Source organism: Lissotriton vulgaris, chromosome 7 (assembly GCF_964263255.1).
Source record: "Lissotriton vulgaris chromosome 7, aLisVul1.2, whole genome shotgun sequence".
NCBI lineage: Eukaryota > Metazoa > Chordata > Amphibia > Caudata > Salamandridae > Lissotriton > Lissotriton vulgaris.
In genome coordinates, this window is record NC_141695.1 from 757271889 (window position 1) to 757416067 (window position 144179).

Consider the following 144179-nt stretch of genomic DNA (forward strand, 5'->3'; position numbering starts at 1 on the left):
CACCACCACCACATCCACCACCACATCCACTACAACCACCACCACATCCACTACAACCACCACCCCATCCACCACTACCACATCCACCACTACCACATCCACCACCACCACCACCGCATCCACCACCACATCCACCATCACCACATCCACCATCACCGCATCCACCATCACCGCATCCACCACCACCACCGCATCCACCACCTCCACCATCAACACCACATCCACCAACACATCCACCATCACCTCCACATCCACCATGACATCCACCACCACATCCACCACCACCACATCCACCACCACCACATCCACCACCACCACCACCGCATCCACCACCACCACCGCATCCACCACCACCACCGCATCCACCACCACCACCGCATCCACCACCACCGCATCCACCATCACCACCACCGCATCCATCACCACCACCGCATCCATCACCACCACCGCATCCATCACCACCACCGCATCCATCACCACCACCGCATCCATCACCACCACCGCATCCATCACCACCACCGCATCCATCACCACCACCGCATCCACCACCACCACCGCATCCACCACCACCACACCCACCACCACCACCACTACATCCACTACAACCACCACCCCATCCACCACTACCACCACCGCCGCATCCACCACCACCACATCCACCACCATCACCACCACATCCACCATCCCATCCACCATCAAATCCACCACCACATCCACCACCACATCCACCACCACATCCACCACCACATCCACCATGACATCCACCACCACCACATCCACCACCACCACATCCACCACTGCATCCACCACCACCACTGCATCCACCACCACCACTGCATCCACCACCACCACATCCACCACCACATCCACCACCACATCCACCACCACATCCACCACCACATCCACCACCACATCCACCACCACATCCACCACCTCATCCACCACCTCATCCACCACCTCATCCACCACCTCATCCACCACCACCGCATCCACCACCACCACATCCACCACCACCACATCCACCACCACCACATCCACCACTGCATCCACCACCACCACTGCATCCACCACTGCATCCACCACCACCACTGCATCCACCACCACCACTGCATCCACCACCACCACATCATCCACCACCACCACATCCACCACCACCACATCCACCACCACCACATCCACCACCACCACATCCACCACCACCACATCCACCACCACCTCATCCACCACCACCACCTCATCCACCACCACCACATCCACCACCACCTCATCCACCACCACCGCATCCACCACCACCGCATCCACCACCACCGCATCCACCACCACCGCATCCACCACCACCGCATCCACCACCACCGCATCCACCACCACCGCATCCACCACCACCACCACCGCATCCACCACCACCACCACCGCATCCACCACCGCATCCACCACCACCACCACACCCACCACCACCACACCCACCACCACATCCACTACAACCACCACCCCATCCACCACTACCACCACCACCGCATCCACCACCACCGCATCCACCACCAACACCACCACATCCACCATCACATCCACCACCACATCCACCACCTCCACCACCACATCCACCAACACATCCACCGCCACATCCACCGCCACAGCCACCACCACCGCATCCACCACCACCGCATCCACCACCACCACCACCACATCCACCACCACATCCACTACAACCACCACCCCATCCACCACTACCACATCCACCACTTCGGCATCCACCACCACCACCGCATCCACCACCACATCCACCATCACCGCATCCACCACCACCACCGCATCCACCACCCTCCACCATCAACACCACATCCACCAACACATCCACCATCACCTCCACATCCACCATGACATCCTCCACCACATCCACCACCACCACCACATCCACCACCTCATCCACCACCACCTCATCCACCACCACCGCATCCACCACCACCGCATCCACCACCACCGCATCCACCACATCCACCACCACCGCATCCACCACCACCACCACCACCGCATCCACCACCACCACCACATCCACCACTGCATCCACCACCACCACTGCATCCACCACCACCACTGCATCATCCACCACCACATCCACCACCACCTCATCCAGCACCACCTCATCCAGCACCACCGCATCCAGCACCACCGCATCCACCACCACCGCATCCACCACCACCGCATCCACCACCACCGCATCCACCACCACCGCATCCACCACCACCGCATCCACCACCACCGCATCCACCACCACCGCATCCACCACCACCACCACCACCGCATCCACCACCGCATCCACCACCACCACCACACCCACCACCACCACACCCACCACCACATCCACTACAACCACCACCCCATCCACCACTACCACCACCACCGCATCCACCACCACCGCATCCACCACCAACACCACATCCACCATCACATCCACCACCACATCCACCACCACCACCACCTCCACCAACACATCCACCAACACATCCACCGCCACATCCACTGCCACAGCCACCACCACCGCATCCACCACCACCGCATCCACCACCACCACCACATCCACCACCACCACCACATCCACCACAACCACCACCCCATCCACCACTACCACATCCACCACTTCGGCATCCACCACCACCACCACCGCATCCACCACCACATCCACCATCACCGCATCCACCACCACCACCGCATCCACCACCTCCACCATCAACACCACATCCACCAACACATCCACCATCACCTCCACATCCACCATGACATCCACCACCACATCCACCACCACATCCACCACATCCACCACCACCACCACCACCACATCCACCACCACCACCACATCCACCACCACCGCATCCACCACCACCACCGCATCCACCATCACCACCACCACCACCGCATCCACCACCACCACACCCACCACCACCACTACATCCACCACTACATCCACTACAACCATCACCCCATCCACCACTACCACCACCACCACCGCATCCACCACCGCCGCATCCACCACATCCACCACCGCCGCATCCACCACCACATCCACCACCATCACCACCACATCCACCATCCCATCCACCATCAAATCCACCACCACATCCACCACCACATCCACCACCACATCCACCACCACATCCACCACCACATCCACCACCACATCCACCGCCACATCCACCACCACCCCCAACACCACCACATCCACCGCATCCACCACCACATCCACCACCACCACATCCACCACCACCACATCCACCACCACCACATCCACCACCACCACTGCATCATCCACCACCACATCCACCACCACATCCACCACCGCATCCACCACCGCATCCACCACCACCACCGCATCCACCACCACCGCATCCACCACCACCGCATCCACCACCACCGCATCCACCACCACCACCACCGCATCCACCACCGCATCCACCACCACCACCACACCCACCACCACCACACCCACCACCACATCCACTACAACCACCACCCCATCCACCACTACCACCACCACCGCATCCACCACCACCGCATCCACCACCAACACCACATCCACCATCACATCCACCACCACATCCACCACCACCACCACCTCCACCAACACATCCACCAACACATCCACCGCCACATCCACCGCCACAGCCACCACCACCGCATCCACCACCACCGCATCCACCACCACCACCGCATCCACCACCACATCCACTACAACCACCACCCCATCCACCACTACCACATCCACCACTTCGGCATCCACCACCACCACCACCACCACCGCATCCACCACCACATCCACCATCACCGCATCCACCACCACCACCGCATCCACCACCTCCACCATCAACACCACATCCACCAACACATCCACCATCACCTCCACATCCACCATGACATCCACCACCACATCCACCACCACCACCACATCCACCACCACATCCACCACCACCGCATCCACCACCACCACCGCATCCACCATCACCACCACCGCATCCACCACCACCACCGCATCCACCACCACCACACCCACCACCACCACTACATCCACCACTACATCCACTACAACCACCACCCCATCCACCACTACCACCACCACCGCATCCACCACCGCCGCATCCACCACATCCACCACCGCCGCATCCACCACCACATCCACCACCATCACCACCACATCCACCATCCCATCCACCATCAAATCCACCACCACATCCACCACCACATCCACCACCACATCCACCACCACATCCACCGCCACATCCACCGCCACATCCACCACCACCCCCAACACCACCACATCCACCGCATCCACCACCACATCCACCACCACCACATCCACCACCACCACATCCACCACTGCATCCACCACCACCACCACATCCACCACCACATCCACCACCTCATCCACCATCACATCCACCATCACATCCATGACATCCACAGCCACATCCACCACCACATCCACCACCACCACATCCACCACCACCGCATCCACCACCACCACCCCATCCACCACCACCACCCCATCCACCACCACCACCCCATCCACCACCACCACCGCATCCACCACCACATCCACCGCCACTGCATCCACCACCACCACCGCATTCACCACCACCACCGCATTCACCACCACCGCATTCACCACCACCACATCCACCACCACCACATCCACCATCAACACCACATCCACCACCACCACATCCACCACCACCACCACATCCACCATCAACACCACATCCACCATCAACACCACATCCACCATCACCTCTACATCCACCATGACATCCACCACCACATCCACCACCACCACATCCACCACCACCGCATCCACCACCACCGCATCCACCACCACATCCACTACAACCACCACCCCATCCACCACTACCACCACCACCGCATCCACCACCACCGCCGCATCCACCACCACATCCACCACATCCACCACCACATGCACCATCACCACCACATCCACCACCACATCCACCATCACATCCACATCCACCATGACATCCACATCCACCGCCACATCCACCACCACCACATCCACCACCACCGCATCCACCACCACCACCCCATCCACCACCACCACCCCATCCACCACCACCACCGCATTCACCACCACCACATCCACCATCACCACATCCACTGCATCCACCACCACCACATCCACCATCAACACCACATCCACCACCACATCCACCATCAACACCACATCCACCACCACCATCACCTCTACATCCACCATGACATCCACCACCACATCCACCACCACCACCACCCCCACCACCACCCCCACCACACCCACCACCACCACACCCACCACCACATCCACTACAACCACCACCCCATCCACCACCACCACCGCATCCACCACCACCGCCGCATCCACCACCGCCGCATCCACCACCACCACCCCCACCACCACCACACCCACCACCACCACACCCACCACCACATCCACTACAACCACCACCCCATCCACCACCACCACCGCATCCACCACCACCGCCGCATCCACCACCGCCGCATCCACCACCACCACATCCACCACCACATCCACCACCACATCCACCACCACATCCACCACCACATCCACCACCACATTCACCATCACATCCACCACCACATCCACCACCACATCCACCACCACCACCACATCCACCACCACATCCACCACCACCACCACCACCACATCCACCACCACCACCACCACCACATCCACCACTGCATCCACCACCACCACCACATCCACCACCACATCCACCACCTCATCCACCACCTCATCCACCACCGCATCCACCACCGCATCCACCACCACCACCACCACTACATCCACCACCACATCCACTACAACCACCACCCCATCCACCACCACCGCTGTAGGAGAGTAGGGTCTGCAATCCTATGATCACCCGGACTTTTTGCTTTTGTTTCACTGGTTTACGACTTTCTCGGGCTGTGGGCCTGCCAATCAGACCCACAGCCTAGCTGTTCTCTCGCTAAATTGATGTGTACCTTAGGTGCATTACCCAATTGGAACTGGGCCACCCTGTCAGACCCTGTAACTCAGGGCATCGGTGTACCCAGGGCCTACCAGGGGCTGAAGCATGTATTATGCCACCCCTGGACGGCCATCTAAATCTGACACAACTGGCTGCACGACAGCTGGGGCCGCGTGGCGTACTCGCCCGTTGCTATAGGTGTAGTATCCCTATACCTAACCTTAAAATGGACACCCGAGTTCCTCTCAGTCACTCCTATGGCAGGCCTTGACAATCCTGAAGGCAGAGTGCATGGAACCGTGTGAATTGGGCTCTGGCACGAGCCGAGCCCGGTTGCAGCTTGCGGAACCAAGACCCAATGGCTGTTCCATGATAACGCGTATCATATCGGTAACTTCGGTATCGCGTTATCAAGACATGTCGAGTAAGGTGTCATACGAATCGGGATGCTGCCCCCTCACCAATTCTGGCGACGAGGTTAGCATTCCGCCCTTCTAGAGGGACACGACATGTACGTAACTGTGAACCCCGGTTAAAGTTAACTGAAGCCTCAGCTCCACAAAATGGACGCTGCCACCACAGACACGAATCTGACCTCCTGCTGCTGGGAGTCCTTCCAGGGGGGAGAGCTTGGACAAAGGGTTTCCTGTCAAGGGCGGTGTTCGCACCGTCCCAGACAGGGTTTGTGTATTCTGGGTAGGTAGGGCTTTGCGAGAAGGTGACTGCGGAGTGGCACCCCGGTGCTCACTACGCATCTGCCGGCTAGAACCAGTTCCAGGGGCGCGCAGCCCCTGACCTGGGGAAAGCCCAGCAGGGGGAGAGGGGTGTAACTACCCCCCTTCCTGGTCCCACCCTTAGGGCAGGACCTAGTCATGTACCCACCCCTTTCTTTAGGATAAAGGCCGGAGCGGGGACCCTTCCAAATCAGATCATCTTTGAATCAAGAATACTTTCTACGAAAGGACTTCAAGACTCTTCTCAAGATTTCTCCCTTGTGGCTAAGGAGTAGTCACCCTGCATCCGCAGGCACCATCTAAGAACTCTGCGGTTTGCTGCAAGTCCTTCCTCAAGGATCCGACGGCCCAGCTCGACGAGAACCGGCTTCCCTGGCACCTCTGACCTCTACCCACGTCGTCAGCTCAGCTGAGATCTGTGGGTGCGACGAGACCTCGAGGGACCGGCCATCATCAAAACCTGCACGCTTTCTTAACCAGCACGACCATCGAAGCAATTCTCTGGTGAGTGCTCTGGGGTCCGAGAAGCCCCGACCCTGAGTAGCTCCAGCACCGAAGTGCAGTCTCCCAGCATCTCCACGATCTGCGTGGGGCCCTTCTGCTCGCTGCTCAGCACGTTGTCTGGTCACTAGCCGCTGGCTTGTGCCCTTCTTTGACGACATCCGACAACCAACGCTGCTGGTCTGGTTGCTCCAGATCGGCCCTTGCTCCCTTTTTCGAGAGGAGCACCCCGGACCCTCCTGGTCCACTCAGGACGCCATCTTAGGCCCACCACGTGGCCCTGAGATCTGCCAAGGATTGTTGCCCCAATCCTGGGCCCAGCGACGCCGACAGCATCAACCTTCGTGGGACAGCTCGCACCTCCATCCTGGTCGCCGACAACGCCTCCTGGTCCGTGAGACTGCACAGCCTAACGTCGCCCACTCACCTAGTCGAGGTGACGGCCATCCGGTGCCTTCCTGGTACCCTCTGACTACTGGCTAGTAGTGCGAACTTGGTCCCCTTTGCTTTCAGGTATCAACGATCACTGATCCAGGCTTGGATCTCCACGAACTATTCATCACTGGTCGCCGGCCAGCAACTCCTTTTCTTCCGGCTCCTGGCTCGTCAGCGAAGACCCCCGACGCCTGTAAGACTTGTGCAGCCGCAGTCCCCGTGGCTAGGTAACTTCGGCATTTCGGTGCCTGCATAGCCTCCTTACTCTAGGGTCCCGAGTCCCTCGCTTCCGACTTGCCTTATCGGGTCCGCCCGAGACCACTAAACTTTCCGTGCCCTCGGGCACTTGTTTTAAATTGTGCACTTGAAGTATTTTCTAAGAGCTTTGGTTCTGTGCTTAGTACCCTGTCCTCATAAAGAGTACAGGGCTGTTGTGATTCTAATAAATATACTGTTTATTTTCATAACACTTGTGTGGTGTCCTTTCACTTGGTGTTCAAGGGGTATGTGATGGTATTACAGCTGGCTTAACACGCCCTCTAGAGTTTAGCCCGAAGACTGCTCGTATCCACGCTACTAGGATAGCTGGTCTAAGGTTGACTTGCAACCAATCACCATAAGGGTCGTCTGGAACGATACATAGTGGTCGCTAGAATAGCGAACGCTGCATATCGGGCCAACTTCTCACAACCGCATCCACCACCACATCCACCATCAACACCACATCCACCATCACATCCACCATCAACACCACATCCACCATCACATCCACCACCACATCCACCACCACATCCACATCCACCACCACCACATCCACATCCACCACCACCACCACCACCACATCCACCACCACCACCACATCCACCACCACCACATCCACCAACACATCCACCATCACCTCCACATCCACCATGACATCCATCGCCACAGCCACCACCACATCCACCACTACCGCATCCACCACCACCGCATCCACCACCACCGCATCCACCACCACCGCATCCACCACCACCGCATCCACCACCACCGCATCCACCACCACCGCATCCACCACCACCGCATCCACTACAACCACCACCCCATCCACCACTACCACATCCACCACCACTGCATCCACCACCACCACCACCACCCCATCCACCACAACCACCACCACCACCGCATCCACCACCACCACCACCACCACCACCGCATCCACCACCACCGCATCCACCACCACCACCACCGCATCCACCACCACATCCACCATCACCACATCCACCACATCCACCATCACCACATCCACCGCATCCACCACCACCGCATCCACCACCACATCCACCATCAACACCACATCCACCAACACATCCACCATCACCTCCACATCCACCATGACATCCACCACCACATCCACCACCACCACATCCACCACCACCGCATCCACCACCGCATCCACCACCACCACCGCATCCACCACCACCACCACACCCACCACCACCACCACATCCACTACAACAACCACCCCATCCACCACTACCACCACCACCGCATCCACCACCACCACCCCATCCACCACTACCACCACCGCCGCATCCACCACCACCACATCCACCGCATCCACCACCACATCCACCACCACATCCACCATCACATCCACCATGACATCCACCGCCACATCCACCACCACATCCACCACATCCACCACCACTTCACCACCGCATCCACCACCACTTCACCACCGCATCCACCACCACATCCCCCAACACCACCACATCCACCGCATCCACCACCACATCCACCACTTCCACCACCACCACATCCACCACCACCACCACCACCACATCCACCACTGCATCCACCACCACCACATCCACCACCACCACATCCACCACCGCATCCACCACCACATCCCCCAACACCACCACATCCACCGCATCCACCACCACATCCACCACCACCACATCCACCACCACCACCACCACATCCACCACCGCATCCACCACCGCATCCACCACCACATCCCCCAACACCACCACATCCACCGCATCCACCACCACATCCACCACTGCATCCACCACCACCACATCCACCACCGCATCCACCACCACATCCCCCAACACCACCACATCCACCACCACCACATCCACCACCACCACATCCACCACCACCACATCCACCACCACCACATCCACCACCACCACATCCACCACCACCGCATCCACCACCACCGCATCCACCACCACCGCATCCACCACCACCGCATCCACCACCACATCCACCACCTCATCCACCACCACCGCATCCACCACCGCATCCACCACCACCGCCACACCCACCACCACATCCACTACAACCACCACCCCATCCACCACTACCACCACCACCGCATCCACCACCACCGCATCCACCACCACCGCATCCACCACCACCACCACCACCACCGCATCCACCGCCACTGCATCCACCACCCCATCCACCACCACCACCGCATTCACCACCACCACCGCATCCACCACCATCACCACATCCACCGCCACCACATCCACCATCAACACCACATCCACCACATCCACCTCCACATCCACCATGACATCCACAGCCACATCCACCACCACATCCACCACCACCGCATCCACCACCACCACCCCATCCACCACCACCACCGCATCCACCACCACCACCGCATCCACCACCACCACCGCATCCACCACCACCACCGCATCCACCACATCCACCGCCACTGCATCCACCACCACCACCACATCCACCACCACCACATCCACCACCACCACATCCACCACAACACCACCACATCCACCACCACATTTCTGCCTCTGCAGCAGCGTTTCTTGGTGGAAGCGGTTTCCTTCCAGCTTCCAGCGGAGCATCCTGCTTCTGACCGCCACCGTGCGTGAAACCATCGTCATTGCCTGCGTAGTGATTTCAGTAAAGGCCAGTCAGGATTCAAAGTTTACAGGAAAGCATTGGGACTTTGCTCCGGTTATCAGTGCGGATGTGAGTAACTAGGTCACGTTTGAGGGTGACGCTCACTGTGACAGTGGAGTATTGCACCAATGCGATGTGTTCTGCAGGTCTTCCCTGTTGTGTTCAGTCCTGTGCATTCCAATAACACGGTGGATGATTTCATATGTGGCTGCCAATGACAGCTGTGAGTCTGCTTGTGCCAGTGCCTAAGTCTACTGACTCAGAAGGGATCTTTAGGGAAAGAAAGTAATGAAAGAAAATAACTTACCTGCTCAGCTCCCTGCTTCATCCGTGCTACTTGCTGTAGTGACTTCCTATGATATCCTTTGGTTTTTTGACTTCTCTTTATCATCGTATTTGGTTACAGCGCCCTCTACTAGATATTTTTTATATCCTTGGTGAGAGTTTTCTGCAATATGAATATTATTCAGTCAATCACAGTTCCACCATCAGTTTTGTTGCAACGGGAAGAACCACCCATTTAGTGGGAGGATTGGTCTGAAATGTTTGACAATTAGATTTTTGCATTGGGAGGCAAAAATGTTTCACCTGGGTGGAAAAAGGCTATTTTGATGGGGTGTTTGTGCACTGAAGGTCAGCACATTTTTTAATACTTACCCGAGCAAAATGAACAAAATGGTGATGTCGTCATAGAAGATGTGTTTAAGGAAGCTAAACTGAGGTTACAAATTTGTATTGTCAAAACCGCGAATACAGTAATGAGACAACACACGTTTATATGAAACCGCAGCAATCTGGTGAGTCTATTGATGAGTTTGTAGCTCGGTTGCGTGAGCTTGCTGCTAAGTGGAACGTTTGGTCCCAAGATGGATGAAATTATTAGGGACCAACTAAGTGTTCAGTGCAGCAGCAAGAAAATTCAGGCGAGGTTGTGGGCTACATCTGATCCGACTCTTAAGGATGCTATCAAAATAGCTAAAATAGTGGAGGAGTTAAAGAGGTGCATGAAGGAAATGCAAAGGCCGGATGTTAAGTCTGAGGGTGCCATAGCCAGAGTAGATGAGGACGAGCTGGTTAACACTGTAAGGAAACCACTCGATTTGACAAACTTAGGTTCAACCAAATCCGCAGGGAAAGGTATCGTAGAGAAATCTTGGCTCAATCTGAACTCACAAAAAAAGTCAGGGTACCTGATCTTGTCATAGGTGTAGCAGTTTCTCGCACTTACCAAATTCCAAGAACTGTTTTTCTATTGGTAGAGACTGGTGTAAATGTCGGAGAAAAGCTAATTTTTCACGTTTGCAAAGCCTCAAGCAAAACAGTTGCCCTTCTGGAAAAAGTGGGCAGAGAGACAGAGCACAGGGTGTTGGTGGTGCACGACGAGGAGTACCAAATTGAAAAAGAATAATATGACCCAAGGCGGAATTCAAGATTTACAAAATGTGTTGATGGTAGATTCAGGCTCCTTATACACCAATGTTCTGAAGCACATGTTTGATGACCTGTGGCCAAAGGAAAAGTTGAACATTTCAGCTGTTATCATGAAAGGCAAAGCCCTACACTGCTCCAGTTCAGAAAAGACCTGGCTTTTCAGATGACCCCAATGGAGCTGCATAAGCACCTTGAGACCCTAACGTGTGAGTAGTGCACTTTACAAACCCCCGATTGATTGAAAGGCTATCAGGGAGCCGACATTGGCATGCAGTTTAAAGGTCGTGCGACAAAGGGGGAAGTAAATGTAGTGGCTGATGGACCTCCTATATTGGGGTGGTCCCATCAGTATGACCTGCATATCATTGTGAATCCTAGGGCCAAGGAACAAGTGTTGGGCACTGAAGAAAAGCTGGAAGATTTGCTGAAGGGATGCAAAAGATTATTTGAGGATCGTTTCGGCGAAGTCAAAGACTATCAACACGAAATAGTTTTGAAAGAGAATATCTTTCCTGTTAAGCACTATCTTAGGACGGTACCTCTAGCTTTTCGTTCAGAAGTCAAGTCCATCATTGATCAAATGCTCAGAGACAAAATTATCAGTTAGAAGCATCCCATTGCTTCTTGGTGCTGCAATCAACTTGCTATTCCTGTCAGGGAAGTGAACTCCTTTTTCAGTGATACTGTGGCTAGACTGGGGCGGGTTTACCGGCTTCTCTACAACACAGGACAGCCATCACTTACTCCTACAGCATCCACAATAGTTTAAATAAACACCCACAATGCCATAATCCCTCCTATCTTTACATAAAAGCGAGACCAATTAGCGTTGCTAATGTTTTTTTTTATTTTTTATTAGTCCAATGTCTCTTCCGATTGATGTTATCTTCCACTACAGTTTTTCTAGAGACCACATAGTGGCACTCAAATGCAGCAAACTGGTGTTTAAACATGCCTCTATTTTCATATTTGCAGCCAACAAAACGGATGCGTTTGTTACAGGACAAATGGCGAAACAAAACAAGCATTTGCAATAGATCTTGCATTACTGAAAGTTTGAGCTATTTTATTTGCAATGCAATAGGTCAAACTTTCAGTAATGCAAGACCTATTGTATTGCTTAATCTTGATATTACCTCAGAGAACCCACTAGTTCTTCAGCAGGCCCGTGGCATGTTGAAAACAGCCTAAATGTTCCCCCTCCAGATAACGGCATCGATGGACGCGGCACTTGCATGATGGTAATGGGAGAGGGTGTGCGAGCAAGGTGTCAAGAGATGCCAGAGCTGGCCAATCAACAACAAAAAAAATCAATTGGTGATGTCTGCTGGGAGGGAACCAAGCACCGAAAGGCGGGACAGATGCACAACATCAACCAACACGAGAAATGGAATTTGAAATAGCAGCCCATCTAATAAACCAAAGTGGTGGGCGTGGCCAAAGTCCCCGATAGCCCATATACCGAATACAGCATGCCTCGAAGAGCAGCAATGCGCTGCCAGGCTCGACCTAAAAAACTCCTATGAGCAGGTCAAACACAGAAAGAGAGGCAAATGAGATTGCCAAAGAAATCATCCAGTCTTGAGCAAGCATTGGCACTGTGCAGTATTGTGTACAATACGGTCTCACAACAGACAGCTGGAGAGGTCTGTAGCGCGACCGCAAAAAGAGGCCCTGGGGAAATGTACAGCTGCATAAGTAATGTGCTAAAACATCAAAGTGTATAAAAAAAATATCATATGATCTTTAAAACATAACAAAAAAGCTCTTGAGGAAACTAATGCAATACAGTTCCAGCACAGAACGCTCGACTGGAAAAAAATGAACCTTTAGGTAATGTGCTTGGAGCCACCTTACGAATATGCATGTTTGAGCGCACAAGATGACTTCTCGTTTCCTTTTCTTTGGTAACTTCTTCCAGTACTCTCCATTAGGTTGTGGTGTTCTCAAGCTTTGGTAACAAAGTGAGCTGCAGAGGAGAATACGAATAGTAAGTTTCACAATATTGGACTGGAATTTACAGTCTGCATCAACATTATCAATATATAATTACCAATTGTTACAGGGAAGATTCGGGAAATAAGATATTGAATGTGAAGTCAGGGGAGCTTTGACTCAAATAATATGCTGAAAGTGGATTCATTTTAAGGCCTGGCTCGACAGGGTAGCTGTCGCCAAAAAAATATTGTGAGCATCCCTCAAGAGGTGCTTTGGATGCGCTGGGGAGCTAGAAGTACATATTTTGATTGGCAGAAATGGTGTGCTCCCACAAAAACTGTGCTGGACATCCACACAACCGTGGTCCTTTACTTAATTCAGCTGCCTACGTTTGAAATTTAGGGGGCATATAGATGACACTGGAATGCTTTATTAAGGTGTCTTAGATCCCTGGATAATTCAGATTGTTTGTCTTCAGAAGCAACACATGTCGGAGGTAGGCAGCCATTAACCAACATGGATTTTTAGGTCTGGCTGGTAAATGCAACTGTCACCTGACCTTTGTCCGTACACCACTATTATTCTACGGTTCTTTGCTTCCATACAAATACATTTCTATTCATGCTACTTACTTGCAATGCTTCACATTACTATACAACATTGCTTTAAAGCCCGACCTTCTTGGCATTGCCAATGATGGTTTGATCTCTTCCTTACTTGTAAGGTCAAGTAAAGGTTTGTCAAAACTAAGGGGCGAATCAGGGAATTAACAATCCTATTTTATGAAGTCCAGGAAGTGGCCTCAGTGATGGAACCATGTTACAATAAGCTACAGGAGATCTATTTTAACATGATCCTGAACACGGATAGCCTCTGCACAGATTCCGATCGTCTGATATATTGATCTTTATGGTTGACTTGAGGTCTGGGCTTTGGTTGACCAGAGAAAGTCTTTCATGAAGCCATGGTTTCCATTGTGAAGGAGTATAGCGCTCTCTGCCAGCATTACATGTGTTTCTAATGAAGAAGCTACAGGTCCAGAGAAACCATCGTATTAAGTAATTTGCCTCAGATCACATAATCTTGTCAGTGGGGAAGCTGGAACTGGAACCCAGACCTCCTGGACCTATAGAACAAAAGTACTCAACTTACTCAGTAGACCACATCAACTTGTCTTTGAAGGAACTTCAGATAGGACTTTCTATTATCACCATGAGCCATTAAATAACCACAAATGAGTCAAAATAGGCACATTTTCTCGTTTTTTTACTCTATTTTATGATTATTAATTTTACAGAAACATTGTACAAAAAAATGAAGCCTAGAGTCTGGTCTAAATCGGACGTCATTGCTAATGGCACCAAACCTCATTCGGAGAGTCAGAAGCTCAGGGCCTTCAGTCTCTGCTTTTAGCCTGGTGCACCTTGGCAGAAAATAAAACAACGTATCAATCAGCAGCATTGCACAGTACAAAATGGAACAAGGGTTACAGAAGTTCTTCCTGCGGTTAAACGCAGAGACAAGCTGCCACTACCACCCACTTTCATCCCTCTTGTCCCAAAGGCATTACTATGTATATGCATTTGGCTTTCTAGTCACTTTTGATTTGGCATATGATCTGCCATCTGTAAACCAATATGTCTGATCATTCTTCTTGGAGGGTCTACAAAATTTTTAACGTCACGGTCATTGTATATTTGTAATGACATCAGCATGATGAACCTCTGAATCAGGCCCTACATGAATTAAAAACAGTGGCTACGACATAAGTAACCCATCTGTTTAAGATTCAACTGTAAAGCTGTTTTCAAAGCGACATTCTCAGCAAGTCCAAGACTGGACAGAAGTCTCCATCGGTCTTGGGAATATGAAAGAAGATGTAACAGAATCAGAAACCCCTCTGTGAAAGAGGAATGGAGGCGAGAGGCCTTCTGAAATGGGGAGAGAGGACTCCTCAACAATGCTTGGTGATGGATTAGCAGACAAGATAGATGAGTGATCCTCAATCGATGGAGCCACAAATCAAAAGAATAAACTACTCGGGCAGTGTTCAGAATCCAAGCATGTTGAACCAGGAACAGCCATGCACAGAAGTAAAACTGAAGGCGACCAACACTGAACCGGCATAGTTATGCCTTCCGAGGCTGCTGGTGCAACTGGAACTGGGACTTATCAGACAGAACAGCCCTCTGGCCGCAATCTCCGACACTAAAGGGGACACCAACCTTTTGGAACCCCATCGTAAGGCTACAAATTGAGGGCTCCTGGGCAAACTGCTGGACAATATCATGGAGTTCAGGCTGAAACAGCTTGAGGACAAGAAAAGGCAGACGATACCCCAAAGCCTGCCGACTACCTTCCGCAGATTATTCAAAAGGTGCTGCTCGGATGCCAGAGTTGTCCCAGGAGCCATGGAGGAGGACCAAAGAAGATCAAAAGTGATGGTTGAAAAGAGTGACCTATGAGTGCTATAGTGCCCAAGCGGGTATGATCATCCTCACACTTCTGGATGCAATTGAAGAGCCTGGATTCAGTCAACAGTTTGATTGGTAAAGGCAGGGCCCGCTGGAATAATGTGATTCTGCAGCTGCTGCGTTTTCAGCTTGATTATGAATTTTCCACTTGATCATTCACCTCCCGCATAATCTGCAGATTTTAACAAAATGTGTGTAGCTCAAATGCATCAAACGTTACGAAACATATGGTAAAACGTGTTCCTATGCAAAGGTTGACTGGTCATCTTTCAGTGTATTGCTGTATTTGGTTCTTAAACTTGCACTTCTGTGGTGAAATATTTGTCCTGACAGTGTAAACATGTTTAAAAATAGTGAAGCAATACCATCACAAAATGTGCCACGTTACGATGCGTGATTTGCCTTTTCTTACAGCATAATTTAGCCAAGCATGCTGCATTAGTTTGGCCTCCCTTGCTGCACAAATCCAGTGGGCATGTGGATAGGTCACATATTTCTTTGTGAGGATTGCACAATTGTAAGCCACAATGAAATGCTTGAGCACCCCTTTTAAATTCTCTTTGGAATCTGGTAGGACAGTGTCCTCAGAAACCCGAGGATGAGGCATGGCTGCAATTAACTTTAGGGACCCGAGTAAAGTTCTCTTCAATGTCTATTATACCGTCTATTCAAAAAGCAAAATATTCAGTTTTAATTTGTGTCCTTCCAGTCCCTAAAATGAACACCTCTAAGAATTATGTGGAAAGTCGACAAGTGTATGCAGCAGATATTTCATAATATGTGTAGAAATCTTGTATGACCTAATGTTTATGTTTTTAGAATTCTAGCATGTCATGACTATGGGAACCACCTCATGAGGCTGCACCCCTTGCACAATTACCCTCACCCTAGTGTGCATCAAGCGCCATCATATTAGGAAAAATATCAGACTTAGAGTTTCAGCCTCAATGAGAGCCATCTTGTCCAAAAATTGAGACCAAGAGAGGGAGAGCACCTCAACTTTCCATGAGCAACTCGGTCTGGGTGCTTCTCGGTGGACCGCTGACATAAATGCACGCCGCCCTTCTTCCACCCCGGCTATAGAATTAGAGTGGGAAAAGCCAGCCACCTCCTGAGGAGGAACAGAACTCGCCGAAGCTGGGTCCCGAGGGTAGAGTTGAAACATCCCCCCCTTGCTTCGGCAACAGCACATTAGTGGTACAGCCCTGCCCCCAGAAGCATGAAATTCACAAGAACCCATTAAGACCAGGAACTAGATGTGTAACTCAACCGTATTAAACACCGGGTCCCAACAGAATGGTGGGGACTGGCGAGTTCTGAAACCCATGTGCAGCTAAGCCGGACTATAGGTAACCAGAGCATTTAAAACACATAAAAATAAAAATGGTTCTAGTAGAAAAGTATGGAAGAAAAGTTCAGGCGGCTCCACAAGGAGGGAGACTAAAGTTGCACTTGGAAGGAGAGAGAGCGATGAACATTGGTGAATGGGTCAGTTGTAGAAAGAGAAGAAAGGCTTACTTGAAGGAGGTGATCCGAAATTAGTAATGTTCAGACCTATTGAATAGAGGGTTACCTGTCTCAGGGGAGGGCTCCTTTCCCACTCATGCAAGGTATGGGACAATAAGACCAACAAGGAGGTATTGGCCGTTGTAGAGGTTTGAGGTTTTACAGTTCTCAGGCCTCCAATCCACGTGAGAGTCACTTGTCCCAGACTTCTGCTTCTTTGCCAGTCATCCACTATTTGAAGAGTTCAGATCAAAACTAAAATGGAACGCTCTCAAACATTCTACACCATTTGAGAAATAACACTGAAAAGGTGCATTCTATACATCTCCAAGCTGCACCGTACTTTCAACCGATCAGAAGAATTAATTGATTGGTTTGGAGCACCAGGGGGGGGGGGGGGGGGAAGAGTTACCTTATTGTATGTCTGCTGTAGTAACACTTTAATCAAACTGGTCTTCAACGAATGGGCAAAATGAGGGTGCCACCGCAGTAAGGTACTTTTAGAAAAATTGTGTTTGCGTATTTAATTACACTTTGCTGCCGCTAAAACTACTATCCCATGCAATAATATATTTTTTTTCTTACCAGAAATTTTGAAACCCGTGCCACCCTATGCTGGGAGAAAATTTGGGGGGGGATGTGCCTCATAATGATGAGTAAGTCCAATGCACAGCCTCAGTCTTATAGCCGTGAGCGATACATCTTTTGTTAAAATGAATTTCAAGGCCCAAACTTCAAGGAAAGGGCAACGAACGAGAGGGAATGTGGTTAGAATTATTTTTTCTAAAAAAAACCTCTTGTGCATAAGGCACTATACATTACTTCTTAGTAGCAACTGTAACGTTTAGCTCTACTGATTTAACCTTCGAGTAAACTGCTCAAAAAATTATGAAGGCATTTAGAATACTTTTTAAGGTAACTAATTTTACAAAATTACCATACGCTGCATTGTCTCCGATTTTGCATTAGATCGCGGTCTTCAGTGGCATTTATCACATTTAGGTGAATTTTGGAGGTGGCAACACAGTTAAAAGGTTATGGACATGCTACGTACCAACATGGTACTAGCATGATGGACATCAGATAAAAGGCCACCACACTGCTGAGTGTCAATCACCTTTGCAGCAGGCAGCCGTTGTGTGCATGCTCACACTCACAGAGTGGGGAAGTGAGCCAGTAAGGGGATTTAAAGCAATCAGCACCAGTCGAGAACCCACTGTCGTTGGTCATCGGTTTCATCATAGAGACGATGATCTATATGTAGTAGTTATAAAACTGTTTTATTATCCTTGCTCATTGTGAGCACTGACGTAAGCAAGGCTACCACCAAGAATACCTCAGTTAATTAGTAATCGCAGTATAAACATAGCTGTTGAGGCCAGTGGTTCATAGTGTGTGTAAATATTATGGTTGAGTCATAAGGATGTGCTTCAGGAGAGGCAGTCTTTGCAGAAAGACTGGTTTGGACAAAAGTTTTTTTCCATAAGTCTGGCGCCACTGAGAGGTCAGTAGAACTGGGCCAAGAGTGCATAATGTGCACGCTTAGACCGACAAGCTCGCCATTATATGTACCAGCCCTTTAGAATCTCTGATAACTCATGAGCAATGCCAACTTGCCACAATTTCAGCTCCGACATAGGCAGATTCGCTCATTTTCTGGCGTCCATGTCCATAAGGGATTCTCTTGCTCGTTTGAACAAGACGCAATTGGATTGTCTCCCAAAATGTGTTTTATTATAGAATGGTACAGTACAAACCGCTGCATCACCCCGACAGGGCTTTTCCCAAAGATGCTGTAACAAGGGATACCCAGAAGAGAGTCAAGCTGCAAAGAGACATAAAAAACTGTGCGGGGAGCTCACTAAGCAAGCTTCTGGTATTCTTTCATGGGCAAAAGACTGTTCAGGAACTCGCTAATGTACGTCAAGTTGAAGTTTTCAGACATTTCCCACCTTAAGAAGTGAAGAATTCACTTTCAGGTGAAAATGCCCTTTAAGAGCTTTTGCTCAACTCTCGTTTCACAGGGATGCGAGCGTCCACAGGGTAAAGAACGAGAATGTTAAGACGAGACAGTCGCAAGGATTGAGTGCGATCAGAATGCTGATACCCAATACACAGCCACTGCCCCAAAGACACACCGGCAAAAAAAAAATATATATATATATATATATCTCAGGTTGGATGGGCTTTAGCACTCTGAAATCCAACTGAAGTATAAAACACCAAACCCTCTATCAAAAAAAAGGAAAAAAATGTGTTGGTACTCGTATTTAGCAATTTATGGCACCCAGTCTTCTGTTGGCGTGGTACTGCACTCCTCTCGGCAGTCCAGAGCAAGACCAGTGTCTTCATCACAGACTGGGCCTTGTTCGGTCTTATGGCACTGTGCAGGCAGTGTGTGACAGTTTTAAGGAGTTGTAGGTTTTGGGTGAGTATGTACTAACAAGTCCCAGGTTTACATCAGGAATCCTTAAAAGTTAACATTAGCAACACGGAATTAGCTGCAATGTTGACACTTAAAAGCCTCAGACCTTTTGCAATGTGAAATGTTTGTGCTTTTTTCTAAACCAGAACTGCTGAAGGAAGACCTGGATGTTTGGACAGCATGATCTTCACCAGTTTTACTGAAGAGGAGATTAAATGAAGGAGAAGGCGCGTTATCCTTGAAAAGGTCCACTCTGCATGAACATTTAGCCTTTAGAAATCGCTGCTCAGCCAATTTCTAAGCAGGCCCAGATTTGGAAGATGAGGAAACAGACATTGGTCACGATCTCTTGGGGTTACAGATTAAAAAAAAAAAAATAGGCCACATCTCCTGACAAAGTTACGCTGCTGGAGGGTCCTTACTCAGAGTCTGGTGGCCAAGATTGGGGGAAGGCCTCCATGCAGTGAAAGAGGGTCTCTCAGTGATGCAGATTCGATAGTAGCACCTCCCTGCCAATGAGGACTTCATTTGAAGCCAGAACTCTGTGCACAAACAAGAATAACCGGATGCTCACGGATGTCAAAATCAGGCTCCACTCATCAGAATCTTGCAGACTGCAATTCCACCCAGCATTCACCCCACATGAAAACTGTACACACATTATATTATTTGTATATATACACACACACACACACACACACATATATACACATATATACATATTCATACAAACACACACACATGAAGGATGCACAATGGGGTATGGCTGTACAATTCCATAGAGTGGTAGGGCAAGGATTTCTGACAACCAAGGACCATTCTGCCTTCTGCTGTCCTGACAATGAGGACACATTTGATCTTTATCTCAGTCGTTTGCTAAGCTTAGTACTAGACATTTTTAAATATTAAACTACTCAAATATTCACAATTCTATTTTCCATGCATACCTTTATGTAGAAGTGTATTTATATCATTTTAAACATATACAACGTTCAGTTTTAATTTTGAACAGTTTTAAACTATTTAAAATGTGTAGTGTATAAAACTGTGCACACTTAAACTAGATTTAAACGTACACTTGTGGATAAGGCAGTAATCAGACAATGAGTTCATATTTTAAAATTTTTATTTGCACTCCATTTTAAAAATAAATGTGATTTAAGTGGTCTCGATTAAAATTTCATCTGGGAAACTGCTTTTAGGGGCAATTGGCACCAAGGCTGAGAGTGCCCTAGGTGACTGCCGAGAAAGAAATTGCTGCAGCCGCAGTCCAGAGAGCCACTTTAGTTTGCATTATAAACACAGAGGCTGTATGGTTTTAACATTTCACGAGGTTGGCATCAAATGAACCTAGTACACGATTGCAGATTTTCTGTACTTCATGGTGCAAGCGATTTAAGTCACAATGTTGCAAATTGGCCCCATTATACTTCAATGGTTTTCATATTTTTAAAGGCACTGTTACTGTAATTCAATGGGTTAGTCTAAAACATTTGAAAAGCATCTCAGAAGATTTTATTGAACCCATTTTGAGTTTAAAAGCTGTTGATACCAGGATAATTTACAAAAATAATATTGGTAAATGTTTGGTCACAATCTATGGTTTTGACAGTTCATTTGGATTACCAACTTCGAAACATTGCGAATTGTGAAATGAAATCGCAAATTATGAAACATATTACAAAACCCTTTGTGCTTTATTACGTTTCCAAATGTTTTTTAAACTTGAAACCAGCTATAGACCATAATTACTCAGAATTATATTTTTTTAACCTTTGGGAAAGGTGGCAATAAGAGGGGAAAAAACACATTATGAAATGTATATTTTCAGTTAGATCATGTGATATAACAAATATACAATTCTAGTATATTCCTTTCCAGAATATTGTTTAATGGCTCATGTGACATTTACAAACCATTCTATTATGGGTAGTGCCATTCGGACCGATCACTCCACCCAAAATGCTCCTCGCACATTTTCCTCTGATTTTTGACTATGTACTTACTCCGAGTTTTTATGCTATCTTGGGGTGAGGAAAAGCACTTTATAAACTCCCCTCATAGTACAATGGCTTCTCGATGGAATTTTAGAACCATCCATTTTTACCCATTACACATCTTCCGTTGTGTATATGGGGACACATACAAACAGTTTGTAGAAGCTAATCTAAAATATATATACACATACATATATATTACACACACGTTTGCCAGGAAAAATATATGAATTTCTTTGGAAACAGGGCAGCAATGTTCTCTGTAATTTCGCTACATATACATATTTATATAAATACACGTCTTGTTTTTCCCAGTTTGCAGAGTTCAGTCCCACATCTGGAGTGCAGTACTGGAGAACTTTCTCGGGAAGTTATCAGGCAGCCTTCCACAAACTCTGTCTGGAATTCAGTTTACAGAAAATAGGCAGAGCCCCCCTATCCCCTTGTTAAGAGATGGTTATTCCGCTTGCATGTGGTAGAACCTATAGGGGAACCAAGCCAACGGGGAACTTGAAGCACACAACAGAAAAAAGATACTAAAAAAATGCACCAGTTAGTCTTGTCAAGAGCAGGTTTTGTTCCAGCAAAAACCTTTGGCTGCCAGAAAGCTGCAAAACGCATACAGGAATGGGTCAAGAATAATAAAAAATTAAGCTAATCGGAAACAAATGAAATAAAATAATATACATATACTAAACTGTATTTTGTTTCATCGTGCGCCTGTTCGCCCATGGCAGTGTCTCCACTCTACCTGCTTCCCGTTCAAGAAGCAAATATTCTTTAAGACACACAAAAAATATCAAATAAGCAGAAAGTAATGTTCGAGTCTCAAGCATGGGCCTAAAACCACTGAATTTGTTGTTTCATCACCGGACAGAGGCATGTATCCAAGTTGGAAAGTACAGTGAGACCAAGAAAATCAAATCAATTAAAGAAAAATAGATATGTACACTAGAATAAAAGTTCTTTTTTTCCTTTAAACTCTAATTTCATCATCCTCTTCGTCCATAAAAGAGAGATCTTTCTCCGTACGTTTTACTGGTGCCCTTTTAGTGACGTTGTTGTCCCTCCGAACTGGTGCATCCCAATGCCGGTCATCAGGGGCCCCTGAAGTGCAGCTGGATACAGAACTGCTGTCCCTGGTCATGTGACTGCCAATGCTGCGGCCAGGCCCAGGGATGTAGGCGGAGCCCCTACTGCGATCCACAAATGCGGGGTGCTCCTCCCTGGGCTTTCCAACCAGGCTCTGCTGTTGGGGCACCACAGTGGAAGTAGTGCAAAACCTTCCCTTGGAATCAATGTCGTCATGGTTGTCGTCATCACAGTGCAAGTCCAGGTCATCTAGATCCCACTCGCTCTTGTCCATTATACCCAAGATGTCACCGAGCATAGAAGGTCCAAGGTCAACATGGAAGGACATGATGGATTCAGCATGCTTCATGCCATAGCTGCTTTTAGGAATAGTCACAGGCAAGTCTGTAGGCTCCCCAAATTCCCGCTCTTGTCGGATGGGGTCTGGGGTACAACTGGCTGCATGCGCTGATGCCCCATTGGATTGCTTTTCGTGCCCAGATGCCCCATTGGATTGCTTTTCCTCTACAATCTTCTTGACTGGGCTCGAAGACAAACTTTTGGGCATTTTGCTCTTTCCCTTCTCAGCGTCCTTCTCATTGAGTTGGGGCAGCGACACAGCATTCTTGACAAAAAGAGCAGAGTCCCTCAGGGAGCCTAGCATATCGCGTCGGTCACTGCGGGTCACAGACTGCGAACGCTTGCTGCTGCTACGAAACTTGCGCGAGAGCAGGCCGGGCTTGGGGTCTAGTTCCTCAGGCTCTGCATTGTCCCCTTTGCTGCTCAGGAAAGAGGTGTCCCCAAAGGCATCACCTGCCCTTCCCACGTGCATGGTGTGGCGGAAGTCTCCCAGTGGGGCACTGATCATCTCGGCTGTTAGGTCGACGCGAGAACGGCGCTTGGTACTGGCCGAATTGGCCACTAGTTGCTTCAGGATCGGCATTTTGGGTTGGCTGTATTTTTGAGCTCAGTCTTAGAAAAGGAAGTTTGGAGGTCTGAAAGCAGCCAGAAATTCTTGAAATATATTTTGTAATATCACACCGGTTAAGATCCCAAGACTAGCAGATCATGCAGCTCTGGTCATCACCATTTCCAGATGTTTCTGACCGCAGAAGTCTTTCTTTCAGGCCTGGAAGGAAGAGAAAAATAGACGTTTAGAGACAAGTTCAATGTACCTCAAGGCAAGTTATTCATCTAAAAAAAACAAGTAATAGGCACACAGAGGGAAAAAAATAACACTTTTGAGAATACATATACAGAAATGAAAATGTAGCTTTTCAGCTGAAGCTACGGTAACACCTGCTCTTGGCTGCTATATGCCATGAATATGAAATGTTACCTCGCATGTGATATGTCGCATGCCATTACAACGCGGTTGTTACAATGACTGCGTTGTTACATCGCATACCATTGCGCTGTGCAAGTCGTTATAACTACTTGCTGTAGGGGGTGCTGGATGTTGTAGTAGTATAATTTACTATTCCAACTCCAGTCTGTGCAACAGTAGGAAGGTGTTGGATTTTTAATCCAACACCTTCTGCCCCCTACAGCAAGTCATTATAACGACTTGCGTTGTAATGGGAATGCGATGTAACGCTTGCGATGTAAAGGATGTCTCCCATACGCCGTCTACCAAATAGGTTCAAGCTTATGTTCAGTGTTATGTGCATATTGCTCACACAGACATTCTCAGAGCTCGCTGGTATATTCCTTCCTCTCACATCAGTGGCTTTCTACATTCCAATGGGGTCTCATCTATTCCACAAACACCACCTCACACACTTCAAGGGATTTCACGTATTCCACCGCACTAAAAGGCAACCAAAAGTATTCTCCCATCAGCAACTCAAACCACCCAGGAGCCTTACTCACTTCCCAGCACTGACTTACAACCAATTAACTATCGTTTATGGTCAAAGATCGCGTTATTTCCATCCAATGTGTCAAATGAATCTCGTTTATATGCTCCAACCCCAGCACTGAGCTCAGCACCTTAATTTCCCCAACCCTCCCACCATCTATAAACCAAGCTTTCTGGGTTTTCCTTGACCTCCCACAGTCATCTGAACGGCAGCCTATGCGTAGCGGATGCCCACCTAGCACGGTTTAAGAAAGCCTGCTGTGAATCGTGCATTCTCTGCACCAGCCATTCTCCACTGGAACAAGCATCCCACCAACATCAAAAGATGCTGTAAGAAAGCATTAACGATCTGCGTTTCCTTAAACCACACTCCTCTCATGCAGTCCCACCTCCTCTACTTCCACAGTGTCAAGAGGCCTCACTTTAGCAGATGAACAGGACATCATGAACATAGAACCCTCACCTCCCATGGTCCAGAGTGACCCACGAGGAGGACATCCTAGGCGCTGGTGAAAACCCACATTCCTAGCCTATTGCTACTCGGATATAAAAATACAACACAAATACAAAAATGTCCACTCATTTTCGGTCCATCGCCTCAAATATTCTCACTTTCACCTCACGCCCCACTGCTTAGCCCGCGCCCTGTGGTTCCCTTTGAAGGCACTCTAAGCCCTTTAACAAGCCTGCTTCATTGGGGCTCCCACGTCCCACACACTGCCCCTTCCAGGTTCTTGCATACAGGCTGGACGGGACACTCCCTCCTGAAACAAACATGTGGGGATCTGAAGGTTGTGAGCCATCCGTCCATCTGACACCAGGACATTCAACAGTATTCGAATAGGAAATATAAACATATTTTCTTTACAGAGCTCACAGATGGACTGAGTGTGCAACAGAAAAAAGGTAACATTACATCGAAGCCTCAAATCATTAACAAGCAAAAGCTGATCACTCGAGCTTTGAAAAGAAGTGCTTTGGCTGAGCGCTGACCAACACGTGATCCCAAAGAGACACGACTCAGAGTGGAGATAGATTCACTCACTGCATTGAAAGCTCGAACTAATTAAGAGGCAGACGCAGATCAATCCTACAGGTGTCATATCCGGCTCTCCACTCAAACCTCCTCTTTACAGCTCACAATGCTGTGAAAATGTGTGATTCCGAATGCCTCCCTAAAAAATCCCCTAAATGGATTTCCCCCTTTAAGCGAGCGCGATGGAAAGAGAATAGGATTACAGGGCGGCTCGCACGGCCGCGGGCTGGGGAACCACGGCCCAGGGCGGAGCCTTTTAATCTGCTTTGCTTTTGTTTTTTCTTCAGTGTATGACGTGGTAATTGTTGCTGGAGGAGAGGCACGACTCACCTGGTCGAACGTCAGACTCCCAGAGAAAACACACCTCACCGGGGTCCGTGGTACACTTCGGAGCAGCCCTGTACTTAGCAAACGTTCTCATTCATTCATTCTTGATAGGCAGAGGCATTTCACAGCGTAAGGGGCGGCTTCAATGCACTTCCGTCATGGAAGTCCACTACTCAACATCTAGTGCACCACAGCCCCGCCCTCAAATATTAGCCGTCCCCTAGTGCAATGGAAGGCCCCACGCATATCAATAACGCCATACAGTGCGCATCCTCTGCGTGCAGGGAGCGGGCCACTGTACATCAGCGCTGAGAAGCAGAGCCAATGCGCCTCGCTCCCAACAGGAAAGAGCGTTATGTACTAGAAGTGTCACTTCCCTGCAAGGAACCACAGCTGGGATACGGTGCATGCGTGTTTTCAACACAGTGAAGTGTCACAACCTAACTCCGTGCATGCAGACACCAAGACTATAGTGGGAGGCTACTAGGCACCTCCAATGCACCTCAGCAAGGCATGCAGACATCGTGAGTGTAGTGGAAGGCTCCTAGGCGCCTCCAAAGCACCTCAGCCAGGCATGCAGAAGCAGTAAGTGTAGAGGAAGGCTCCTCGGCACCTCAATGCACCTCAGCCAGGCATGCAGACCCCGTGAGTGTAGTGGAAGGCTCCTTGGCGCCTCAGTCAGGCTTGCAGACACCATGAGTGTAGCTGAAGGCTCCTAGGCGTCTTCAATGCAACTCAGCCAGTCTTGCAGACACCGTGAGTGTAGTGGAAGGCTCCTCAGAACCTCAGCCAGGCATGCAGACACCGTGAGTGTAGTGGAAGGCTCCTTGGCACCTCAGCCAGGCATGCAGACACCGTGAGTGTAGTGGAAGGCTCCTCGGCACCTCAGCCAGGCATGCAGACACCGTGAGTGTAGTGGAAGGCTCCTCGGCACCTCCAATGCACCTCAGCCAGGCATGCAGACACCGTGAGTGTAGTGGAAGGCTCCTCGGCACCTCCAATGCACCTCAGCCAGGCATGCAGACAACGCGAGTGTAGTGGAAGGCTCCTCTGCACCTCCAATGCACATCAGCAAGGTATGCAGTGTACCCTGTCACAGAATGGTGAGCTGCCACAACCAATCTGCGCAAATGTACCTCAAATGGAACAAGCAGGATTAATTTGTATGCCTTCAATTCGTAGTGGGCTGCAAATCCAGATTTTGCTGCAGGCTGAAGCGTTCCAAACCAGGTGCCAAGTGCACCCAGAGGGTTTTTGGCAGCATGATTGTCGCCAAGTAAATCCAGACCAAATATCGCAAAATTTGCACACCTTATAGCAGGTTAAACATGAATTAGTACATGTTTCCCAGTTCCAATGATAAAAGTCTAACTGATGGAAAAACTATACACCTGGTAAATACTATATTCAGCGACTCAGTTATTTGCCAAGTTGCCAATTTGCACCCAGGATTGCCACCTTCTCTAATGTTGTGTACCAGATACATATAAAGCACGTGTTCAACCAAGATTTCTTGGCGCTTGACTAGTGATACTACCAGAGGTTGAGACTGGCGCCTTTGTATATTAGCAGAGGCCTGTGTATATTACATGACTCCCACGTGACTCTAGGGTACCTCAGTCATTACCACCGCACTTTTAACAGTAATCCGCTGCGGTGGGCCTTTATTGTTCACAGTGAAAACCACCATTGTGGCCTTCGATCACTCAAGATGGGTTTGGACGTGGACAGGGCCTTGGGTGTGGGTAGGCCCATATTTGGAGAATGCAGCGGAGAGCCCGGTGCTGGAGCACAGACATGTTCAACCCTTCAGACAACCACTGGAATCCTGTTTAGCGCATAATGAAAGCTCTGACAATGCTGTGACTTGATGGCGCTGGTAATGCCAGGCTTACACTGCTGGCCAGTCATTAATAAAAGATATTGCATTCTGGTCGTTCTAGACTTGCTTAACTCCAATTGTATGAACAGAACTAAAGTACCAATTTACAACTTTCTCGAAAAGTTGAGGCCAGGAATGGAAACTGCGAACCAACCTGGTACAGGGTTTTTGCATTCCTTGAACAGTGGTGGACCAAGCGGGATGCATTTTTCATCCCGGGAGTTGCTGCAATCCAGTGCTAGTCCAAGCCAGCTGCCGCCATCTCCCAGCCACAATAGGAGTATTAGCTCGCAACTAGGCTGCCTTCATTTTGATTTAAAAATCCTTTTTGCTCAGTCTTTTAGTTGAGTTTTCGATCAAGATTAGGAGTGCGACTTGTGGGTTTACTGTCTCGCGGGTTCATATCGAGGAGTGAAGGACAAGCAGCCGAACGCCAAGAATCCAGGCCATACCCCTTCTGGAGTCCATGACCTGCTGAAGGGTGCTGATACTAGGGCAGTGAATTTCAAACAGAAAAAAGAAACAAAAAAAGGTAAACTGGGCCACAGCAGAGGACGCACTGACCCTTCTTCTGGCTCACTCAAGTAGTCAGGCGCGGTGCCTCCTCGGAGCCAGGATACGTGCCCCCATCCCCGACCCAGGCTCCTAGAAACAGGGCTGCTTGGCGAACCGCTGCTCCGTTACCCGGAGCCAGAACCCTAATGAGCGCCAAGGAGGGGGCGCTGTGCCATGGAGCCTCTGGAACGGGACGTCAAAATACTTTTTCGGGTCAGAGCCGATGCTATTGGCAGCTTCGTTGCGCCTTTGCCTTCTTGGCAGCAGCAGAAAGGAGCATTGTGCGCAGGAGAAAGGCCTGCTCCAAGCGCTGACCCCCTACTGTCATCACCACAACACTGCGCCCATTTTATCCCAAGCTAAACATTCGGAGAGGCGCAGTGACCGGGTCTTTGAAGGCCGCTCTCCCAATGAAAACAAGTTTTCTCTCGGAGTCAGCACGAGCAGGAAGACGAGCAGCGCGCCTCCCAGCTGGCCTCTCGCATCAGCATCCAGCAGGATGCGGCCCTGCGCGGTTTGTCACTGGAAAACGGAGACGCAACCAAGGCACGGATGGACTGTAAGAGACGTGCACCTAAAACGTTCAGCACAAGGGCTACATTTAAAATACTAAGACATAGAAACCGGCGCCCGCCACGCAGTGCGCCAGAAGTCTATAATAAAAGTACTATTTAACTGTAGTAAATCATCAAGTTATAGTCTTATTTGGACCAATGGATGATTTATTCCAAAGACTATACTCAGCAGTGGGATCTTCAAAAACGAAGCGGTCATTTACTGTTCTCAAGCTACTGAATAGGACTCAGAAGCATATACATCACTACACAGGCGAGCACAGTAGTGCACTCGCATGCTGTAGCAACTCATACACTTAGTGAGACCCGAATGGTAGAATGGAAAATGTTTTCGTCTGTGAAGAGGACTAAAACGGCTCGGAGTCTTGAAACAAACACCAATGTCTATGAGGAAACGCAGCAGTGTGAAGGGTACCTTCTGAGCCAAAATTGTCAAGTGCACAAGACCAAAAAAAGGTCAGAGGGAATGGAGGAATTTCTTTTCACACATTAAGAGTTTTGCACTCAGTGATGGAGCATGCCTGGAACCAAGCGGTGCAGGTAAAAGATAGATGGAATTGAGGATTAAGGGAGGATATACACATGAAGGGTCTCTCTGTGATCTTTTATAGGTATAAGTTTAGGGACGATAAGGATAATAATAGGGAGATCGTACTACAAAAAGGCACGACAATATAGGAATAGAGATCCATGTGCCTGGAGCAAATATGAAGCCCTTATGAGATGGAATGTAATCAAATGACCTGAACGTGAACCTTAATGCATGAACGATGCACACCAATTGGGTTGCGGTTTAACAAGTGAATTTAGCAATCAGAGGATCTCTTGGTGAGCCTTTAAAATTCCGAGGAGTTGAAGGGGCAAATTTCAAATGTGAAAACAGAAAACATGTAGTAGTGAGCCACGTCATTTTCTGTTAGTAGGGGAAAAGGGTTAATACGCATAACTATTGCTTTTTGATAGTGATGATTTCATAATAAAAGACTAAAAGATATGCTCTAACTGTAGATATTGGAGAAACTGGAGCATAATCAATAATTTTCGACTTAATATTCCGGCTTGTAAGTAAAGAAAATCACATCCCACATCAACCTGGTCTCATAGCATACCTTGTCCTAAACAACTGTATTTTTAATCAGTATATCTGCGGTAAGTGATGTAGGTAGATCATTTCTAAAAGGAATTTGGAATTTCATTGTATCGAAACAATATCGGTTACATAATTTTTAAACACAGATGAGTTATTTGTAATACACAATGGGCAAACATCTAAGTAAAAGGAAAGATTTACTTTGTGTAGGGTCTTTTTAGAACTGGGGGCGGAGGGGGGGGGGAACTATTTTTGTTGAGGCCTTCCTGTTCTGGCCTTGGACACTGCTGGCAGAGGAAATGTTCTCCAATTGCACTCCACAGAGGCTAAAGCTGGAGTAATACTATGCGCATGAAAGAAAAGAAAAAAACTGGTACACAGCCCATTCAGATACTTTTGGATTTAGACGAGGTCTCTGGCAAATTATTTAGCATTGGATTTAGAAAGAAGAGCTCTTTTAGACATTAGAGCATAAACCAAGAATGTGAAAAATTTTAGCTTCTAGAATGAAGGGGAAAAAAAAAATCAGGCCGAGAAGCAGGAAGCTCAGTGGGCGGGATATTAAATTCAGTAGACACAACAGAATTAAATGACAGGAAAAGGCAGGCCTTGGGAACAACCATTGTAGCAAATTAAGAGCACATGCCACCTGCATAGCATGGAGCATGGAGGCAGGAGCGCATAGCTCTACGTGGCTTTAAAGAAACTGTACAGGACTTTGAAAAGTCAAAGAAAGATGATTATTTTGCAAAGCTTCAAGATGACGACAGTATTAAAAAAACATGAGGGTCTCTTATTTTCATTAACTTCTGTACTCTTAGAAAAGTTGCAAAAAACAAATGCATCATCATTTGTATTTGCTAAAAGAAAATAACGATTAGATGGTCTGGTAAGATAACATGGTCTGTACTGGACATCGTAACACACACAATATAGAAACAAAGGTACATAATATTTGATATAATTCCGGGGACCAGTCTAGAAAGGCAACCTCCAAAGTCCTCTTTGGGAAGCACAAGTGGGGGAAGGTGCACCTTCGTTCCCCCTACTCAATGAACAGCCATTTCATTACACGCCATGACTGCAGATGCTTGAAGGAAATCTGTGTGTGTGCCCTTGTTCAGAAATGAAAAGCAAAAAAGCCAGGGCAAACAAGCCATGACCATACTCGATGGATGAGAATTCGACATGATGGAAGCCACCCTAGAAGCAAACCCAGGGGTAACAGAGTAGTAGCAGTGCAACAAAGCACCCTTGGGTAGGGCAAACCACTGTTAATGGACTAGGAAAGCAAAGGACAATATTGGGAAGACTGGGGTATTTTGAGGTCATACGAGGGGTAGTAATGAGTAGATGGAAGGACCGCCGAAACACTAGTCCCATAAGTAACAAAAACAAGCAAAGCAGTCCAACAGGGTAATTTTGCAGGCTAGATTAGCACAGAAAGAGGCGAGTCAGTTTTTTAAAAAGGCAGCTGAATCAGCACTTCTGACTTGGTGGTCTTGACTGGTGTGGCAGCCTTTTAAAGTGGCCACCTTGACTCGCGCCTGCACATGTATAACAGGGCTGTTCATTTATGTGGTCAGAAAAAGAAGGGCTGGGGGTACACCAGGGAGACAGCTGAAACCTGCATACGCTCTCGTGGAGGGTTACAATAAAAAAAATTAAAGTGGCTAAAAAGTGAGAAGTGGAAGGACACAAGTAACTAGTCCATGCTCCAAGGGAGCGATAAACTCTTGAAGAGGAGGTGAAGTCCACACAAGCTAACAAATAACATGCGACCAAGCAAATGAGTGGTATTGAAACGAACCAATGGTAAGCAATGGATGTGCTGCAAGTTGTCTGTAACGGAGATGGTATCTAGCAACAGACAGCGCATGCGCAGTCCAGGAGGTGAGAACTAAAAAGCAGTGTCTGCCACCTGAACTCTGACCCTGGTGCTACATGCAGTGTTTGGAGGCTTATGCTTGAACCCGAACCCACTCAAAGTAATCTTACCATCTGTTGGATCGAAGAGCCACCTGCAAGACTGAACTTTGACCCCTGTGGATATTTAACCATAAATCAGTGTATGCCTACAACATTCACTACCGTATGCACAGCACGGCTTACCGAAAACAAGAAGCTAGGGTTCGGTCCACAAGTAAAAGGGGCGGATAGTTGCTTACCCACCTGACGCACACAAACACTGGTCAGATATATGCTGGCCACGCCGTTCCACTGGAGCGGTGACATTTGTAACAGTATTTATACTTAATGCAGCTCACACTTCACTGTCTATTTTGCATCACTATCAGTGAGTGCTCCTATTAATAAAAAAAATGAACTGTCCACATTTAACCAACCCCAAGCAGATGAAAGGAGGAGCCAAGTATGCACGTACCCACACATGCCCGCAGGAGAGCGAGTCCACTGAACCATCATACCAACTAGATGGACGGTGTTAATAAGTTATCAGCAAGGCACACTGGTTTCGCTGCTGGGTACACTTCCTTCCTTCCTGCCGGCTTTGTTCATTACGTAGCAGTGACGCCTTTACGGATTCTAGCAGAAGTGGCTTCACAGCTCCTGGGCAGACAGCAGTTCACCCTCTCCATGGCGTACATGCTCCCTTTACGACTTGTGTTTTACAAACCGCAACTGTATTCGTGTTTTCAATCCACTAAAAGCTTTGCTTCGTTTTAGGCACTCAGTTTTTCTGGATAAGCGAATTTAGATACCAGTCATTTTAATTTAGTTGCAGTTTTACAAAGCGCAAACCAGACCCACCAGAACGCTTTATGTAAGAGCAAGGCAAGCACCAGGCGCAGAATACATTGAGTTAGTATACATTTCCGTTTTCCAGTGCGGATTTAGCATATATCCCTACTAATGTGTTTTTATTTTTAACAATTTTAGAAGCCTCGCATTTATTACCGAACAGTAAAATTCTCGTCAGTTTTGATGCAATTTCCTTTTTCGCTCATGATTGGAAGCGTCTTTCAAACAGTGGCTTTTTTTTTTAAATGTCCTCCACGGGGCTTCTCCTTATTGCCTGGTGGATGGAGTTAGATTTTTGGGGCGTTGCCTGATGAGTGGTGGCTTGGTTGAAGACCGGGTTCCAGACAGAGATCCATGCGCTGTAGCAGGCTTAAGCCTCTTGATATGGTAAGTGTCCTTGCAATATATTTTGCAACTTTTCTATGCATTACTATGTTCAAACCGGCCTTCATAATAAACAGACCTCTAGCTTCTATGGACAGCCATTTAAGAACAGTCGATATCGGGTTGACATGCTCTAATCCTTTGGTAACAAAAACTAGTTTTGTCACAGAGTTGAGCTTGGTGCTAAGTGGGGCCAGATGGATCTTTGGGAATGCCAATCAGTAAGGAGAATCTTTAATCTACCTCCAGAACCACCAGAGACTGAAGTACAGTTCTGAAATCCTTCTGAGGTATTATAGAGACGTGTATCTTCTTAGGAGTCTGATCTAGTACAAGTTTCTTTTTGCTAAAGCATCAATGCGAGTATGCAGATTTACTTTTTATTGAGTAAAACAGCTAAAGATGTTCCACAAAGGAGGGCTTGCAGCGAGCAGGTTATTCCATTATCCCAGTTTTAACTGGAGTGTTACTGCAAGGTAATGATATTAGGTGTACTTCGGGGACAAGTTTGAGGTGGTGTTTAGTCATCCCGCACTTCAGGTAATAAAGAGAACTGGCCAGGCTATCGATGTCTTCCAAGGTGGAGATTTTCAATTACAACAATTGAGTGCATAATTATATATTTGAACCTCAGGAGCATGTACGAAGAGAACTGACCTGTGTCCCTCTTTGTTAGAGAAGTTGGCGGGCACAGGAAGGACATTGCTATGAAGGAGAGGTGGCATACTGGCCAGAACAGCAATAGGTATCCTGTTTCTTTAGATCTCGCCTAAGACGGTGCATGTGCTTTCTGTTGCTAGACATTTTGTTAGCTTACAGTGAGCTAAGAGCCCACCCATTGTTTACCGTTGGTTGGCCTCATTGTCAATCTCATTTGCTTGCTTCTAATTTGAGGTCTTTGTGGGTTTTATTTCTCGGCCATAAGTCTGTCCCTGCACTGTAGTTTTTTGCTGCAACTTTTTTCTTTCTATAGTTACCAAATCTACGAGTGTGTGTTTTCCAGCTGTCTTCCTTGTGTGCTCCCCTGCCCCAGTCTCAGAGTGCTTCATCTCACTGTGTGCTTCTGCGATTACACGGTCTCCGTATTGCTCGGTCTTGCCATGTGTTTCTCTCCCCTCCAGTATTGTTTTCATTCAATGTGTTGATTCGCTAGTCTCTATGTTGCTATCTCACTGTGCGATTCTGTGCTCCTGGGTTGCTTTCCTCACTTTTGTTGCTTCTCCACCACCAGCATTCCCTGCTTTGCTACCCTGTCTGTCCAAGTCCCTCATTTGGCGTCCATGCACTGTTTAGTTACTGATCCACCTGAGATTGGTGACTAAAAATGAACAAGCCCTGGCAAAGCCAATCGGGCTGTCCTTTCACAAAGCTACACACAGTATGCCTAAATGTCTTTCTCCAGTCGGCAGAAACAGTAAGAAGTCTTTAACAAGACTGCAGCCCACCAACTAGATGTCGCTCTTGAATCAATAGGAACTACTTAACACGTCTGTCACAAAGCTGCAATAACTTGCGCTGTAACTAGATGCCCCTCCCGAGTAGGATGCAACTGCTTCAAGTGTGCTTTACAAACTTGACAGGGTGTGGCTTCAAGTAGTGATGAGACCAGTCTATGGGTCTACAGGATTTCTACTCTACACAACCTCTCTGAGATCTTAAGGTCTACAATAGATCATGTTCCATGTGCGAGTGACGTGCAAAGTTGCTCTAGGTCAGTGAGTAAGCAGTACTGGTGACGTCTTGTTATGAATCCTTATAGTGCAAGTTAAGGCCACCTAGGAAGACCTGATAAACTCACAAGACCTATGATAAAAATCAGGGGATCGCTTGCCTGAGGTCTTCTCTGGAATTTCATTGTCAGGCTGTGAAGAATTTGTATGTCGGTTAGAAGGAGAGGCAGTGCCCCGCTTAACTGCACCCAGAAATGTTCAGCTCTGCTCCATGGATTTTCATAGGTTTGTGCAATATTACATTTTGCCATTTGTGTGCTCCCTAATACAAGGCAAACTAGGTAATGTGTCACAAGTTGCCACCCTCTAGTAGTCACACAACAAGACAGCTACCTACAGTGACCCCAATGTAGCATTGGACCTTCTCTCACAATTCAATAAATTAGTAAAGAGTCAAGCCAAAGGTTGCATTCTATAAAAAGGCACACAGAGTGCTACATAGGAGGCTTTGAAGTAGAAATGTTTTACTCCAAAAATCCAGAAGCAGGGAATACAAGGATGTCTTATGAAGTACAAAATAGGGAGTCTTATTCCTGAGGAGTAAATCTTTAAGTAGGCAAAAATGTAATCTTAAACCAAGGGTACATTCTTTTTTCGCTAATCCATGCTTTTGCAGTCTATAATTGATTTACATAAAGAGGTGTTTTTCAATCTATATCCCCTCTTATTATTCAGCATAACAGTAGTGCGCTTCCTTAGGCACGTCACCGTAGTCCTATATCATCCAGCCATACAAGTAGGCCAGTCTAGGTAGAAGCCATTACAGCAAAGAAATGATGGACGGAATGCTGACAATGCAAACATTCTCGCCCAGTCAAAACATCTGGGTTAAATCCATCGTTCTTTTGCCCACTACTCCACCCCAGTTTTGACCCAGCCATATGCAAATCAGTCTTGCCACTGGATTCAAGCTAGCCTGGCTGATGAGGGGTGTTACCCAGAAATCGGTCCCAGGATGCTTGTTTCCAGGGAATACCTGGCTTGGCAGTTCGGACTGGACAGTTCCCATGAAGCAAAGGGTCAAGACTGTTTTGCATATGGCCTGGTCTAAACTGGGGTGGCATGGCGAGTAAAAGAATAATGGATTTAACCCAGATCTCTTGACTGGGGATGAATGTTTTGATTTGTTCTGCATCCCGTCCATCAACCTTGTGTCTTTTACTAGGTAGAAGCCTGGGCAGGCTTTGGTGAATTCGGTACTTCCTATTTTTGTATTGGAATATTTGCTTGATCACAGAGAGTAACAAGAAATGTCAAAGCCAATAGGCCTGTCTTTATGTGCTAATGCATGCACCACAATCTTGGGGAATAAAATACAATGAACATGAATAGGCAGCACAAGAGATGTGGCAGAAAGACATCTCACAAATAGTACACGTTATGCATGGAATAGCACATTAAACCCAGACCTAATACCTTTGTCAGTGCTTGGCAAAGCCAGCAGGTAAATAGCAATATGAATAGCTATGTTTTGGAAAATAAAATGATGCAGACCTACATTCAGCACTCACTTCAGGCACTTTCAGTGCCAACATGTTATTATGTAGTGTAGCTTCCGGTGCCCACGGCGAAAAACATGCATTTCTAAACACCAGGATCTGCATACTTCCAACACACAACCTAACACTTGAAGAAAAGAACACCACAGAATAGCACATTAAATGTAAAATTTAAGGAACAAGTCACTGTTGTACCGTTACAACACAAAAATACATATTAATGGGTCCTATTACCTCAATATTTCAAAGGAGTGTAGCAGACGGTAAGAGGGAGCATAAACCTAATATAGGGAAACACGTGTGCACTGCTCTCAACCCAAGCCTAAGGCTGGGTGCAGAACACTGAAGGTGCACGCACTAGTAACCTAGTTACAAACAGGATGCCTGCCATGTTGATTCGACTGATCTAGAAAAAAAAATCCTTGTAGCAAGTGTGAGCAGCTTGAGGTTGTAAACCCACTCAGACCCCACCCAACCAAGAGTAAGTGGATGCAAAATGGCAGTAGACTCAACCAGACAATGGGAGGATCACCCATCAAACCAGGGATTCAAAACACAAACTCTACGGACCGACTAAGTGTACTACAAGAGCCTTCACTGGCACAGTACCATAAAGGCTGAAAAAACAGTAGAACCTCAACCGGTCAAGACCAGCTGCCACTGATGCTACTGAAGGTTACATTTTTTCAAGTTAACGTTGACTATCCGCTCACTGGTGCCGGTCGCTGTGGAAAGTCTGTGGGTTGCGCGCAATTTGCTTTTGGGGTCCATTATGCTCAGTGCTGTTCTGTCGCGTTTTGGAAGATCGCCGTGTGATGATGGTTATTCTGTTGTGGAAGGATGTCGTCAATTATAAGTTACCCATTACACCAAACCACACATTACGCATTCTCCAGCCAAGCACAAGTGCAGCCTGGATATGAAAACCCTAAAGGCTCAAGCAGCCCAGCGTAAGCACCGCCAAAAAATGGGCCGCGCGCACCGTTTACCAAGGCACAGCTCAATGCAGAACTACAGGAAGCCAACGTAAAGTAAACCCGGGGGTGCTTGTGAGCATCAGAGGCTGCCGGAAACGTCGAGAAAACCAAACAATACTCTTCTAACCGCAGAACGCTGCTCCTCTCAGGGAAAATAACGGGATTTCTTAAGTGACATTTATTACTTCCAGGGAAGGATCGACGGTCCCTCAAGGAGACGGTTGTCCATAATACGCTTTAACTCATGAGACATAATAACAAACCGGTGACATGGGGAGATTGGGCTGCAAGCCAAGATTCGGCGAAGGCGCCACAGGACTGGCTTGATAGCTCTGTGGGTTTTAGCCGACTGCGTAGATGTGTGCACAACTTTCAGGTAACTGGATCGAAACAAGGCTGTTGAGTTTAGAGCAGTGGCTCTCAATCCGTGGTCCCCCCAGAGTGTGTGTGTGTGTGTGTGTGGGGGGAGGGGGGGGGGGAGGATTGGGGGGGTGGCGTTGACACCATGGTGACGGCAACAGCTTAGTATATTAAATAATATTAGAAGATTGACAAAGTAAAAAGAAAGGCAACTCGAAAATAAAATAAAAAGTGTTAAGTAAACGTGAAATAATTGGAGTCTAAGAAGTTAGTATCCCGAGCTAGATTTGTGGGAAAAGCGCAAGCAGAATTTAGTATGGATGATTGTTGGCTTCAATTGAAACATGGCACGGGTGTACACTGAAAAACTGAGCATGCATTAGGACCAAAAAACAAAGGAATAGGTTAGGTTCTAGCATACCACGTTATCTTTTAGAAATAAAACAACATTTTGGAAAGCTCCATCCTTCCCTGATTATTGTGCATAATTGCTTATTTGTTTGATGTATACTAGTTTCTGCATTTTTGTGTATTGTTTTGAAGTTGGACTTGACTCGCTTAGCAGTTTCACCCCCAAAATATTTCTTGAGAAGGGTTTTCGCTGCCCTCAAATCAAAATCTCAATTTCCTACAAGGTTTAAACAGAAATCTTTTAGGTTGGGATCCACAACTTCCATTAGTAAATCAGTGGTGTCCCACAAAAGTCAAAAGGTTAAGAGCTGCTGTACTAGTGATAAAATACATTCCAGGGGTAACCACAACAACCATCACTTAATCATATTTGAATTGTACAGCACTGAACACCATATACACCACGCTATAGGTGGAAATTACAGTTGACCAGTTGCAAAACGTATCTATTGGTTGGATTTTTCTATCTTTCTATGGTGTATGTCCCTCCTGAAGACAAAAGCAGGTGAAATCTGTTATACAAAAAAAAAGCTAAGACTCCACAGGGAAGGGCAAGTTCTAAAATGTAACCGAAATCAGCCGGTATTTTCACCTTAGAACATGAACAGATGTCCATAAACATTGCATGCTGACAACTGTATACAGCAGAAACCGCTTCTGTCTGTTTGACAGGATTTTCCAGCACAATTTCAAGATCCTTGCTGGCTGCCCTCCACAGTTTGTGGCCTACCTGTTGCAAAACAGAAAAGCTATTTCAGCCTTCTTTAGGCCTGCTACAAAAACACCTTGGTCAGATTGCTAAATAAATATGGTCATGCAGCTATATTTACATCAAAGGCATTTGAAGGAAAAAAAGTGCAGGTGATGTCAGCACCTCTAATTAATATGTGTCGTACACAAATATACACAAGCAGGCCCTGAAGATTGTCAGGTGGGTTTCTTTTGAACTGTTGATGATAGCCAAGTCTGGGACCAGTCACTGCTTGTATTTGTGAACATCAATATCTTCACTCTATTCCAGATAAAGGAAGCACCTTCTTTCAAAGTTTTGCTTACAGCCCAAAATGTGATGGAACTGTTGGTGGCAGGCATAATGATCCTTGGAGAAAACGGCTGTATCATGTGGCGAAACATTCAGCAAAAACTGTCTGGGTTCCACTTTTAATTTAGAGGCAGGCATACATTTTGCATACCACTTGCATCAATGCCTGTGACCGGTTGATAGAGGCCATCTTGCATCCACTTCAACCATCTTACCCTTCGGAGAATCTGCAACAGGTGCTTCAAGTTTAATAAGTACGTAATGTCCTGGAAGAGAGGTAGGTGGTTGAAGGTCAGAACCATGTTTTGCTGAAGCCTGCTTGTCGCACCTAAGTGGGCCACAGCAGGGGAACATAGCATCTCGTAGTAGGTTCACATGATCCACTTGGTATAGGACTATTAAGGCAGCACACCACAGACCATAGCAGCATGGCCATCAAGACCACCTCAAACAGCTCAGCCAGGTGACCTCCTGTAGATTCATGTACACACCTCAGCTGAGCCAAGCCTATTGAGCACCCTTCAACCTCCAGACCCCGAGACCTGTCTGGTACGCAAAGAGATTTCGTAATTCTTCACTGACTGGATATCTTAGTAAAGACAGTAGGTACCCTTGAAACCCTGAACACTTTGGGCACAGTATACTAGGCGCTGCAGAGGAACAGGGAGCTGTGTAAACTCTATAAGGCCGCGCTAGTTCTTACTATGCTATAGCATGTGAAAATCACGGGCAGGTTTTATAGCAATAGTTCTTGCTCCACATTTTGGGTTTTTGTGACCGTTTCATTTGTACGCAGTGAGGCCAGCCTTTGCAAGACAGTAGGTAATCAGGACGTCGGGACCTTTAGTGGATACAACAGCGTACACCACATGCAAAGCCCAGTGCACCCAATCTGCCCCACGACGGCAGAAAAAGCGGACCGTACCCCATAATTCCAAACCGGGCCTTCCCTCAGATCTGACCCAGGACAGGGGTCACCCAGTGCAGAGAAGACAAAGTCTTCAAGTAGGTACAGATGAATGTGTAGGTAGGCGTAGGTACCGGTGACTGTGTAGGTAGGCGTAGGCACCGATGAATGTGTAGGTAGGCGTAGGTACCGGTGACTGTGTAGGTAGGCGTAGGCACCGGTGAATGTGTAGGTAGGCGTAGGCACCGGTGAATGTATAGGTAGGCGTAGGCACCGGTGAATGTGTAGGTAGGCATAGGCACCGGTGAATGTGTAGGTAGGCGTAGGCACCGGTGAATGTGTAGGTAGGCGTAGGCACCGGTGAATGTGTAGGTAGGCGTAGGTACCGATGAATGTGTAGGTAGGCGGAAAGGCAGCCAGTACCGTTCCCACAAAGCAGAGCTCACTGGAACACACGGAATCCTGCCCGGCGTTTTCTGATGAGGTGGCTGCGCTGGGCAGAAAGCCTGTCATCAGCACATGCCTTGGCGGGAGAGAGGAGGTAAATACAGCCATGTGACTGACGCTCTTTATTTCTGTCAGCCTAGTTTGTTCTGCCACTGGGCAGATTTCGTACTCAGAAATCCTGGCCGTGCCAGTCAGCGGGCGGCTGGCAACTGGGTGGAGTGCACAGCAAACGAGAATAACCAGGCCGTGCCCATTCCCCGTGGGTTCACGCAGTCACCACAGCCTCTCCTTAGTACAACCTGAAACCCTGCACCCACCTGTGTAACACACACCACAGGCAAATTATGTAACCCGGGAAACGACGTGAAGAAATTAAATATAATGCAAATGATACAACCGCCATGGCGCCGAGGAGAACTGCTGGAGTCCCCAACACAAAAACAAAATAAGTCACACCACATGTGCCAAGCACTGCAATTGGTCATAGCTGAAAAAAAGGCAAATAACATTCTAAAAGTGTTTGGACTCCAATTCAAGCGTCCGATCCGGAGGTACAAAAAGCAAGCTTACAGAGCTTACATCTACAAGCATGCTCACGATGCACAGAACTACATACCCTCTTTTATAGTGCAAAGAACTGCAATTGTGTTAACATGGCAACTACGACATTTACAGCACAAACTATAAAACCCCGAGCAAATTAAACACAAACCCAACAGGTACAGGAGATCCCTCAAGACTTTAAACCAAAAAAATATTAAGAAAGGACTTCTGATAGCGCCATGAACTACAAGTTTAAAACTCTACAGCAGTGGTCTTCAAACATTTTGATGCTGCACTCCCACAGTGTAAAAAAAAAATGCCCACTCTCCGAATTTCTCACAATAATTCTATTCACTTTGCAATGCTAAAATATGTCTAGACTTACTTAAACATTACAGTAATGTTAAACCTTTTAAAAATGCAATCAAATACATAATTGCTGAACATACTATTCTGGTTAGCTAGGCCACACTAATGTGTAAAAGTAGCCACCGTGTGATTATAAGAAATGGGGGCGGTGAGGATTGAAGAACATTTTAAGTCCCTTCCCTGTTGACACACACTTCCAGTCAGATATAAATGACAAAGCATGTTAGTAATTGCCCATTACAGAGAGGCTTACTGCTTATCATTTGTTTTCAGCTTAAAACAAAGCACTTTTATTAGCAGGATGCTTCTTTCAATCAGAGGTTGACACCCGCCCCCAGTTTGAAGACCCCTGCTCTACATTTTACAATGACAAGTAATGTAAGCATTATGCGTTTGTGACACATAGGTGAAAGTTTAAAAGAAAAAAACCTCGTCATAGCCCTCTTTCTTAAACTTTTAGCCATGTTGCGCAGCTGCTGTGCAATATAGCTACACATTTTTTTTTAAATACCACCCAATTGACCACGCCAGTGACTGTCCTTAGAAGCATTTCAGCCATGCTTAAACAAGCATTTGCAATGCAATAGGTCTCGCATTATTTAAGTTTGAGCTATTAGCATTGTAAATGGCAATTGTTTTTTGCTTTATGCTATAGTTATGTTTTTACATAAAAAGCTACATATAAAATATCTTTTATTAAAGTTATTTATGCAGTATCTAAATTTTCTTTGCATAAAAAAAGTATAATAATATCTTAGTAAAAAAGTCAAATATTTTAATGGAAATTCACCAAATGTTCATTTATGTGTTGGTTTTGAAAATAGCTAAATTAATAGCTTTGTCATTTACAATGCCAATAGTTATAACTTTCGCAAATGTGACACCTATAGCATTTGTAATGCAACATTTGTATTTACGTGACTTAGATGTATTGATATTACAAATAACAATGGCTTTTAATTTTTTTTAATACTTAATAAAAGTGATTGTAATTTATAATGGCAATAGCTTAAACTTTTGTAAATAACTTTTGTGAAGATTATGTTCAGTGTATTTTATTGTAACGAAATCCAAGAACAGAAGTGAAATATGAACATCTTTTTGTGACATTTGTAATAAAGCTTGAAACATTGAGAGAACATATTTGTGCTGTGGTGGTTCTGAGTGATAATGTGGTGGTGCTGAGTGACTGTACTCACTGTCACTCTGCACTCCCTGTCACTCTGCACTCCCTGTCACTCTGCACGCACTGTCACTCTGCACGCACTGTCACTCTGCACGCACTGTCACTCTGCACGCACTGTCACTCTGCACGCACTGTCACTCTGCACGCACTGTCACTCTGCACGCACTCTGCACTCACTGTCACTCTGCACGCACTCTGCACTCACTGTCACTCTGCACGCACTCTGCACTCACTGTCACTCTGCACGCACTCTGCACTCACTGTCATTCTGCACTCACTGTCACTATGCACGCACTCTGCACTCACTGTCACTCTGCACGCACTCTGCACGCACTGTCACTCTGCACGCACTCGTCACTCTGCACGCACTCGTCACTCTGCACGCACTCGTCACTCTGCACGCACTCGTCACTCTGCACGCACTCGTCACTCTGCACGCACTGTCACTCTGCACGCACTGTCACTCTGCACGCACTGTCACTCTGCACGCACTGTCACTCTGCACGCACTGTCACTCTGCACGCACTGTCACTCTGCACTCACTGTCACTCTGCACGCACTGTCACTCTGCACTCACTGTCACTCTGCACTCACTGTCACTCTGCACGCACTCTGCACTCACTGTCACTCTGCACGCACTCTGCACTCACTGTCACTCTGCACGCACTCTGCACTCACTGTCACTCTGCACGCACTCTGCACTCACTGTCACTCTGCACGCACTCTGCACTCACTGTCACTCTGCACGCACTCTGCACTCACTGTCATTCTGCACTCACTGTCACTATGCACGCACTCTGCACTCACTGTCACTCTGCACGCACTCTGCACTCACTGTCACTCTGCACGCACTCTGCACTCACTGTCACTTTGCACGCACTGTCACTTTGCACGCACTGTCACTTTGCACGCACTGTCACTCTGCACGCACTGTCACTCTGCACGCACTGTCACTCTGCACGCACTGTCACTCTGCACGCACTGTCACTCTGCACGCACTGTCACTCTGCACGCACTGTCACTCTGCACGCACTGTCACTCTGCACGCACTGTCACTCTGCACGCACTCGTCACTCTGCACGCACTCGTCACTCTGCACGCACTCGTCACTCTGCACGCACTCGTCACTCTGCACGCACTCGTCACTCTGCACGCACTCGTCACTCTGCACGCACTCGTCACTCTGCACGCACTCGTCACTCTGCACGCACTCGTCACTCTGCACGCACTCGTCACTCTGCACGCACTCGTCACTCTGCACGCACTCGTCACTCTGCACGCACTCTGCACTCACTGTCATTCTGCACTCACTGTCACTATGCACGCACTCTGCACTCACTGTCACTCTGCACGCACTCTGCACTCACTGTCACTCTGCACGCACTCTGCACTCACTGTCATTCTGCACTCACTGTCACTATGCACGCACTCTGCACTCACTGTCACTCTGCACGCACTCTGCACTCACTGTCACTCTGCACGCACTCTGCACTCACTGTCACTTTGCACGCACTGTCACTCTGCACGCACTGTCACTCTGCACGCACTGTCACTCTGCACGCACTGTCACTCTGCACGCACTGTCACTCTGCACGCACTGTCACTCTGCACGCACTGTCACTCTGCACGCACTGTCACTCTGCACGCACTGTCACTCTGCACGCACTGTCACTCTGCACGCACTCGTCACTCTGCACGCACTCGTCACTCTGCACGCACTCGTCACTCTGCACGCACTCGTCACTCTGCACGCACTCGTCACTCTGCACGCACTCGTCACTCTGCACGCACTCGTCACTCTGCACGCACTCGTCACTCTGCACGCACTCGTCACTCTGCACGCACTCGTCACTCTGCACGCACTCGTCACTCTGCACTCACTGTCACTCTGCACTCACTGTCACTCTGCACTCACTGTCACTATGCACGCACTGTCACTATGCACGCACTGTCACTATGCACGCACTCTGCACTCACTGTCACTCTGCACGCACTCTGCACTCACTGTCACTCTGCACGCACTCTGCACTCACTGTCACTCTGCACGCACTCTGCACTCACTGTCACTTTGCACGCACTCGTCACTCTGCACGCACTCGTCACTCTGCACGCACTCGTCACTCTGCACGCACTGTCACTCTGCACGCACTCGTCACTCTGCACGCACTGTCACTCTGCACTCACTGTCACTATGCACGCACTGTCACTATGCACGCACTCTGCACTCACTGTCACTATGCACGCACTCTGCACTCACTGTCACTCTGCACGCACTCTGCACTCACTGTCACTCTGCACGCACTCTGCACTCACTGTCACTTTGCACGCACTGTCACTCTGCACGCACTGTCACTCTGCACGCACTGTCACTCTGCACGCACTGTCACTCTGCACGCACTGTCACTCTGCACGCACTCGTCACTCTGCACGCACTCGTCACTCTGCACGCACTCGTCACTCTGCACGCACTCGTCACTCTGCACGCACTCGTCACTCTGCACGCACTCGTCACTCTGCACGCACTCGTCACTCTGCACGCACTCGTCACTCTGCACGCACTCGTCACTCTGCACGCACTGTCACTCTGCACTCACTGTCACTCTGCACTCACTGTCACTCTGCACTCACTGTCACTCTGCACTCACTGTCACTCTGCACTCACTGTCACTCTGCACGCACTCTGCACTCACTGTCACTCTGCACGCACTCGGCACTCTGCACGCACTCGGCACTCTGCACGCACTCGGCACTCTGCACGCACTCGGCACTCTGCACGCACTCGGCACTCTGCACGCACTCGGCACTCTGCACGCACTCGGCACTCTGCACGCACTCGGCACTCTGCACGCACTCGGCACTCTGCACGCACTCGGCACTCTGCACGCACTCGGCACTCTGCACTCACTGTCACTCTGCACGCACTCTGCACTCACTGTCATTCTGCACTCACTGTCACTATGCACGCACTCTGCACTCACTGTCACTCTGCACTCACTGTCACTCTGCACTCACTGTCACTCTGCACTCACTGTCACTCTGCACGCACTGTCACTCTGCACGCACTGTCACTCTGCACGCACTGTCACTCTGCACGCACTGTCACTCTGCACGCACTGTCACTCTGCACGCACTGTCACTCTGCACGCACTGTCACTCTGCACGCACTGTCACTCTGCACTCACTGTCACTCTGCACGCACTGTCACTCTGCACGCACTGTCACTCTGCACGCACTCTGCACTCTGCACGCACTCGGCACTCTGCACGCACTCGTCACTCTGCACGCACTCGTCACTCTGCACGCACTCGTCACTCTGCACGCACTCGTCACTCTGCACGCACTCGTCACTCTGCACGCACTCGTCACTCTGCACGCACTCGTCACTCTGCACGCACTCGTCACTCTGCACGCACTCGTCACTCTGCACTCACTGTCACTCTGCACGCACTCGTCACTCTGCACTCACTGTCACTCTGCACGCACTCTGCACTCACTGTCACTCTGCACGCACTCTGCACTCACTGTCACTCTGCACGCACTCTGCACGCACTGTCACTCTGCACGCACTGTCACTCTGCACGCACTGTCACTCTGCACGCACTGTCACTCTGCACGCACTGTCACTCTGCACGCACTGTCACTCTGCACGCACTGTCACTCTGCACGCACTGTCACTCTGCACGCACTGTCACTCTGCACGCACTGTCACTCTGCACGCACTGTCACTCTGCACGCACTGTCACTCTGCACGCACTGTCACTCTGCACGCACTGTCACTCTGCACGCACTGTCACTCTGCACGCACTGTCACTCTGCACGCACTCGTCACTCTGCACGCACTCGTCACTCTGCACGCACTCGTCACTCTGCACGCACTCGTCACTCTGCACGCACTCGTCACTCTGCACGCACTGTCACTCTGCACGCACTGTCACTCTGCACGCACTGTCACTCTGCACTCACTGTCACTCTGCACTCACTGTCACTCTGCACGCACTCTGCACTCACTGGCACTCTGCACGCACTCGGCACTCTGCACGCACTCGGCACTCTGCACGCACTCGGCACTCTGCACGCACTCGTCACTCTGCACGCACTCGGCACTCTGCACGCACTCGGCACTCTGCACGCACTCTGCACTCACTGTCACTCTGCACGCACTCTGCACTCACTGTCATTCTGCACTCACTGTCACTCTGCACGCACTCTGCACTCACTGTCACTCTGCACGCACTCTGCACGCACTGTCACTCTGCACGCACTGTCACTCTGCACGCACTGTCACTCTGCACGCACTGTCACTCTGCACGCACTGTCACTCTGCACGCACTGTCACTCTGCACGCACTCGTCACTCTGCACGCACTCGTCACTCTGCACGCACTCGTCACTCTGCACGCACTCGTCACTCTGCACGCACTCGTCACTCTGCACGCACTCGTCACTCTGCACGCACTCGGCACTCTGCACGCACTCGGCACTCTGCACGCACTCGGCACTCTGCACGCACTCGGCACTCTGCACGCACTCGGCACTCTGCACGCACTCGGCACTCACTGTCACTCTGCACGCACTCTGCACTCACTGTCATTCTGCACTCACTGTCACTATGCACGCACTCTGCACGCACTTTGCACGCACTGTCACTTTGCACGCACTGTCACTTTGCACGCACTGTCACTTTGCACGCACTGTCACTCTGCACGCACTGTCACTCTGCACGCACTGTCACTCTGCACGCACTGTCACTCTGCACGCACCTGTCACTCTGCACGCACCTGTCACTCTGCACGCACCTGTCACTCTGCACGCACTGTCACTCTGCACGCACTGTCACTCTGCACGCACTGTCACTCTGCACGCACTGTCACTCTGCACGCACTGTCACTCTGCACGCACTGTCACTCTGCACGCACTGTCACTCTGCACGCACTGTCACTCTGCACGCACTGTCACTCTGCACGCACTGTCACTCTGCACGCACTGTCACTCTGCACGCACTGTCACTCTGCACGCACTCGTCACTCTGCACGCACTCGTCACTCTGCACGCACTCGTCACTCTGCACGCACTCGTCACTCTGCACGCACTCGTCACTCTGCACGCACTCGTCACTCTGCACGCACTCGTCACTCTGCACGCACTCGTCACTCTGCACGCACTCGTCACTCTGCACGCACTCGTCACTCTGCACGCACTCGTCACTCTGCACGCACTCGTCACTCTGCACGCACTCGTCACTCTGCACGCACTCGTCACTCTGCACGCACTCGTCACTCTGCACGCACTCGTCACTCTGCACGCACTCGGCACTCTGCACGCACTCGGCACTCTGCACGCACTCGGCACTCTGCACGCACTCGGCACTCTGCACGCACTCGGCACTCTGCACGCACTCGGCACTCTGCACGCACTCGGCACTCTGCACGCACTCGGCACTCTGCACTCACTGTCACTCTGCACGCACTCTGCACTCACTGTCATTCTGCACTCACTGTCACTATGCACGCACTCTGCACTCACTGTCACTCTGCACGCACTCTGCACTCACTGTCACTTTGCACGCACTGTCACTCTGCACGCACTGTCACTCTGCACGCACTGTGCACTCACTGTCACTCTGCACGCACTGTGCACTCACTGTCACTCTGCACGCACTGTGCACTCACTGTCACTCTGCACGCACTCTGCACTTACTGTCACTCTGCACGCACTGTCACTCTGCACTCACTGTCACTCTGCACTCACTGTCACTCTGCACTCACTGTCACTCTGCACTCACTGTCACTCTGCACTCACTGTCACTCTGCACTCACTGTCACTCTGCACTCACTGTCACTCTGCACTCACTGTCACTCTGCACTCACTGTCACTCTGCACTCACTGTCACTCTGCACTCACTGTCACTCTGCACTCACTGTCACTCTGCACTCACTGTCACTCTGCACTCACTGTCACTCTGCACTCACTGTCACTCTGCACTCACTGTCACTCTGCACTCACTGTCACTCTGCACTCACTGTCACTCTGCACTCACTGTCACTCTGCACTCACTGTCACTCTGCACTCACTGTCACTCTGCACTCACTGTCACTCTGCACTCACTGTCACTCTGCACTCACTGTCACTGCACTCACTCTGCACTCACTGTCACTCTGCACTCACTGTTTCTGCACGCACTCTGCACTCACTGTCACTCTGCACTCACTGTCACTCTAGCCATGCTGTTCACACAAACACACCTGCTGGTTCCATAAACAACCATGTAAAGACTACATCTCGCTCCAACTACACATTGTGGCTAGATTTCTACGTTTTTTAAACATTTTTATAGTGCTACTCTACCCAAGGGGATGTCAGAGCACTAAATAAGCAAACCGAGAAACCCTAGTCTGGAGAAACACATTTAACAAGGGAAAAACAGCGCCTCAAGAAATGCACGTAACAGGAGAACAGCAGCAAACCAGCAAGTAACATCACAAAATGCAGCAAAAAGGAGTGAGGAGACACGGTAGACAAAGGATGGTGAAGAGGGCATAGGTAAACATCGGAGAGAAAAGACTAGAAGGGAGAAGTATAGAGAAAAGATGGAAAGATTATCTGTTTGCATAGCTGAGATGTAAAACATTACAGGCAGGAAAAAATAAAGCACATTTGAACATTCCCGCCGCAATTTATTTTAGCACTAAGGCATTGACATGGTCAACGTAAATTCCCCTTCACGTACTTCGCTTAAAATCAAACCCCATACATGTCCACTGTGGCCGCAAAACAGCAAGTAACATCACAAAATGCAGCAAAAAGGAGTGAGGAGACACGGTAGACAAAGGATGGTGAAGAGGGCATAGGTAAACATCGGAGAGAAAAGACTAGAAGGGAGAAGTATAGAGAAAAGATGGAAAGATTATCTGTTTGCATAGCTGAGATGTAAAACATTACAGGCAGGAAAAAATAAAGCACATTTGAACATTCCCGCCGCATTTTATTTTAGCACTAAGGCATTGACATGGTCAACGTAAATTCCCCTTCACGTACTTCGCTTAAAATCAAACCCATACATGTCCACTGTGGCCGTCATTTTACTATATATACACTCCTATAGATTAAACAAGACGTGCTTTGAGGCAACATTTCTCAGACAACCCTGCATCCAGTACGGTAAATAAATACCGCAAGTCACCGCCTTCCGTCACTCTGCCGGCCTGCGACCAGGAAGTCAGGCAGGCCGGCGCGACAACAGGAAACAGGAAGTAGGAGGGCGGGAGCCTACCCCGCCTCCCACGGAAGAGCCGCGATTGGACGGAGCCGCCGTGTTTGGAGCACCGGAGCAGGCAGGAGCCTACCCTGCGCCCCGGTGCCGAAGGAGGGAAGAAGAGTCCTGCTGCCGGGCCCTGCAGCTGAGGAGAGCCGCCGCACGAAGGAAGCCGGTGAGTGGGTTGCTGAGCGGGGGAGGGGGGAGGCGGGGGAAAGCATGTGCGCGCGCGAGTGCGGGCGGGCTTTGTGTGCGTGCGTGTGACTGTGGGGGAGGGGGGTGTGTGTGTGTGTGTGTGTGTGAGCGAGTGTCTGTGTGCCTGCGTGTGCATGCGCTCGCCTGTGTGTGCATGCATGCAGAGGGGTGAGGGCTGCCTGCCTGCGTCTGTGCAAGGGCTGTGAGTTACTCTGCGCATGCGCGGGGACTCTGCGCATGCGCGGATCAGACGCGCGCTCCCGCGGTGAAAACTGCGAGCTCGTAACAGATTGGTGTACCTTTTTCCAGCATTCTCACTAACGGGCCACAATAGGTCTGAAGCAGACACCTCAATGCTCACGCATTGAGGGTTAGGTCTGCTCGACCTAAAAACAGTGATAACACCAACAGCTCTCCAGAAAGGCAAGTCAGTCATGTTGTACAGCAGCGTGGCTATAGGTTTGAAAAAAGCTCTACAATACAGCCAGCGCTGGCCCTGACCGAGCTTTCCTTCTGGAGCGGTAGGAGAGATGGGACAAGCAACAAAGCTGGAGGGGAGCAGGACAGGACAAGCAATAAAGTGGGAGAAGTGGGGCAAGCAACAACGCGTGAGATGTGGGAAAAGCGACAAAGTGGGAGGGGAGTGGGAGGTTGGGACAAGCAACAAAGTGGGAGGTACCGGGTAAGCTAAAAGAAAAAGTTCCTCCGAAAACACAAACAACCAGTCAGTGGAAGGACACATACTGGTCAAGGAAGCAGTACTTTGTTTGTCCCACCCCTGAAGCAAGGCCCAACGAACAGGACGTGAAGCCAGGAGCACTGACCAAAGGGAAGCAAGGAAAAGAGTGACGATTAAGCCAACCAATGGTAAGCAATAGGTGGGCTCTAAGCCCCTTGTAAGGAAACAAATGCCTCAGGTGCCTTCAGGTCAGGTCTAAAACACCTCCCTCAAAGGGTACAGAGAAGGCCATTCAGAATATCCTAGTCCTTCATAAATGTTTCTAGTGACTGTCGCAAGCATTTTGTAACCAGTTCCTCCACCTCAATGCCCCAAGCAATGCTCTCTCTCCATCAAAACTCCTCGCACATTAAACTCTGGGCCGTGTCGTAATCTCCCGCATCCCCTCACATCTTCATTATACCCTCTTCAAAAGGCAAGCACCACCATCCTCCACGGCCCCCTGATCTACCATTTCCACACACACACTGAACAAATCCTGGGATGTTTTTCTGTATAAAAAAAACTTAGTCAGCTAGTATATTTTCCTCTCCAAAACCTTTTTAAAAAATGAACAATCATCCACAAAGCCACCATCCGAGTCACCCTGCTCCCTACTTTTGCTCCATTCAGAAGCAGAAATCCTAATTTGACAAGTAGCCACTTGAGACTGTGTCTTTGCCAGCTTTCCTGCCTCCTCCTTCCAGGACATAGAGATAATAGCTTAAGGCTATCATTGAGTACATCTATCCACAATAAAGCTCATCACTGCAAGCGGATCGTCGACATAGACAAACACATGTAATCCTCGTTCCTTTCCATACAAAAGGCATTTCCATTATCGAACTGTTAGAGGCCCACACCCATCCTTGCTGGCCCTTGTAGATCATACTTCGTCCATGACTCGGAACTTAAAGTGCTCCCCTTTAGCCTCTCTGTTGACATTGTTGCCCATGCCTGCTCAAAAAAAAAAAAAAAAAACTCACTCGTCTAATCATTCCTGTCTACACAGAGTCTTTTAAAAAAGTTTTACAAGTTTCTCTGATGGCATGATTCACCTGATCCCCAGTGGCACAGGTCCCAAAGTAGATTATTTACGTGCTTCCTCTTGGAGTGTTAAAGAATTGCTCCAGGCAACCTTAAAAAGAGGGGATCCATCCACCTGTAGTCTCTCCTAAAGACCTTGACTCACCCCATCATATGCATGCTCCCGTACCTGCAAGTCGATCTTCGTTTTCAGCTCCTTTGCGGATGAATCGGAGATCAAGTTCAAGGTGGCTCACATGGGAAAGAGCAGTCTCACAGAAATTGAGCAAACATCAACGTGTCCTGCTCATTTTCCATGGCCACTACCTTGCCCGAGCTGTCACCTCACCCACACTTCCACTGTTCGACCTCCCACCCACCTCACCATGTTCTCAAAGTAACTTTCGGATATACTTTAACAGTGGCTTAAACATTAATACCCCAGTCAAAACCATCACCAACAGCATGTTCTTCTGAGGAAGTCCCACCCCTCCAGCACATCAGGCCTGCAGGCAGCAGTTATTTGAACCTTGATCATTGATAAAGTGACTATGGAAACTCACTCTATGCCAGGCTCATTGCATACTGCATGGACAGATTTCAAATGGTCCAAAGGCTGCAGTAGGTTTGTCCTGGCACACAGATAACATCTCGCCAGGATTCCACCGGATCCCTGTGTGGGGAAGGAAGAATTTAAGTCCCAATCCTCATCCAAAGACACCTAGAGAGCACTTCAACCATCCACCAGTGTAAGTCACTGAGATGCGCCTATGTAAGTCCCTATAGTGTGCATTACAAATGAGTGAGAACAGCAGATAAACATTTCTCTACACAAAAACTTCTTTCTTGGTACAAGCTACCCCCTCCCAGGAGCGCTGCCTCCGACTAAAGTGAACCGATGTTGAACTTTGTACGTCGACCTGCTTGCATGCTGCCTGTGTAACCGCACCCGAGACAGTGCTGCTCCGCAAGACACCGCTGTCATAAATAAATAATTAAACTTGAAATTTGCACTTTGGCTGATAAAAGGTTGTCCTGTGAGTTTAAGAGTGTATTTCTTCCTTTCCCTTCACCAGGCAGGAGAGCCTTGAAAGTTATCTACTGTTTGTTACCCGTTGTATTCTTCAATTCATCAAATGGCCTCCATTTTAGGTACGTCTCCCCCTTGCAAAAGAAGATAGCTGTGCTTGCTAACAGATTATCAACAATTTGATAAAGAATGGTCCCCCGACTATGCTGCTAGCAAAACACCTTAATTTGCAGTGTTACCGTGCCCACTGCGTCACAGCTTGCTTTCTATTTTGGGATGTCGCTATTAAAGTGGATGCAGGTCATGAGGAACACAAATTCAATACCAAGTGCAGTGTACATTTCCAGGAATGTAAACGAGGCCCTTGAGGGTAGGAGGTAAAGTGCAGCAAAAAGGAATGTGATACGTGGCGAATTATGGAATAGCCTTGAACCAGTTTGTTTCCAGGTATTTAGAGCAATACAAACAAGCACTGGCAATGGCAATAGGTCTGGCTTTAAAAGAACGTTGTTTGGTAATGTGAAGCATTACAAGTAAATAACATGGGAATTAATATGTATTTGTGTGGAAGCAAAGAACTGTAAAATAATATTGGTGTAGGTTAAAAGTTGCACCCCCAAGCCAGACCTAAAAATCCATGTAGGTTAATAATGCTGCATGAAGCATGCCCTTTGTCCTCTCAAACACCTCTGTATACATTTGCACAAATAGAAGCCGCGTCCAGAACACGTGTGGGGACCCCAGACTCTTCCCACAGAGGATTTACTGTAGCTGCACACCTCCCCAAATGAAACTCAAAGGGCCACCTGTGATCGCCCGTGATGCCGGACTAGTGTGCCAGTTGCACGCTATTCAAGTGCCAAATAGCAACCTCATGGATGGCAGCCTTCGGCCTTCCTGGTACATTGGTTTTCATGGGATATAGTCAGTGCTTTAAATAGGAGGGTATTATCGGGTACTCAGTACCTGCACTTCTTTCATTTGAAAGGGACAGTGCCAGCGCTGCTCTTATGCCTTTAAAGGGAGAGTACTGGCACTTCTCACCAGCAAACGGTGATGCTGGGACAAGGAGTTCCTGCACTTCTAAATTTCCATTTCAAGAACTGATTATAGTTCAATGTTGAAGCGCATAACTCTGCTCGAGTCAGTCCTTTCTATTGCAAGTTTCCCATGACTTCAGAATTACCCTTTTGCCCTGATGTCTGGAAGAAAAACCTTTTAATTAAACGTCTGATGGAAAATAAGCTTTTGTAGGATTGGCGTCTCTGATCCAGGTTAAGGCAGCCGAGTTTGTGAGAGAAAAGTTCCACTTCCGGCGCCTGGACGTCCTCGCACGTGGTGTGCGAGTCACGCATCTGTCTCCGTTTCGATGTACCTCGAGTGAAGACTCTTCATTCCGAAAACACGGGGGGCGGGCGGTTCTGAGGCTGTGGGCTCGAACAACTGCTTGACAACTACAATGAGTGTTTATTTGCAGCTCGAACTGGCCCTTAAACCGCAACCTGTCCGGGCTGGAACCCAGCGCCGCACCGAACGGGGGAGCCTGCAAGGCTTTCCAGAGACCTCGAGGCCCTTGGGCGCTGATACCTGAAAAAGTTCATGTTAACAAACAAATGAGATTTCACAGGTCGGTGGGAAACTCTGTACAACAGTCACTGGCTCGAGGCGAACAATGCCCTGCCACTAGTCTCAGTCTTGGGCCCTGGTGACAGGAAGAAGATGCCCCCCCTGGTTGCGGTCTGATTCATAGAATGTAGTAGAAATTAGGATTCACTAGGCCCCTCAAATTTCTGGACCGCACATCCATTGCACCAATGTAAGCTACTGCCCTGGGCCGTACAGCTGCAGAGTGTGAGACTCACGCCAAGCAGTGAGACTCAGCTCCCATTGTCCTGTACCCGTTTAACAGCATGCTCGGATTCAAGTTCAGTCTAGGTCCCACAGAGCAGCATGAGGTAGGAGAGACAATGAATTTGGACAGAAATCAAGCTGTCACCATACAATTAAGTGAGCATTACTAGAGAGGGACTTTGGCCCCACCCACATGTTGGGAGTCAGGAGTACATGTTTTGGCCGGGCCTAAATTGTGTGCTTCTTCAAAAAGTGCTTGCCCACCACAAAGCTGTATAATTTCGTTTACCCACCTGCCTGAGTTGGACTTTCAGGATCGCACACAACACTGAACTAACCATTCTCCGTACCTAATTAACCTGCAGTAGCATGGTCAAGGTGATATCCCACTCTAATTGAGGAGTTGGCGCAATCTGGAGTTAATAAATAAATGCAATATTGTATGTATTTATGGGGTCGGCCCCAGGAGAGGCCAAAGCGCAACCCAAGGAGATCGCCAGACAGGTCAGTAAAGCATACATAGGGTCCACACATAAGGGGCAAAGGTGAGTCGAATAAATCAATACACACCTTAGCAAAGTCTATGGATCCACTCAAACACCTACAAAAAATCTACAGACTCCTGGCTAAAGGATGTATGATGTCCCTTGCTCATTTATATGAAACTCAGCGCGGTTCTGGGATGTTCTGAAAAGAAGGTAATCTGTTCAAATTGCTGCAGCAATTTCAGGCAACCAGCAGCAGACCTGGCATCTGCAGCGACTCTGAAATTAGTGGTCCTGCTCTGAACCAGACAGCTACCGCCAGTCAAGATTTTTTTTTAATGAGTAAAAAGGTGCACTGAAAGGAAACATTGCATGAGAAAGCATCATTGTGAAGAAGTCCTGGAAAGCACCAGGTGACATCGCACTTGGGAGGAAGGACATGCACGGAGGATAGAGAGGTCTCTCAGAAGCAGGCCGAGCAGTGTCACCTTGAGCCAAGTAAGGCCTTAGGGGAACAGGTTTTGGCAGTAAAGCTGTGGAGCTGGTTGAGAGGAGCTTCTTAATGCAGACAGACAGGAATTCCGAAAACAGCAAGTGCAGCATCTCACCATGAATGTTGAGAAGCAGCCGGGGCATAGGCCAAACATTTTATCAAATGCAAATGAGGGTATGAAAGTTGAACCTTTTCACCTTTTAGATGGCCGACCAATTCTTCATGAGTCGGTGTTTACAGGTGGGACCCACCAGCACCCATTTTGGGGGACTGGCACTTATTTTTCCTCAATCGACTTTGATCCAAAGTGGGAGAATTAAAAAAAAAATAAAAAAAGTAACACCCCGCCCTCTCCTCCCCAAAGAAAAAGTGAAACATGACAGAATAACAATGTCAAAGGGAGAAAGCAGGGTTTAAAAAGTACCTGGCAGAGTGAGCTAAGGAAAGCAAACAAGGAAATGATGGACAGAGCGCTGAAACGTTTCAGACACTCACCCAGTCAATGATCTGGGTTGAATCCATCATCGTATTTTAGCTCACTTTGCCACCCCAGTTCAGACCTAGCTATATGCACATCAGTCGTACCATGCGCCTCATGGGAACAGTCCAACCCTAACTGCCAAGAGTGGGCTAAGCTGGCAGAGAGAGTCTAGTGTTGGATGAATGAGGCACGAGGTGGAATCAAGGACACAAATCAGCATCTGAATCTTCAATATCCTGGCTGAAGACAGCTGATAGCCAGAAACCGGTCCTAGGATGCTTGGTTCCGGTCCAGGGAAGACATGGCTTGGCAGTTCGGGCTGGACTGCTCCCATGAGGCACAGGGTCAGACTAATTTGCATATGGCCATGTCTGAACTGGGCTGGCAGAGTGGGCTAAAGAACGGTGATGGATTAAACCCAGATCAGTCAACTGGGGGGGGGGGGTATCAGTGCTTGTATTGTCAACGCTCAGTCCATCATTTCCTTTGGTTTTTCTTTGTTCGCCATAAGTTGGCAGGGTATGCTCAGACGTGAGTCCCTTGCTCACTTGGACACTGGATTCAAGCAAGCCGGGCTGAAGAAGGCTGAAATGCCAGAAACCGGTCCTCAGTAGCTTGTTTCCGGTCCAGGGAAGGCATGGCTTGGCGGTTCGGGCTGGACTGTTCCCATGAGGCACAGGGTCAGACTGATTTGCATATGGCCATGTCTGAACTGGGGTGGCAGAGTGGGCTAAACAACGGTGATGGATTAAACCCAGATCAGTTGACTGGGGGTGAGTGCTTGTATCGTCAACGCTCCGTTGTTTTTTCTTTGTTCACAAATCTTTGGTAATCAGCATCTGAATCTTCAATAGCACCGGCTACAGGCTTCAGAACAAAACTTTTTGGCCCTGTGAATTATTCTTCTACAAATTAAGCACCATGTGCCTGGGCATGCCCTGTGCACGGCTTGGCAGATGCGAGTGGGTGGTTCTATTGGTGACACCAGAGGGAGTATTGGCTGCGGTGTACTATAGCTGCCACTGAAATCTGAATGAGACCAGTAGCTGTTGCGGTCTGTGCGGTTATGTGGCCGAGAATGGCACCGAACATGGTTATGTGCATGTCCCTGAACTCAACCAGAAGTGGGGTATTGTGTCAATCAATATCAGATACCAAAGGACCTTAAATCCTTGGAAACTTAGAAAGGAGACCAGCGAACTGATCGGCTAAGAGATCCATTGGGTACAAGTCAGGGTCCGGTGAGCTGGCGCCAGCAGGCTGCGAAGTTTGGGAGCGCTGTGCATCTTGGTAAAAGTGACTTCCTTTCCTGGTGTCAGTCTCCCTGTGTCCATGTCTCATCTTGGGGGACTCGCTGTCTCTGCACATACCAGGCAACTTGCGGTCCTTTGGCATGGATAAACCAATGTCATTTACCTACCCAATTTGGCAGTATTCATTCATTTACCTGGAAAGGATTACAAAGTCCGTTCTAACTTCATACCAATTACCTGCATGTTAAATACACAGGTACAAAATTTGGAACAGGGGGCTCATCCCACTGAGCTATATTACCGGGTAGTCCATTTCAAAGATGTTTCTAGGTCACAAAGTCTTTCGGTTTGGGAATGATGTCCAATTCCATCCACCAAGTCCATGCTGACCCAAGAGACTGGACAAGAGTACCCATGAGCTCTGCCAGGCATTTTACAAAACCAGTCCAGCCCCAGCTCTCGACCTTAGAAGGCATGGCATCATGACACAGGGCCCAGAAGGGTTGTGGCCAATGACACATAGTCCGTGTAGACACCGGATACTGGCGAGTGCCAGCCCTCAGACACTGGGCACAGCTGGGTGCAGGCCCTCGTGGGCACTGGACAGACACGCACAGACCAGCATGGAAACCGGGGTCAGTAGGACAAAGGACCTCGGATACTTGCACAGGACTGCAGAGACCGTTCTGGACTCTGGACAATGGAGAAAGTAGGGGCACATGAAGTTTCGGCCAACTCCACGGGGAGGGTTGGGTGGGGAGTGAACGGTGGAGAAGATAAGGGAAACGGCCACCCTTCGGCCCGGCGCTACGTCCGTGGCACCTTTCATACAGTCACTTATTGCCCGTCAGGCATCAACGCCTCTCCGTCGCCCCATGTTTTCTGTCCCCCACCCCTCTTCTCATCACCTACAGACAATTCAGTCAATAGTGTGCGCGGGTGAGAAGCAACCAGTATAACCTAAAGAGTTCCCATGATGCTTTGCACTTAGAGGCCCCACAAAAGAGCCTGCATACGACGCTCGCTCCCTCTCTTCCACCGTTTTTCCAGAGGCACGAGACTCCTACTTTTACTCTCGCGCTGTCTTTTCTAGTCACCTTCGTGCAAGGGACGCCATTGGTGGCTTTATTCTAAACACACCCCACAGAAGAGCTCCGCCATGTCGTTTCCTGAAGCCTATGGAGCCCCCTTTGCCTATGGAAAGAGAGAGTCGATACTACCAGATGAAATGCACTAAAGCCGCTGCTGGGTAAAGGCCAGGCAAGGGAAGAAGTCACAAAAGCCTTCCCTTGGAGTGAGAAAAAGAAAGAAAAAAAAACACAGGTCTGTGAACAGCCTGGCAATCTGCAGAGAAAGTACGAGTGAAACCTGAAACAGCAGAGTGCCTCGCATCCCATTTAAAATGGGGCAGATGGCCGCGGCGCTTCCAGAGATAAAAGCACCCCTCGGGTATTCACAGGAGACAAAGACTTCGGGCCCAACACCCCGGCCAGACAACTGTTCCTCCTGCATTATTAAATAAGGGCCAGTCTGCAGATTTAGATCTGTAATAGGGTGGAAGCGACCGCCCTGCATCGAGCTGTCCTGGTGGCTGTCATTCATGAAGCAACAACTCCCCAGGGAGGGAGGGCCATCCGGACGTAGACAGAGCATGCCATACCGTCTCAGAGGCCGGCAGGGCTGGGGTACTGTCAACTAAGTTGGGTTCACCTGATAACTTTGGCAGATGGGTGGATCGTTTGAAGCTGGACACACCTCTGAAAGGCTCCAGTCCTAATACCTCGTATCACTCGATGGATAGGAGGAAGGCTGGAATGCTCTGTGGAAGGCTGAGTTGGTGGGGCTAGGGGGTGCACAGTGATTCATGCGTAAATTATAGTGTTTTACCAACACAACGACGTCGAACCCCAGTGAAGCATCGCTGGAAAATAATGCAATAAAGACCAAGATTGGCGGGATTATAAATAAAATATTACACAATATTGGGTTATTAAAGTTCTGCCACAAGTACATTCTGGGAATCAGTGAGCAAGTAGGATCAGAACGCACTTTTTGGGCACCATTCCTAAGCAGTGAGTCCCACGCACAGAGACGTTTTCCGGGAAGCTTTGGAACGGACACCCGGCGTGACTCATAACTCTCAAAGCGTACGATGACCAATCCTAGCTGGCGGCTGCTGAGCACTGTGGTCATACGTGTCTGGAGAATTCCCCTAGACCGCCATTATTCGCAGCCTTTGCTTAAAGTCGCAGCAGCCGAAATCGTGAGCTGCTCACTCACTCTCCATTTGTGTCTTGGTTCTGGGGTGAAATCTCTCAAGAAAGGGCCGTAGAGGGTACGTGGGCTGCTTCCCAATACACTGCAGTGGAGATATTTCAGCCACTAAATCTTTCACATTTTGTATCGTTGCTGCGGTCTGGGAAGTAAGTACAGGCGGTGCGAGTTATTTTCTGGCGTCCAGGCCCAGCCTATGGCTGGAATCTGAGTCCAGTGGTTACGAGGGGGGGGAGTTGGCTTGGGCACCGAGTACTATATTGCTTTCGAAAAGGGTTGGGCACTGGGCCTGATGCCATGCTGCTCTAGTGAGTCAAGGTACGCACCTGCCCTTAGACACACAATAGCAGCAATGCTAACCTGGACCTCAAGCAACGGAGAGAAGCTTACAGGAATCATAAATTGATCATTCTAAGATGCAGTTTAGTAAAAAGAAATGTGTAAACCTAAAAGTTCAAAAAGCTTAAATAGTTGCTAATTTTGTACCAGTGTTTGTTCTTTCTCTCTGAAATCAAATCACCCAACGCAGTTAATACAGAGTTCGGTCCGTTTTCCAACTTTGGTGGTTAATGCAATGCATACACACACAGGCACGTTAAAAAACAAAGTACAAATGTTTTGCAAATGTGAACACAAACATTTTGCCTGGATGTATTGCAAAAAGGGAAATAAACTCACATTTGACCTCGTGGTAACAGAAAAGGGCGGTTATGCTTTTATTTTTAATTCAACCCAAACTGGGAAGAGCTTGACAAACAAGACTGATGTTCTTTTTTCATTCATTTTACAAAAGTAACATGTTTACATTGCCTCCACGTGCACCGATGATGCCATCTAGCGAGGTAGCCGACTCATGGGAGCAGTCCAGGGCCTTCCAACCTCTAAATAACAGAATAATATGCACCTCTCAAATTAATTCAATATTTTACTATACTAATTCACCACTAATCCTTTATGGGTTCCAGAGTAGCATGCTACTCACCAAAAAAGCACTTCAACTCTTCATCAGGGGTAGAAAGCGCTATATAAATGCAAACCTTTTTCCCTCTTCCATCCCTCCGCTATCCTTCTCAATCCAAATAACTAACATATCCACCACTCCAATTACTTTCATATTGTACTATACTAATTCACCAATAATCCTTTATGGGTTCCGGAGCAGTGTACTACTTGCGGACAAAGCGCTTTGACGCCTCTTCAGGGGTAGTAAGCACTATATAAATGCAATTACAATAAAATACTTGGTCATTCCTTAATGATGAATACATTTTTGGGGGTTTGAGGGTGGGAAGTCAACTGCGGGTGTGACAGTCCCACATTAGCCACACTGAAGTCAGCCCAAAGGTGGGGGTCTGGCACACCACGTCGGTAGGAGGTTACCCCAGCAATCCTCTGATAGCCAACACTTCACCTAGGAGGTTCGAGTCCTGACTGGACAGAGATCACAGTTGAGATCTAATCACCTACAATTCACAAGACTGCAATGCCTCTGAATTTTAATTGGTGGAACCCAATGATGGAGATTCGTTAGGCAACACTGGTGCCTTGGATCTGAAGCAACCAGCCAGATGCAAACTGTACCATTCTTGGAAGGTCCAGTCCTTCCTTGCATTATAGTTCTACTTCGGAGAGCAGTAGACGACTTCCACTGGGTTATGGTAGACAGCATCCAGAACCAATTGGAACATCTTCTGCCACTCCACTCGGTAGACATGGTGCCCTCTTGCCTGGAGAAACCTGGACTGAGGTGCCCAATCCCTAGTCGGGAATTATAAGTAGCCCAGCGGGGGGAAACTTTGTATCACCAAGACGCCAACTGCAAGTCTGGTCTTGCTGGATATAGGGCCAATATCTGCAGTACTGGGAGGTGCTCAGATTCAATAAGTCCATATATCTTGCTCCATCTTCCCACTACTGCATCATTCCCTTTCCCCCCTTTAGATCCACACTGAAGCCATTTTGCTCACAGAAACATTCGAGCTCATAAGTGTACAGAACAAAACAACAAGAGAGGGGTTGCAGTCTGAGAATATTCTACACCACTTCCAGTTTGGGGCAGATGATGAAAAGAAACTTAGCTCTCAGATGAGAAGTTTGGCAGCAGACATGGTATGATCCTGTGCGCATAAAAACTACAAGTTATGGCCGGAGAGATATAGAGGGCGGAATCACAGGGAGGAGTTTAAGAAGGGTAGAGAAAATCTGTACATTCATCCAAGAGGGTGGACCCGGGCGGACACGAGCGCAGGGACTCAGCACCAGAAGCCATGCTTACAGATGAAGAAGATGTAGTGTGAAACGAGAGGGAAGGAAATGGACAATCTGTAATCTGTATCCAATCCACTAACACTTGCAGCAGAAAGAGAAGCACTTTTGGAATAAAAACTATTGTCGAGGAGACACAGTTTGTTAACTTGCCCCACTGCATAGATTTGATCTGGGCCACGAGATGGACCTGGATGAAATTTCAATTACGCCGGCATAATTAGCGTATTGTATAGCATTTTGGGTTACACTTTCCATGTCAAATGCCACCATTACAACACATGGCACACTTGAGGGGTCGCTCAGGTAAGAAACAAGATTGTTGGGTGGCATATGCATCTCTGGTGCCTTTTGAAATATTTTTGTTTCAGCACAAGGTGCACCCTCACGCCACAGTTGATAAAAAATGCATTTTGCACTAAAATACAGCTGAAATGCCAGTTTGTGTTGTGTGCTTTTGTTTTGAATGACATGTAATTATGCAACATTTACAGGAAATTACATGAATTAGAATCCGATAGTGATTGAGCCCCTCATTATTTTCAAGTGAGGTAATATTAACATTTACTTAAGATTAATGCATTTTAGATTCTTTAAGGGCAATGCGCAAATCAATATATAAATATATATATATTTTTTTTATAGACCATCTCTTTTACAGATCACATACATTTACAGGCACAGCAAACTAATCGAGGCACACCCTGCAGGCGAGGTGGAGAGACTAGGCAAGTTGTGGTCCTACGTCAATACCGGAAGCAAAAGAGCCCTCCACTTCCCACAGGAGGAGACAACCACTTCAGATCTGTGGTCACATGAAAGAACAACATCACATGGAGGCAGGCAGTGCAGATGTGGGAGGAGAAGGGACAGAAGTAGACAGTGGTGGGTGGAAATGTACATGGAAGCAGGGTGGAGACCGGAACGTCAGATCAGATAGTGCCTCATTGTTCTCTGGCCACCGGTACACAAATAGGACTTCTTGGGGTTAGAGATTGTAAATAAACCAGAGTCACGCGCCAGCGGACGGATACCACCGGGATTACACGGCAGGTAAGAACCAGCCCCCAGAAGAATGTTAATCCAGACCAAAGCATGGAAAAGCAACGTAGACAACACCCGGCCTGAAGCCCGGGAACGGCAGGGGACCTGGATTATCGGGCAACGGTTACAGCAACATTCTCCAGAAATAGCTAATGGAGTGATAATGCTATAATGAGGGGCTGCGGCCTGCGCACCCGTGCTGGGTAAGCCTCTCGAGCCGGAGTTTGGGTCCACATCCGATCCAAGCAATTATCCCGCCTCTGGATCTCACGATGCAAAGGGAGTGGAATGCCTCAAAAAAATAAATGTGAAAACACGATGACGGTTTCTGTTATTCATATAATGTCCTGACTAGAGATGGGTCCAAGAGATCACGAAACGCAGCAAAGCAAATGGTTGCAACATAACCACTACCCCGCCTCCACGCTGTGCTGCAGCCCCCAGAAATACCGACATCCTCGAGAAACATACACCTGGGGTCAGAGGGCAAAGCAGCATGCGTCAGCGAAACACATATCTTCCAATACTGCACCCGGCACGCGGAACACAAAGCAAGAGATCCTCAGGTACACACCATACAGACGTGTGAGAGACACACTCGGTAAAGTCCGTTCAGTACTTGATGTTTCCATCAGAGGGCCCAACAGGCCACGAGGCTCGGATCAATGCCAGGGAAAGGAGTGTCAATCAAAGCCACGGTAATGCCAATCTCTTAAGCAGGTGATCTGCAAACGTGTCATGGAATCTGGTCCTTCTCTGGACATCCCTGGTAGAAAATCTGTTAAAAGTATTTAAATTTCATAAGCAACTATGTTTTGGCTACTAAGCCATGCCACGGAAGTCATACTGCATGCACTGGCAGGCCTGCTGTTCGTTATAATGTAGCTCCTGTGCAGGAGGGCGGTGTGCGGAGGATGAGGGAAGGCCCTCAAAGATGCTGGGGCGCTCATGCTTAGGGAAGTGCGACCGGTGCGGCCGCACTGGACGCTGGCCTGTGGAGGGGGCGCTGACCTCAGGTGGGGATGCTGGGTTTGGCAATAATTTATGACTGGAGAGATGAGGGGCATTTTTGCCCGGTGTAAGAGAATTGGAGGAGGCGTTCATGGGGTGTGGGAGCGCCAATAATGATGGTTGCACCAGGCACCACCAGTGCTAAAGCCAGCCCTTCTCATGTTGAAGGCACTGAGGAGGGCACACACCCCAAGAGACACTAATGTTAATGCTGGGCGGCACTGCCAGCGAACAGACAACACAAACCACCATGCATATCATCCTGGACACTCAAATGGTTCATACAGACGAACAATACACAAACCAACCCAAAAAATTGAGTAAATAAATCAATGTAGTAGAGCTCGTCCATCGATCTGCAGCATGCATGGTTCCAGTAAAGGAGAGCGGCGGTCATGTCCCATTGGGCTTGGCCTCCAGTGCCAGCTAAACTGATGGCGCCACCTGAGCAGCGACACGCTACAGACAAAAATGCGTGCTGGAAACTCGCATCTGCAAGGATTTTAGAGACACCCTGAAAGTCCTCTGGCGAGGGATTGGGGACTGCAGTACACGGAGCCATGATGCGCAGACGAACGCAAGAGCCACCCGTACATCACTCTGTCCCAGCCCTCCCCCCCGCTTCCTCCATCCATGTCGGCGGTGCACTATACTTCGTCTTGTGCTCTTTTTTAGGTCTCGCCTAGCGACGCAGTCCATGCGCTGTTCGCCGTGGCAAGTTCTATTCTTGTGGGTTTCTTTGCCGAAGGGGGACAGGATATGTGCATGCGTGTACAGAGGGCATGCGATGTACGCTTCCTGTAGAGTGCGGTGATGTCATTATTTAATACATATCGCAGTTTGATAAAAACCATGGTTCCAATAGATTGTTTAAACTCACGCCGCGCCCTCTTCTCTACGGATTCCCTTTGCTGCGTGCGGTTTATTTATTGAAATATTAAGTATAAGCACAGCACCCACTTCTGGGACACCGCGCTCCTTTTTAATATTTTTTTTATAACTAAGATTGAGCGCGGGCCCGCTTCAGGGTCACCGCGCTTGTTTATTAGAGAGAAGGCCCGAGTGACAGCACTTTAACACGGACACAATCTGTGGCCGGCACTTGCCCCCAGAGAGCGTCTGGGAAGGTCCGTCCGTCTCGCTCTGCTCTTCTCGCCTGGTGCTGCTGCGAGGCAGGCGCTGCCAGTTGTCTGGCCTGAATTCTGCCACTGCTTGGATCATGCCATGGCCACCTGCAGTTTCCGGGCATCGCAACGCTTCTGCCTGCTGCTACTGGTGAGTGACTGGAGGACTACGGGTCCCTGCAGAGAGTAGTGAGCTGCCCAGGGAGCATTCGAAGCATGGGCTAGTATCTTCATTGGACCTCCAAGCTCTGGCCTACACCTTAGGATTAGCGGCGTGTGGCTTCGACTCTGAAAACTGGAAAGTAAAATGCATTACGGCGTAAAACTTACGGTAGCTTTTGTAATTGAAGGCCGATTGTCGCAAGCAGTTTTTATTACATAGCGGGTCTAGCGCAGAGAAGCAATGGTGCAGTTTAGATGGAGCAACTTTATTGCAGCAGGAGCATCTCTAATGTGAGATGCTGCCCATAGAACTGTGTTTGTGTGTGGTCTAGATGAAACCAAAGTGTGATAAGGAGAGGTTGACGCATAATTATTTGAGAACTAGCCAGGTGCTTCACACATTAATTTCCTATTTAATTTACTGATATCCATGCCAAAGGAACACAGTGAAAAAAGTGGTTTACTCAGAACTACTCGTTATTTTGGAAAAGTCCGGAACACAGAGTTTGAATCCCGAATCACTTTGTTCATATAAATGATTTCTATGCTAGACGAGGATTTGTCCCTTTCTGAAAATGGCGGGCTGCCATCAAGGCGGGGCCTTGAGACTGCTGCAGCGTGTGAGCCCTGCGAAAGACTTTCGCACTCTGCGTCTACTCACATATTTGTTGCTTTGTAGCGCTAAACTGGAAACATTTTGAAGGAGCATTGTAACTTTGGACTTCCACTACGTAAGAAGTCACTGATTTACTTTCAGAAGTAGAGTTTAGGCTCCGCCTGTTAATTCTTTCAGTTTGCGTTATTGTTTATGCTAAACTGTGTCCTTCAGCGCGCATGCGCAAGCAATGGTGCAGTTTAAATGGAGCAATTTTCTTGCAGCAGGGCCATCTCTAATGTGAGGTGCTGCCCATAGAACGGGGTTTTGTGTGTGGTTTAGATGAAATCAGAGTGTGGTGTGGAACTAAAGGTAGGCTTTTTTTGTCACCAAATTTGCTGTATTTATTATGGTATTCTATCTGGCTGCAGTTTGGGGCACGTAGAGGTTGTGCTTTTCAGTTGCGAATGTGCGCTTACTGTTGTGGGCTTTATGCATCACACTGCTCTTATCCTTCTCACTTTCCTACCATCTCCCTCACACTGATCTTCTACACCTCTACTTCCTACAGCCTAATGCAGCTCTAATCACTTTTTTTCCTTCTGCCTCACACTACTCTTCTCCTCCTCACTCTCCTTTCACTGTCTTCCTTCTCCCTCATACTGCTCTCCTCACGCCCCTTTATTCTGTCTCATGCTACTCTCCTCTCACTTTCCTTCATAGTCCCTCATGCTGTTCTTCTCCTTCTCACTCTCCTTCCCAAATCTTAAACACTGTTTATCTACTCCTAACGCTATGCTTTAAAACTGCTACACAGCGAATTATTACAATCCAAACATAATTCCAAAACATATCACATACGAACACTCAATAACACATAGCTAAAATACAATACCATTAGCAAAGCCAATTGCTCTAACTTAAACAAATGCGAGACCTATTTTATTTCCAATGCTTGTTTTATTATTTGATAAAAATACTTAAATGATTGGACGCGAGGGGTGCAAGTAAGAGTTCACAGTTTGGGGTGGCAGGTGTGATTTATTACTTGAGACAGGCTGGTTCTCACCCAGTTTTGAAGCGGATTCTGTCTGGCATGGCAAACCAGTGAGATTCCCTTGTGAGGCAGACTTGTGTTGCTGCAGTTTGATGTCAGGCACGTGTTGCCTTGAGCCGTGAAACTGATTTTTGGGAATGTTGATGTGCGTGTAATTACAGGGATTGAATCCAACGGCTGATTAGCGTCATTCATTTCTCTAATCTTTTGTCTTGTGCGAGAAAAGACGAAACCTCTCAGCCAGTCACCATTTGACAGTTAAGTCACTTTAACCCAAAATATGTAGGTTACTCATCGAGCAGGATTTGCAGATTTGTGGAAGTGTCATTGTTCCTTAGGATGGGCTGGGCAGCGGGCAAATGGGAGAATGTTCCTGAAACAAGGTGTCAGGCAGTGTCTTAACGTGGGTACCAAGAGTGCTTGGCAAGCAAAAAAAAAAAAACAAGCATTGGAAATGCAATAGGTCTCGCAATAGAAAAGTGTGAGCTTTTGGTGTAGAAAATGTAATTATTTTTTAATTTTTGTTTATGTTTTTCAAAATATAAAAGTATTAATTTTGTTATTAGAAATGCCAATAGTTATAAAATTAGCAAATGTTACATCTATAGCATTAGTAAAGGTACATGTTTAGTTTTCCCCTGTCTTACATGTATTGATCTGACAAATCACAATGTTTTAACAAGAACAGAAGTGAAAACATTTAACATCTTTTTATGACATTTGTAATAAAGCTTGAAACATTGACAGAAAATATTTGAACCAGTTGTTGTTGAATGGTTTCACAGATTGATGCTGTGGTGGCGCTGAGTGATGTTGTTTTGGCGACAAGTGATTCTGTGGCGTTCAGTGATGCTGTGCAATAGATAGATAGAGGGAGGGTGATAGATAGAGTGAGGGCGATAGATAGAGTGAGGGCGATAGATAGAGTGAGGGCGATAGATAGAGTGAGGGCGATAGATAGGGTGAGGGCGATAGATAGGGTGAGGGCGGTAGGGTGAGGGCGGTAGGGTGAGGGCGGTAGAGTGAGGGCGGTAGGGTGAGGGCGGTAGGGTGAGGGCGGTAGGGTGAGGGCGGTAGGGTGAGGGCGGTAGGGTGAGGGCGGTAGGGTGAGGGCGGTAGGGTGAGGGCGGTAGAGTGGTAGGGTGAGGGCGGTAGAGTGGTAGGGTGAGGGCGGTAGAGTGGTAGGGTGAGGGCGGTAGAGTGGTAGGGTGAGGGCGGTAGAGTGGTAGGGTGAGGGCGGGCGATAGATAGAGTGAGGGCGATAGATAGAGTGAGGGCGATAGATAGAGTGAGGGCGATAGATAGAGTGAGGGCGATAGATAGAGTGAGGGCGATAGATAGAGTGAGGGCGATAGATAGAGTGAGGGCGGTAGGGTGAGGGCGGTAGGGTGAGGGCGGTAGGGTGAGGGCGGTAGGGTGAGGGCGGTAGGGTGAGGGCGGTAGGGTGAGGGTGGTAGAGTGGTAGGGTGAGGGCGGTAGAGTGGTAGGGTGAGGGCGGTAGAGTGGTAGGGTGAGGGCGGTAGAGTGGTAGGGTGAGGGCGGTAGAGTGGTAGGGTGAGGGCGGTAGAGTGGTAGGGTGAGGGCGGTAGAGTGGTAGAGTGAGGGCGGTAGAGTGGTAGAGTGAGGGCGGTAGAGTGGTAGAGTGAGGGCGGTAGAGTGGTAGAGTGAGGGCGGCATAGTGGTAGCGTGAGGGCGGCATAGTGGTAGCGTGAGGGCGGTAGAGTGAAGGCGTGAGGGCGGTAGAGTGAGTGCGGTAGAGTGTAGAGTGAGGGCAGTAGAGTAAGGGCGGTAGAGTGGTATAGTGAGTGCAGTAGAGTGAGGGCGTGAGGGCGGTAGAGTGGTAAAGTGAGGGCGGTAGAGTGAGGGCAGTAGAGTGAGGGCATGAGGGCGGTAGAGTGGTAGAGTGAGGGCGGTAGAGTGAGGGCGGTAGAGTGAGGGCGGTAGAGTGAGGGCGGTAGAGTGGTAGAGGAAGGGCGGTAGAGTTGTAGAGTGAGGGCCGTAGATGGCGTGAGGGCAGTAGAGTGAGGGAGGTAGAGTGGTAGAGCGAGGGCGGTAGAGTGAGGGTGGTAGAGTGGTAGAGTGAGGGCGGTAGAGTGGTAGAGTGAGGGCGGTAGAGTGGTAGAGTGAGGGCGGTAGAGTGAGTGCGGTAGAGTGGTCGAGTGAGGGCGGTAAAGTGAGGGCGGTAGACTGGTAGAGGAAGGGTGGTAGAGTGGTAGAGTGAGGGCGGTAGAGTCCGGCCAAGAGAAAGTAACAAAGGAAGCTAAGCATGCATGCAGAGAGGCGAGTGAGAGACTAGCGCTGCCTGCTCCGTAAGCATTAGAAAGAAAAGTGTGTGGCAGAAGTACAGGCTGACTCTTCGCACGCACCCATTCAGATGTTGGCCTCTCAGCGGAGTCTGTCAACTAGACAAACAAGTGCTGAGCTGCAGATTAATGTAGGTATTAACTCTGCCTCAACCAGAAGACAGCCGAGCTGAAACCTGCCGCTCTCTAAACGGTCACAAAGTACTGCAACGTTGCAAGGATTCAGCGTTTGAGTTTCAGAGCTATATTAGCATCCTGTGTGCTGTCATGCACCTTATTTAAGGCAAAAGAGTCCGCTCAAACAAGCAAGGGTTACTGTGTTTTGCTCAACAAACCATTTCTAACAGACATTGGCCTTTTCTGAAATAGCTTGAAGGTCACTATGATCCATTGCCAATAGGGAATTAGACTCCAGTAGCAAAGAACATGCATTTCTAAGAACTACCCACAAATAATATCACTTTCCTGTCCAGCTCTGTGAACCAGCGGGATTTTAATAGCAGCTCTAAAACGTACTCCAGTGCATGACGCTGGCAGTTTATCAGGACAAATATCCACATTGATATTGCTGTTCATCAAAAGTAAACACAACAGTGTTGGCTAGGCAGGAGCTTTTGTTGGTTCACGTACCTATAGTTTTAAAAGAAAAGGTACAATAGGGAAAAGAGGGGCCGTTTCCACGTAATGTGCGCCAATGATCCAGTAACTTCACCTTAGCTTAAAGATCGGCAGAGGAAACGCCAGTTCGTCTAGCACAAATGGCTGGCTGACACATAACGGTGATCTGCACATAATGTGGGGGTAGACGGAGAGAAACTGGCATGCAGGGAGGCAGGAGGAGAAACAGTCTGGCATGCAAAGGTAACATATACCAAGAATCTAATATAGAAGTTTAGTATCGCAAGCAGAAGAAGATGCCATTCAGAGTGAGAGGTGATGGTACATATGAAAGACGCTTGCAAGCAGTGGACAGAGAAGTGCAAGTAGAGCAGTTAGCATGCACAGGAAGTGGGGGGCTCAGAATGGAATTAAAAAAACAAGTATTATTAACAGCAACTCAGCTTAAAAAGATGGAAAATCAGTGGGATTAACATGATAGCATGCCAAGATGAAGGAACCTAATGAGTAAGCACACACCTTCAAAATATCGCGCGAAGGCCTAGAGGTAAGAACAGTAAAACCACTTGATAATGGATAGGCTTGTACAATAATGGGCACCGCTAGACCTAAATGAAAATAATTAACTCAAATCAGTAGCATCCTTTCCATGTCCCAGGATATGAGGCTCACTTGAGTCTACTGACTAAAACAGTGCTATAAGCTCAGTAAGGAGAACCATAAAATAGCTATCTAATCCTTACTACCCAGAGCACCTACTCTGGTACATGGCATCTTTCCTATGGTGCATCCGAGCAGAGAAGACGTCCCATTGCAAGTAACTCTTAAGTTACAAACGATACCAAATAGGCAGGATACCAACAGCCTATGAGAGAAGTTAGAAACAAAATCAGGAAGAAGTCCAGAAATATTAACCCACATCATGGAACGGGAGAATTATAACTGTATTATAGATAGAGAAGAGGTGTTAAATCACCAGCCCCCTGGAAAGTGGGCATCAATTCCATACGGTTATCATTCTGACCCCCCCTAGATCCCGGTGCATGATAAGAACACAGTCCAGGTCTGAAAGTGGGTCAAGGATGGCAAATAAAGGAAGCAAAACTAACCAGCGCAGTATGTAAGCTGCAAAGGTAACGAGAAGAAAAAACAGCAAATCCGCATAGTGCAAGCAGTCATAAATAATAAAGCCCCCATCATAGAACACCCTTCATTCCTACATGTCGTATGAAGCGAAGATAATGAGAGGGCCACCCGTCACGGCAAGAAGCAAAAAAACCGACAGAATGAACTAGCCTAAAAGTCAGCTTGCCAACGTAAGACTTACCGAGATAAGACTGTTGCGGTCAGCTGGAGCGCTGGTGCACGTAACAGCAACAGAGAGCCGGGCAGGAAACCGCAATGGTATTGGGTTTGTTTAAATAACGCGGCGAGCCTAGAGAAACCGGAACACCTGCGTCAATTGGAGGGGGCGTGCCCATCGCGGGTCATATAGTTCGCTCTTTTCATAGCGGCCATATTGTGGCGATAGTCATTATGTCCAAACCTAATTATTGTTAGGATATTTTAAAGATCAAAAGCGTAAGATGGTCATAATTTTCATCTATGCCCAATATGCAATGATGCCAAAAGAAGTCTCAGTAATTATCAGCGCAATGACGAAAAAGGTTGCACCTTCTATAAATAAAGCCCATAGGTTGCATATGCGGCGCGAGCGACTAACAAAAGATACATTGCATCAGGGAGCACTGTGTGTTAGGAGGGCATTGCTGTGGGGAGGGGGGAGGAGAAATGCGACATGGCGGGGAGGGGGCGGAGCGGGGGAGAGGGTGTGTGTGTTGTTAGGAGGGCATTGCTGTGGGGAGGGGGGAGGAGAAATGCGACATGGCGGGGAGGGGGCGGAGCGGGGGAGAGGGTGTTAAGCAGCAGGGTACAGGCGGCTGAGGGAACAGACGGCGGGCAGGGGAGGGGGCGGAGCGGGGAGGGGGTGTGAAAGCAGCAGGGGCCTGGAGTGCGGCTGAGGGAACTGATGTGCACGCGCTTTTAAGCTCAATGCGCATGCGCATTGAGCTTAAAAGTCACGGGCACTGCAAGGAATCGCCACGATTCCTTGCAAGTTGGATCAAGAGTGGATAAGCCCCCATAGTCTCGCTTGCTCGATGCGCATGCGCATCGACAGGCGAGACCTAAAAAGGATTCCTCTATCCAGCGTCCAAGTGATACTACACCTGCTGCAGTAATTAGATCGAGCCTACCAGACACGCATGTGTTGTCTGTTGCAAGCATACCATGGGCATGAACAGACAGGTCATGGACGTCCTTTAGGGGGTTGCAGCTGCGACCCCTGGCTCGCTCCTTGTGACCCTTGGCACTGCCTTTGCGACAACGGACCTCAGAGGTTGCAGCATCATTGCCTGGAACACAGGGGCAGCTGTCCTAATGGATGTCACTTGGGACTCCACTTTCCTGGTTTTATGTCATTTTTTATTACATAAATAGTGAATAATATTATTCAATATTCGTGTAATGAAAATGGAGCACAATTAGCTGCAATATATCCCTATTTGGCAGCTGAGGTAAAGCTTTTAAATGTGCGGGTGCGAGGTTTTTTTTTTATATGAGAGTGTGCATTACTGCCTGTATATGTAAGCGTGCTAGAAAAAGAAAAAATCAAACAGCAGTGATGCCACTTTCGCCAACCCAGGCATTTGGGCGAATTGGCGTCCATGAGACAGTGTCTTGGAGCCCGCCCATTGCTTACCACGCACTGGTGGTCTTTCCTGTCACTCATTTGCTTGCTTTGTCCACCTTGGGTCCCCTACACATTGCTCCCACCCATTGCTTCTGCTTCTCACCCCCGCGTTCTTTCCCCCTACCCACCTCCACTGACCTGCTTCTTCTTCTTCTTCCAACACCTGTACTCCCCCCTTTTGTTCAATTGCCCATGTGCTTCTCCGCCACCCAAGCCACAATGATCTCTTGCCTGTTGCATCTTCTCCCAACTCTCTAGATTGCTTCTACACACCTGTGCCTTCCTCTACCACCCCTGCATTTCTTCCTACACACGTGTTGCTTCCCCACTTACTGGTGTGTCATAAAAAAAATAAAAACCCGCTGGAGTCATTTTGTAGGCGCACACACCTACAAAATAATCACCACATCACAGTGCCATTTTTTAAGTTACCTTCATTTAGCCATGCTATACAGCAGGACTGATGCTGTACCAATGGAAGCATGGATGCTATACACCATGGCTAAAAACCATTGGCAAAGTCAATAGGTCCCAAAGGCAAGACCTATTGGCATTGCAAATGCTGGCTATAGATACTGCCCTGGTGAGAGGATTTATTTGGTGCGGAGGATGTAGTCCATTTTGTTTGAATGGTAGTAACCAATTATTCTCAGTTCAGTTTGCCTGACACGTCTGCTGTACAGTGTATAGCGAACTACAAGAATCTGCCGGATGATAAAATGAGGGTCAGACGTCACAGTTTGGAGGCTCGCAGGAGGAATGTCTGGATTAGGATCGCTACAGCACGCAACACAGAGAATCAATAGACACAGCTATTGTTTGGATTTAGTGAAGTAAAGAATATAATATATACGTGAATTACGTAAGCCTAAAAACGAAGGTGACAACCCTGTAACCAGAAGATGGTTCAGTGGTGTGATACAGGAAAAATGCAATGTCATCAAAAACAAAAATGTCTGGTGCTATTCCACTTCTGCCAATAGCCTTGGTGAGCCACGTCATTTCTAATTTCACTACAGCGTCACCTGATTGCACGAAGACCACTGGAGCCAGGGCACCTTGCACCAGGACACCCCCCAAAGGCTCATGCTCCCACAGCTGCACTCAAAAATAACAAAGGGCATATGCCTGCACACACTTCCACCTAGGGACAGTGCATTATTTCCTGAGACAAGGAGAAATTCAAACAGCAAACAAAAACCTTGGGGTGGGCGGGAAGGGGTTGAAGACCCACACAGACAGGTACGTTTCTGAGGCAAGGAGAAACGTTAAGTGGAGAATGACATCTGCACCAGAAAAACGAGACAGTGGGTCGGGGAGAACAAAATGAAATACAACACAAGACTCGCGGATGACAGCCATATGTTTCATGGAAAGGTAGAAGACCCCCCTTACTCTGCCATACTTCAAAAAGCCCTTCCCTCATTCAACAAGAAAGTGTACGACCAGCAGACAGTGCGCAGTTTGAAACACATCAAGAGACATAAGCCCTATGCATAGGTCAAAGTTGCTTAAGGGGAAAAAAGCATGGCCGACACACAGTCTGCTGTGCTAGGCACACCAAAGAAACGTGTTGCATGTTAATGGAAAATATTGCCCAAAAACCCATTCTCATGCCAATTTATTGCTGCCTGTGCTATTTGGAAGTATCCATGGTAAAATCCATTCAATCATCTTTCATAAGTAGAGAAAACGAACTAAAATGAAGAAATCTAATGGGTATGGTGCCCCCTTTCAGTTTTATATGGTTAAATGCCCAATGTTAATATACATAGTATTGAGCGGTGATCCATTCTTCATGGACATTCAGACAATATGAATAACGGTCTTGAAAATCACCTCCAAATCACAAAAACTAAAACCAGCAAGGGTGACATGTAGCCAGAATTGCATTGAAGTCTTGATGCAGCCTGCCCCCTTGTAGGACATGATTATGTGTTTTTACATCAAAGTCGGTTCTGCGCACCAAATAATTTCTTACGTTTCATCCAAGCATGACCCTGTTGGATTCCTCCATAAACCATCATTGTTGTCCAACTATTACAATACCCAGAGCAGCACAGATGGCACAAAATAGCGCATGCACTCCATGAAATCAAGTCAGGCTCGTCACCCAAGGGCATGAAGGAGTCACAAAACCCGATATGAATCTGGTGGAATACCAACTGTAATTAATGCCAAGATTTGTGCTGAAAGGTTAGTACTAAGAAGTTGCATGTCCTATTCAATTCAGAAATTGTCCTATTCCATTCAGAAATTCTGACTTTTATAGGTATGCGGATACATATAAAAATTGTGTCTTTAGTTGGAGGAGAGACAGAGAAGCAGGAACAGGACTAGTGACCAAATGTATCCTGCTATGCGCAGTGACTCATCAAATCACTTTTTTCACAAATAAAATTAAACAATACAAGAGTTGGAACCGGAAAGCTAAGACCACTAAGGAAAGCTTCAGCTGCTTTTAGGAGTTTTTCCCAGAAGCGGACTTGATAAAGGCAATTTATACGAGATGTGTCTGGGAAGGCCAAGACAGTCTGAATTCCTGTCCTGACAGAGAGCACTACATGATAAGTTACCCAGTAGGAAGAAGCACACCCTGAGATGGAGTGTGCTAATTATATTAGCAGGCCCCTGTGGCAATGAGGGCTATGACGCCCTTGCCTGCTGGTCTGATACTTTGAGGGAGAGGGTAAGAGTCCACAGCTCCTCCACCAAAATGCAGAGAGTGGGCTAGGCATTTACTTTATATGCACGGGCAAAGGGCCAAGCAACCTTTATGTTTGATTGGACCACAAGCCACTTCCTGTTGGTAAAGACTACAGAGTTCTTCTTTGTTACCCAATTAAACAGACGTCTTGGGTACCAGCTAATCATAAACTATCCGAGATCGTCACTCTCCATTCCAGGGTATGTTCAAGTACAGAATAACAATAACCTCTCCACCACCACAAAGGGTTGTAAGGCAACACTATCCATTCAGCAAGCCAATTTGATTTAATGGATTTTAGATGTGCATAATAATAATAATAATAATAATAGAAGGATCTACATTTTTCAATTGTTTTCTTTGTTGATATAGTTGGAAATTGTGTTGCGAGTCAATCCACATGTTTATACTCTCATTTCTAAAATTATTCAGGAAGGTACATTGAAAAGGATGCTACATCTACAATGTAGAGAGTGTTACATTTGTGCCAAATAACTTTCTAGCACAAACTCCTAAATTGTAATTCTTCTAGTTTCCTGCCTAAACTCTTCTCCTGTCTGAATCCATCAAGCAACCACCCTCCAGCTTCATAGGCACACACTCTAACTACTGCTTAAAACACATTTTTAAAAAATAGCGTACAAATATCCTTTAATTTTAGCTGTATATTAACAGTACTACATGTACTTTTTCTTCACTGCTCCCTGGTGAAGCGGGGTACAAAACCAGACTACTGTGAACAACAAACTATTTTGGAAACTCAAAAGGGAGCTCTGTGCCCAGCAGTCGGCCTAAACATTGCCCTGGCAACGCTGGTTAGGTGTACCTGGATGAATACCCCTATCTGACCACAGCCTCCTCTCATGTACTCCCTGCTGTAAACCCACCCAGAGAGAGGAGATTGTAGGGGAGTAAACTTATATGCCAAGATTCGAGGCAGCTGTATTTAAATTACACACGGATCAACATTTTCCCTCAGAACTGTGGTGTGAAAGTTTGATTTCATTTTTTTCTGGTAAAGCAAATACAAGTGAATTGGTTTTCAGTTCACTCTACGCAAACAAATACTACCTTGGAAATACTACCATCTCAGCAGAAAGTTGAAATCGGTGGCAACTTGAAGATCAAATTCCATTTCCAGGTTGTTACACTGGTGAAGGCAGCCACGCCTAGCAGGGCGTTGGCCTCTGTGAAGGTGGGAGCCTTATCAATTTCTCGCCTATGGACCCACCCACAGGTAATCAAGCGAATACAAAGGAATGCAAGGTGCAGCTGCCAGCACCACGGATGGAGTCACGGTTTAAATTTCAAGTAATAGCTTGCGATGAACACAGTGATTTTCAGAAAGACTATTCATTTTGCTGTTCCCGAGTTCAGTGTGATGATTCAAAGGTGCCCGATTTGATACTATCATAGTGTAATTATAGTGCATAAAGCTGGAGACGTGCATCTATGATGGTCTGTGAATAGCATGCACAACTAACACCCCACAAAATGACAAAATGGTGCTCACTAAATTGACACCAAAAGAAATAAATGGATAACCGGGGCTACTGGGGTTTGAATTAATGATTGCTAATTTAAACATGAAATGACTGCTACTAACATAATCACAGATTAAATGACACGAGAATGTGGATTTGGACAAATACCTGTAGTTCAGACGTTCTGTGCCTTCAAACTACAGGAAGCCTGATATGAAGCACAACTGAAAGGGTGAAGGAAGAGCAGCCAAAGACATGTATGCTGTTGCATATTTCACAATACTTCAAGATCTTTGGTGACTCACAAGGCAAACCAAATTCTTAAAAGTATTCTTGTGTAGTATGGGCATAGCTGAACATCACATTCTGGTAGAAACAAAACAACAACAAAAAATCTAAAAAGCAATTCAGTCATGAAGAAAAAAATTCAACCTGTAAAAAAAAGAAAACTCAAAACATGATCATAAAAAGAAAGCTCCGTTTGCTAACTTCAACAAAACTTTAGCCAAAATCTGTGAAGTGGAACCTGGTAAAGACATAATGTATTCGTTCAAGTGTAAATTCGTGGAAACCACTAACTCGAAGTCTATAGAAACCAAGTTTACCTATGCTATGGAAATGTGTCAGCCTAGAGCATAAATAGGACAACACTTCTTAGAGAGTGACATAAGCCAGATAATGCTTATAGATTTGCTCCAGTTAACAGGACTTCAGTCATGTCAACATTTGCCAGAGAGGAGAGTCCAAAGGCTGGATGCGGAGAAGGATCCACAATGTTGGAGTTGCATGTTAGGTTTCCACACAGAGGAATAAAAAGCTGCAGGTGTAGGATGGTACTTCTTGACTGAATGCTGCATGTGAGGTTATCACATGCTCTGGAAGACTCGTCCTGGTCAGCTCCCTATCAAGTCGTATGTAGCTTTAGTGGCGCCATCAAATATGGGCAACAGATACTGTTTAAACAAGACTCTACAGCTTCAGACACAGCTTGTGCAAGCTTCAGACAATTTTGCTAAAGTAGAAAAAGTCAGGCTCGGCGTTTGTGAGATTTCGGCACCAGCCAAAGTGCATGGGATGCTAAGAAGTAGTCATTGCCTGGTAAATTGCACTGTTGGCATTAAACTCCGACATGTGCTCTGCTGAGAAGTAAGAAAGCAGGACTAGAGTAGAAGATGTCAAAAACAATGCTTCCTTCTAGCTGTTGAAAATATTAAGTGATAATCCGTACAGGAGGCTTAACAATCGGACCAGCTTCAGAGCTTATTAGCATGTACTATGTTCACAGTTGTTCTAGGCACCTCCTATGGAAAAAAACACCTTTTCTGTTGCAAATATCACTGGAAATCACAAATATGACGAAACTGATCTAGCAATCCACACCAAATTCAAAAGAAAGTGGGATCGCAATGCAATGACTGCACCAATTTCACAGCAACCTTAACTTTCCACAGGATGTGGAAACATGGTGATACATTTGTGCCAATCCAAATCAAATACTACAACTGAAATGTGCTTGCGTTGGCATGGCCGCACCATTCTAAACTATATGTCACAGTACACTAGATAATTGGAAACCTCTGAACCTACAAAACCCAAAAGAATTATATATATATATATATATATATATAATATACATATATACACACACACACGTTTGAACCAGGCTCCACAAAATCTGCAACCATGAAAGAAAAACGGCACAGATAGACTTCAAATTTCTTAAGAAGTGAGTAGCATTTTTCAGATTATGCCACAGATGCATTTCTAATATTAGGAGTGCATTATACTTTACAATGTAGAGGTCTGTACACAATTCACTCCATTATCTCCTTGCATACTGTGTGTCAGAAAGACTGCTTCAAACAAGAAAGACTGCTTCAAACAAGAAAGACTGCTTCAAACAAGTATAGTACGGGGACCTAGTGCCCATACTCCTCCAGTTAACCATGGGTGGATCTTGCCCACCTAGGCATTACCAAAAAACAATAGGTTGAAAACCCTGTACCTTCAGCATATAATATATTAAACATCAGCAACCGTGGGCAAATTCCACAGATAAGAGTATTATATAGAAGCAGGGTTCCCCGTGGAACTTCTAAGGCAGTGTTCTAAATTATAGGGCGACCTAAAAAAAACCAGTTTCCCCCGTCATGCAACCCCAATGAAGAACTCTCCTCCCACTCTTCAAACCCTGGCCATCCACAAAGGTGAAGACAGGTCAAGATAATGTGTGCTCAATCACAAAGCTGCATAGGATCAGAACCATTTTTGTCACACGAGAAAGATCAAATCCTCTGTGCCAGTTATAAAGCAATGGCCAGCAGTAAGAAGCGCACTCCAAGGGTGGACGCACGATTAAGATATGATAAAAGTTACAACAAAAAAATTATAATTTGAATATAGGCTGAATTATTGTATAATTACAAGACAAATGAATTTAATCCCACCTTCTCCCTTATCAATTTTACAATCCATCTTGAATATCAAGACTGGAAGTTGACTTGTAACAAGACAAACCATTTCCATATCGAGGAGGGGAGGGGGGGTCTCTGAACACCACCACAACTAAACATATGTAAAAATATAAATTAAGCCGAATTCACAAAAAAAATGTCAAAATGTTAAAAGTGGTGCAACTTGTGATAGCCAGTGCCATTAGCTTATTTATAGTGACATTGCGCATGCTCCTGGAGTTTTGGAAAGTGCAGCTTCCACCAGGTGGCACCTACTCAACAATTCGCCCACTACATCCTGTAAAGAAATTAAAATACACCCAAGGAATTATATGGCAAATAAAATGGCTTCTACCATTGCTTCAAAGAGGACATCAATCTAAATAAACATATGATGCACTTCAATTACCTCTTCCAAACAGAAAACGCCAATTTTACACTAAAACTACACTTTGCCCTTATAAAGCATCAATATATGTAATATGCAGAGCTTCACTTTGCGTTTTTCATCTTAAGACTTTTGTTCAAACTCTGTACCCACGCATCTTCCTAACACCATTGTACCCTAAACTGTTGGGAGATGTGGCTTGCAGGGTGAGGTGCTAGCGCCTCCATTTGTATTAGGATTGGCCTTTCACTCCCTAGGTTCCGGCTAGATCTATTTCATCTTCTACTGGCAGTACCGAGGGGGGCCCATCGGGGACAAGTGTTGCCATCTTGCGACTGCGACGATATGTCTCCGCAAGATTTGGCACACTTTTTATTCATCTGCCCTTTTTATGTGATACCGAGGAAATTATACCTAAAACCAATACTCAAAAAGCTGAACTTTGCACAAATTCGACCAGCACTTTATTATCTCCAACTACTAAGTAGTGATTGCACTTGGTTTGTATGTAACTTTTTAAAACTTGCGATCACATTTAGGAAAAGCATGGAGGGATAATTGGCGTTCTTGTCGAGAGTTCCTTTTTTAACTATTTAAATTTGAATGTTTTTATACTGTGTATTCTGCCTGTAAACTGATACTTTTTGTGATTTCGAGTAATGTATGGATTAACTGTTAAATTTTCTTTTGAACTGTGCTTTTATGAATGTTACTATGTACATTCGAATAAAGTTCTTTTGACTTTGACACTCCCTAACCACCATCAACGTCATACACTATTCTACATCAGAGCTGGGTCATTGGGTTGCCACATGACATCATTGTTGACTTCTTCAGAAGAGTTGGGGACATTGAACCGTTTCCCCACCATGTTCAGTATTCCAAAGAAGAGAAGATTTAAACATGAATCCCAATGTTACGATCTACAATGCTTAATAAATATTTAAATAGTTTTAGACAATTCGATAAATAGGTGAGTGGTGTTACTCTTTAACAAACACTTCTTAAAACTAAGGGTTTAAAAAGGGATAAATTACCATGTACAAAAGAGATGGGAATTAAAAGTTTCCCTTTGCTTTCATTTCTTTGCAAAATTATAGATACTTGAAAAAAATTCCACGCTAACGTCACTGCCACCTTCTCCCGGCTTGGGGCTGCCAGGCCTAGGAACAGATGCTGGAGTTTGCAACACCCCCTTTGTGCGCCTCCTGCCTCTTTGTTCGAGGCACTGGAACCCCACCCCCCACACCTCACAAAAAAGCAAGACATTTAAAAGCAGCCACCAGCAGCCCCAGCATTTACTTTGGCTCGAGCCCCGTTTGCTGGGCCTTTTGAGCCCCCTCCCCCGCCTCTCAATAGCACACGATAGGCGCAGGAGCCTACGACGAGTGTTGGTAAACCCTGCAAGGGATGGGGCCCCATAATGCGCGAACCCGGGGGAGGCGAGGCGCGTGGGACTGGCCACATCTGAATGCAATCAAGAGAAAAGAGTGAACGAGCCACAGGTCCGACGACCCCCTTCAGACACAAAGCCAGCCCATGTGCAGCCTAAAAGAGAGGGCAGAGGGGCGTTCGTACCTCGCCGAAAACCAAGCAGCAGTTCTCAAACTTCAAGAATCATTTAACCGTAACGTACCCCCCCCCATCAATTTGAACTTAGTAGACTCACTTATGAAGAGCAACCCCATACCAACTAAAGGCGCTGCAGACCAGCCCCATCGACACCTATCCAACGCGCGAGGGCAGACTGAACTTGAACTGACGCCGGAGCAGTACATGCAGATAGATTCCTTAGTTCAGCCCAATGACTACTCATGAATTGCAGCCCAAATGCAACTCTCACCCCACCCCCCGTCTAAACTACTGCTTGAAGAGATTTAAAACAAAATAAGTCACAAACACCACAATCAATAAGGAGTACACATATAAATATATTGCATAGAAACAGAAACACCCCTCAATCATAAGCCGTCGCCCCTTCATGTAAAACACACCCATGAAACGCCGCCCTCCCAGACGGTGTACTACCAATTTTGAAATACACTTATGGACAGAATGCGCGCGTCCACATATTAAAGACTATCACGTGCGACCACCTCAGTTAATTAATTTAAACTCCGCACTGCATCTCACGCGGTCCAATGCAGGTCACAAGAACTTCTCAGCATCACACTGGCTCCCGCCGGGCGCCCTCGCTCCCCTTCATGACATCCGAGCTGCCGAGTCACAACAAAGGAAATGCAGGCAGAAATCACAGGCACCCACCTTCGCGGAGCCACAGAGCGGCAGCTGGGGTACGAGCCCCCTTTGTCTCCTTCCAGAACTTTCCTGCACGCCCCGGGTCAGGGGGCTCCAAAGGCACGGGCGCTCCTTTCACTGGGGGCAGAGTTCATTCCCGCCCATGCTCCATTAATCCCGGCGCTCCGGCGTCCCTGCTGCTGGATGGCGGTCACCTGAGCTCTGCTTTCGGTGCAGCGAGCCCCGGGCCTCCGCTCCTTAAACTGTAGAAGCTCGGAAAGGCCTCTGACTTGATCCACCAGACTCCGGTGGGTCTCCAGGCACACAGGACCCGTCTCTCTCTGGATCACCGGCAGGACACTGCTTCCTGGCTCCAGCCCAGCCCTCTGCTGATGGCGCACTTGGCTCAGCTGCACACACAACTAAACTGCAGTAAAAAAAAATCCCAGCTCTCCTCCCAGTCCAAGCAGGACTCTCCACCCACTCTGCATTTGTTTAAACAGCGCGAGGGGGAAGCTGACCTCTCCTCCTTTCCTGGGCAGCCAGCAGTGCGGGCAGGGGGTCTACCAGTAATGAATGACATTAACTTTAAAGTAATCAGGCGCGTAAAGGTGAGAATTAGAGCCAATTGTGTGATCAGCAGCATAACAGCGCCCGTTGGCCCCTCCCACTGGCACGTAGTTGTCTAACCATTCACAATAACCATTCACAAAAAAGTGTCGATGGGCTTTAGGGGTATTGTATTTTCACTGGGTAGGTAACGGTTTAAAAAGAACCCCCCTCCTGTCCTCTAGCTGATGGCACTAATGAACACGGTACACCCTATATGCACAAAGCCATTAATTGCCTGTCTGAGAAAGGCAGACTGCAGCAGCGTGGTGCATTGTGCATAAACACCCCGAATCCTGGCGAATACACCCCAGTCTAAAACTCGGAAAGACACGATGGAGTCTCTTCCAATCACAAGTGTCATGATTATATGGTGCGTCATGATTTTAAGGGATAGCGTGTCTCCATTTAGTTATTTTTGTTAAAGGAACACAGTTTGCAGTAGTCGGATATAAGGAACGCTATTGGTGTGTGATGTTTTGTAAGGCGCAGCATTCAACATATGACACGCGGAAGCCACGTTTCACTTTAATTGTTCTACAACATTTGGGCTCTCATATTTGCGTATGTTCGCCATGTTCACATTTCACATGCATATTTGCGTGTGCTAACGGGGTATTTATTCACTATGCAGAAGTGCAAGCGCAGTACATTCACCAGGCTGTAGTGCAATGTGTATACTAGAATACAGTTTGTATAATGTTCGTTTGGTTATGTACTGTACTTTCAGCTGGTACCTACCGTGTTATAGTAAATTCTGGGGTAACACCCAGACACAGTTCTTTGGGGGTGTGGGTTGAACATAATGCGCACCTCAAACTGGGGGTGCCAATGATAGGAGTGGGCCTGGAGGAAAACGTTCCTTGATTTGGAACCCTGCTAGCGGAATAAAATAGTTTGTGCGCTAGGGCTTTCTGTAGGAAGAAAGCTAATAATCCCAATGTGTTTTGTGATCAAACTCACGCAAATGCGTGGTTATTTCTTCGGTGTGAGATGTGTGTAGTATTAGGAAGTAATGGCGCCCTGCTGCTTATAAGTATAATGGACTAGGATTCTAGTGTGTACGGTGCTGATAGGTAGGGGAACACTCTAAAACCCCTAAGTGCGCGAGGGAAAGGATCCTTCACAAAACAGTGAGCCAAAGTCCTATGCACAGTATAGTAGTTCTAAATTAAAGTTCATAAAGTCATATGAGGAAAGGATCATTAGAGTCCAAGTAGATTTTGTTCTTTGTCTTTTATTCGTGAGACATCAAACAGAGTAACAGTGATCCAACGTGGACCATGCCTTGAAAACACCGAAGGGTTAGATAGACCACTTTGTGCTGAGTTTGATCTGCGGTGGGAAAAAGGGGGCGTCCTCTCTTCCGGACGTGGCCCACCGTTACTCTGGTGCCTCCTTGAACTTATACTTTTTTCAACCTACCAACTAAAGTACCATCACTTCGGTACCCTCATTGATGTTTCCCACTTAACAACACTACTATTACACTTTTATCTATCTGACCAGCCGGGTTGGAATTATCGCCGGCAGATTGACCCAGAAGAATAATTACATATGAAGTACAACCCTGAAGAAGTCGCGGGCTATTTCCCACTGTGACCTGTTGGCTGGTTGCCTTTAATGTCACACGAATCAAAGACAAAGAACAGATCTATTTCAACTCTAATGATCCTTTGCTCATATAACTTTATGAACTTTCATTAAGAACTACTATGTGTGCATAGGACTTTGGCTCACGCAAATGCATGGTTGAGCCTTATGATGTTAAAGGGAGGGGAGGGCACTCCTTACCAGCCCTGTAAGGGGGAAAAGTAATGGGTATGATGGACTTATAATATAAAAGCATGTACCTGCCCAGTGGGAACTTATAAGTTCAAGCATGAGTGAGCCTTTAGTCAATGGCAGCTGCCTCTGAACGGGGGTGGTGGGACGGAGGAGTGCGGGTGGTGGGTGAAAAAAATAAATTAAACTTTCCTTCTCCACCACCGGACGCCCATCCTCTGTCTGCTGGCAGCACCGGAAGCGCCCAGGCTTCCGGACTCTCCCAGCCAATCACAACCCTGCCAGAGCAGCGTCATGTTTGGTCTGAGCAGCCTTTTTGGCCACTCAGGCAGTGCGTTGGGAGGCTGGGCATGTTCTCTATGGGGCTGTGCAACACAGCCCAATGGAGAACATGCCAAGTGCACATGATGGTTTGGCCAGCCCTAGCAGGCCGGTGAAGCTGTCATGCGCCTACTGTTAAAAGCAAAATGACAGTCGTGAACATTGCCTGTGCCATCTTGTCTGGTGGAAATTTCTATATGCATATAAGCTGCAGTCATTTTAATCCATCACAGCCATTTTGTACTCTGTTGGTCACCTTTGTTTCACCCTGCCCTTACTATCACCCCTCTGACCCTCTGACCAAACCTGATATGTGTGCTGGGGGCTATAAACCCTATTGTCACGACAAACCTCCGCGCCACTTGCTGCTACAAACTCGTTTTTCCATTCATCTCTGTTTGCAGGCAAACCTTTAGACACTCTACCCCTCACCACACCTAGTTACACAAACAGCTTCCAGACACTAAAAAGACCCTTGCAACATGATTTATTGCACTGCAAATAGCAAGACTTGTTTTTACCAACAATGGGACCTGTTTTTATCAACAGAACGGACTCTTAGATCTGACCGGTCTCACATGTTTTAGACCCTGAAGCAAGGTCCAGCTGCAAGATAAGATTGTTTGACCTGGGTGGGAAGAGAATTACTGTTGGGCTTGTGTGGCAACCTACCCGGGGGCGGGGACTCCAAGCTTGTGTAACCATGTTGATTAAACAAATGCATTGTGTCAAACCTCTATAAAAGGAAGAGCCAAAGGAGATACCAGCAGAACACCTCCCTCAGATATCTCGATGTCTGCAGTTGACGTGGTCTCCTCATGAGAAAGAAACTTTTTCATGTCTTCCAGTTTCCAGCGCTTGCCTCATTATTTTGATAGCGAACCCACAGTGAATTAGAAGTGAACCCTGCACCGGGCAGCATTGGGGTCTTAGAAGACTCGCTACTTTTCACAAATTGGCGCCCCAACGTGAGGGCCCATTAGCGACACGTGGGTCCGGTAGAGAGGTCCTAAGGACGGAGTGAACGTCTAAACCATTAGGGTATACCTGCCTGAGAAGACCCTTGTCTAGCTGCCGATCGACAACTTCACCGGTTCTGAACGGACCTCTCTCGAGTGACCTGCGGTCCTGACTGGAACCTTAGAGGAACGCTGCATTGATTGTTGTAGTGAGAGGACAACCAGGCGCTGGAAGGGGAAGATGAAGAACTGTCTATACGGTCCGGGTAAGGTCGTGAAAAAACTACAAATTGATTGATTAATTGATTGAATAGTTTGATCAAAATACTAGTATTCATTTTTTATATTGAGTTATTTGAGACATTCCCTGCTTGCAAACAACAGAGAATAGGAATATTCTCTCTCTTTGCAGACAGCGAAGGACAGGTAGTGCAGACTTTTTGTCTAAATTGATTGATTGAGATATTTATTTTGACCGGTAAATACGTCATGCCCGTTTTCTCTAGACTGTTTTGTAATTGTTTTAGACCGGACCGTTTGGTAGAGGCCAGTCAGCCGCCACCGCCGGAAGGCACCCCTAACAAAGAAATGTACGTAAAGTATGGATTAGCCACTGTAGCTTATAGCAAACTATGGCATAAATACACTAGGAAGGACCGGGTAAATCAGTGGCCACTGACGGGTTCTTTCGATCCCGCTAAAATAGAAACATTAGAATTAGCTCTCCACAAAAAGAAAACAACACCAGCCATGCTTGACAGTTTTGGTTTATGGCGAAAAGAGGCAGCTCAATGAAAGAAAAGAGACGAGACCAGACAAGATAAAGAAATGCGAAAATCGGCTTACCAAGCCTGTAAAAAGTTAGATGAAGAACTAAAAGAAAAATAAACCGATAAAAAGGAACAGGAATCAAAAATATCAAGTCAATACCCTGTTAGAACGCCCTCGACTCTTTACCCCGAGTTACTGGCAAAACAAAGGGTAGATGATGATTTATTATTAGGTCCCCCAATCATATAAAGCCACTCCCTTACGCCCCTACTCATCCCATAGTACAACACCAGGACCCCCAAAATATAGCCGGAGATGGCACGATCGTCTCGGTCTCCACCGCTTCTGCTCCCACTGAGTCACTCACCCCAAATGCCTCATCAAATGATATAGCAATAGAAGTAGGATCAAAGGAAAAAGGAGTGCCCAGGGTCCCGCGATTAAGTAAAAATGAGCGAGCAGGCATTGATAAAATAGTTAAATCCCTCATGGATAGGAAGGAGACAATAGAGTATGTAACTGACGTATGCAACTCCTATGTCGAAACCACAAACAATACTTTATTGTACGTCTCTGTTACCCCACTCTTACTGCATATGAAGAGAAGAACCAGGATGTAGGGCCCGAGTGTCTAGTGGTTCTCTGTAGAAAGGTAGACACCGGAGATGAAGGCGACAACGATGTGACAGAACTCTTTTCATCCACACTGGAAGTATTCCGTCACCTCATAGAACAAGGACAGACTGATAAGGACAGGACATCTAAAATAGCAGGACCCCCGGTAGAAAAACCAGATAGCATGATGCCGATAAAAGAAGCTGCCCCTTATTATGTTCCTCTTAGAGGACAAGGGACTCATGACAATATGAACCATCAGGACGCTAAAGGAAGGGTGGTCTACAATTGGGTGTATCAGCCATGGTCAGATAGGACATCTTGATGTTCCGTAAATCTTTGCCGGATTTACGAAAGAACCCCACCGCCTTTTACACCGAGCTAGGTACCGCTTTGGGATCAACAATAATGACACTTGCCGACATAGACTTGTTCTTCGGGTTATGTTTGCCAGCAGATGTGTGGAAACAGATTAGGAAAGTAGAATATACCGAACTGCTTGGTCATACCTGGGAGCAACTCAACGCACTAGATAAACAGCGGAACCCTGGTCAAAAACCGATTAAAGCAATATTGGACCTCCCTGAAAAAATAGTGCAGTAAGTGAAAACGCTGATCCCAGAGAAAAATATAGACTGGTCCATAGTAACCGTGTGCCGCCAGAAACCACAAGAGGATGTCTCAGAGTAATTCTCCAGATTTGAAACAGTGTTCTCCAATTACAGTGGACAAGACATGTACACCGCAATTGGACACCACTTATTTGTGCAGAACTACGTCAAAGGACTACTGCAAGAGGTATCCCAGAAATTACAAGCCAGCGAAAGTAGTTGGGCAGCATCTAAACCGGCGGCCATCATCCAAATGGCCCAGTACTATGAGCATCAGAAAAACGAAAATGACAGGGCTACAGAAAGGAAAAAGAAAGACTTGAAGGAAAGGGTGATGATAGCACAACTCCAGGGGCAAATACAGAAAGGGAGCAATATAGTCGAGGATACCAGCAGAATGCCCCTAGAGTACAGCCACCTAGAAACAATTCATCGACATCATATGTAGGACGCCAAGACCTAGGACAGGATCAATGTGCATTTTGCAAAGAATATGGACACTGGAAATCCCAATGCCCAGCTTTGTTAGGAGCTGGGAGGGGCAGAGGGGCGAGGGAAATAGCAAGTGGACAGAGAGGAAGAGGACGTGGAAGAGGGTACGCGAGTGGAGCAAGCGAGGAAAGGCCAGGAAGAGTGAATGCATTTGACCATCCCAAACAGAATCAGTACCAACAGACAGATTATGACAATACGTACGACTTTGCATAGGACAGCCAGGGGCAAGGGAGAGATCCAGTCGAGCTCTATGTTGATCAGCAAGGCCCTTATGTTACCGCTGAGGTCCTGGCCACAAAGTCGCCATTTTTGGTAGACATGGGAGCAACACGTAGTGCACTATCCAAACGACTAATTCCAAGGGCACCCTTGTCTGGCTCATATGTGACCTCAATAGGATTTGATGGTACGCCCTCCACCAACCCTTTGTCCCGACCAATCCCTTTTAACCTTGACAACAATATCGTCAAAACTACATTCCTCCTCTCTTCTAACACCCCTGATGCCATTATGGGTCTCGACCTTTTGAAACACTTCCATGCGACTATCAGATGCTCACCGGATGAAGTGCGTGTCATCCTTTATGACAACCACCAGCGCTATAGAGAGAACCCTTCTCAGGACATGTTTCCCATCTCTGAGACTGACGCATCCCTACTGGACACTTTGCCATCACACTTATGAGCTAGGGCTGATTCAGACTTAGGACGAATGATGATTGGCCAAGTACACCTAACAATACGACAGGACGCAACCCTACCAAAAGTACCGCAGTACAAAATATCGCCGGAGGGTGAGAAGGCACTGACAGAGATCATACACTCTGGTAGAGGCAGGCGTGGTAGAGGAAGTAGTGAACAACGTTTGTAACAGTCCCATACCACCGATTGTAAAGAGACAGGGAGAGGGAGACTGAAAAGCCTACCGCTTCATCATTGGCCTGCGGGAGATAAACAAAATCGTAGTACCACAATTCCCAGTAGTTTTCGACATCACAACAATTTTGAGTTTAATCCCCTCTACTGCCACCACCTTCACTGTGATTGACCTAAAAAATGCGTTCTTTTCCATACCTATACACTAGGACAGCAGCTATCTATTTGGATTCACCCTAAACTCTCGTTCGTACAGATTTCGCAGAGCACCCCAGGGGTACACTGAGAGCCCAAGCATCTATAGCCAGGCGCTTAAAAGACAGTTGGACGCTATACAATTGCCAGATGGAGTGGCACTAATACAATATGAAGACAACATCCTTCTAGCAGCAGACACCATACTAATAGCCGCCACAGCCACCATCAAACGACTCCCTTTTCTTGCTGAGAATGGTCACAAGGTCTCCCGAAAGAAATTGCAGTTCTGTAAATCACCTATATGGGTCACCTTTTATCAAAAGAAGGGAGCAAACTCACGCCTGACAGGATCCAGACAATTCTAGACACCCCTGTCTCCAAAAATCAGAAGCAAGTCCGCTCTTTGATAGGTCTCACCTCATTTTGCCTACAGTGGTTACCGAACTTTAGCCTCATTGTCAAACCCCTTCTCTCCCCCCTTGCTAAAGACATCCCCTCACCTCTCCCCTGGACCCCTGAATGCCAGTCAGCCTTTAAAGAACTACGCAATTCCCTTTGTTCAGCGCCTGTCCTAGGAACCCCAGACTACTCCAAACCATTCTTCCTCTACACGCACAGGAGGGAGGGATGTGCATCGTCTGTTCTACCACAATTAATTGTTCACAAACAACGCCCTTGTGCATATTTCTCCTCCACCCTCGATCCAGTAGCCAGAGCACTGCCAGCGTGCTTGCGCGCTGTGGCAGCTGCAGCAGTATCAATACGCCAGAGCGAGGAATAGTGCTCTCCAATCCAGTCACTGTTTTAGTACCCCATGGAGTCGACAAACTAAAAAACCAGACCAAAACCCAACACTTGACTAGCGCCCGACTGACAGGATAGGAGTTGACCCTGCTAGCACCGCTCATTACCCTAAAGCGATGCACCACCCTCAATCCAGCCACACTGTTAACCCTACCCGAAAATGATCCTAGCGTGACTCCACTACATGACTGTTTGACACTAACCGATGAACAAAAGAGTAGAATAGACCTCAGAGACACCGCCTTTCTAGAACCAGATGGAGAACTATGGGTGGATGGTTTGTGCATCAAACTCCCCGACGGCACCACCTCAGCTGCATACGCTGTCACCACAGCCCGAACCGTTCTGGAAACAGCCCGTATTCCCCAACGTTCAGCCCAGGCTGCAGAACTCATTGCCCTCACACGAGCATGTATCTTAGCAACTGGCCCGACAGTTAACATATACACCGACAGCCAATATGCCTTTGGGGTGGTTCACCATTTTGGGATCTTATGGAAAGAAAGAGGGTTCCTGACTTCACACGGTACACCCATCCTGCATGGAGATTTAGTCTCCGCCTTGACGCAAGCAGTCCTCCTCCCCAAGAAGTTAGCAGTGATAAAATGCCAAGCACATAGGAAAGTGACTGATCTCATTGGACAGGGAAATGCACTAGCAGACGTTACTGCCCGAGCCACGGTAGGAGACAGAACTACAACACGAATGTATGTGACCAGGTCACAAGCTGAACAATGGACTGACGCTAGGACCACTGTAAGGGACATACAGACTACTTGGAAACAAGACGAATTGACCGAGTGGGAAAGGGTGGGACTAAAAGACGAGGAAGATTGCTGGAGAACTAAAGACGGAAATAAATGGCTGTTACCCAATGCTATCTCATCCCCATACTGACCATGGCACATTTACCAGTACACCTAGGCTCCACCCCATGATTGAACTAATCACCAGAGTATGGCATAATGTCAGAATCTGCAAATTGCCTAGTACAACAATGTATGGTCTGCCTACAACACAACCCAGGGAAGGGGACAGTAGTACCATGGGGAGGGTTTGGAGTCCCTGACCACCCCTTTGAAATCCTTCAAATGGATTACATCCAACTAGAGCGATGCCATGGCCTAAAATATGTCCTGGCGGTTGTGTGCACTTTTAGCAAATGGATGGAGGCATACCCCACCGCGACAATACCGCCTTAGCCACTGCAAATGTATTGCTGAAAGAATTCTTCCCCCGATATGGCCTTTGCAGAATTTTATGGAGCAACAACGGCCCTCACTTCGTAGCCGAGGTGATACAGAACATACTGAGAGGGTTGGGGGTAAAGCAAAAGTTCCATGCCGTCTTCCACCCCCAATCAGCGGGCCTGGTAGAGAGACACAATGTAACATTGAAACTAAAACTAGCCAAAATAGTTGCCACGACCGGGTTGAAATGGCCCAACGCCCTCCCATTGGTGTTGCTATTAATGCACTCCACCCCAACCAAACACAGACTGATACCGTATGAGGTGGTCTTCGGCAGGCCTCTGAGCATTTGAGCTGCGCCAAGACCCACCTCCATTAACAATGTCCCGAACATATTAATGTCGGATTATTTGCATAAATTGACGAACGAGCTAACAATTATCCACCAACAGGTGCAGCAAGCATTGCCTGACATATCCAGGGGCCCGGGACATGAAATAAAACCTTGTGACTATGTCTTGATTTGCAACTTCCAAAGAACGAAGAGTCTGGAGCCTAGGTGGACGGGCCCCTGGCAAGTCCTGATCACCACCAGAACTGCCCTCCCAGTGGAAGGAGAACAAAACTGGCTGCACACTCATCACTGCAAGCGAGTACCTCCAACACTGGCAACCTGTGAAGAGGTGGAGGTGCAAGAGGAAGTACTCGCGAAGGACCAACCAGCTCTGAGTTGCTACCCACAAGAAGACACCCTTGAGCTATCAGAATTTCCCGACCCCACGGTGCCATCCAAGAAAGGGTACAACCTAAGATCGACGAAAGGAGGGTGCTCCAACGATCATGCCACTAACTGAGGCAAGGTCTCAGATCGGTAGCACAGTCAACCAACACTACCAGGAAAAGTGCCAGACAAAAGTCTGTGGTCCTAACAGTTGTTGAGCTCCTCGAAGATGATGGAAAAAACTGAGCACCTGCAAAGCCGCCGCAAAGACATCAAGACTGCCAACCTCCACAGCACAAAGACAATTGCACTTGTAGCCGCATTTCTCACCTGTCTCCTGCTAATGGTCACATTCTGGATCATTGAAGAGAATGCACCTGCATACAGAACATTGTCACCCACCATGCAACCAACCACCAAGAAAGAACACTACCTGGTATCACTACCGCCACATCTCCGAGAACGACGCAAAGAATTCTGGAATAATTCTTTTGTGCAGATGCTGCACCAGCACAATCTTGCCACCAATGCTACCAACTGTTGGGTCTGTGGGCTGTTACCACATGCCACTGAACATTCCGTCCCTTTCATCCCTTCGCCCTTTTCTATTCACGGATCTTGCCATGCCTGGATGATGCTCGTACAAGAAAGTTACAAAGGCAATGCCACTTCTGACGGGACAATCGCTCAGTTCTACAACGAGTTCTGGCTAAACAAAACAGGAAGAACAGCCACCCCCTTCTGCCCTCACACCTCCAATGCGACATTCCTGTTGAATGTCCCCTCCAAAGAACGAGTGGAAATAAGTGTTCAATATTCCTATCAGAGCCACATTTTCCTACCTGAAGAAAAGAACTGCTGCAACACTGACTGTGGCCCTATCTGTGGTGAACGTCTCTGGCCCTGTATGCATTGAAGGCCGTGGGACTAGGAATGTGGGTCACAGCACTTGCAGCATTGTAAGGACTTTGAACACTGCCAACCCTCCACCGCTTGTTACATCACCCAATTTGTACTTTGTTTGTGGAACCAAAGCCTACACCTGGCTCCCAAGAAACTGGGGGGGGCACGTGCTACATTGCCTTTGTTTTCCCACCAACCTACACAGCCCCTGCAGAGCATCATCGAGAAAAGCGTTCTATAGACACTGATCAAGCAGACTCTGCCGCATCACAGTTCCTCGATGCAGCAAAAGGGCTCGTCCCGGTATGGGGTCCGATGGCAAACAGCCGAGCCATCAGACATCGGTCCCAAGCGGTAGAGACCGCCCTGAACGTCACTGCTGGCATCCTCAACAGCAACACTGCTGAGCTCCAAGCGGTCCGTCTGGTTACCCTGCAAAATCGCATGGTCCTAAACGTGGTACTTGCGGATGTGGAGGAGCATGCCGCATCATCAGTGCCAGCTGCTGTATATACATTCCTGATAATTCACTTTCTGTCTATGAAGCAATCGAACATCCATCTCCATAGACTGTCTTCAGAAATTCATCAAGGACCAGAGACTTGGACAATTGGAAGTTGGCTTTGGGGCATCTTGAAGGAGTGGGGTTGGAAAATATCAATGATTCTCTTGTTCCCAGTGTTGACAATATGTTGTTGTTGTTTGAATATACACTGTATACCTCCTTTGTGTTCTCTTTGCATAACTACCATGCACCCTAAAACTATGGACACTCAGCTAACAAAAATGAGAGTAATGTATGATCAAGAGATACAGGATATTATGGAGATCGAAATAGACTGACAAGCTGGCTAAGTTATGTTCAAAGGGGCCACTGTTAAAAGCAAAATGACAATTATGAACATTGCCTGCGCCATCTTGTCTGGTGGAAATTTCTATGTGCATATAAGCTGCAGTCATTTTAATACATCACAGCCATTTTGTACTCTGTTGGTCACCTTTGTTTCCCCCTGCCCTTACTAGCATCCCTCTAACCCTATGACCAAACCTGATATGTGTGCTGGGGGCTATAAACTCTATTGTCACGACAAACCTCTCCGCCACTTGCTGCTACAAACTCGTTTTTCCATTTATCTCTGTTTGCAGGCAAACCTTTGGACACTCTACCCCTCACCGCCCCTAGTTACACAAACAGATTCCAGACACTAAAAAGACCCTTGCAACATGATTTATTGCACTGCAAACATGTTTTTACCAACAATGGGACCTGTTTTTATCAACAGAATGGACTCTTAGATCGGACCGGTCTCACATGTTTTAGACTCTGAAGCAAGGTCCAGCTGCTAGATAGGATTGTCTGTTTGACCTTGATGGGAAGAGAATTACTGTTGGGCTTGTGATGCAACCTGCCCGGGACGGGGACTCCAAGCTTGTGTAACCATGTTGATGAAACAAATGCATTGTGTCAAACCTGTATAAAAGGAAGAGCCAAAGGACATAGCAGCAGAACACCTCTCTCAGACATCCCGGTGTCTGCAGTTGACGTGGTCTCCTCATGAGAAATAAACCTTTTTCTTGTCTTCCAGTGTCCAGCGCTTTCCTCATTATTTTGATAGCGAACCCAAAGTGTATTAGAGGTGAACCCTGCACCGGGCAGCTTTGGGGGTCTTAAAAGACTCGCTACTTTTGGAAGTTCAGGTATGGTTAATGTAGGCGGTCCTTGTTTGTGTAGAGCCTTGTGTGCATGGGTCAGCAGCTTGAATTGGCATCTCTTCTGTACAGGGAGCCAATGGCGTTGCTTGAGGTGGGGTGTGATGTAGGTTCGTCAGGAGAGGTGTCGTGATTGGCAGTAGTGCAAGAACCAAGAACACCACTAACCTTATCCTGTGGCCAAGCAGAGACGATATCTGACGCTAAGTCCCTTATTTCCTCACAACACGAAACCCAGCAGAGAATATAAACTACTCTGTCAGACTCCGCGCCCCAAAGGAAAAAAGGGAAAGAGGATGAAGGTTTCCTGAGAAATGCAAAATGTCTCGTAGAACAAAGAACAGGCGGTTTACTTTCTTATCCCAGTACCTGCTTCTGCCCACAAAAAGAACCTCTCTATTTAATGAAAGCGTTTTTCCATGAACGCGTCCGGAATCCGGTCGCGTTGTTGAAATTGACACGCTTTTACTTTTCTCGCGGGTAGAATAGAAGCGTCTCGCGCCTCACTCTAACACCGCGGCTACAATTACTAATGAGAGGAAACAAAGTATCCAAAGTTCGCTGTTCACAATGCAGGGAGAGGAAAGGCGCGCCCGCGCTTTCCTCACAAAAACAAACAGAATGGGTTTACGATACCAGCCGGTCTGCAATAACTCGTAACCCAAGACAAACAGGATTCCTGAATGCGGTATTCTTCACGCTGGGATCCGGCGGGGAACACCATCCGCCCTTCCTAGATTCAACAGGTTAATTGACAAGCACCTTCCCCTTGGAAAGGAAGCGCTTATGTCCCACAAGGAAATCCCAGGGCAGTCTGGGACTTGTAGTTAAAATAACTCTTCCCGTTTTCTCTGCATATCTGGAATTTCGTCCTCGGGATTTCAAAATCGCCACAGAACCCCCTCTCGAGGACTGCCGTCCCGGCGGTCGTCCAGGCTTCCCAGGATACATTTCATGAAATTGAGCGACCAACTCAGGACAATTCAGATTGGCCAAAGGCTCCCACGTTCTCTCCTCAGGTCCGTAACCCTTCCACCCAACCAAGTATTGGATCCTACCCCTAACCATACGGGAGTCAAGGATAGCCTGCACCTCATATTCCTCCTGCCCATCAATGTCAATAGGAAGTGGCCTATCCAGTATTCTCGCACTAGCAGGACAAGGAAGGAGGAGGGAAACATGAAATACGGGATGTATTTTCCAGGAATCAGGGAGGGACAACCTCATAGTTACAGGGTTAATAACCTCCACTATGCTGTAAGGCCCCACATACTTAGGTTTCAGCTTGTTTTCCCCTTTCAAATGTATGTGCCTAGTGGAAAGCCATACCCTGTCTCCCACCCCATAATCAGGTGCTGGTGATCTCTTCCTATCAGCAAAGCGTTTCTGGGAAGACTGAGCACTCGCCAAGCTGTTACGTGCTGCCACCAACACCGCTTTGAGATGGGCATGATGTTCATGAATGCTGGGTACAGGGGAATGCACGGGCACCTCAAAGGGAAGTGCATTAGGATGATAACCATACAAACAAAAGAAAGGAGAACAACCCAAGGTGGAGTGTATGGCATTATTATATGCAAACTCAGCCATCCAAATTAACATTGTCCAGTCCATATCATTTTGCAGAGCAAAGCAGCGAAGATACTGTTCCAACGTCTGGTTCAGACGTTCCGTTTTGCCATCAGTCTGGGGGTGATAGGAGGAAGAGAGTCGAGCATCGACGTCCATGGTCTTACAAAGAGCCTTCCAGAATCGGGAAGTAAATTGGGTTCCTCTATCCGTAATGAGCACGCAAGGAATGCCATGTGCTCGAACGATATGTTACAGAAACACCTGCGCCAGTTCAGCTGAAGTAGGAAGACTCGTCAACGGAATGAAATGACCCATCTTTGTCAAATGGTCGAGGACCACTAGGATCACGGTCTTATCATTACAGGGCGGCATTTCAACTATGAAGTCCATAGACAATGTGTGCCAGGGTTTAGGAGGAACAGGCAGAGGTCTTAGAAGTCCCATGGGTTTGACATGGACGGATTTCCCTTGCATGCAAACAGCACAGTTTGTGATATACTGTCTCACATCATCTCTAAGGTTGGACCACCAGAACTCACGTTCCACACCAACAATGGTCTTGTAGATCCCCAAATGGCCTCCTAAGGGGGAGTCGTGTATCCATTTCAAGACTTGTAGCTGCAAGATCTCAGTGGGGACATAGATAGCGGACCCATGGTAGGCAAGATCATCTTTTTCCATTCGATGTTCCGGATCTTCTTGTATCCATGCTTGTACATCCGACTCCGCAAGAGCTACTCGCACTTCGTCCAAAAAGTCCTGTGTAGCCAACAAGGCTATTGAGGATAGGCGACCACTTGTTTCTTTCAGGATTAGTGGGGGTTCTTCAGCGGTTCCTGCACTTTGGTCTTCAGTTTCACCTATGCGAGACAGGGCGTCCGCTTTACCATTCTGTGGCCCAGGTCTATACTTGATAACAAAATCATAATCTGAGAAGAATAATGTCCATCTCAATTGCCGAGGCGTAAGCGCCGTCGCGGTTTTCAAGAATAGAAGATTTCGATGGTCTGTGTAGATTTCAACCGTGTGAACAGCTCCCAATAGGTAGTGACGCCATTCCTCACATGCCCTTTTTATTGCCAGGAGTTCTTTATCCGAGATGGAATAATTAATCTCGCAAGGCGTGAGTTTCTTGGAGAAAAAGGCAACAGGATGCAATTGACCAGTGTCAGGATGGCGTTGTGATAGAATACCCCCTATTGCATATTGCGAAGCATCCGTTTCCAGCACAAAGGGTATTTGAGGATCCGGATGGCGAAGGATGGGAGCTCGGGTAAACTGATCTTTCAAAAACTGGAATGAGATAGCAGCTTCCTGGTTCCATACAAACGGAGTATTTTTTCTCAACAATCTGGAGATTGGATGGATTATCTTTGAGAAATCCTTGATAAACCGTCTATAATAATTGGCAAAGCCAAGGAAACTCTGAACGGATTTAACATTTTGAGGCGTACTCCATCCGATGATCGCCTCGATTTTACTAGAATCCATTTGAAATCCATTTGCATTGATGACATATCCAAGGAATGCAACCTCCGTGACATGAAACAGGCATTTTTCAAGCTTGGCATACAAGGAATGATGCTGCAATTTCCTGAGAACGATCTTCACATGCTCCACATGTTCAGGCAGTGTCGATGAATAGATTAAAATGTCATCGATATACACGATACAAAAGGTTTCCAGACAACCTCTTAACACTTCATCCATGAAATACTGGAAGGCGGCAGGGGCGTTACAAAGCCCGAAGGGCATCACTCTATATTCGAACAACCCAAACTTTGTTCGAAACGCCGTCTTCCACTCATCTCCCTTCTGGACTCTGACCAGATGATACGCCCCTCTAAGATCGAGCTTGGTAAAGAAACGGGCACCCTTCAATTGATCCAAAAGCACCGGTATAAGAGGGAGCGGATATCGATTCTTTATGGTCATTCTATTGATGGATCTGTAATCGATACATGGTCGTAACTCGTCGCAGTCCTTCTTCGGGATAAAAAACATGGGGGATGAGGCAGGAGATGTTGAATGCCGAATAAATCCTGTAGCCAAATTCTCATCAAGGTAATTCCTCAGATACCGCGTCTCTTTTTCAGTCAGGGCATATACTCGACTACACGGTATGTCTGCTCCCGGAATGAGTTCAATGCGGCAATCGTACACTCGATGTGGAGGTAACTCCGTTGCCTTCTGTTTATCGAACAACGATCGATAAGACTTGTATTCTTCAGGAAGAACCGTGGCGCAACAATAATGTCCTCTGGTACACTCTGTTGCCAAACACACAGAAGGCGTGATGTTATTCTTTTCCAGGTCAGGCAAAGCTTGTCTACAATTCTCGTTACAAAAATCCGATGACAGAGTGATGGTACACGCCACCCAACTAACCTTAGGATCGTGAAGGGTCAACCATGGCATTCCAAGGATGAGCCGGAACTGTGGTGCATAAATCAGATCAAATTGTATATGTTCCTGGTGATTCTGGTTCATCTGCATCAATAACGCACGAGTATGATAGGACACAGGACCCGATGACAAGACAGTCCCATCTACTGCTTTCACTAGCTCTGGTTTGTCCTTCTTCTCGCAGACGATTCCTATCTTCATCGCATATTCTTGATCGATGTAGTTGCCTGTAGCACCGGAATCTAGTAACGCATCGATTTCCATGGCTTCACGAGAATTAACCCACAGGGTGACCTTCAGATTCATATGAGCTACAGCGGGATGCAAGGTGTTCGCAAGTATTGGTGAGATCGTTTGTATTTGACAACCCAAGGCAGAGACCTCTTCCTGATTTGGGCTTTCTAGTTTTCCGCCGGTCGTCCTGCTTGAATCATCGCTTGGTTATTTGGCCCTTGGAATCTTCCCGGCAAGGCATTTCTCGCTCTACAATCCTTAATGAAATGGCCTCCCTTGCCACAATACAGACATTGCTTCAGTCTTCTTCTCTTCTCCTTCTCTTCCTTTGAGAGGGGTCCCCGTATACCTCCGATCTGCATAGGCTCTACCCCATCAGGCATTTTCGGATGCTCCTCTGTGGTGCTCTTAAACCGGGGATAGAAGAAACGTCCTTCTCCTCTGTTCCGATCACCCCTTCTTTCCAGGAGTCGGTGGTCCAATTGGACTGTCAGGTCGATCAGTTCTTCACAGGTAGAAGGGGGCTGCACTACCTGGGCCAACACGTCTTTAAGCTCCCCTCTTAGTCCTTGATAAAAGATGGATATTCTTTTCGCCGTGGGCCACTCTGTTTCGACCACTAGTCGATTAAACAAGGTGATGTAGGAAAGCAAGTCTTGAGACCCTTGGCGCAATGTTAATAATTCTCTATCCAAGGACAACATGTGTAGCTTCCTATCGAAAAGTCTTCGTAGTTCTAAACAAAAGTCCTCGAAATTGTGTAGCACAGGATAATTTCTCTCCACCAAGGGAATCGACCAACTTGATGCATTGCCTCCCATATACGACATCATGAACGCCGTTTTTGCTGCATCTTCCTGAAACACCCCCGGTTTACACAGAAAGTGCAACCTACACTGGTTCAGGAAGGTCTCAAACTTACGGGGATCCCCATAGAACCTTTCAGGGGGCGCAAGAGGAATACCAGTGTTTTGTATCACATGAACGGTGGGTACAGTGTCAGAAGGTGAGGAAGTGTCTGAGGAGGACAGAGAAAACCCCCCCCTTCAGCTCCCTGAGTGACCGTAGATGAAGGGGGTTGCAACGTGGCTGGCTTGATGTAAGACGCCCCTCCTGTGTTTTTTCGTGCTAACCCTGCCACTTCTTTCCGAAGCACACTCACTTCCTTATATAACACCTGATTCTCAGTTCTAGAAGTAGTGACCTCCTGTTGCAGAGCAGCAAGGCTCTCTACCACAGAATTCAACACACTTTCTATATTCATCGTCTAGGCCGGGCTCATACACTTGGGCTTGTCAATCTGTCGTGATTGGCAGTAGTGCAAGAACCAAGAACACCACTAACCTTATCCTGTGGCCAAGCAGAGACGATATCTGACGCTAAGTCCCTTATTTCCTCACAACACGAAACCCAGCAGAGAATATAAACTACTCTGTCAGACTCCGCGCCCCAAAGGAAAAAAGGGAAAGAGGATGAAGGTTTCCTGAGAAATGCAAAATGTCTCGTAGAACAAAGAACAGGCGGTTTACTTTCTTATCCCAGTACCTGCTTCTGCCCACAAAAAGAACCTCTTTATTTAATGAAAGCGTTTTTCCATGAACGCGTCCGGAATCCGGTCGCGTTGTTGAAATTGACACGCTTTTACTTTTCTCGCGGATAGAATAGAAGCGTCTCGCGCCTCACTCTAACACCGCGGCTACAATTACTAATGAGAGGAAACAAAGTATCCAAAGTTCGCTGTTCACAATGCAGGGAGAGGAAAGGCGCGCCCGCGCTTTCCTCACAAAAACAAACAGAATGGGTTTACGATACCAGCCGGTCTGCAATAACTCGTAACCCAAGACAAACAGTATTCCTGAATGCGGTATTCTTCACGCTGGGATCCGGCGGGGAACACCATCCGCCCTTCCTAGATTCAACAGGTTAATTGACAAGCACCTTCCCCTTGGAAAGGAAGCGCTTATGTCCCACAAGGAAATCCCAGGGCAGTCTGGGACTTGTAGTTAAAATAACTCTTCCCGTTTTCTCTGCATTTCTGGAATTCCGCCCTTGGGATTTCAAAATCGCCACAAGAGGTCGAGGATGAGCCTTGCTGCGGTGGTCTGTATGATTTGAAGTCTCAGTAGGAGGTGTGCGGACATTCCTGTGTAGAGAGCGTTGCCATAATTCAGCAGGCTGGTGATGAGTCAGGGTGCATCTTGTATGCAGGGGTAGCCACGTGAAGATCTTATGTAGCATGTGCAGAGTGAGGAAGCATATGGAGAATATGGCGCATTATTGTGATTTCATGGTGAGCTTGTTGTCAATGATGATTCCGAGGTTTCAGGTGTGGTCGGCAGGCATATGTCCGGGTCCTAGGTCTGATGGCCACCAGGATTTGTTCCATGGGTTGCTGTTATTGCCGAAGATCAGTGCTTTCTTCTTGTGTTCTTCTTGCGTTCAGCTTCAGGCAGTGGTTCTTCATCAAGTTTGTGATTTATTTTTATTTAGTTTTATATAGCGCTGGCTAGACCCGGAGGTATTAGAGTGCTTTACATGAGGATCAGAGTTACAGGCTAACATTACATTTGTTCACGAGCAATCAAAACATAGGAAACAAAGAAAAAGAGCAGAGTTACAGAAACTCGTATGGGAGAAACAGGGAGACGGGGAGAAACTGTTCCCAATGTCCAGCTGGGTGGTGAATTGAAATGTGAATACGTGCTCCAAAACCCAGTTGGGCAATGGCAAAAAGAGTCATTACCCATTCGTCCATCTTTCGTTCTCCAGTGCTTGCTTTCAGGGACTCACCCCAAATGCAAGGATTTGGCTTGAAAGAGGTGGTTTTAGTGCAAATATGCAGTTTGCAGTAAGGTAACTTCAACCCCTTGACAATACGGATGGTTGCTATGCATCTGTGGAAGCTGAGCAACTGTTTGCTACGGCACCTTCTCAATCAAGGTACAGGACATGATTCTCCAGCTAAATCTTTATCATGTTCAAACAGCCCATAAGTTGTACCCTGGCTTCTGTTTTAGTTTCAGGATCCCAGCTCATGATATCTCAATGCCTCTTTGGAAAATTGGTGCAAGATCCTATCTGTCCTCGTTTCAATCAGTCTAACATCAAGACAAGGCTAAAGGAGGCATTCTATTGCTATCTGTCTTTTATGGGGGATTGGTGGACTGAGATTGTGCTTTCAAGAGAGGCAAAACCGTAGCCGAAAATTCAGACACCCCAACATTGAAATGTTACCTCATGCAGTTCTACCACACATGGAATTGCGTGTCAAGGCACCGCCACAAACATCAATTAGCAGAGTAAAACAATTCAATTCGGAAATAGGCCATTCAATAATTGAGTTCTAGAATAATAAAGTTAAGGGTTTTACTACAAAAACTTTTAAAAGCGGTACAGAGCCAACACGAGGAAGACTCTCAGATGCAAAGTTATACATAGAATGTAGATATCCCAAATATAATCTAAGTCTCAATGGGCAGCAAAATCATAAGGAAAATTGGGCAGCGCCCCTAACGATATAGGAAAGTCTTCTAAAAAAATCCCTAAAAAATGTGGGTCACTCCGAAAATGAAAGGGTTTTTATACACATTTCATTCATAGCAAATTTGAGAAACTACAGAATCATCATATAATTTCTTTAGGAAATCATAACACAAGAAAAATACACGTCATTATTTTAACACATAAGCACCATTCCAGTTTTCAGGAAAAAAGATTTAACTACCCCTATACTAATCTCATCCGGAGATGTTCTAACTAATATGAAACACTGAAAAATAAAAAATCTCAGTAAATGAACGTACTAGTAATCAGAGCTGAAGGCAGCGGAAGAGATCTTGACAACCCTTGCAAGTCATAAAGAACAGGGAAATGTTAATCGAAAGCAATTTAATCATTATAGTGGAAATAAACTACTGAATGTCAGCTTGACTGTGCTTTGCAGAGCCTGTAGGGAGAGGATGTGCATGGGAGGGTGGGGAAGCAGGAGTGAGTGACAGGGATAGCATCCACATTGTTTAAAATTGTGTTTTGCACGAGAATATGACATGACTAAAAGACATTATTAAACACATTTATACCCATCATATGAAAATGGTTTCAATTGTGTGAATGCAGCTATATATATATATATTCACTCAAAAAAACACACGTTTCAGGGACGTTATTGTTAGAAATTAGCATTAGATATTCACAGAAAAAAAACCAAAGGTTAGAGTGACGTTATAGTTAGTCTGACATTTCACTCGTACAAAACCAGAGAAATTCAGCCATTATAGTTAGCTCAGGTAACTATAACTAGCGCCCCCGCAATGCACTGCTTATGACCTCATATATTACATCACTCATGACATGGTCAGTGACATCACTGATGGCCTTCGAGCACCTCTCAGCAATCCCACTGTGTGTGGCTTACTGGAGGTACTGGTGGGCTAGTTGGCCCCAAAGAACCCTCAGCAGCGACGCATCATCTCCCAACCAAGAGCGCACCAGGAGGCGCGTTTAGTGGGGAAAGGGTGCGGGGCCTACGACTAGTTTCCAGTTTCATATATACTTTTTTTAATTTAGGAAAGGGGACTGTGTGGCCACCCTTTCCTTGGCTCTTTTGGGTCCCGGGGATCCCACCCCCAGGCCTGACCCATTTGTTTTTAATTAAAAAGGGATGGGGGCCACGTGGCCCACCTCCTGAGGGTGACACATGCCCCGGGGACCCCATCCCCCGGTGCCGGGCTTTTCTATGTATTTTTTTTAAAGGGGTGGGGGCTTGGGCACGGGCCAGAGTAACATCCCCGCCGTCTACACCACCAGCGCCTAAGCTGGGAGGTCAGGATAGTCAAATTGATGTGCATGCTCCAGCATCAGGAAGAATGGAGGAACTACCTCACATAGGTGCAACTAAAGTTGACCCGTGAATTGCTCGCATGACATAGACCTGTCAACTAGCACACTGTCCTGCCAGGTGTTCCTACTGTACATACAATGCATGTTCTTATATGTGATCATTATGATATGCTAACCCGTTACTCACTTGTGTTCTTATAACTCATTCTGCATCTGACATTCTAAAGCGTGGCTGTTGCTTGCTCTTCCTTGAAATATTGACTAGTAGTACTGACGTATACCTGTTCTTCTGTTTTGTTGTTATTATGAGCCTAGGAAATGCATCCTATCTTCTGTATAATTCATTCATGTACAATCACAGCTATCCTATTGATGTGCCAATCCGCTTGAGATGTATATACTCTGTATACCTGAAAACTTTAAGAAAAAAAGAAGAAAAAAAAGGGGTGGGGGCTTCCTACCCAGTCCGATTTCGGCCCCAGGGACCCATCACAGAAGCCCGGCCAATTACATTTTTTTTAAGGGGGGGGGGAGGGCTCTCCCTTCCACAGGCAATTTTTGGCCTGGGGGACCCCATCCCCAGGGCCTTACCGATTTTTTTAAAAGATTGGATGGGAGCCATGTGGCCCCCTTCCCAAGGCTGATACATGCCCAGGGGACCCCATCCACCGGGGCTGGGCCTTTCTATGTATTTTTTTTTAAAGGGGAGGGTGGCCGTGGGCCCTCCCTACCCAGGCCGATTTCGGGCTCGGGGACCCCATCCCCTGAGGCCCTGCCAATTAAATTTTTTTAGGAAGGGAGTGAGCGCTCCCCTCACCCGGGGGATTTTTTTGCCCATAGGACCCTATCCCCTGGGGCATGGCCATTTCTTTTTCTTTTTGAAAAATGTATATTAAAGGAGGGGGCAGCACAGCCCCCCTCCCCAGGCCAATTTTGGCCCCGAGGAACCCAACCCCTGGGGCCAGGCCATTTTAAAAAAAAAAGGGAGGGGGTGTGCGGCCCCCCTCCTGAGGCCAATAATGCCCTGGGCACCCCATCCCCAAGGTCTTGGCCTCCCGTTGGGGGAGCCCCAAGGCCCCCGCGGTCCCTGCCAGCTCCCTGCCTCCTGCGAGAGCCAGCATTGCTTTTGGACAGAGGGAGCTGCATGTTTGTATGCAGCTCCCTCTGCCCAAAAGCAATTCAGCTATTCCATGTACTCGCTTCCATGAAGCAAAGCAGTGTTTGCTATGGTATGGTGGGAGCAGTGCTCCCGCCATGCCATCGCAAATTGCAATGTCTCAGAGGTAGGCACTCCGGGTCATTGCTGGAGCCGGCCCTGGGGGGTGGCGGTCCACGGGCCCGGGCGTCTGTAACGGACCCCGCATTTAATTAATTTGTGCCTCAGGGAGGTGGTGGTCCCTGGGGTAGTGTGGGGGGCTCAAGCCCCAACACTTCATTTTTTAAGATAGCCCCAGGGAGGTTGGGCACCCCGGGGCTGCGGGGGGCCTCGTGGCCTCCCACTTTTAATGAATACATCCCCAGGAGGTGGCGTTCCTAGGGGTTGTGTGGGGGGGCAGGAGCTCCCACACACCTTTTTCTTTTAAAACAAAGGCCCGGGAGGAAGCAAATTGCGGAAACCCACGCTTCGTTTAAAAACAAATTTGGGGGGATTCTCGGAACCAACGCGACTCCCTCGAATTTCTTTTTTAACAAAATGCTTTTTTGGGCCATGGGGGTACCTGTGGGATCGCCGAAGCAGGCCTAGGGGGTCAAGGGTGTTTCTACCCTGCCCCCTTTTCTTGTTTTTTATCCTTTGTTTGACTTTTTTCTTGTGGCTCGGTTCAACCGTGACCCAAGATGACAGCCAACACTTCCTGGTTGGAACTGTTGGCAGCCAATCAGATCACAGACTTGAGATATATGGATATCTGAGAAATGCTTACATTTCTCAGCAACTACTCAATCAATTTACACCATTTAACAAAAAGAGTGCTTTCTGGACCAAGCTACTTTTTTCCAAATTTGGTGTAATTCCGTTCAGCAGTTCGGGCTCTAGCCATGTCTAAAGTTTCCTATTGAAATTAAACTGTAGAAAACATGTTTTGGGACCCACCTTTTTCAAGGCCTCCGCTTGACGAATCACCCCAAAACTTCCAACACAGGAGATGATCTGACCACCTCCTTAGTTATGAAAATTTCGCGAAGATTCGTCAAACGTCACCAAAGATATTGGCAAAAGAATAAAACACGCTTTTTGAATAGAAGCAAGGTCCTAACTATAACTACCTACTTGCGACCACCAGTAGGAATATATATATATATATATATATATATATATATATATATGTACACTGATAAAAACAAAGGTTAAAATAACTTTATAGTTAGGTGTAATAAAAAGTTCTGTTTAGAAAAAAAACTTTGAAATTCATTGAAAAAAACAATGGTTAAAGTAACATAGTAAGGTGAATATAACTTTGACAACATTAACATTTTGAGCTAAAGAAATACAGAAATTCACAAGTTATCATTAGCAGAGCTAACTATAACTTGCGTCCACGCCAAGCACTGCTTTTTACCTCACATATTACATCACCCATGACATGTTTTATGACATTACTGATGACATCTAAAATGACATATCAAATGACATCACGCCAGGATACTCTCAAGTAATAGAGCGCGTTATAAAATGGTTTATACATACATATATATACATCATCCAATGAGTGTGTTTGTTTGTTCTATTGTTTACATAGTGGCGGGTAGCTACCATAATATTTTTCCACCAAAGTTTGTATGTAGTACGTGGAAACTTTGCCCTGCTGGAAACCTTTTCTGCAGTACCCAAAAACTTGCGTGGAACATAACAAACACAAGTTGTCAACTGTCACCTGCACACAGTTACTCTTCAATACAAAGAAGAATAACATGTTCAATCCCTCTACACACCTGTACAGACTGCCTTCAGTTGTGCATGTTCAGTTATCCAGCGTGTTTTGGTATGCCAATGTGTTCCACTTTGCGCGGTAGTGCTGGTTTTAAATGAGTCAGTTGAACTTTGCGAGTTGTTCCATCTTCGTATGTTTGTCCGGCATCGAACGGGTGGCGCCTGTTCTCAGACACGGCCTTTTGGGGGTGCTGTTGTGTGTGATGAGTATGCAACCAATCGTCTGGGCATAATGTGAACTTGTGCCCATGCGCGCAGTGTCTTTTGTACAAATCTTTGATTCCAAAACATGACACAGCTATCTCGTGAAGCACTTGGAAGACCGCCTGTCTCGAGGGTCCCTATATGATGTCATGTTGGTGTAAAGCGCCTAGGGCCTGTTTCAAGCAGATTACAAGGCCCCTTAAAAATGATCTGTATTGGTAAGTAGTCATGTACATGAAGTTACCCTGGGCCTTCGGGTGTGTGTTTATGTTTCTGTGTGTGTGTGTTTGTGTAGGTTTTTCTTTGTGTGTTGGTTTGTGTGTGTATCTCTGTGTGTGTGTCTGTGTCTCTGTGTGTGTGTGTGTGTGTGTGTGTCTGTGTGTTTGTGTGTGTATTGTATTGTAATTGCATTTATTTAGCGCATACTACCCCTGACGAGGCGTCAAAGCGCTTTTTCTGTGAGTAGCACGCTACTCCGGAACCCTATAAAGGATTAGTGTTGAATTAGTATAGTGAAACATGCAAGTACATTTTAAGTGGTGGATAGGTTAGTCAGTTATTTGGATTCGGATTCGGAAAGATAGCAGAATCTTGAAGTACGCTACTCGCGAAACTCATAAAGGATTAGTGCTGAATTAGTATGGTAAAATATGAAAGTAATTTGAGTGGTGGATATTAATCAGTTATTTGGAGTGAGAAAGGTAGCGAAAGGATAAAAGGGAAGAACGGTTTGCATTCATGTAGCACCTGTGACCCCTGATGGGTGTTGAAGCGCTCTTCTGGCGAGTAGGACGCTACTCTGGAACCCATAAAGGATTAGTGTTGAAAAAATTAGTATAGTGAAGTATGAAGTAATTTGAGTGGTGGATATGTTATTCAGTTATTTGGATGATAAATAGGGGGAGGTTGCGGGATAGAAGAGGGAAAGAGGTTTATATTTATATAGCGCTTGCTACCCCATGAGGGGGTTTGAGGCGCTTCATTGGCGAGTAGCACGCTACTCTGGAACCTATAAAGGATTAGTGGTGAATTAGTGTAGTGGAATATGGAAATTGAGAAGTGAACATGTCTAGAAAGGCTTATTCTGGAGATCATAGTAGTGGTATGGGGTTTGAGATACATGAAAGTGGATGTAGAAGATATTTTGATATATGTATAGGGTGAGACATAGGGTAGTGCTTTGGAAATAGTAGTAGAAAGAAGTTTGAGATGAGTCAGAATGTTGGGCCCGAGGATATATTGAGAGAAGTATAGGCTGAGAAATAGGGTAGTGCATTTAAAATGCGAAATTAGAAGAAAGTGTTAAATATATAGATCCTTAAGTACATTGAAAGTATATAGATGCATAGAGGAGGTAAGTATATATAGATTAAAGATATTGATAGAGGTACAGGATGAGAAATAGGTTAGTGCATTGGATATGTTTTTTCAGGAGAAAGGTAACAGACACACAGATCCAAGTACATAGATGCACAATGGAAGTAAGTACATGTAGACCAAAGAAGATTTGTATTTATTTATTTACAATAAATAACATAATTATTCTACATGTTTATACAAAGCAATACACAAAGATAGGTACATATCTATAGTAAAAATAAATGCTTATATACAGAGGAATATGCTGTAAATTTCTGTTTGCTTATGTGGGGAAGAAATAATTCTTGAGTAGTTTTCTGAAGATAAGGTGGTTGTTGGTGGATCTTATGTTGGGGGGTAAAGAGGTCCATAGTTTGGCTGCTTGAACAGAGAAGGATGTGCAACCCATGGTTTTTTTCTTGTATCTTAGGATTTTGAGGCGAGATGCCCCTTTAGAGCCAAGGTTCCTTTGTTGAATGTGTTTGGTGATTTTATTCCTGATGAAGAGCGGTCCCATTCCATGTATTGCTTTGTGGCTGAAACAAAGTAGCTTGAACAGGATATTCTGGCAAACGGTAACCAATGCAGGGCTTTCAAGGAAGGTGAGATGTGGTCTCGCGGTTTGATATGCAAGAGTAGTCTGGCAGCCGAGTTCTGAATCTGTTGTAGTCTTTTCATTGTCCTTAAAGGTGATCCGTGGTAGAGGCTATTGGCGTAATCGAGTTTGAACAGAACAAAAAAGATGGTAGCTTGGACCTTGTGTGGAAATCCGAAAATGAGGGAAAATTTGTTGCAGCGTTTTTATAGTGAATACGCTTGATCTTGCTAATTTATCCACTTGGGCATTTATCGACAGCTTGGAGTCCATTGTCATTCCGAGGTTTCTTTATTCCTTTGATACTTTAGGCGGTGATCCCAGTACATCAGGCCAGGTGGAAAGTGGGTCGTAATGTTTCCAATCGCCACATGTGGTGAGTATTTCCGGTTTTGAAGCATTCAATTTGAGATGGCTCCAAGTCATCCACTGATCCACAGCTCTGAGACAACTGAAAATTGGGGATTTTTCAATGTCTCTGGGGCATTCCAGTTGAAGGAGTATTTGCGTGTCATCTGCATAGTTATAGCACGTGAGGTGAAATTGATTGATCAGTACCGGTAATTACTTCAAGTAGATGCTGAAAAGCATGGGCGAGATGATAGAACCTTGAGGGACCCGTGCTTTTGTGGAGTATGGTTTGGACGAGAAAGGTGGGATATGGATGACATTAGTTATGATTTGAAGGTAGGACACGATCCAGTCTAGAGCAGTTCACTCTATGCCGGCTTCATAATGTCATGGTCAACTGTGTGTCTGTCTGTGTGTGTGTTTCTGTGTGTCTGTGTGTGTATGTCTGTGTGTCTTTCTGTGTGTCTGTCTTTGTGTGTGTCTATGTGTGTTTCTGTGTCTGTGTGTGTGTCTGTGTGTGTGTGTGTGTCTGTGTGTGTCTGTCTGTCTGCCTGTGTGTCTGTCTGTCTGTGTCTGTGAGTGCGTATCTGTCTCTGTGTGTGTCTGTGTGTGTGTCTGTCTGTGTGTATGTTTGTCTGTGTGTCTGTGTGTGTGCCTCTGTCTGTGCCTGTGTGTATCTGTCTGTGTCTCTGTGTGTGTCTGCCTGTGGGCCTGCCTGCCTGTTTCTGTCTGTCTGTGTGTGTCTGTGTGCATGTGTCTGTGTGGGTCTTTGTTTGTGTATGTGTGTGTGTGTATGCGTGCGTGTGCGCATGTTGTTATTTACCCCGAGGGCCATGTCTTCCCACCAAGCTATTCTCGGGGGATGGGCAAGGGGGCAAACGTTGGAGGAGAGTGGGGTGCATGAGTAGAGAAATAACCACTTAAATGCAGCATAGAGCACCCATGCCCTCACACCATTTATGAATTGTGAAGACTCTGGGCCTCCCAAAATCACCTTAAATTTTACCCCATGATATACAAAAAATATTCAACTTTTTTACCCCGTCTGTTTTTTTTTTAATTCACAAAAATTTTATTGAGAGAGAAGGAGTAACAGAGAGCATTACAGTCATGAGCATATATCAGGCATGATACAGATAATTGACAAAAGTAATAAATAATTGACAGAAGTAAATAAATAATTGACAAAAGTAAATAAAGAAACTAAGGAAATAGGACATTGCATCAGTGCACTGTGAAGGTGTTACAACAACAAGTGGTGCAAGTTAACCGTACAATCTATTAAGACCAGCATCTTGGGAAGGGGAGCAAGAAGTTCTGTGCAGAAGTATGCATCAGTAATTAAAATTATGGGGTACTCAGGGGGTGTTATCAAGAGAGGTGCATGTGTATATCAGACAATCACGGAGGCTTGAAAAGGTCGAAGTGAGCATCGAGTGAGGACCATAGTTTCCTATGTGGGGGACGCCATGGTGTAGAGGCAAGCGCTATGTTATCGGCTCCTCTAAGATTTGAGATCCAATTGAGCCAATGAGGGAAAGAGGCTTTACCTGTGTCCTTCCAATTATTCAATATGATTTTAACCGCCGCCGTCAGGAGTAGGTCAAGTAGGGCTTTGTCATTTTCATTGAGAGTGACGGCTTTGGTAAAACCCATGACTAATGTTGCAAATTCTCTCGGGAGAGAAATATGAAGGACTTTGGTAATGAACTCGAAGATTCTATCCCAGTAGGTGGTGACACGAGGGCATTTAAATATTAGGTGTTCAAGGTCTCCACCCTCCGCCATACAGTTCCAGCAGGAGTCATGATCTTTGATGTTGTGCAAGAAGAGTCTCCTGGGGGTCCAAAAGGCTTTGTGGAGTAGCCAGAATTTAGTTTGGGATAGTGTAGGGCTAATTTTGTGTCGTGTGGTAGACTCCCAGATTCTGGCCCACTCTACTTCCGAGGTCGTAGTGGATGAATATGAATCCCAGAATGACTGTGTGGAGCTAGTCAGGTTGGACCTCTTTGGGCGGATCATTTTGTATATTCTGGACACCTGATGGCCAAGTCTATTGAGTGTGTGTAGGTAGCCAGGAAGGGAGGGGGTGATGTTGTTCAGAGCTGCTTTGGTGAATGACACCTTGAGGTGCAAGAAATAGTAGAATTCTATGTGTTGGAGTTGGAATCTACTTTGTAATTCACCGAAAGTGAGCGGTGATGCACCTTCAAATAGTTGGTGAGGGAAGTATATTCCTTTCCCAATCCATGTAGGGTTATTTAGGGGTTTCCCTTTGTGTAATAGGGTGTTATTCTGCCACAACGATTCCCATTTCGATTTACGGAATTGGGGAGGTAAAAATTTGCTTACATGAAGGAGGGCTGCTTTCGTGTGTTTGAAGATGGTTCCTGAGTTTAAAGTGGGGTGTAGTTTGATGGTAAGAAGGGCGGAGGGATCAAGGCCCTGAAGAAGGGATTTTTCAACAGATAGCCACACCGGGGTATAGTCTGTGTGTGGAGTTAGCCAGAATGAACCCTGTCTGGCCAAGAAAGCAGTTTGATATAGCTTAAAATCCGCCAGATTGACGCCTCCCAAGGTTTTATCAAGACGTAGTTTTTTCAGGCTAATTCTGGCCTTTTTCTCTTGCCAAAGGAAGGAGGAAATTAGTTTGTCAAGCTTGGAAAGGAATTCTTTGGAGAAGGAAAGGGGTAGCATTGTGCTCAGATAGTTGATTAGTGGGGATATCATAATTTTTACAGTTTCTACCCGCCCCCACCATGTGATAAACCGTGGTGACCAGCCATCAAGGATTCTTTTAATTTTTGTTAGTGTGGATGTCGCATTATGTTTGAGTGTGCTCAGTAGTTTATCGGTGAATTCTATCCCTATGTATTTTATAACGTCTGTTTGCCAAGCCAGACCCGAGTCACCAAGGACTTCTTTGGTGGTGAGGACATTTAGTGGTTTGACTTCGGATTTGTCCTTGTTTAACTTATACCCAGATAGGACCGAATATTTGCTGATTGAGGTCATGAGTCCCTCGATTGATTTGGACGGGTTTTCTGTAGCAATCAATATATCGTCAGCATATGCTGCTAATTTTATCTGAGTGTCTCCGAAGGAGACTCCCTTGATGTCTTCATTCCGTTTGATGTCAGTTAGAAGGGGTTCAAGGGCCAGAAGGAAGAGTGCCGGTGAAAGCGGGCAACCTTGTCTAGTACCCTGGTAGAGGTGAAATGGGTTGGAGGGGGTGCCGTTGATTGCTATCCGAGCTGAGGGGGAGGAGTATAGGGCCATCACCATTGTGATGAAAGAGTGACCGAGGTTGAAGGAGCGCATACATTGCTGAAGAAAGGACCAGGAAACCTCATCGAAGGCTTTTTCAGCGTCCAGGGTGATCGCGACCATTGGAGATTGGCAGTTTTTGGCTTTCTCTAGTATATGGCACAGGAGTCTGGTATTGCCGTTCGACATCCTGTGTTTCAGGAAGCCAACTTGTGACGGGCTTATCAGATTGGGGAGAACAGCGTTTAATCTATTTGCTAAGATCTTGGCATATATCTTGCAATCAAGATTTGTTAAAGAGATGGGGCGGTAGTTTTTGGTTTGGAGAGGGTCTTTCCCTTCTTTAGGGATTACAATTATTGTAGCCTCACTCATTGAGGGTGAGATACTCCCACTGGACGCGGTAGAATTAAAAACATTTTGGAGCGTAGGGGTAATTTGGTTTTCAAAGGCTTTATAAAAAGATGCAGAAAAGCCATCCGGACCAGGGGATTTGTTGCTTTTCAGAGTTTTGATGGCTACTGAGATCTCTGTTTTACTGATGGGGGACCCTAATTGTAGTTTATCAGTTTCTGATAATTTAGGGAGGTCGAGAGACTCAAGGTAGTCGGTGCAAGCTGCTATGTCCAGGGGTTTGTCATTCTTATAAAGCTCTTCATAAAAGGTTTTAAATGTGTCTAAGATTTTGGTCTGGTTGGTGTGGGTGTTGTTTGCGGAATCTTTTATTGAAGATATGGTTGACAGCTTTTGTTTGTGTTTGAGGTATGAAGCTAGCAATTTACCCGCTTTATTCCCCTCGCACAACTTTAGGGCTTTGAAACGGTTGATCCATACACCCGCTCTTTTACTAGTGATGGCATTGTATTCATATTTCTTTTTGGTTAGGAGGTCGAGGGGCTTGGGATCTTGGGGGTTGGCTTTGTGTTGTGATTCTAGATTTCTGATTTCTTGTTCCAGATGTTCCAGGTCTTTGTTTAGTGCCTTGTTGGCTTTGGCTCTGATATTTATAATGACTCCACGGATCGTGGCTTTAAGAGCGTCCCATAGGGTGTTAGGCGCGGTATTTGGGATATTATTTAGTAGTAAGTATTCCTAAATGGCGTTTGCTATCAGAAGTTTGTCGTCGGGGTTGGTTAGGGTTTCCTCATTAAAGCGCCATCTTCTAGGTGGACGGATCGAGCGGGAGCCGGCAAGCTTGGTATGGATACAGGCATGATCGGAAACCAGTTTGGGGGCAATGTCGGTTTCCTCAATCAGGTGTGTGGAAGAGGTGGAGACTAGGATAAAAACGATACGCGAGTAGGAATTGTGAGGAGCAGAGTAGAAGGTGTAGTCTCTCCCATCGGGATTCTGGAGCCGCCATGAGTCCTTTAGGCAGTAACGCTCACAGAGACGTAGTAGGGCCTCATGCGAGCGTGAAGGGTGGAATGAGCACTTGGACTGCCTGTCCAGTATGGGATCGAGGGGCAGGTTAAAGTCGCCTCCCACTATTAGAAGTTCGTCTTGTGGGATATGCTCCATTGAACGAGAGACTGAGTCCCAGAACTCGGGGTCATCTGAATTAGGGCCGTAGATGTTCACTACGTGGATGGGGTCATCCTCTCTGCGTAGGTGGGTCACTAATAGTCTACCTTCTGTGTCATGAGTGTGTGATAATAGTGTCAGATTGGACTTTTTCGATAACAGGGTGATTACTCCACCCTTTTTGTGTGGCGCAGGAGAGGACAGAACATGGGACGACCAGTGGATGTTAAGGAAGCGCAAGTCATCCTCTGATAGCTTGGTTTCCTGCAGTAGGACGATATCCCCTTTTGTTTTAGCAAGATATTCAAACACTTTCCGCCTTTTCACAGGATGATTAAGTCCCTTGACGTTTAAGGAGATTATGTTAAGATCGTCTGGTAATGAGTTGGTGTTAGACATTGGTATTCCACTTTAGCGCTAGATGGAGAGCTGGCGGAGAAACGTGTGATGAGCGAGTTGTCGTGATAGAATCGCGCGCATTGAGTTTGAAATGCAGGTCAAGTTTTATTGTGAAACTTAAGAGTAGGCTGTATATGGCAGTGTGATGAGATGCAATCCTACAGACAGGGATAGGGATACAATAGGGAAGCAAACAGACTTGGTGTGCTGGGTTGTGAGTGATATCTCTGTAAAGAACAAACACCATTAAAAACAGAAAATAATACAAAATGAAGTAAAAAGCTCTTGAACTCTGACGTGTTTTAACTCCTTCATACTCTCTCTTTTCCAATTCCCCCAAATGACCCCCCCTCTCCCGCCACCCCCCCCCCAAATACGTACGTAGGGAGTACAACGACAGTACCTTGCTACGCAAAAACAGGAGTAATGATAACCGTAGCAATGACATATTAGCAATCCCAATGTTGAACGTAGTTGGGTTGTATAACGAACGAGCATATGTCTCAGAGTAAACTTTGTTAACATAAAAACCATTAAGCAAGACATACTTAGGTATTGGTATAATTTTGAAAACAAGTAGGCAAAGATCTATTCTGTATAGCAAAGGAGCTATGTAAGCAGCGATCTACTTGATATGTGAAACGCGCGTTATCACGCGCATAATGTACCGGCAGAATTAACCTACCCACATCAAAGACGAAGTTGGTGAAGAATTAGATCTAGGTATGTGGGAGCTACCTGGAAGTGAGTATATTGTACTAGTAGTAGCAAGCTGCACCAATTAAGATTCAATAAGAAACAGAAGCAGACTTCCATTACAATAAGTCGCTGGTTGTAACAAGCTGCACAAAACAAGATTCAATAAGAAACAGAAGCAGACTTCCAATACAGGAAGTCTCTGGTTTGGCCCTGGTGACCTAGTCTATGAACTCACGGTACCGAGGACTCGGTGAGACTGAACGTCGGGCTTCATGGCCGGAAGTCAGGAGCCGGATAGAGTTCTTTGAGGAAAGGTCCATCATGAGGCAGCCGGTGAGATTCCGCAGAGGAAACAACAAAAGTCAATGATCCAAATGATCCAAATGAGCTGCGTCGTGTTGGTTCAGACATGTGGTCTTCATGTGGTCTTCCTTTTGTTGGACAGGCCACTTGATTGGTCCATTTCTTGAGTTGGGCAGTCTTCGAGCTGGCGTGCCAGGTCTCTCGGGTCTGTAAAGAATCTTGGGCGACCATTGATCGTGACTTTGAACTTTCGGGCCCTGCGAAGGAGAAGGGGATGTTCTTGGATCTAAGCTTGGGTCGGAGGTCCAGGAAACCCTTGCGCACTTCCACTGTATCTTTAGAGAAGTCCTGCGTGAAGATGATCTTGTGGCCTTCCCAGATGATGGAGTGGTTTTTTCTTGCATATTGGAGAATCAGAAATCTAAGTGGTTTGCATATCATCGGTCTGGGTCCATTAGTATGTTTGCTCGTGAAAGTAGGGATCCGGTGCGCCCTGTCCAGTTCGAGGCCATGTGGGAATTCAGTCTTGGTGATCATGGGGATCCATGATTCTAAGAAAGCCACGCAAGAGTCAGCATCTTTTTCTGCGTTTTCTGGTATGCCGAAAATTCTAACGTTCCCCCGTCTGTTGCGGTCTTCCAACTCAGCATTGTGACGTCTGAGGGTGCCGGTGACATCTTCCAAGCGTTGGATTCTGGATGCCGACTGGCGCGATAGATCTTCTACTTCGCTAATGCGTTGCTCTGCTGACCCCAAGCCTGATTTTAGAGCACTCATGTCAGCCCTGATCGCCGTTAGTTCGAGTTGTATTGAGTCCGTATTAGCCTTGGTAGATTTGGAGATATCAGTGAGGTCTGCCAATTTCTTTAAGATCATTTCCATCGTCGCCGCCATGTCCGTTCTGCTTTTAATGGGAGAGTCGGAAATCAAGGGCTCTGGTCTCACCGTCTTTGTGTTGTTCCTGTCTTCTCTGTTCGGCATTATAGTGGGGTAGGTTGGCGCTAGTAGCAACCGCTGATTTGCACAGAAAGAGGCTGAACTCAGGAGGACCCAGGTAGAGAGCGAGGGTACACAATGGCCATTGACCGGTGCCTGGACGAGAGCTGGTGACCAAGGTCCCAAGGATGAGATGGAGGTACGAACAGATCGCCGGAAACACAGGTGCGTTGGACAGGTGAACAATTTCTGTTCGCGGTTGTTTTGTGTTAGGCAGTTACCTCTTCAGTAGAGTACAGTAGTATATGATCTTACTTTGCAGGTGACCGCCTCCATGTGGCTCAAAGATCAGCAGTGTGGTTGCATCAATCAGTGTGGGTGCCCATGTGCTGTGGACGCGAGGTAAGTGCTGAGCTCACAATGTACCTGAGATTCATAGCAGTAGGGTTCGCGCCACTCTCCTCATGTTGGAGGCAATGGGGTTATTGCTGGGCTGAGGGCCTATGCTGGCAGAGGTTTCTGTCTTAGATTCCGCCTTCTGGTAATGTTAATGGTTCGAGGGCTTGGGAGGCTCTCTTCATGTTGATAGTGGTGAGGGCTCGTGGCGGGCAGAGATTCTCCTCCTCTTGGTGGTATTAGTGAGGATTTTGCCAAGCAAAGAACTTATACTGGGAAAAGGGCTTTGCTTTGCTTATGGTATCGGAGCTTATGGCATCGGAGCGGGCCGCTATTTGGGAGCCGAGATCTGAAGCAATCCGAAGCAATCCGACCAAGGACTGGGCAAAGGGCCTCGTTTAGTGTTGTAGTATGCAGTTTGCTTCTCTTCCCTTTGGTTGTAAGGGTATTAGGCGAATATATTATTCGATCGCGTATCGGGAGGAGCCGCCATTTTAAAGTCAGGCAGGACGTGCAGAACACTGAGATGCCGCGGTTGATTTTGGCAATATTCCTCACCTTTAAAAGAGGTTGTTGACATCTTTGGGTAAGATGTACTTCCCTCCGGTCCCGCCGGCCTTGATCGTTGGTATTGGAGAGCGGAACCTGTTCAATCCGTCAGGCTTAACTCTTGTGACGGTGCGGCGCCATTTTGGGTGCTTTCCGATGTCGGCGCGTGGAGGGCTGAAGTCCTGCTAAAAGTCATCAAAAACGGATCCACAGAACCAGCTCAGGCATCCGGAGGGCTCCACATATCATGGGACATCAGATTCCTCGATTTCCTTCCAAATTGTGTCGAGATTACACCGGAAAAAGTTCGTAGTCGCTCTCCTGTATCGCGGAGCTCAAGGTTAGGCGGCCATTCCCACTGCCGTCCAAGCCACGCCCCCTTACCCCGTCTGTTTTTAGAAGAAATTGATAGTGAGCGCAGATCATCACAGCCAGGTTTTTTCTTATATTAAAAAAAAGCCTTTTTATTCACATTTACAGTGAACCTATGCTATTGTACCGCACAGAGTTAGAACTTTTGAAAAATATGTCATTTTCTTTTTGGAGTATTGGGAGAGACTGGCGGCAGAGAGGGAAACGCAGGTTTGAAGTGCATCTTAAAATAGTTGAATGGATCGTGGTTTATCGTACCTTCCAAAACCAGCGTGAAAATCAGCCCGACTGGAAAAATAGCATTTCTAAATAAAACAATAATAATAACAGGCTTGATAAAGGTGCCATACTCGTCCCCATCGCCGCTATGAAATGTAAATAATTTATAGTTATGAATGACGGCCAGCGGGCATGAAGAAAGATGAAATTGCTCACAAACGGAGGCAGGCAAACAACAAGGCACAGCACGGGAACATTCAACGTAAAAAAGTAGTGTGCCAAAGAGACACTATGTTAAGCAATGAGTACGGCGATATGTGACGGGGTCAGTCGCCACCAAAGTCACAACACACCCGAAGGCGGGACAACAAGCAGCGTTTCGCCAAAGATAAGTGAGCCATTTTTACTGGCATAGGATGGAATAAATGGAAAGTGGTGGGCATGGCCTATGGCACCAGAGTACATACCCCATGCTTTGCAGAGCAGCGCATGCATGCTGGTAGGCTCGACCTAAAAAGCACAAGCTGCGACCCAAAATTTTGATTTGTGACAAATTTGGTGTGATTCCGTTCAGCAGTTTTTGCTGTAGCATTGTCTAAGGAAGTCTACGGAAAATGCATGGGGATTTTGTGTTTTGGGATCCTTTTTTTTCTTAGCACCCACTTGACGGATCACCCCGAAACTTTCCATGCACAAACTAGTAAAAAGTAGCACCCTTTTGAAAAGTGTCGTGGAGATTCGTCAAACAGGGCCACAGTTATAAGAAACACAAAAAACCCTCTTCCTATGGAACAGCTGATCAAATAATAACTACCCAGTGGTGATTGCCACTGAGTAAAGTGTGTGTGTGTGTGTGTGTATATATATCATTGATGCGGTGCCCAAAAACATTAGAGGGGGGAACAGGGAGAAAGCGTTGAGACAGCTTGAAAGTAAATATATCTTGCTTTTAGATACCAGAATCCCGAATGGATTAAACACGGGGAAGACCTTTATTGCTTCCTATAGTAGGGTGCAATAATGGGAACACTGAAATCCTACCTGCCATATCACCATCTTTTATGTATCTGTTTGGGCAGGGGCAGGGGCAGAACAACTTATAAAAATTTAAGACCCAGTGGACCTGGCTATTTAGTGGAGCTATATACTCTAGGTTCTCTATAATCATCTGATTGGGTATCCTGTTTAAAAGCATTGGGCACCCCTGTTTGACCCCGTATCTCTCCAAGCTGTCAATAATTCATGGAATGGGCACTATGCCAGAATGTGTACTATATGTCATACCCCTGTTTGACCCCGTATCTCTCCAAGCTGTCAATAAATCATGGAATGGGCACTATGCCATAATGTTTACTATATGTCATATTACAAGCTGTGTCCAATTTGGTTTTCGGCATTGATAATATTGTCAATGCATTTACTTCTGTTAGTGGGTGGCATGTAACTCTTCATAAATAGAGGATTAATTAACGTGCCATCACCATTGCACTCCCTATATATATATGAGTTGGATACTTGGTTTTACCATGCACAATTTTGCACATTAGCACTATTTTGCACCTTTTGAAATAGCATATTTTGCACGTTCCCTGTGAAATGAGACTTTAGTATCAATTTTAGACTGTATATTCAAAATATGGAGAGAGTCAAGGATTTGATTGGCAATACACTTCAATCCATGGGTAACTGTATGGAATGATATATTTTGTAAATAATGTGTAAATATATCAATTTACCTTTCCATGTGTATATACATATATATTAATATGAATTTACTTTGCCTTTTGTATATGGACCTATATAAGTTGTTAATTGGGTTTTAGACATTATCTCCCATCATGCAGTATTTTTTCTATGTCTATGTTTTGCTTAAGTCTCATTGGGGACACTCACAGTATATAAATTGCACTTATTGGTTCTTTTGGTCATGTGATCAAGGCTGCCGTGTTGCAGCCGAAACGCGTCATGCTGGGGACAGAAGATCAATAAACCACCTTTAATTTGAAAAAAAGCGCAGTTTTGTGGTCTGTACCTACGTCGTGGAGTCGGTGTCCAATGCCGATTAGTATGAGTTGGAACGGATATATATATATATATATATATATATATATATATATATATATACTTTGAACCTTTGAGGCGGGTAAACTTGGGAACCACAGCGCCAATCCACACACCCGATACATCGTTGTAATCGTCAGGGTGTGCAGATGGACATAGGCTATATAAACGTAATAAATATGTTATTTAAAAAATTTACCGAAAAAAAAGTAGTCCCTTGGAAGAAGCTCCGGCCGCGACGTGCATGCCCGACGTGAGGAGCGCGGGAAGGAGTGGCGTCCAGGAGCGTGAGGAGGACCGGCGGACATGGCGCGGGGAGGAGCGGTGAGGAGCGGCGGACAGGCGGTGAGGAGCGGTGGACAGGTGGTGAGGAGCGTTGAGCGGTGGATGAGGTAGGTTATTTATTTATTTATTTAGGTGCGGTGAACGGCGGAAAAATTAAGCAAAAATGAAAATTGTGAGCAAGAGGAAGCAAACGGAGCATTACAAAAGTAAGCCAAACGGTCCATTACAGGAGGAAAAAGTTACGTGTGCAGTTTACAAAAGCATAGAAAGTAAACATGGAGGTCTAGGAGGAAAAAGTGACGTGTGCAGGTAGCAAGAGGAAGCAAACGGAGGATTAAAAAAGTGAGCCAAACGGTGCATTACAGGAGGAAAAAGATACGTATGCAGGTTACAAAAGCGTAGAAAGTAAACATAGAGGTATAGGAGAAAAAAGTGACGTGTGCAGGTAGCAAGAGGAAGCAAACGGAGCATTAAAAAAGTGAGCCAAACGGTGCATTACAGGAGGAAAAAGTTACACGTGCAGGTTATAAAAGCGTACAAAGTAAACATAGAGGTATAATACTGCAACATATGGAGGAAGGCTCCGGGGGACCCACGGACAACGTCAGGGCGGGCGGTGGCCCTGAAGCCTAATTGCTCCCGGACAACGTCGGGACGGGCTGCTAGTATATATATATATATATATATATATATATATATATATATATATATTTATATGCATATATATCCGTTTGTAAAAAAAAAATCAACATTATTAGTGCATAAAATAGAAACTCCAAAAAACAATCTAACAAGAGTCATGAGTGGAGCTAATCGCTTTCCTGAGAGGGGAGGAGAAGTCAGCTGCCTATGAAAGGAGGCACTTAGTTGCCTTCTTCTTTTTTTTTGCAAGTCTGACTGGAGTTTATGATTTTTCTGGCTCCTTACTCATTAGGCGCACCCTCAAGGGATGGGAACAGATAGCAGAGGCAAAGCGTGACCCAAAAAAAACCATTGATGTTGAAAAATTGGGATCCTCTATGCGGTTTGTGCCGTAGGGCAGAGCATTAGGCCTTGCTGCTGCGCTGCCCGACGGCAAAAGAAAAGAGCAGGAATGCGCCAAATCTATTAGATATGGTGCATTCCTGCCCTTTACCCTGCACTGGCCAGCGCACCATGGGCTGCCGTGCACCAACATGGATGGATTAAACCCAGATCTGTTGACTGGGGGTGAGTGTTTGATTGGTTCAGATGCTCTGTCCATCACCACCCCGTTTTGTACCTTTACACCATGGTGCAAGGTGCCTGAGATGCGAGGATGTTTATTTTTGTGCAGGAAGGGAAATCTTCCTGCACAAAAACAATTACAAGATACTTTTTTTCTCTTTCTATGTGTGCTGCTGAATGCAGCACACACAGAAATAGGAAAAACAAGGACAAAAAAAGATATTTGTCAACGTTGTGCCTCCCTTACGCCTCCCCTCGGGAGGCGTACGTTTTTGGCACTGCCTCAGACTTACGATTTCCCATAAATCAGGGGTGTTAGACCTGGCACCATTGACGTGGGTCTCCCTTCTATTTCTTTGCTGTTGCCTCCTGTGTTTTTGCTGGTCTAGATGCTTTAGGCACTTTGCCACTGCTGTTCGGTGCCAAAGTGCAAGTGATCCCGTTGTAAATTGTTGTTATGAATTAGTGATTCCATGATTGGTATATTTGAATTACTTGTCAGACCGTAGTAGAGTGCACTGTGTGTGTCCAGGGCCAGTAAATCAAATGCTGCTAGTGGGCTGCAGCAATGATTGTGCCACCCATAAAATCAGCCTGTAAAATGTAACTCTGGCCTGCCATTGCTGAGGCTGTGTGTAGTCTGGGACTGTCATATCGACATGGCAAGCGCACACACTTGTCAGTCCCTAAACCTTCCCTTTTCTACATATTAGTCACCCCTAAGGTAGGCCCAAGGTACCCCTGTCGATAGGGTGCACTGTATGTAAAAGGCACTGTATGTAAAAGCCCCAGTGTGTGTGGCTTGTCCCGATAATGAACTACTGCCAATTTCGTTTTTCACTATTGCAAGGCCATCTGTTCCCATAGGACAGCATGGGGAGTTTTTTTTATAACATCTTATAAACATAACTGGCCCCAGGAACAAAGTAGAACATTTTTAGTATGCCTGAACTCAGTGTATCTTTAAGTGAGGGTGACTTTTTCATTCTGCGTTTGAAAATACCACTTTTAGAAAGTAGGTATTTTCTCGTCTAACCATACTGTGAGCCTATGCTAGGTTTGTGTATTGCATGTCTGGCTTTTGGATGACAGGGGCTGGAGAAGAGCTGTGGCTCCAGAAGTCTGATGAGTCAGGGCTGGGCTGATTAGACTTGGGCTGCATTTAGAGTAGGGGGAGGAGATTTCCTTTTCACCTGAATGGGCGTTGTCTGCTTTCAACAATGCTGTCTCCACCTCCTGCCAGGAAGCTGCACCAGTGAGGACAGAACTGGTTTTGGCTGGGTACAGACACTCTGTCTTCAGATAACAAAGGATTTGTGTGTATAAAAAGTGGGGCCCAGACCCCAGACTTTCAGTTCACTTCTGGGAATCAAGAAAAACCTTTGCCAAGGAGAAGAGCCAGAGAAGCTGAGGAGGAATACAACCCCTGTGCTTTTTGCTGTCTGGGGTTAGCCTGCAGTGGCTGCTTGCTGCCAAGGAAAGGAGAAAAGGACTTTGTGGTTTGCTTTGTCATCTTGAGAAAGATCTCCAAGGGCATGAAACTGAGCTTGCCTCCTGTTCTGAAGTCTCAGGGACACAAAGACTTCATCCCTTCTGTTTCTCTGCATCTGGAACTGCTATTTCAGCTGCTACAGAAGGAATTTGCAACACTGAGGCCGGCGAGCGACGCCGTAACCTGCACCGAAGCAGTGGGCACCGCTTGTGAAGAGCACGTCGGATCGCCCCGACTTGAACTTTAGGCCCAACGCCTGCTGATGCTGTGCCACATCGACCCCGAAGCCGTCATCAAGGCCGCTACCTGTGGAGAAGTGTGGCTCAGTGGTTAGAGGCGGCAGACCCGGAAGCTGAGATCGGCCCTGGACCAGGGTTCAATTCACCGCCTCGGCGGGTCTTGGGCTCAAAAATTCCACGGACTCGATAATTCTCGCTCCGGTGCCTTCTCAACTCACGGGTTCACACTCTGCGACTCTGGGCAATAGCTTGCTTAATCTCCACAACGGCCCCTCGCGGCGGGATGCCTGGCTTTCACCTTGTGGATACCCTGCCTGGGTTATCTCACAGGGGAATACCAGGACGGGTTCCCTAAGCAAGCGCCGGGAAACCCTTTGTGGGTAGCTGTGCGCTATATAAGCTCAAATACATTTACACATTTACATTACCTGCACCAGAGCCGAGGACACCGCTTGGGACGTCCACGACGCACCGGACTCGCACAGCAGCCCCAACTTCAACAATGCCGGTGCTTCATCAACGCGGAGCAAATCCTCAACGTGGGTGACTCCTGAATCCATCAATATCGTACCGTCGTAAGATGACATCACCTCCCAGACACAGTAAGGAACCGACGACTCACCTCCCCTGCGCTGCAGTAAGGAACAGAGGCATCACCTCCCCTGGGGTCGTAAGGAACCGACGCCACAGGAGCCAAAGGAGCCAAAGGAGCATGACATCCCCGACGCTGTGCACCGTCTTTGCTTTCATCAATTCCAAGGTAATGTTCTTTGTGGGTTTTGCTGGACTCTGAGCCCAACACCGCACACCTTGCGGTCGGTGCCGTACTTTGGGATTTTCATCTCTCACAACATCGTTATAACTCCAGGTGGAGTTATTTGTTGCTACAAGCTTTACTTGAGTGAATAACCTATTTTTAAGGATATCTGGATAACTGTATTGTGGATTTCTGTTGTTTGGTCTTATTTTGGTTTAGATAAAGATTACTTATTTTTCTAAACTGGTGTGGTGTCCATTTGTAGTGTTTACACTGTATTACTGTATGTGTTCACAAATGCTTTACACACTGCCTCTGAGATAAGCCTGGTTGCTTGTGCCAAGCTACCAAGGGGGTGAACAGGGGTTATTTTAGGAGTGTATCCTCCTTACCCTGGCTATGAGCAAGGCCCCCTATTTGGACAAAGGTACCTACCTCTGCCAACAAGAGACCCCCATTTCTAACATGGGGCAGTGTCAAAAGCCATGGATGTTGCTGGAAACGCCTCCAGCAACACCCATGGAATGTGCATTTCACCAGGTTTCTATGTGAAAGGGGCACATATTTATAAGGCCTTGAAAAGCCATGGAACGTGACTTTACGTGGCCTTATAAATATGCAAAAGTGCTGGTAGGGCCTCATAAATAAAATCCTAGGTGGTGTTGTTGCTGTTCTTCCTGGCGTAAGTGATTCTGAGTTTGAAGTGGCATTCTGTACCGCAGTCTTCTACTTAGCCTTTTGTGATGAATTCAGGGTAGGCTAGAATTTATCAGGTGGGGCCTGGGACTTTGTAGTCTCTTTTGCCACTGATCCACCGCTGCCACATCTTGCCTACTGGTGCCGTCCTGAGGATTCTATGCTGCTCTCTTTCCCACCCAATGCCTCTTGGAGTTTTGGGGTTTGGATGGATTGATATGCTTGATTTGCTCTCTTTTGTGACATTGCCCTGTTTTTGCTTTAAGTGTTCTTGTTGTATTGGAGGGTGTTTGGACTCATGGTTGACAGTAACTCTTGAGGCCATCTTCCCTAGAATAACACACATCATTGGCTATTTCATTTGACCTTGGGTGGTGGTAGTTTAAAGCCTTAGAATGTTACAGGGTGTTTGGATGGTTTCTATAGGGGTTGTTTCTGGCCTTTTCATTTGTCTGGTTGTTCGATTGATGCAGGTCTTAGAGGTGATGACTCTAGGTGGTCTAGTTATCCAGCCCATCTCTCTATCGAGTGTGAGGGCCCCAGTGGGGGCATGGACGGTTGCCTCTTCATGGATAACTAGTTTGTGTGACAGCTCAACACGCTCCTGATTCTGAGGGTATTGAGGACTCGAGCGAATTTTAGGGGGAGTCTTTCACACTACCGGGTGGGGCTCCTGATTGTTTCCAAGATGCAGGGAGCCCCCGGAGACAAGTTGGACCGTGATATCCCATTAATTGTGCTTAGGGAGAGCAGGATGGTTAGGAATGTTTTTTACTGTATGGCAATTCAAATTTATGTATATCTATTTAACAATTTTGAGCTTGTATTTTCCGTTTATGGTTGTAGTGTTTGCTCTTCTTGAAAGTTATTTTGATAATAAACACGTCCTGAAATGTGTTTCTCTAACCAACAATTAATAGGGACTCGGACTTGTTTGCTCTACTCACTCGTGGTGCTCGACGGGTCCCCTCCATATCATGTAGGGCTGTAAATGTGGAACAACTTGTGGTAATACGTGTTTCTCTCTATATGCATGCATTACTCTCATCAGCTTTTCTTCTACTGGTAATCTCTCGTGGTTTTTCAGTGTTGCAATGTGCTATGGCTGCGCTTGCACTGTGATATATGTGCATCCCTTTAAATCTGCGATAATGGGCAAAGGTGCAACAATTCTGATGCAGCACATTTTCACCATTGCCCCTTGTTTTTTATGAGAGCTGCATCAGGCTGTCGTATGTGCACGGTACATGCACCAAAGGGTCCGTGTGTACTGTACACACACTAGCGAACACACCCATATACATTGCCAGACAACAAAAACACCGTGCTTGCAGAGAGCTGCACCAAAGTGGTCAGGGCAGGTTGGTTGCTAGTGGACTACCAGAAGACCCGGTGAACTATGTACACACCCTCACGAGTGTCTTATGTGGCCATCTATTTCTTTTGGAGTTGTGTAAAATGCCCCTGTATCCAACTGATAAACACCGCACCAATCCACCACTCCTGGACTACACTATCAAAAACACATAGCAATTGCTATGTGTACTATGCATTTCCCATCAAAATGTATACACTTCACGTTGACTTGGCTTGCATACTTGCCCTGTACATTTAACTGACAAGCAGAATGTGTATAGTTACCAGGTCATGGAGTGTGTCCTGTATGATGTATCTTTACCAGGAAGCTTGGGTGTGTGTTGCATACTAATCATGCTTTATTATGTATGCCACTATATATGCACCTGGCTACATGATAGGTGTTAAACAGTCACCAGCCTACCTGGTTGAGCTCCGTTTAGTCTCCACCTGCTAGTCTATTGTCATGGTTAGCGGGTGTTATAAGGTGCAGTGTCTGCCAGTGCCTTGGCCTCTTAACGCTGAGAGCTGTCAGGGATGTTAGTTTTCGAAGTCGTGTCTTGTGAGTGTGCCGTTATGTTCACTAGACAAGCTCTGGACATTAACATGCATTAATGTGTGCATTCTACATTCACCAGAGCGTGCACTTGGTGTTACTATATATTCACCAGCGGCTTGTTAAACTTCCTTTGTGTATGTTGTACATTCACGAGGGCATAGCACTAGCACACTACACTTTCATCAGACAGCACCAGGTGTTTTTCACTTTCTAATGTTTGTATCTGTGCGTGAGCTGTACTTTCACCAGGGTATACGGTAGACAGACATATTCACTATGCAATGTGTGCAGTGAGTCACCTGTCTATACTGTGCACTAGATAGAATGCTTGCCTTTATTTATGCAGCACATTCACCAGACTACATACAGCCTGTTAACACTGTACGTTCCCTAAGTGAGTGTTTGCATTGTCTGTTCACCAAACTAATGCTTACTCATTGTACATGTCACAGTCTATAGTATATTGTATGTGCAAATGTAATTGCATTGATATAGCGCTTGCTACCCTTGATCAGGTGCTGAAAAACTTTACGGCGGGTTGTGCACTACTCCGAATTCAAGGTTAGTGGTTAATCAAGTGGTTTTGTTGGTTATATGGATTATGTAAAGTGCTCTCACCAAAAATGTAGAGTACATGCAATATGGTGGCAGGACCAGAATGTACACTACATAACTGGCATTGCACATTTATCAGGCTATATTGTGCTGTAGTCTGTACACTGCATAATCACCAGATTATAGTACCTCACATTAGGGGTTGGGCATCTGTCTCTGTGTGCGAAGTACATTACCCAACTATTTGTGCTGTGTGCATATTACATTCAGAAAATGCAAAAGTGTGTCGCGCAGTAACTCAATGTCCACCACTTCTTGGTTAGCAAGAAAGGCCACTTTATTAAGACAGGTGCAAAATAAAATCTAAACAAAACATCTTGCCATACATTTTTTAATCAACCAAAATCCCTCAACTTATCTTAGCATCCTTTTGAACGATGAATCCCCACCAAGTTAACCCAAACAGACCCAGAAGAAACTGACTCTTGTTGAAACCCCCCTCCTTTCCTTTTACTGCCCTTTAAGGATGGACCAACCCGCTCCAGGCTGCCCACTCCCCAGAAAAAAACGCCACCCAGGAAAACCGAAAAGAGTTTTCCTGCCCCACCAAGGGAAATCCCTCAAACCCGTCCTGTAGAGCACCACAGATGTTCACCCAATATCCCAGCAATCAAATCCCGTAATTCCAGTAAATAGAAGGCCTGCCCCATCTGAGAGAGGTGGACCCGATCCTCACGGAAAAGATGCCCCTCAGTAAGCTGGATATGAGTGTGAGATAAAATAAGAACCCCCGCACCCTCACAAAAAAATTGCATAGCTCTATTAAGTTTCCTCCTTGCTCTCTCAAGAGCTGCGTGATTTCGTGCTCCTTTCCAGTGCAGCCGTGGTATAAACTCTGTCCAAATCACCATGGTGCTCTCCCAGGTGTCGTTGATGACGGACAGATCCAAGTTCATTAGTTTGATCAATGTCAGGCCAGATAAGTCCACAAGATCGTTCTGGCCGAGGTGAAGGACCAGCAAATCCCCACGCAGACCGCTGACAATAAAGGAAACAATCCCCATCAACGCATTCCCCCTTTACCACTCCATAGCCCCTCATGGTTAACACTGTTGAGTCCAAGTGATCTCCCACAAATCTGTTGCTCAGCATAAACCGCAGCCCATTTAACAAAGGAATGTCCAACAATCCAGGTCGACCTTTTACCTTGTACCATCCTTTGCCACGGACCTAGGCAGAAAAACAAATATTAACAAAGACAAGAAGACAACTGAAATTACTTATAACATACTTTTCGCAGCACTTTGACCTCCATCTCCCAATTCTGCGGATATGTGACCAGTCCCACCGCAGACGTGCGGCCTCAGTCGCAGCACCAATACGGAAAGAGTGTGTGCCAAAATGCAGAGGATCCACCCCCAAAGTCAGCAACACCTTCCTCAAAACAGCCAACAACTGAGCAATGGAAATCGGACTCCTCCTGCATGACAGAATATGGCACCAGGCGTGAAAAAAGAAGATTCCTTAAAAACCTCCCATTCCCTGACCAGGCAACAAAAATCCAAACCACTCCTGCCCAAGAAAACCCATTTACCCCTACCCAACTGATCAGTCTTAGAAGCCCTCAGCCAAAGCCTCAACTTGTTGCCCTCCACAAAGACCTCATTACTATTCATGCCAACCCTATTCCTCAAGCCCAGGAGCTCCGAAGCCCTGAATGCCCCCAAAAATAACCATAAAAAACATAACCTAAACTTCCCACACTCAAAATCATCGTAGCAACAAGAGGACAACTGAGTCAACATCCTCTGAAGCAAACCAAAAGTCACTGGCTGCAGCAAACGCTTAGAACCAGCCTGTTGCCTACCCAAGCCCTTCAGAACCTTTTTCACCAAAAACCCCCCACAGGATCCCTCCCCCACCGCAGCTGCCCGTAAAAAGATGTAGTGTAGTTCCTAGTTTCCCACTAGGCCCTGCGCATTGGAATAACATAAACAGTAGTATCGACGTGGAACTGCGGATATTCCAGGCCTCCACTGACTATGCTAAACTTAATTGGGTGTGTTACCAACTAGCTCAGAGGTCACTGGAAACTTTCTTCTCTGCATGGGAAGTGATCAGCTTCCTTGGCACAGACAAGAAGGGATTCAGTTTTCCAACAACCGTGCAACATGACAACTTTGCTCCTCAGATCAAGAGTCAATCTCTAGGGTCGTGTGAAACAATAGACATGTATTTCACTCAGTCAGTCTAGTGCAGTTTACTTTCACGAGATGTAGAGAATAGAGAGACGGGCGTTTGTCAATAAAGGATTAACATTTATTTAACAGTCTTTCTTCTCGTACAAGAGAAATGTATTGCCACAATTGCAAGACTTGTTATTATAAAAAGTACGTACAGTAAGATAAGTATTGCGAAATAGAACTGTAAAAGCATTGATATGGTTTCTTAGCCATACAATGGTTTAAAAGTAATAAAACATATATACAGTCATATATACATTAGGCTAACATACTCAACTGGTGCTTCTAACTAAGCCTACCCCAGTGTGCCTGACCTAAGCCTAACACGTGGAAGGGGAGTAAGTAAGTAGCTTTAAGTTAAGTTGGTTTTGCCAAGGTTTGTTTCAAGAATTCTCGTCTAAGGGTTTAGTCAACACCATACCTCTGAATAGAATGATGGAGGATTGGTATCTCCTTCAGGGGTCACTCTCGATATCCCAGTCACCCGCGAGGGTAGACCGGAAACGCCGGGGCTGGATTTCTCTGCACGAGAAAGGCAGCGGCTCTCTTCAGCGCGTCGAGGAAGGAGGGGGGACAGCGTCCGCGGGCAGCTGGAATCTGCTGGATGTCTTCGCAGAGGGACGGCTGTTCAGCTCCTAAGCGTACTGCACCATCGTTCGCGCTTTAGCAGCGATAATGGTATCAGTAGCTTCACCACCACAGGGACAGCAGGCTGCAGCGACAGAGTGCTAGGTTTACCAACACGGGGTCTTGCAGGCAGCTAGCATCAGCAACAGTAGCTCATTGCTTAAGGCAGCGTTGGTAATATTTATACCTGACAGGTGCCGGGTTTGACGCAAGTTTGCTGGACATAAGACGTCAATTAAAGATGTCACTAGGAAGTGATAGTTATCAGTTGCTCATTAGAGTTCCATTACTAATCAAAACACAGCAAGCGGGGATTTCCAGGTTTGCTGAGTTTTTATCTTGTTGAAGAACTCGGAGTGTTAATCTAGGAATATCAGATAGTGACTTCTGCTCTGTCATTGCACTAATTGGTCGCAAAGGAAGTGGCAGAGAACTATGCTGGAATGTGGCTCTGTTCGTGTGAGGCCAGAGATGACTTTTCTGAAAATCGCACTTGAACGGTTATGCCAATATAGGGAATAAATGGATTTATAGCCGAATAGGGGCATAAGGTCACAGTATCGATCAGGAACCTAGATAAACACGCAACACCCACTCCACGTATTCATGTCCATCAAATTACTAAAACTAGAGCAATTAGATGCATGTGTAACATTGCCCACCCCAAAATACATAAATGCATTCGAAATAGGCGTACTTGAAATACATGAAATTTAGGTACTGTACGTTTTTGAAGCATAGAAATCATTCAAAAACTATTGCATATGAAATCAATGAACGATTATGCAAAAAGAATTACACATGAAAGTATCTCTGACAGAAGAAGGGCGAGATAAATCATCACATATAAATGCATTGTAATAACATGTGCTAGAGGCTGGTGTAATATTGTTATGTCTCTAGATGTGTCTAGAAATAGAAGTTTGAAGCTTCTGTTCTCTAAGAATAGTTTTTACGTTAAGCAAAGAATTGTTTGTGCCAAAAAAGGGTGAATATTAGAAAAATTGTTCAAATCAAAAGAATTAACGCTTGAACGGAGAAATAGAGTTACAAAGCTTTTTGCAGTTTTTGTTGATCAAAACTGAAGGCCGAATTCAGAGTTCATGGGAACGCTGTGTGTCGGAAAGCTTCTCCAAAGTTATTGTTTCTGCATGGGTGAGAACATCGTATCAGACAGGCTCTCAAAGAATTGGTCTACAAATTCAGGTGATAGTTCAACCAAATTAGATAGCGCTGTAATTTGGCAGGTGTGAGAATGATTGCAGTCATCATAGTCGGGAGCAGCAATGCTCACAGAACGTTGTACCTGGATGATGTTGCTTTTGTCACTCGCTCCACTGTTACCACTTGGTTGTAGCACAGGAGTCTCCACGAATGCCGTCATCAGGATTGGTAGCCGCTGGGGACAACACAATGCGTGAGCCGTTATTGGACTGAGCAAAGTATCGACGGCCATTGGTACTGCTGATGGAAGTGAAAGACAGATGTCCAACACGCATTCATCGCCGCAAAGCATACACCGTAGCACAGGTAAAATGCAATTTTGCCATATCGGTCTGAATGAAAGGAACCAGGTCATGTTTAGATCTCTCAGCCTGGCCAATCCAAGGACGTTAGTTATCCTGTCCCGGTAGCGCATTGCTAGGATTGTCTCTTCCATTCCCATGGGAGCTATGTCTGAGCCGAGGCTTGCCATAACGAAGCAGGAGGGTCAAAAATAAAATCCCTGCGACGAGTCCCAAAAATGTACAAAATTAGGAACGATTCCCAAAATTGCCTGGAAGGGTGTTAGAAGTCCCGTAAAGACTGTCTTAAATATGCCTGGGATGCTTGTTGCACTAGACATGTTAAGGAGTTGGCTGAACATTTCTACGAAATGCACGGGGCAATTTGTTGATAAAAGGTCATGAACTTCAGTAGCTGTCCTTGCAACTAGAAGATCATACGTCTCTTTAGATGACGTTATAGGCACTGTTGTCTGTAAAAGTACAGATTTCATTTTGCTTAATGTATCAATTCGTATAGAATAGAGATTCAGACGAGGCCAGATGGGAGTCACTGTGTCTGCAGGCCCACTCGGAAACAATGCTTGCATACAGCATTTGACCATGGAGGTTACTTCTACTAGATAACTTTTCCCTGGCACGAGGCCACAACATCTGTGATCCGTTCTAAGAATGTAACTCCCGTTCGAAAGTTGCATAAAGAAGGGCTCTATCTGAGTTGCAGGTGTGACTAGCTGGTGGCATGAAAGGTTGTTTGAATTTCCATCACATGCTCCGTGTAAATTAATACCCTGACACAAAAGTATACCGCTTAGTGAATGTTTACAGTTCTCACCACTAAGAAATACATTTTTGTCGCTGTCACTATAGCAAGAATGAGTGTATGGTAATTTCCATTCAGATTTTACATATCCTTTACCCAATTGTTCATACTGGCCAGCAGGTATGTACTCAAGGCACTTTTTAAATCGGAAAGTTGTTATCGGAATTGTGATAATTCCGTGTATTATCCATTCAATGACAGGACTCTCTGACATTGTCAATGGTAATCTCTCGAGTTTTTCGATGCTCAGGATTGTATAGTCTGCTCCTTTCTGTGCCAAACTGATCTGTTTATCAGTAAGGTTAAAACTGGAAAATAATGACGTTGTGTTGATTAAACGCCAAGGCACATAGCCTGAACGAAGATTTTGCAGCGTCCAGCCTAGTTCTATAATAGAGCGTAATTGAGACTGGCCATGTTGTAACATTAGCAAGTCTCTGTCTATCACATCAAAGGCAGAGGATACAATATTGTCCAACGAATATATTCTGGAAGACAGAGTCATTAACCCATTGTCTACTACAGAAAGTGATTTCTCCAAATTAATACGATCAATTTCTCGTATTTTTTCAGCAGTTTCAATTTGTTTTACTTTCCAAGCCTCGTTGTAAGCAGCATAGATACTGGTCGCTATGAAACGCTTTTGACGCTGTTTGCGTGGTCCAAGAATGAAATCGCGCAAATCAGCACCATCTTTTAGTAAAGACAAGTGTTGCTTAATTTCAGCCAGTGTGGATGTTGTTAGCCATTCAAGGCAGAGTTTCCCTACACTGTATGTTGTTATAATCCCTGGATGTTGTCTCTGGGAATATCTCGAGTCTAATCTGGTCATTTGTAACCCCTGTGTTTTATTCAGGAATCTATCTTGACAGCTGTTTGTGTCTGTAGGCCAGATTAACCACTTTTTCCAATCAGGATGCGTTCTGTTGAAATGTAAAATTTGTGACACGTCTAACTCAATATCTGCAGTTGTATTTTCAGGTATTGGCTTTGGTATAGACGGTGTTTTAAGGTCTTTGATCTTAGCTAGGCCAAGACAAGATGTTTGGTGTATTGTGTCATTTAAAAATAACATTTGTTCTGGTATCATGCAGGTTCTAAATAGTGCTTCAATGCCTTGCACCTGCCAATCTTTTGTACCCCAAATTGTTTTCGTTTCAATATTATTTTTCCAATAATCAAAACCAAATGTCATCATTTTGTCATAAAATGCTTCTGAATATATCAATTTAGAATTTGTCAGCATTGTTTTCATTCCTGTTTTATCTAATAGTTTGTAATAAAACGTTTCTGCATCACTGATGTTAAACCCTGAGAAGTATTTGAATTTCTCAAAAAATGCTTTAGAACTGCTTTTAGGTGGTGTAGAACAATGTTCCCATTGATTATACATAAAAACATTTCTAGGCTGTGCAGATTTATGCAAGTAATGATCCCCATAATGGGTGTAACAGAATAACTGCTCATAGCTAGATGAACCTTGTAAATAATCATGATCTGTGAATCTAGCTGACATTACTAAATCAGACATCATGTCATTAATACTGTTAAAGTCCCAATCATCAGAGAATGTACTAGGTGTCACAAAGTCACTTAAGGAAACCTTTAGTTGATGAGGATACTTCAGGATTTCGACCGGACCATAGATCTCATAGTCTGTTTTCTCCCATACTACCCCACCAGGTATTGGAATTGCTGTGACATTTACTGTTGACAGTTCTCTTTTCTTCACGTGGGATGATCTGTGTGGTTTCAGGACTAGGTTGATGTTCTGACTTGCTGTGTCCATTGTAATATATTTTCCTTCAATTAATTTTCCCAAACACAGCACCATGATGAGCCAAAGCAGGAGGAAAAATACACCTAGACCGAACCAGAACTCTATCCAAGGGGAAATAAGGTAGATTTCCTTTAGTTGATGAAAGAGTTCTGTTGCTTTTTCTTTAAAAGTCTTTTTTGTTTCTGGCATCACTTCGGGGTCGTTTTGATCTTCAGAGAAGTTGTCGAAGTTGATGAAATAACCAGAGGCAGTTCTGTCAATTGATGGGATTGTTCTTTCAATCTGTCTCTCGGTAGCATTTTCTGATGCCACATCATTGTAGACTGGTGTTGTTTCTTGACGAACTGTTTCAATCTGTGTTTCAAGAGGCACGAGTTCCATGGCTTTATTGCATAGTCCTTCATTGTGCACTGCAGGCTGATCGAATGTGATTAGTCTTTCAGTTTGAACCTCTTGGATTGTTGCAAGTTTGGGTATTCTGTTGTTTCTTGGGAGTCCACTGGGCCTACTGTTGATTATAGGCCTCATGCTTGTGGTTTTACCAGATCGATGGACACGACTCTGTTCTCCTTTTTACCAGCAAGGGGCGGTAGCACAACTGATCTTGTTCCGGTGACTGCCAAGACAGGTACTGCTTTTCTGTAAGAAGGCCCAAATTCCTTCTTAACCGCGATCTTTTCTCTGACTAGATCCCCAATCTTTGGAATCCAGACAGGCCTTGCTGGGGCTGGGGCTGTTGCTGGTGGTGCCTCGTCAGTGGTACTTGGCTGTTGCTTTAACTTTATGTTGCTTAATGATTTTCTTGTTTCATTCAGTTCCTGTAAAACAGCCAAACGATCCTTTACATCAAAGTGCGTTGTTTCTTCTTGTACCATTGACATCTGACTATCGAGGTCCTGAATACGCATTCTAATTCCGAACAATAGTTCGTATGGGCTGAAACCTTTTAGAGAATTTCTTGGCATGTTATTAAGACTAGTCTGGACACTTATTAAATGTTTGACCCACCCAGCGCCTGAACCTAATACCTTCGCTGTTATAGATTGCGTTATGTCACGGTTTTTTCTTTCTACCACACTGTTCCCTTCCGGGGTATGACGGACAAGAATACCGCAACCCAATTCCCATGCTGGCCATGGCCTCCTTATAAGCTCGAGAGCTGAAAGCAGGACCCTGGTCAGAATGGAACGTGGTAATTGCGTATGTGCCGATAAAGACTCGCAAATCTTTTATAACCGTTCTAGCGTCAGCCGAGCGCTGGGGGCCTAATTTTTTAAGTGCTTTTCGTCTTAATTATTAATAGGACGCAGGATGGGGTGTAGGCAGCGTTACGCTCTTTCTGACTGGTAGCCGGTAGCAAGGTTCGCTACTGCGATCCCTATTACAGTTTTCACAGTTGTTTGCATATATTTGGTGTTCTACACTCATCCCCGGCCACCAGAATACTGATTGTAATTCAGTCAGTGATTCCTTGATCTCTCTGTGCCTAAGACCCAAACCCATATGTGCGTCTGCTATTAAAAATATTCTCCTGTTCGTGTTTGGAATTACTCTGTCCCCCACTCCAGGGACTCGAGCAAAAGGAACGGAGTTTGCACCGATTACGTATGCATAATTGAGTGGATAGTTCACGGGTAGTGCTGCACAATCGCCTTTTAGGGTCGTTTTTACTGCCAGCATGGTTTCCCCGTCTATGTATTTATCTGTACGCTTTGTTGTGGCTACGGAAGCCGGTTTAGTTGCTTCCGCTATGGCTGTATTAGCCAATGAATTCCCTGCAACGTGAACGCCATCACGTTGAAGACTCTGTGCGTGAATCACGTGAGTCTTTTGTAGTTTTTTGTGTAAAAGAGCTACCTCGTTCCAGAGCAATTTATGCTTTATTGTGGCACCTGTGTCATCTTTGTAGTCGTTTTCGATCCAACTCTGCAGTTTATTGTTGTAAGAGTTGACGCAAAAATGAGAATCGCACACTATAAGTGTCGGGAATTCACGTTCTGCATTTTCGAGCGCCATCTTTAAAGTTCTGATTTCAGTTCTCTGAACCGAACAGTTTCTTACAGATTCAGTTTTTGTTACTTTCAGTCTGAATTTACCGCACAGCCAACGACCTTTAATGATCGCACATGCTGCATCGTAGGATTTTCTCTCTACGTTGAAATGCTGTACAAAGCTATCTGTATAGATTATACAGGCGTATTGTGGGAGAGGCAGAATTTCGATTGGCAGAGGATATTCTTCTTCATATTCTAAATCATTCAGTTCTTCGAATTGCGGGGCGAAATAGTATTTCACATCTTCCGCTCCTAGAGAATCTACACACTGTATCCATTTCAGATCCAGTGACACTGTAGGCAGGTTTACTGGGCTGAATAGCGCTTCGAAGGCGGATTCCGCTGTAAGGATATTAATCCGTTTGCCGTGTGCTAGTTCTCTTTCATTTGCTAATGCGATTTGCACTGCTTTCACAGTTCTTTCTGTGGGACTGAATGCTTTTTCTGCTTGTGTGTACAAGTGAGATTTAATTGAAATAGGTACCTTTTCTCCCTCATTAGAGGTTAGGTACGTGAATCCGCATCTTCCTGGGATGACTCGGATTACAAGATCGATCGTGTTGTCACGTGTATCTAATTTTGTTTTTGCTAACATGTCTGTTTGCAGCGATCTCAACATTTCCGTGTGTTTTTGAGTCCAATTGATTTGTTTAAAATCAGGTTTAATTAGTTCGTAGAGAGGTTTCACCCTCTCTGCGTAATTTAGAATATATGTTCTTCCGAAATTCAGAAAACCTAGTATGGATTGTAAATTCTTCAGCGTTTTTGGAGCTTGGAGTACAGCGCACTTCTCTAAGAAGTTGTCCGCTAGGCTTTTCCCTTCACTTGATAATTCGTACCCTAAGAACAGTACTGTCAGATGGGCAATTCGAGACTTTTTAAAGTTGAATTTGTAACCCTCTGCTGCGAACCCAAGTATAATGGTGTTCACTCTTTTCAAGTGGGTATCCAAGTCGTCGTCTGTGAGATAAATATCATCTACGTAAGATAATGCCTCATCATCATAGATTTGTAGTAACTCTGTTACCCTAGCTGAGAATAGTCCTGGGCTGTTCTTGAACCCCTGTGGGAGTCGACAGAATTTTTTCTGTGACCCAAATGCAGAGAAAGCGGTCAAATATCTGCTTTCTGGTGCAATGTTTTGACAAAAGAAACCATTGGAAATGTCTAATGTCGTTTTATATTTTTTCCTAACTATGTTATTCATTAGGGCTGCACTATGCGAGTTTTGTACTGCAAAAGTTTTGCAACATGTATTAAGGTGTCTGTAGTCCAAAACTAGACGATATGAATTGTCTGGCTTGGAGACAGGAAACAAAGGATTGTTCATTTGAGAGGTGCATGTTTCAATCACCCCCTGGTATTCAAGTTGATCTAAGATCTCCCTGACTTGTTTTTTAGCTTCTTGCTTTATGGGATACTGCCGTTGGGCAGTTGGTTCACTTTTTAATTGGATTTTGTGAGGAGTTGAGTCCTCATCCCATCCTACATGATTTCTATACAATGCAGGTGCCTGGGCCACTGCCCATTTCCTTGCATATGTATATTTTTTGTGAATCGGAATGTGATTCGAGAAGGCAGGCATAATCACTTCTTCGCCACGAGGGCACTCCCTGACAAACTCCGGGGGCCAATCTTTTTCAGCTAACAGAATATCGTAGCCTTTTGAGAGCTTATCCCAAAATAGACCCTTAATTTTCCTAGTCTTATCACCCTCTATACGCAATGTTATTTCGTATATTTTATGGGGCTCGCTAAGTCTGGTGTCGGCATTTTCAACCTGAATGTATTCATTCGTGTCCACTGTCTCCAGATGACTCATCAAGATCTTGCGCGCTATACTGATTTCTGCTGCACTGTCCAACATTGTCAATGCCCACTCCCCGTTTTTCAACTGTGTCCTCAGTATCCTCGGCATGGTTGATTACTCTAATACTGGCTACCTTCTTTTTCTGAAATTGAGATTTTTTACTCTGAGCAGGTTCCTTGTCTTTGGACTTGGTGTGCTCTCCTGGGTCTGACCGTCCTCTTCTTTCCGAATTCTGTGGAAAAGATCGAGAGGGACGTGTATCAATACTTTGATATCTATCAGGTTTTTTCAGATTATCCCTATTTCTAAGGTTATATCTTTTCTCAGAGGGCTCCCTCTGGGGAGACTGGCGTTCTCGAGTTGGAGTTCTTTCCCTCCGTCGAGGAGACCTTCCTCTGGACTGGAAAACTTTTTCCTTGGGAGTGGATTGTTTATTTCCATCCCAGCTCTTTTTAGGAGTGTTTAAATTATTTTTAATAAATAATTTTTCTGGATTTTCGAGCAGTTGGGGCTTTACCGGTTTCCCACCCAAGCTGTCTCTACCTAATTCTTCATAGCATTTTTCTATGATTTTTGCAAGCTCAACAGGATCTTTTATATCTGTTTCCTTCAACTTCTGGCGAATCGCCACAGATGCTGCTTCTCCTTTTATGTTGGCTAATAATATAGCCGAGACCTGCTTGAAGTCTTTCAGTAATTTCATACCTAGATTTAAAGCGGGCTCTGGACCGAATTCATTTTGAATCTGTTTTAGCACTTCTGGTATTACCGCCATAGACGGAACACCGTGTGTTTTTGTGTAAATGGAAGCAAAGACTGTACCCCAAGTGTCACAGTCCTCCACATGTGGTGCGATTCCCATAGGAAGGCAGATGGTCAAGATTCTGTGTTTCTCAATAGGGGTAGTATCAGGAAATACTGCCTCTATTTGAGTGATTTTCTGTGCTAACCAGAAAGGAATTTGTTCCCGTTTTACGGGTGTTTTACCAAGACATGATTGTATGTTCTGTGGTGTAATTTTATTAGTGTTCCCCTGATGAGGGGTCAGCTGTGGTACATTAACAGCTGGTTGGACTGTTGCAGTCCGCATTACATATTGGACTAATTGCCTATGTATTTTAATTAATGTTTTTAGCTGTACTAACAGCTCTTCTTTAGACATTTTTACAATGTCCGGATGTGGTGTGTAGCTGGCTAGAACCGGCCACGTTGCTCCTGGTCTACCTAGTGGACCGAGCCTGGTAATGTGTTCATTGTGTTTTAGGGCACCATTAAACCAGAGCAGGTGCTCTTGAAATTTAAGTGGAATTTCAATCTCCTCGAAAGGAGCGTACTCTTCCGGGGGTTTCTCTATTTTGTAATAGTGAAACTCTTTTGTTATAGCGTTTACCGCTGGAAAGTTTATCCATGAATAGAATACCTCTGTCTGCCGATATTCGTGAGCCTCTATCACGAAAATTACTGTACCACCTTGTGGTGTCAGTCCGTTTTCTATAAGTTTTAAAGTTATAGATTTTCTTAAGTGGACCGGGATGATAATTGCATCCGGGTCTGTGTATTCGGGACCTTGCTGAGTCGCATCTGCTGCGGCCCCAGTGGTTCCGTTTTCTCCTGGCATTGTTAAAATGCAAGGTTTGCAGAGTAGGTCTCCAAGGAGACAAAGATTAGGTGCACAATATTTTGGAACACTGTATCCTTCAACGTTGAATAAACCAGAGCTTTACATAGGAATCTCTTCCTACTAAGGTCGGGCGGATTTTAACCTTTCACCCACTCCAGACGTCTATTGGAGTATTTACGGGAGAAAGGGGTCCGTGTGAAATATGCACGACTGAGTTACTCTACCGTCTTGCGTTAGTTTATCGCCTTACCAAACGTTGGGCGCCATGTAGTGTAGTTCCTAGTTTCCCACTAGGCCCTGCGCATTGGAATAACATAAACAGTAGTATCGACGTGGAACTGCGGATATTCCAGGCCTCCACTGACTATGCTAAACTTAATTGGGTGTGTTACCAACTAGCTCAGAGGTCACTGGAAACTTTCTTCTCTGCATGGGAAGTGATCAGCTTCCTTGGCACAGACAAGAAGGGATTCAGTTTTCCAACAACCGTGCAACATGACAACTTTGCTCCTCAGATCAAGAGTCAATCTCTAGGGTCGTGTGAAACAATAGACATGTATTTCACTCAGTCAGTCTAGTGCAGTTTACTTTCACGAGATGTAGAGAATAGAGAGACGGGCGTTTGTCAATAAAGGATTAACATTTATTGAACAGTCTTTCTTCTCGTACAAGAGAAATGTATTGCCACAATTGCAAGACTTGTTATTATAAAAAGTACGTACAGTAAGATAAGTATTGCGAAATAGAACTGTAAAAGCATTGATATGGTTTCTTAGCCATACAATGGTTTAAAAGTAATAAAACATATATACAGTCATATATACATTAGGCTAACATACTCAACTGGTGCTTCTAACTAAGCCTACCCCAGTGTGCCTGACCTAAGCCTAACACGTGGAAGGGGAGTAAGTAAGTAGCTTTAAGTTAAGTTGGTTTTGCCAAGGTTTGTTTCAAGAATTCTCGTCTAAGGGTTTAGTCAACACCATACCTCTGAATAGAATGATGGAGGATTGGTATCTCCTTCAGGGGTCACTCTCGCTATCCCAGTCACCCGCGAGGGTAGACCGGAAACGCCGGGGCTGGATTTCTCTTCACGAGAAAGGCAGCGGCTCTCTTCAGCGCGTCGAGGAAGGAGGGGGGACAGCGTCCGCGGGCAGCTGGAATCTGCTGGATGTCTTCGCAGAGGGACGGCTGTTCAGCTCCTAAGCGTACTGCACCATCGTTCGCGCTTTAGCAGCGATAATGGTATCAGTAGCTTCACCACCACAGGGACAGCAGGCTGCAGCGACAGAGTGCTAGGTTTACCAACACGGGGTCTTGCAGGCAGCTAGCATCAGCAACAGTAGCTCATTGCTTAAGGCAGCGTTGGTAATATTTATACCTGACAGGTGCCGGGTTTGACGCAAGTTTGCTGGACATAAGACGTCAATTAAAGATGTCACTAGGAAGTGATAGTTATCAGTTGCTCATTAGAGTTCCATTACTAATCAAAACACAGCAAGCGGGGATTTCCAGGTTTGCTGAGTTTTTATCTTGTTGAAGAACTCGGAGTGTTAATCTAGGAATATCAGATAGTGACTTCTGCTCTGTCATTGCACTAATTGGTCGCAAAGGAAGTGGCAGAGAACTATGCTGGAATGTGGCTCTGTTCGTGTGAGGCCAGAGATGACTTTTCTGAAAATCGCACTTGAACGGTTATGCCAATATAGGGAATAAATGGATTTATAGCCGAATAGGGGCATAAGGTCACAGTATCGATCAGGAACTTAGATAAACACGCAACAAAGAAATGCCAGCCAATTTACCAGAAATAGTGCTATGGGAAAAACCTTTATCGATCAGGTGCAAAACAAAACTCAACAAAAACTGTTCATCGGACATCCCCCCATGAATAGGAAATCCGTTATTATATCTCAAGAATTCCAGCCATGCTTGTAGATAACTCCGTCTTGTAGAATCAGCCATTGAATTCTCAACCAATTGGACAATCCTCAATCCCCCCATGCCCAGACGTACTGTGGGATCGGATTCTTGATGAGCTCTGCCCCAGGAGCCAGCCTGCGGAATTCCTCCCACTGAAAACAAGACAAAGCGTCTGCTATACAATTATTAACTCCTGGAACATGTCTCACTTTGAAAATAATATTCAGCTGTAAACACCTGAGCATGAAAGCACGCAGCAACCTCAACACTTGCAAGTCCTTTGCCCTCTACCTGGTAATCAAATCAACCACCGCCAAGTTATCAACATGGAATGAAACAGTTCTGTTCTGAAATTCCTCACCCCATACGTACAAGGCAACCAGCAGTGGAAACAACTCCAAAAAAGCAATACTGCGACCTTGACGCTACCACTGCAAAGGCCAACTTTCGGCGTACCACCGCCCCTCCCAGAAGATGCAAAAGCCTTTAGCACCAGAAGCATCCGTGTAAACCTGAACTTGCTAAATCATATATTCGTCCGCAAAAAACAAAGATACTCCATTGAAATCCTTGAGAAAAGTTAGCCAGATGTACAGATCCGCCGTTACTGCTACAGAAATGCGCACGCGATGATGGGGAAGAGAGGCCCCAGACAAGGACATACCAAGCCTCCTACAGAACGTCCTTCCAGCTCTAACCACCCTACATGCGAAATTCAGGTAGCCCAACAATTTCTGTACTTTTCTGAGCTCCAGTTTTTGCTCTTCCACCACTGATAACAAAAAGGCAGAAATGTCCCGAACCTTGTCTGTGGGCAGTCGTGCCACCATGGCCAGAGTGTCAATTTCTATCCCCCAAAAAGTCAAGGTTGTACATGGACCCTCCGTTTTGTCATGAGCCAAAGGCACACCAAGTTCCTGAGTCATAGCCTGAAAAAATTGCAACGCCAACTGACACTTCCCTGTATTGTGCACACCAATGAACAAAAAATCGTCCAAATAATGGCAAACCAGCACATGGCCACTGATGGAAGTAAAATGCTACTGTAAAAAAGTGCTAAAGGTTTAAAATAGGGCACAGGACACGAACACCCCATGGGCAAACCTTTATCGATGTAGAACTCCCCCTGGAAATGCATCCCCAGCAGGCCAAAACCAGACGGATGAATGGGCAAAAGACGGAACGCCGACTGGATGTCACTTTTTGCCAATTGCGCTGCCCTGCCGGCAGATCTCACCAACCTCAAAGCATCATCCACCGATGCGTAAGATATGCTAGAATCCTCAGGGGTGATAAATTAGTTAATAGAAGAACCCTCAGGCCAAGACAAATGATGGATCAAGCGGAACTCTCCAGCCTTGTTCTTCGGTACCACCCCCAGAGGAGAAACGATCAAATCAGGCAGTGGACAATGAACAAAAGGACCAGCAACCCTACCTGACTCAACTTCAGCCCGCAACTTCTCCTGCACAACCTGGGGGAATTCTTTAGCAGACTTCAAGTTATCAGACCACCTGCTCTGACGCGGGCCACGATATCCGATCCGAAAGCCCACTTTGAAGCCCCAAAACAGTCTATTGGTCCGGGTAATCTGCCAACCACCGCTCCAAAACCTCCACCCTAAAAGGTGTAGGAGCTCTTTGGGACAAACTGAAAAGACTGGCCTCTACCTCTCTGTCCCCGACCTTGGTCACCAAATCTCTGTCCTGGGAAACATTGAGTGAGAGGATACCGGCCTCCACATTGGGAGCACTCATGCTTATATCTACAGAACTGCCTACTGCAAAATCCTTTGTTATAATTCCAACATGCCCCAAAGACTGCTGCCTGCCCCAGCCAAGGACCCCTGCCCCAGACTGGGCGGGATGAAATGGAAAGGGACGATATGTCACTGGCAACCCACTAGCCATGTGGGTAGTAGCAGGCGGCTGTGAAGACGCCAGCCATTGCAGCCATAACTCAGATTCCACAGCACCCCAAGGACGATCAGGAAAAATGCTCATTCTACCTCGGAATTCCTCATCATAAGAGAGCCAGGCATATCCACCAAAATAACTGTGCGCCTTTCTGATAATGTCCATATACTTGAACATGGCTACCGCTCTATCCTGGTGCTGTTCACAATAAACACTGGCGTAAATAAGGAATGCAGAAGTCCAATTCTCAAGCGTTTTCGGGACCCTTGGCCGACGACCTAACTCCCACTCCTCCTCCTTA

At 46.7% G+C, this 144179-nt stretch overlaps 1 protein-coding gene across 1 annotated transcript; it reads right to left on the reverse strand.

Moving 5' to 3' along the window:
* Positions 1-21491: 21491 nt before the first annotated feature.
* On the reverse strand, positions 21492-83114 carry CDC42EP4 (CDC42 effector protein 4). Its single transcript, XM_086930991.1, has 2 exons — positions 82678-83114; positions 21492-24580 (listed from the first exon to the last, which is right to left on the reverse strand). The coding sequence occupies exon 2, from the start codon at positions 24392-24394 to the stop codon at positions 23357-23359; it is 1038 nt and encodes a 345-aa protein (XP_086787117.1). The 5' UTR covers positions 24395-24580; positions 82678-83114; the 3' UTR covers positions 21492-23356.
* Between the last annotated feature and the right edge of the window lie 61065 nt (positions 83115-144179).

Coding starts and splice junctions, on each gene's coding strand:
- CDC42EP4 (XM_086930991.1), bottom strand. CDS start 24,394: ATGCCGATCCTGAAGCAACTAGTGGCCAATTCGGCCAGTACCAAGCGC.